This window comes from Euleptes europaea, chromosome 13 (assembly GCF_029931775.1).
Source record: "Euleptes europaea isolate rEulEur1 chromosome 13, rEulEur1.hap1, whole genome shotgun sequence".
Lineage (NCBI taxonomy): Eukaryota > Metazoa > Chordata > Lepidosauria > Squamata > Sphaerodactylidae > Euleptes > Euleptes europaea.
The window spans coordinates 39704701-39846442 of record NC_079324.1 but is presented as its reverse complement, the minus strand read 5'-3'; the positions used below and the strand labels follow the sequence as shown (position 1 = coordinate 39846442).

Here is a 141742-nt window from a genome sequence, read left to right as displayed (position 1 = left end):
GTGATGCTTAGTCCATCATCCAAAACTGCTATTTCCTTCAGAGGAACTCTCTAATCCAGAGATCCACTGGAATTCCACATGAACACATGAAGCTGCCTTATACTGAATCAGACCCTTGGTCCATCAAAGTCAGTATTGTCTACTCAGACTGGCAGTGGCTCTCCAGGGTCTCAGGCTGAGGTCTTTCACATCACCTACTTGCCTAGTCCCTTTAACTGGAGATGCCGGAGACTGAACCTGGGACCTTCTGCATGCCAAGCAGATGCTCTACCACCGAGCCACAGGCCTTCCCCTAAACTGTACAGTTTCTTGACATTCCCTTTTTAATACAGAGTTATTATTATGAATCTGATAACTTTCCACACAGGCTCTTATTCAGGAAGGCTCTGAGTCCCCACTTGAAAGTTGGTAACCTTGGGGCCCATCCATATCCTTACTCAGTCTAATTTACCACAGAGGGTTTTGTGAGGATAAAATGGAGGGCAGAAGTGCCTTAAGCTCCTTGGAGGAATTGCAAGGGTGAAAACAGGTGATGCAACAGATAGTTTCCAGTCCTGTGACCATCCCCAGAGGATGCTCCAGGAGAGACCAAAAGCCAACTGGATGGAAGAGGCAGGCAGAGTAGCTCCATGTTGCCACCAACTGGTCCACTTTCTTGGGAACCCCATAGAAGGAAGGACCATTCGAGGCATTCTGCCAGAGGAGCCACAAAATAGCTTGGACCTTGTTAAAGTCAGGAATGGTTGCCTTAAACGAGTCCCCTGAATGCATCACGGGGGATGAAGGAGCAAGAACCATTTCTGATCCCAGGCTTGTGGGAATGAGGAAAGGCAGTGCCTGCCTTAGGGCCTTCCATACAGTGAGCCCTGGCAGGAATTCTGGGCTGCACTGGCTTTCCTAACAGGGAAGGGAGACAGACCATGGGGAACCTGCCCTTCTGCCCTGTAGAGTAGAGAAGTTACTTCCCCAGTGTCTTCTTTTCAGTTGTTTTTCCCTACCCCTCTTTCCCCCCCACCTTACTGATCATCTGGGCTAGCTCAGTTCTGTCTCTCCCTCCTGTCATTTTTTTCACCTATTTCTTGTGCACCAGCTTTCTTCGGTATTTTTTCTATTATTGCTTTCCCAGACTGGAAAGTTCTCATTATCCTTTGCAAATCAAAGAAAGACCCAAATAAATAAAAATCACATGGGATATTAAGGGGTTGATCTTTTAACACCATTTGTATAGTGTGCTTTTAGCCTGAAAACTATTAATCCATGTGAAGCTGCTAAGTGATTTATGGTTTTATGCTCTGGCTAGGTTTTTAATACTGGGTTTTAATTAAAAGCTGATATTGTTTTATGTGTTTATTATGTTTCATTGTAAGCTGCCTTGGGCAAGTTCCCTGGAGAGATGACATAAAAAGAGTTATAAATGAATTAATAAATAAATAAGGGGGGTAGACTGATTGTGCCATCATGGAGACCATCTGACTAGTGCCTCAGCCACCAGATAGCTCAGCTAAGTAGCTCTGAAACCTTTATCTTGGAAGGAGCTTCTATGAACTAGAGCTCATTTGGGCAGGCTGCCTGGGGCTGTCTTTTGCTTCCACCTAGAATCATAGAGTTGGAAGGGACCACCAGGGTCATCTAGCCCAACCCCCTGCACAATGCAGGAAATTCACAACTACCTCCCCCCCAAACCCCCAGTGACGTCTACTCCATGCCCAGAAGATGGCCAAGATGCCCTCCCTCTCATCATCTGCTTAAGGTCATAGAATCAGCATTGCTGACAGATGGCCATCTAACCTCTTCTTAAAAACCTCCAGGGAAGGAGAGCTTACCACCTCCCGAGGAAGCCTGTTCCACTGAGGAACCACTCTAACTGTAAGAAAATTCTTCCTAATGTAGATGGAAACTTTTGATTTAATTTCAACCTGTTGGTTCTGGTCCAACCTTCTGGGGCAACAAAAACTCAGCACCATCCTCTATATGACAGCCCTTCAAGTACTTGAAGATGGTTATCATATCACCTCTCAGTCTTCTCTTCTTCAGGCTAAACATACCTAGCTCCTTTAACCTTTCCTCATAGGACTTGGTCTCCAGACCCCTCACCATCTTGGTTGCCCTCCTCTGGACACGTTCCATCTTTCTTAAATTGTGGTGCCCAAAACTGAATTGAGCGAGGTCTGCAGCTGTCAGACTGCCTGATGCAAATCATTTGAGGTGTGAGCGAAGAAGAAGAGTTGGTTTTTATATGCCGACTTTCTCTACTACTTAAGGAAGAATTAAACCAGCTTACAATCACCTTCCCTTCCCCACAACAGACACCCTGTGAGGCAGGTGGGGCTGAGAGAGCTCTAAGAGAGCTGTGACTAGTCCAAGGTTCATGTAGAGGAATGGGGAATCAAACTTGGTTCTCCAGATTAGAGTCCACCGCTCCAAACCACTGCTCTTAACCACTACTCCACACTGGCTCTCAAATCTGGTCAGAAGCAAATCTGTAATGCATCCTTGATATTGGCCTCAGTGGTGGCTTGGGTGGTGTGCTCTGGCTGGAAGCTGGAGATAAGATTATATGCTTGTTGGGTTTCTGGTAGAAGTAAGCTGTGATAGGAATCCACTGGTGGATGGAGAAGTAATATAGTGGGTCTGCCAGCCCTTGGTAGAGAAGCTCTGGCCAGCAGCATTTGCACTTGCCTGCCACAATGTTCTGGGCTAATCAGCTCCAGTAGTACTGGGGCTATGTGAGAAAATTCCCTTTGACCCAGCACAGACCACGGTTTGCTCTTCAAGGAAAGTAGCCCAGGCTGTTGTGTTCTCAGTCTCTCCTTCTTGTCAAGAGGAGAGCAACAATTGTTCAGGGTGAGAGATTCAAAACTGATAAAAGGAAGTATTTCTTCACATAATGCATAGTTAAATTGTGGAACTCCCTGCCCCAGGATGTGGTGATAGCTGCCAACTTGGAAGGCTTTAAGAGGGGAGTGGACATATTCATGGAGGAGAGGGCTATTCATGGCTACTAGTCAAAATGGATACTAGTCATGATGCATACTTATTCTCTCCAGGATCAGAGGAGCATGCCTACCGTGTTAGGTGCTTTGGAACACAGGCAGGACAGTGCTGCTGCTGACATCTTGTTTGTAGGCTTCCTAGAGGCACCTGGTTGGCCGCTGTGTGAACAGAATGTGGGACTTGATGGGCCTGGGTCTGATCCAGAAGGCTGTTCTTCTGTTCTTCGTGATGGTACTTGCGGCAAACAAATGAAAGGGCTGCAGCAGTCCCTCTGCATGGGATTCTGTGACTATTGCCCATGAGCTCCATTCCCCACCTGGATATGGTCAGGCTCAGTGAGAGCCAACTCCTGGCACTTTTCCGCCATCCTGACTTCCTTCTTTTTTCCATGGGAGGACATGGAGTGTCTTGAGCAGTGCGGCATTCCACCTTCCCGTTCCAGATGGGTAGCCATGTCCCAGCATAAGCTGTCATGAGCTCTCTTCATCAGTTGCACGAAGTGTGACCGTTATGGGGCTTCTCTGGGGATACGTCAAATTCCAAGACATTGCTTCTGCTCCCTCCTCCCTCTTGCATGAGCCCTCCCTCCACCCTTACTGTTGCAGGCTAATTTTACAATGCCTTAGCTTAATGTAGTGCTCCTTTCAGGTGAATTTCTTCTGCCAGGAAGGAGTGCAGAGGTTGCGCTGCTATAGAGTCAAAACAGAGGCCGCACGCCTTCCCACACCCCATTCAGGTCACGGTGGCTCTCACAGCGAATGGTAAGCCTTTCCACTTGCTATAGCAGCAAGGCGGGCCTAGTTCAACCCACCAGTTCAAACCCCTTGTGCTTAATTCAGTGAGTGTTAGTGGAGGATGCAAGATTTATAGCTCTACAGATCAGCGACCTCTTCGAGGCTTCAGCCAATTTCCCCCACAGATTGGAAGGTTTGCAGAAATTCCAGCACTTTCCCCCGAAAGGTTTATATTGTATTTTTACTGGAATCTGTAAGCTGAAAACACTTGATTAGGGGAATTGTCTGAACAAAACTGCGTCACTCGGAAGAATACATCGTAAAACAAGCAATGGTGATGGAAACAGTGCCAGACCTCTGTTTACGGGGAAGCAGGGACAGAAGCTTGGAGAGGGGTTGGCTGTGATCCCTTGCAAGTTCCGGGGAATTCAGACAGAAGGGCCCCCCAGGGACCCACAATGGATTCCCCAGAGTTTGTTGTGGGAGGTCTCAGAGGCACAACTGTTTTCTCTGGAGAACCCTGCGGGATCAGTGGCTACACTCGGCCGTGCGCCCCCACTTATTGTTTGCTGGCTCTTTCGTAAGTAAAGCAGATATTGCAGAGACTCCGTCCATCTGCCTCTCTCTCTCTCTCTCTCTCTCAAAGGGTGCTCCACCCAGGAGGGAGCGCCCTGGAGCTGTTGCCCCTCGGAAGCGGGGCCGCCTAACACTAGGGCTTCACACGAGCCTTTCCCACCGAAGCAGCAGCGGAAACTAAAGGGGACGGTTAGAGCGGTTCCTCGGTGGAACAGGCTTCCTCGGGAGGTGGTAAGCGCTCCTTCCCTGGAGGTTTTGAAGCAGAGGCTAGACGGCCATCTGTCAGCAATGCTGATGCAATGACCTTAAGCAGATGATGAGAGGGAGGGCATCTTGGCCACCTTCTGGGCATGGAGTAGGGGTCACTAGGGTGTGTGTGTGTGGGGGGGGGGAGGTGGTTGTGAATTTCCTGCATTGTGCAGGGGGGTGGACTAGATGACCCCGGCGGTCCCTTCCGACTCTTCGGTGATTCAGTGATTGTAAGAGGAGCAACCTGCCAGGAGAGAAAAGGACCGCTGCTGCCGCCGCGGCGGCTTCACGCGCTCTCTCCCCCCGCCCCCTCCCACGCTCGCCCACGCGTCCACACGCCCCCCCCCCCCCCGACAGGCTGCCTGTAGGAGAGCCTCGCCTGCTTGGCCCCTCGCTGCAGTGCCGGCCGGGCATGGAGCGGCCGAAGGGCTGGCAGCGGGAGGCGGCCTCCCCGTCGAGCCTTCCCCGTCTCAGCAGCAGCAGCAGCAGCAGCAGCAGCGCCGGCGTGGGACCTGCCCGAAGCTAAAGTCCAGCGGCCGCACGGTAAGCCCCGCCCGGGACCCGCCGCTTTCCGGGATGCTCCGTCGCGGTCCCGGTGCTCCGGGCGGGAGAGCCGCCGGCTCGGGCCGCTCTGCTGCTGGGGGCCCCTGCTGGGCCACATCCACCACCCTTGGCGGGCAGCTCGATGCGCCATCAGACCCACAGCCTGGGGCGGAGGTGTCTTCGCCCCACTAGGTCCTCCGAGGAAAACCCTTGCGCTCAGGGCCTCAGTTGCACCCCCCCCCCCTTGGGCTACAGGTGGCCCCCGGCCCCACCCAATGCTTTTGAGCGCGCCCCTCCGTCCTACCCCAAGCCCCTGTACCTGTCAGGGACCAGCAGGGGGTTTCCATAGCGAGGAGGGTTGCCAACCGCCAGGTCGTAGCTGGGGATCGCCTGCTATTACAACTGATCTCCAGCCGATAGAGATCCGTTCCCCTGGAGAAAAGGGCTGCTTTGGCAATTGGACTCTATGGCATTGAAGTCCCTCCCCTCCTCAAACCCCACCCTCCTCAGACAACGCCCCAAAATCTCCCACCAGTTGCGAAGAGGGACCTGGCCACCTTAATAGTGAGCCAGGCTCAACATCCGGCCTCTCGAAAGTCGAGCAGCTCCTGCTTCCAGGAGCATGGTCTGCAGCCTGGGTTCAAGGCCTCCGGTGGTGCTGGCGCCCTGGCCAGCTAGAGCCCTGCAAAGCCTGTGGTCTAGGTCAGTTGTGGGAATGGTCTTCACACACTGCAAAATTCTTACACAGAAATCTTTTGTGTGCAGGAATTTCCTCGAGCCTGAAGCAGCCCACACCCTATTGCTTTTGTTGCCTGCCTGTAACCCATGTTTGCCTGACGACTTCCCCACCTTAGGGTGGGGAAGGCATTTCAGCAATCAAGGTGGATGTTTGCATGAAAAGGTGCTTGTGGGGGGAGGGGTTGTGTGTTGGAAAGGTGGTGGTCCTTAAAGTGGCAAATCTGGGGCTGCAACCACAGCTCGGCTTTCTTTCTAGGGGGACAGGATGCAAATTCCAGGAGGTTGCTGCCCTGCTTGGCATCTCCTCTCTGAGTTGGGGTGGTGGTGGCAGGGGTGGTGGCAAAGAGGATCCCGAAGCCAGCCAGCTGGCCCTCCTAAAGGCACTGCAGAGGCTGCAGCCCTACTGCCTGAGCTGGAGAGATGTGCCTTCTAGTAAGGGGATCATTCCAGAGGTGGCCGACCTGGAAGCCCTCTCTTGTTCTGGGCTTTGCAGCCCCCTTCTGCTGGGCTGTCCTCTCACATGGATCAGCACCCCCCTCAACTTCCTTGTTCTTTGGATTGTGCTGGGAAAAGAGTGCCTTCCCCCTTCAAGCTCTGCTTTTGTGAAAGAGGTGGTCCTTATCCACATGGGTAATTGTGTACACGGAACATAAGAAACTGGTCGGCCACTGTGTGAACAGCCTGCTGGACTTGATGGGCCTTGGGCTGATCCAGTGTGGTTTTTCTTATGTTATTATGTAACCAGGAGTGAGAACATTTCCAGATGTGTTCATGCTGCGATCCATGAAATGTAGTACAGAGCCAGCCACCACTATGGCTGATAAAAGTTCTTGCAGAAAAGCAGAAGTGTCTCAGACCTCTTGGATTTCTCTTGCCTTTGCGCCAGGGTGGAGTGTTTTCTCTCTCCCCACCCTGCAAGTCTCTGTTCTTCACATTCACCATCTGCTTACCAATGTAATGTAGTAGTGTAGGATAGACCACTACTCTGAGTGCGCTTGTTGATGGAGAATGTGGTCAGTACATTTTTAAAATAATCCTTTCTTCCAGCCAGATCTCCAGCTGTAGGGATGGTATGTCTGCTTGGCTTTACAAGGTTTAGAAAAAGCTCCTCTACATATTTAAATGATGGTTCTTCTCCAGGGAGTTTTGTGTTCTGGACAGGCATGCCAGCAAGGAAGGAGCATCTCAAGGGGGAAGAAGCAAGGTTGAATTGTTTATCTGTCTTGTTAATGTTGTGATGTGGTTTAAATTGTAAGCCACTTCAAGCGAGACCCTGAAGAGGTGACAGAAATAATCCTGAACAAATAAATAATTGTCCTTGAAAAACATCAATGGACTCACTCAAGAGGCCTAGAAGGAAGTCCCTTGGGTTTGCTTTTTCATCCTGTCTCAGAGAAGGAAGTACAGCCAGTCTAAAGTTTCTTATTGGTTAGAATGGTTAGTAGGTATTGGTTTAGCACTTGTGAGACCCAGGTTTGACCAGGTTGTAGCTCAGTGGTAGAGCATCTGCTTGGCATGTAGAATGTCCCAGGTTCAGTCCCCGGCATCTCCAGTTAAAGGGACTAGGCAAGTAGGTGTTGTGAAAGACCCCCGCCTGAGACCCTGGAGAGCCACTGCTGGTCTGAGTAGACAATACTGACTTGGATAGACCAAGGGTCTGATTCAGCATAAGGCAGCTTCATATGACCCCCTCCCCGTCCCCACACACATAACGTACACAATGCCATTAAGGTCTCTGAGTGATCTTGGGTCAGTCACACACTCTCAGCCTAACCTACCACACAGGGCTGTTGTGAGGATCAAATGTAGGAGTGATAGGACCATGTCTGCCGCCTCGAGCTCCTTGGAGGAAAGGCTGGGTAAAAATACACTAAATAATAATAATAAGGTTTGGTTTTTATATGCTGACTTTCTCTACCACTTAAGGGAGAATCAAATTGGCTCACAATCACCTTCCCCTCCCCACAACAGACACCCTGTCAGGTAGGTGGGGCTGAGAGAGTGTGATTAGCCCAAGGTCACCCAACTGGCTTCATGTGGAGGAGCGGGGAAACAAATCCAGTTCACCAGATTAGCATCCGCCACTCATGTGGAGGAGTGGGGAATCAAACCTGGTTCTCCAGATTGGAGTTCATCGCGCCAAACCACCCCTCTTAACCACTACACCACACTGGCCCTCTGTGGTGAAAGGGAACTTGCTGGAAAGTCCTTTTTCTCAGAGTGAATGAATGCTTCTGAGCTCTTTCCTCCAGGGGGTGACTCTACAGAAGCTAGAAGTCTAAGCCTGCCTCAGCACATCTGGTTGGCAAGGGGGAAGAACTTTGACTTAAGCCAGTTTAGCCCCTTCTGCACTCATTTGCCTTAAGATACAGCTCCGAATTCCTCAGGTTAACTGGGCTGCAGGATGGGGCATGTGCCCCATACCATGTCCTTAACTGACTGATCAAAGGAAACTTCAGAGTTTGTGTGAACACCATTGGAAGAGAGAGGGAGGAGTCATTAGGGTAACCATAGATAAGCCATGAAAACAGGAAGAGCAGACAGACCAGCAGATGGTTGGGAGGAGAAGGAATTGTACCAGTCTCTCTCTCCTTTTTTTTTTTTTTTTGCTTTAGCTCTTTTCCTGCAGGGATCTTCAGCAGGCACCCATTGTTTCATTGATTCCATTGAAGAACAAATAAGTGTTATTGTAGACCAAACCTCCTACCGAGAGGATTCTGGTTGGTGAATTGGATTTAGCTGTAGAGAAAGTTGATTAATGGTTAGAGCACAGAAAAGAAAGCTTGGAATATCTGTTATTGGGATTGCTACCAGCTTTCACTATGATCTTGGGTAAGTCACTTAAAACCAATTTGATGGTAGTTTTCTGTTTCTATGTGGCTTTTTATTAGGCCAGTTGTGTGAAGAGCTGTCATCTTGGGGTATTCAGCCATTTTTGCAGCTGTTAAATTTTATCTAGAAATTAGGTGGTCTCAGAAAAAAGAATTAACCATGTCAACAGAAGTGGTGGTTTTAAGAAAAGGCTTGGCAGACATTGTTCACTATGCCTCATAAAAATTGAATTATTCTTATTTGGCATTGGGGGAAAAAATCTGGTTGCTGTAGTGGTGGGGAAAACGTGCCTGTATTTTGTTCTCTTGGTCTCTCTGCAATGGAGGTGAAAGGCTGTTCTCCTGGCATGACCAAAAGATGGGCTCGATGTGCAGCTAAATTCTGTTCCTTAAGTAGCTTAACTTCTTCACGGTTCCATTAGTGAACAAAGGACAGTTGTTACATTTGCTGCTTGTTCTGGGTTTGTTTGCAAGGAGCGACTGTTCTGCCAGTGTCAGGACATGGTTCTGCTCATCTGTGCAAGAGTTATTGTAGGACCTGAGTGAGGTTTGCATATTGGGAGTGCGAGGGTTGTGTGTCTGTGTATGGAACTAAGGATTGGGCAGGGGGTTAAGCAGGGCTGTGACAGAGCCCATGGAACAACAGCTTACAGCACAGGGCTTCCAGACCCTGTCCTGTGAAGCAGAGTTCCATATGGCAAGGGCAGAAAAATGTCTCTTCCAGCTGCACAGGGAGACGCAGCGGCTCAGGGGTAGAGCACTTGCTTCGCATCCTGAAACTCCCAGGTTCAATCCCCAGTCGCTCCTCTTAAAATGAGCAGGCTTTGGAAAGACCTTTCTCTGCTTGTGACCCTGGATAGCAGCTGGCCCTCAGAGTAGGCAATGGCAAGATGGACCAAAGGTCGGAATCAGTGTTGGGCAGCTTCCTATGTTCCTTACGTGTAAGAAACCCCATTTGGGAAACCAGCTTTTACTTGGTAACTGGCTCAAAAGATGAACCTGCAAGCAGCTTGTATTTTAAAATGGCTCACAGATTCCCCTTTTGGAATTCAAGCCATCTGCAGCGTGCCTTTGAAGCACTAGATCAGCTTCCCTGTTGCTTAGAGATCCCGTTTACTGAATTCTAAAGTCACTTAACATATGAGCCCTTTTTGTCAATGCTATTTCTGAGGTTCCTGCCTGAGGACTGCGTTTTATGATCAATATGTGTTTAGTCATTTGCTTAGCAAAGAAACACTGATGAGGAAAAATCAAGGAACACCAAAACTTGGTGGATTCTGAACTCTTCTGTAAGTCAGCTGTCTTGCATGAATGGGGGTGGGGAGGGGAGGGCAAGTCAAGCTAAAAGAATACTCAGAAACCAAAGTCACAAGTAATGGGCCTTGTGTTATGAGTGTGCCTGTACAAAATACTCTGGTGCGTGAGGTTGCCATGTGTCAAACAAGGAACCAAGATCTTGATTTTAAATGTAAATGCAATTAACTTTTGTATTGGAAGGGGCAAGAGCCCCGTGGTGCAGAGTGGTAAAGCTGCAGTACTGCAGTCAAAAGCTCTGCTCACGACCTGAGTTCGATCCCAACAGAAGTTGGTTTCAGGTAGCCGGCTCAAAGTTGACTCAGCCTTCCATCCTTCCGAGGTTGGTCAAGTGAGTACTTAGTTTGCTGGGGGTAAAGGGAAGATGACTGGGGAAGGCACTGGCAAACCACCCCATAAACAAAGTCTGCCTAGTAAACGTCGGGATGTGATGTCACCTCATGGGTCAGGAATGACCCGGTGCTTGCACAGGGGACCTTTACCTACTTATATTGGAAGGGGAAAGGTGTCTTGGCCTTTCTTTTGCCGTCTTGTTGGCCAAAGATTGAATCAACTTCAACCTTCTTTCTTTATTTCTTTTAAGATATTTATTTGCGTTCATCATATTCTGCTTTAGGACAGAGGATAATATTCCTAGTCTTCGACCATTCTCAGAGTTGGCAATTGGTTGACTGTTAGGGTTGTCAGGTCCCTCTTCTCCACCTGTGGGAGGTTTTTTGGGCGGAGCCTGAGGAGGGGCAGGGTTTGTGGAGGGGAGGGACGTCAATGCCATAGAGTTCAATTGCCAAAGCGGCCATTTTCTCCAGGAGAACTGATCTCTATCGGCTGGAGATTAGTTGTAATAGCAGGAGATCTCCTGCTACTACCTGGAGGTTGGCAACCCTATTAACTGTAGTGGATCTGACTGAAAAGGACTTTGGGTTGCCCTTAGGACCATGGCTGTTCTACTCAGTCACCAAGTTATAAATTATTCTTAATGTACATCCTTCCCATCCTCTGGAAGTTTTCAGGTTAGACTGAGAGATCATTGTTTGCCCAGTCCAAATCCAGCTCTCTACTTAAGCAGCTGCATTCATATAGATGGATCTTGCTTTGGCAGCGTTCTAACTATTTTTATTGGATTGCATTTTGTCAACAGCCTGACTAATTTCTTCCCAAGAAGCTGAGCTGGCTAGTCACTCTTCACAGCAGTTGGATAGCTGCAAATTTGGGGAAAACAAATTCTGGAAAGATTTTTGGAACTGCTAGGGGTGGAGCTGTTTATAATTTAGAATAAGAGGTTTTTTAAATTACGTCCTGTTCATCAAAGCCTAATTTCCAGTCCACTGGCATTGGTCAGGTTCACCTCTGTGGGTCTCCTCCTGGAACAAGGTTATATGTTCCCTTGACTTGACTGATTGGGTGTGCAAAAGCCTTCTAAAGCCCGACAGTGCAATTTTGTGTAGTTACACCAGTCTAAGCCCACTGAAATCAATGGGTTTAGACTGGAGTAACTCTGCATAAGATTGCACTGTGGGAAAGCCTCTTTCCTGTGCTGGTAGACGTATACCTGAGGAAGCAGGCAGTCAGCCCCAGGGGCAAAAGGTATGAATGGAGCCCCTCTGTGAGTCTTGGATGAGCTGGGCTCAGAGCCAGGTGAGGATGCTTCTGCGACTGTGAGCTCTGAGGCTTACTGTTTTTGTAATGCTAGTCCTGCATGCCAGGTCTTCTAGGGAACCGGGCCTTGATATCTGCAGCAATAAGTGCATGCCTTTCAATCACTGATATTACAGACATTGTCCACACACACTTTCACACATCTTCCAGTGCCCATTTTATTTATACAGGGTTTCCACAAATTACTACCAAGGAATGCTTTTGTGGATGTTGTTGCCTGTCGAGGACTGAGGTGTTTTTTTTTTTTTTGAGTGGGGAGGTTTGCATCCAAGCTAGTATACGAAGATCTCCATGGAAAAGGCAGCCAGCAGCAACAGTGCTATAGTTTGTGTGTGTGAAGTAAAGGGGAACAAGACCACTTTGGGGGGGGTTATGTGATGGGGGGTTATGTGATGAGTGCGCAGATGGATTTTCCTGGGGCATCCTGTCGCAGAATGCTATCTGATTGGTTTGGTTATTGCAGCTGGTGGGTGATGAATGAAGCCTTCTCCGCTCGGTGATCGTCTGTATCCCTGAGACCTGGTTGGGTGAATTCTCTGGACTGTTACCTGACCATGCAGTTGCAACTGACTAATTGCTACATTGTCAGCCTACAGCCAAGCCATTTGTAGTAACCTCTCCCTTTTGCGCAGCGTGCCAGAAAAGCGTCCAGTCTCCTTTTCCATTATTTCTTCATTCCAAGCACAACACAAAACGGCGCTCCATTGTCAGCAAGATTTGCATGGAACCATGCTCCAATGAGCGAATGGCTTCAGTTTGCCAAAGATAAAACAAGAAAAGACTTTTTGGCAAGGAAGGGGCATCTGCCTTCATGTAGAATTCGCCTTGTAGAATCATCCATGTGGCTTTATGGCTCAGATGGGCCAAAAGAATTTTTGGTTGCAACAAGCATGGTAGTAATTTCTGTCATCCTGGTTGATATGCCATAAAAGAAGAGACTGATGCAGCTGCTATTGCCACCTCAAGTTTGCAAATGGCACTGTGTCTCTTTTAGTAGTAGCAGGGGGAATGCAGATACTATGAATAAAGCAGGCATTGCTTCATCTCCCCCAAAGAGAAGGAAAATGTAGTTCGTTTCCTCCTTCACTGGCATTCAGGATTCCAAAGTGAATTGTCCTTTGGGGCATTTCTAGGCTCCCCTGTAGCTTTGCATCTCAGCACTGGATTTTGTTTTTCTTTTGCAGCCTAGAAAGATGCTTCATTTGCTGAGATTCATGACCCCCCACCCCCCCCAGCAGCAGGGCAAAATTGCTTTTCTCTGAGTCAGAGTTCCTGGGAGAGGCTTTCTTTTCATTGATGTGTTCAGTCAGTAGTTGCAAGCAAAAGTGATTGATAACCCCAAGGGCTCTCTTATGGTCTCTACTCATCCTGTCCCTTCCTGCTCCCAGCATTCCTCCAGAGAGACTCAGTTCTTTGAGATTTCGTACTACCCCACAGATTTACTCTTGGCTCTCCACAAGACCAGCAGAGCCCAAGTATCATTTATCTGGGCCTGGTACAATCTTGTACCCTGCCTGCCCTTTGGGTCCATCCCATATATAAAGTTTCAAGAAAGAAAGGGCATCTTTTTTGTTTCTGGAATGACCTAGACAGAACATACACCAATGGGATTGCAACCGAGATCCCAGTAAAGTGCACCAATTCTTCCCCCTCCCATTCTTGGACTCCAGATTGACCTGTTAAACAACAGCCTTGTACATTCTGCAAATTAATCAGCAGGGAAAGCCTTTTCTGTATTTACAATATTAATAAGAATTAGCACCTCTCCCCATCTCATCAGAAGGCACTGAAAGGGTGGAGAAAGTACTAGTATTTGCTTTTTGCAAAGAATGGTAAAATAAAGTGCTATATGGTAATGGCCCTGCCTGGATCAGGCTTACCCAATCTCATCAAATCTCAGAAGCTAAGCAGGGTCAGCCCTGGTTAGTACTTGGATGGGAGGTCCGGGGTTGCTACGCACCGACAGACAATGGCAAACCATCTCTGAACATCTTTTGCCTTGAAAACCCTGCAGGGTCTTCATAAGTCAGTTAATGGCATTTTCTGGTGCAAATCATAAGTGATCTTCAGCTGTGTATCCTGGAGGTGGAATCTAGATCCAGACTTTATGGGGAAACTGAGGCTAGAAGTGGCTGCTGGTCAAACTGGTACAGATCTCCCAGCTCTGCTGCTCTTCATTTCAGTAAGAAGCTGCTTGCAGGCTGCTCTGTAGGCTCCTGCAGGGCTCTAGAAATAAACAGGGCCACAATCATGTTGCTTGGTGTCATTGGGGTGGAATCTGTGTTGGTATGGGAGGGGTCCTTGGAATCCACACTGTTAGTGCATGTGAATTTTTGAGGGCTTTGTGAACGTTCACAAACTTCCTCTTTTGAGAATTTCCTATACCTCAAAAATTATCTTGATAGGCTGCATCAGGGATCCCCAATGTGGTGCCTATGGGCATCATGGTGCCCACCAACACCTTTTCTAGTGCCCCCAAGTGTTTTAGAAAATGGGTGGGGGCCGGTGTGCCTTTTGTCCAGCAAGGCTTCTGATTGGCCATTGGAGATTTGACTGGTTACGTAGATTAAAAAAAAAAAACCCATTGCTTTGGTAGCAGCTGCCACCGCAGGACAAGGATCTTCACTGTGTGACGGACAGTAAACTGAGGTAGCCATTATGAGGCAGGCTCCACGTCCTGTGGCAGCCATTATGGGGCTGGTTCTGCCTTTTGTGGTCGCCGTTTTGTGGCTGCGCCCACTATGCTGTTTCAGAATTCCAAAGGTGCCCACAGTAGAGTTGCCAACTGCCAGGTAGTAGCAGGAGATCTCCTGCTGATTCAACTGATCTCCAGCTGATAGAGATCAGATCACCTGGATAAAAATGGCCGCTTTAGCAATTGAACTCTATGGCATTGAAGCCCCTCCTCTCCCCAACCCCGCCCTCCTCAGTCTCTGCCCCCAAAATCTCCCGCCGGTGGCGAAGAGGGACCTGGCAACCCCAGCCTGCAGGCTTGTGGACCCCTGGGCTACAGTTTTGGGATGTGTTGGTTGGCACAGAGATCCTGGGACCTGACTGTATAGGTTGATTCTGTCTTTGGTTTCATTTGAGGATATGGGAGCGGGGCCGGGGGTCAGCTGCCTTTTTGGGCTGGTAGTTCTGAGTTTCTTGTACCATTTCTGGAAGAAAGTATCTTCATTTATTTCTCTCACGATGTTTCGGCACATGGAGGTTTCTTCTTTTAGTTGGTCCCTTCTGGAATGCGTTTGCCTCAAGCCAGAGGGTTTCTGATTTTAAAAAAAAAATCTTCAAAGTTGTTGCATATATTTGGAATTGCGTAGTGTGGGCGGAGCTAGAGGTAATTGGAAATAAACTCCAGGAATGGCTTTGAATTTTTTTCCCATCTTGTCCTGGAAATGGAGACAGCTGTAAGATACGAGTTTGAGGTGGGATGTTTTGATTGCTCCCAAAGCTGTTTGGAAAAGAGCTGGCAAAAAGCCCGTCTTGTACAATGGGCCATGTAGCTGTTGTTCATGACGATCTTTCTTAGGCTTAAAAATATTGCTTGAAAACCTAAAGAACATGATGGAAATGGATAGAACAAAAACTCAGGCAAGGGAATAATTATGCTCGGAGACTCTTTTCACAGTAAGAGCTGTTTTATTGACAACACTATAGGAAAAAAATACCTGAGACCTCTCCAATTGTAGAAGCGTTTTACAAGAAGTCATAAATTGAGAGAAATCCACTGTTATTCATAAAGTATTATGTTGATGATTCTAAGCCTCTTCGTGGTTAAAGCTGTGCTGAGATTTGGGTGTAATGCAAATCAAAAACCCCTCCGTTTCAATTTTATGCTTTAATGACTGAATTAAATACCCAAATTTGGTTCAGCATCTCTTCTGGGATCTGCTGGATTTTTCCCACACCGGTTATTCACAGAAATCATAACATTTGCTTGTTATGATTCCTACTCTTTCCTCCTTCAGCCTCCACACTTCAGATTCATTGCCTGCACCAGTGGCCTCAAATATTTCACCAAGGGAGGGCCAGAGAGGGTTTCCAGGGTCTTATTTATCTCCACCGTGGAGTGGGCAGTTCCCATAAGGCAGTCAGAATGTCTCACAATTGCCTGTCTTTTATCACACTTTGCATTGTGGCCATAAGGCGAGCAAGAACGAATAGCAGCCCAACTCGTCCTGTTTGCAAGAGTGGAAGCAATTTCTGTGGGACCCGCCGGCATTTTCGTGGGGTGTTTCGCATGTCTTCAGCACCAGATAAATGGGCTTTAGCTTGGTATTTCCACTGGGACTATAGGAAAGACACATCGTGTTGTAGTTTCAGCATTCGGTTAGTAGAGAGCGAACTGCTAGTGTGCACAAGCATACCTATTACAAGAAATAGCAGCATTAAAATGGGGGAATGGCAACATGCTCAGAAACTGCATTAACAGTCTGGTATTACAAGTGTGATACCAGTATGGAAGTATGCTCTATGCTATCTATATTGGTGTTACAGACATAGAAGATTTTTTGTTTTTTGCCTGGGCCTGCTAAAAAAATTTGCAGTTCACATTTGGAAATAGTGTGTATGTGTGCGTGTGCGCATGGAGTCGCATATTTTGTTCCAGTGATCTCTCTGTTCCCATTTTCATAACAGAACAGTTGCTATCTCAGAGAAAATGGGCTGACCTCTTTATGAGACCTCTGCAATCAGGGCCAGTTCAGTCAGTCAATTTTGGTCACCATTAAAGGGCAGGAAAAATTGTCTGTTAAATGCAGCGTTTGACTGTAACTGGGGGCACCGTTTGGCTTGGCCTGGCTCTGCTTGAAGCATTTATTTTTCTTCGCCTTTGTTTTTGTATCCTTCCTTTGCTATTGTAGCTTTTAATGTGTGCTGCAGCAGCTATTCAGCAAATGCCACCAACAGACTCCTTAGTTCCTTTTATTTCTAGCGTCTGGCTTTCACAACCCTGGCTACTTTTGCCAACTCGCAGGAATGCTGTGAGGTCCCCCTTCACTCTGTTTTGCATATTCTTAGCAAAGCAGAGTCCACAGCTTGCTCTTTGCATTAGGGGTGAAATAAGAGTGGCAGGTCATGGCAGTGTTGTTGGGAAAAAGGAAGCTGGTCTTGCCAAGCAATTTGAACCGGAGCCTCTGGGAACGAGCAGGGGCCTTTCCAGCCTGAACTCCTGTGCCCCCAACCCTGGCTCAACCAAGAGTATGAAAACCTTGATATTGCTGCCATTATGTGACTCCTAGAGGCCAACTTGGTATATGTAACCAAAGCGTGGATGTAGGTAGGTACAGTGTAAAAGGATCCCATATGCATAGTCTTATAGGGCATTAACGCATGGGCAGAATGTTCCTGGTTCACTCCTCTGTTATCTCACAATAATCCCACAATATTTAATCCCACAATATTTAAGTCTGGATAATCAAACGCATGACGCCAGCCTATCCCACATTAAGTCTGAAACAAGTAGCTGCTGGAGGCTCCCCGTGCGTTTGAACCAACCATATAATGTGGGATAGTTCGCAATGCGGGATAGCAGGGGAGTGACATCGCCCAAGGATTGGCTGAGGAGTTATCCAATCAAAGGGCGGTTCTCCCCCTTTTTTTTTCTTGGAACACCAGCGTTCCGGTATACCATCGTCTCAACCTGTCAATTAAAAAAAGGTGGGACGGGAGACCGGAAGCAGCAATTGCTCGCACAGGAAAGGGGGCGGGACGGGGGACGGGAAGCGGCACTTGCTCGCGCAGGGAAGGGGGCGAAACGGAGGAGACCGGTAAGGGGCATTAGTAGCGAGCTAGCCGAGTAATTACACGCACGTCGGCATTCCGGTAATGTAGCGGAATAAAAAAAAAGTAGCGGTTTAGCACTGAAAAGATCGCTAGAAAACAGGGATTGATTAACCCGGGGTTTTTTGCCTTAATTCGCGACTAAGGTGGTTCCGATGCGCAGCCCTTGGACGGTCGTGCGTGTGGACCACGGAGATTCGCTACTATTAAGGCACAAAAGCGAGAAATTGGCCGTGCGTTAAGCCCCATAGTCTCTGGAGAGTAATTAGGCCAGAAGTCATTTAAAACAGCATCCCAACCCTAATATCTTGGCGTTGCCTCCAATCTGTACCTTGTGCCCAATCAGCGGAGGGGAAATACATATAAGAAAGAAAACTGCAAAGAGCAGAGGTATTGGACCAAAGTCCATAACATCCCTGCCCACATCCACCATCCATGCAGCAGCAAAGGTGGAAGCAGCCAACCAGTGCATGCTCTCACACCCACAGACTCTTGCTATACTTGAATTCTCTAGTTTGAACCCCTCGTGGGGCTGGTTACAAGATAGCTCTTGATGGAATCCCAGGCACAGATAAAGTTTTGTACTCTAATGAGCTGGCCATGTTGATTGGCACAGAAGAGTTCATTGCCATCACCAGTTCCTATCATCCCTGTGCCACTTATGCCCCATCCTCCCCCACCTCTTTTCATTCAGGCTGCATGGGTTATGAGGGGAGGGAGTGTGCAACCCAGCCCTACTCCTTGCCAGAGCCTGCTTGTGCAAATGTTGGATGATCCCTTTCCCAGTGTGATGAGTCCTTTGCTGAACAAGCTGGGGAAACCAGTTCCTCTCTATCAAATCAATTCTTATCTATCAAATGAAATTGAAACCCAATAGTGACATAATGCACACATTTATTAAACAGCATCAGGCATAATGCTCTGGAAGAATGGGGATTATCAACACTTTTGTTCTATCAAGGCTCTTGTGCTTTTGTAAGGTAAGAAGAAGAGTTGGTTTTTATATGCCGACTTTCTCTACCACTTAAGGGATACTCAAACCGGTTTACAATTACCTTCCCTTCTCCTCCCCACAACAGACACCCTGTGAGGTAGGCGGGTGAGAGAGCTCTAACAGAGCTGTGACTTGCCCAAGGTCACCTAGCTGGTTTCATGTAGTAGGAGTGGGAAAACAAATCCAGTTCACCAGATTAGCCTCTGCCGCTCATGCGGAGGAGCGGGGAATCAAAGCCGGTTCTCCAGATCAGAGTCCACTGCTCCAAACCACCGCTCTTAACCACTACACCATGGTGGCACCTACACTCCTACAGGTACACTGACAGTCTGTAGATACAGCCGTCCCTGTTGTTGCATGAGGGCAGCTGCATGGTCAAACAGCTGTCTATCAAGCAGTTTGCAGTGGTGCTGGAACTGGGCTGGAACAAGCGAGTGACAACCCTGCAACAGACCAGCTAGATGCACGTTCGCCACTTCAGCTGCTGGTCATGTCATGGCCTCAGCAGGTGCTTGGCGCTGCACTGTGAATCAACCCCATCCTGGCTTTTAGCCCTGTTGGAGGGCTTCCTGCGAAGAGTCAAAAAGAAATTCAAGGACAGTGAAGCGTAATGGTCTACGGTAGCAGCAAACAGCAAGTGGTCCCAACCATTCTGAATATATGGCACTCTTGCCGTTCCCCTTCCTCCTCCCTCTTGGGGTTTCCTATATGGGCTGATGCACGCCCATCCCCTGTTTGGAATTTCATTGCAACTGTGTCTGTGCTCTATGGGGCACTGATCCCTGCAAGACATTGAGCACCATAATGTTTGGCCAACGGTAGCAGTATATAGAATGTAGGGTTGCCATCTTCCTGTGGGGGGCGGCGGAAATGGCTCTCGAATAAAGGCTAAACGGGGTGTTATTCACCAGGTGATGATATTAACCTCTGTGCCATGAAAGTCCTCAGCTGGCCATTTCCACACATGAGGCTTCTGATCGAGGAACAAGACATTTCTTCATCAGGTTGTTGGCAACCCTAGCAAACTTGGAGGTGGCTCTGAGAGGCATAGGTCATGACAGATTTCTCACTAGCGGGATGAAACTGATTCAAATAGCCATGTTGCTAGTTTGCTAGTATTTGCCAGCCATGTCCTTGGTGAGGAGCTCACAAACCACATGCTGCTAGTAGTCAAACAGTTCAAGGATTCGTCATAGTGAATAGTTAGTTTCCAGGCAACCCAGTTGTCTGGCGATCTAAAACAATGGCCTTCTAAATGTGTGTAAAATAAAAGTAAATTAATGAAAAGAGGGGGAAATGGAGCAGCAGCTGGAAAAGAAGCAGGAGGAAATGCTGAAACGGCAGAAACCATTTGCCTCATACTGAGTAGTATTGCTGTGGTCAGAGCAGCATTGACTTTGGGGCAGGTCTTGAGTGAGGCATCAGAGAAAGATTTAACAAAACACCAGAGCTAGTTTGTGGAGAGAAACTACATGCTCTAAAAGCCACTCCCAGATAGCTTTATGAACTGACTAGTCTGTTCCCATTTGCTGGTCATGTGTCTATCTTCAAAAGCTTAATGCGCGACCCCACACGTCTACCCTACGATCAGCCTAGTAGTCCAGTCTCAAAACATTTAGTACATTCTTATTCCATTCTGCATGGTGTATTGGTTGGAACAAGGAGCCCCATGGCACAGAGTGGTAAGCTGCAGTACTGCAGTCCAAGCTCTGCTCACGATCTGAGTTCGATCCCAGCGGAAGTTGGTTTCAGGTAGCCGGCTCAAGGTTGACTCAGCCTTCCATCCTTCTGAGGTCGGTAAAATGAGCACCCAGCTTGCTGGGGGTAAAGGGAAGATGACTGGCAAACCACCCCGTAAACATAGTTTGCCTAGGAAATGTCGGGATGTGACATCACCCCATGGGTCAGGAATGACCTGGTGCTTGCACAGGGGACCTTTACCTTTACCTTATTGGTTGGAATAGGATCTGGGAGACCTGGGGCCATGGAAGCTCATTGGATGATCTCGGGCCAGTTACACACGGTCAATCTAACCCTACCTCACAATATTGTTGGGAGGATAAATTGGAGGAGGAGAGAATGATGCTGTAAGCTGCTTTTGGTCCCCAATGGGGAGAAAGGCAGGGTATAAAGTAAATTCTCCAAGGAACTCAGGGCAGCATACAGTGGCCTCCCTACATTTTACCCTGACAACAACCCTGTGAGGAAGACTGGCTGAGAGAAAGCAACTGGCCCAAAGTCACCCAGCAAGCTTAATGGCAAAGTTGGGATTTAGGATAATGGGATGTTATTTTCCAGGTGATGTTATTTGCCTCCAAGCCATGAAAAGCTCAGTCGTTCATTTCCATACATCCAGCCTCTAATGCAGGGACAAGAGTTTTTTCTTTCACAAGGTTGTTGGCAACCTTAGTGGGTATTTGAAACTGGATCTTCCACTTCCTATGGGGTAAGGAAAGACATAGAATAGCATATAATAATTTAATTGAATTAAAGGAAACAGGAGGTTTAGGGTTACCAGATTTAAGAATGTATTATGAGGCATCCTGTTTCGCTTGGTTAAAGACCTGGATTTTGTTAGAGAATACCAAAATATTAGAATTAGAAGGTTTTAACCTACGTTTTGGATGGCATGCATACTTATGGTATGACAAGGAGAAGGTAAATAAAGATTTCAATATTCACATTATTAGAGTTGGATTATTTCAAATTTGGAAAAAATATAGAAGGATTTTGGAAAATAAGACCCCGGGATGGATCAATCCAGTAGAAGCTTATATGAAGAGAGGGATACATTTAAATTTAGAAATGGATATATATAGAGAAATTATTGAATGTAAGGAGGGAGAATGGGTTTTAAGAAGTAGAGAAGAACTTAAGGACTGGTTTTTGTATTATAAATTAAAAGATATATTTAATAAAGATAATCAGCTTGGATTTAATAAAAATAAATCCAAACTGGAAAAATATTAATAAAGGGAAATAAAGGATTGATAGGAAGGATATATAAATTATTAATTAAAATTAATTTAGAACAAGAAAGAATTAAACCAGTAATGGTGAAATGGATGAAAGAGTTAGGATTTAATATCAATTTGGAAATATGGGAAAATTTATGGAAAAGAGAATTTAAATTTACAATAACTAATGAAATAAGAGAAAACTTATATAAAATGTTTTATAGATGGTATATAACACCTGTGATGATATCTAAAATGAAAAAAGGAGATATGGATTTATGGAAATGCAGAAAGGAAAGAGGCACTTTTATGCATGTATGGTGGATATGTCAAAAATTAAAAGCTTTTGGAAAAAAGTTATTAGGGAAACTAATAATTTGATTAGTGGCAGGGTAAAAAAACAACCCTGCATTTTGTTTATTGGGAATTCCACAAAAAAATATGAGTAATAATGACAGGGTTATTTGTCAATATAGTTTTGCTGCTGCAAGAATTGTAATAGCTAAAGTTTGGAAGCAAGTGAATAAACCTTCAATTCGTGACTGGAGAGAGAAATTATGGATGTATATGAGGATGGCCAAATTAACGGAATTCCTACATGGAAAAAGATATGGAAGAATTTAAAAAAAACTTGGGCAAAGGCCGTCACATATTGGGATAAACTGGCAAAAATGGATTTTACTACTTTAATTAGTGAGTTATAGAAACTAGTTTTAATATTTTTATATTTTATTGTTAATAGATATTTTCAAAACTGTTTAGACACTTCTTCGGAAGTCGGGTGATGGGTCACTTTTTTAAGGTGGGTCGAAGGGGTATCTTCTTGAACCTTATAATTTTGTAACTAAGAATGTACTAATAAGTATATATAGATACTCTTTTGTATTTTATTTTTTATTTTTTTATATTATTATTATTGTATTTGTTTTGTTTTATGTTATAAAAATTTATACACACACACACACACACACACACACACACGATCTTCCAGATCCTGATCCAGTATGTTATCTGTAATACCCAGGTGGTGGACAAAGACACTTTTACCCAGATCTCAAAGACCTCCACGCTCGCCCTGATTTTCTAGGACATAGACTGGCAAAACATGACATCTCTGAAGTTTCATGCAAGTATAAAGAACTGGTCATGTAAAGCCAAACTTCAAAAGTTAAAACATTCTGTTTCTCTTACACGAAACATTAAAAGAGGATGGAGCCACACAATTTGAAGGATAAAATAAAATAAGCCTTGAGACCATTTCCAAGTGCTTTTATTTTAAGGGCGGGCAGAGCAGTCTTGAAGAGGGGGGTATTGCGGAGTACCCAGGGACAGCGCAGCCTCCTGAGCACCTTGCAAAGGCACGGCTACATTTTAAAAAAGCAGATTTTCCCCAAGCTCCATGAAACTGCTCCATAGAGTTTAATGAGGCTGTGCCATCCTTTTTGCAGATGCAAGTTTGCGCTGGAAAAAGGGGGCGTTCCCGGGCCAAAAGGACTCAGGGAACTGACTAGAACAGTGATGGCGAACCTTTTAGAGACCGATTGCCCAAACTGCAACCCAAAACCCACTTATTTATCGCAAAGTGCCAACACGGCAATTTAACCTGAATACTGAGGTTTTAGTTTAGAAAAAACAACACATACATTAACATCTTTTGCCTTAAAAGAAAAACACTATAACAGAGCTTTCAATGATACAAACAACTTTTTATTGAAAGGTAAAAGTTTGCATTTGGCATGCTTTTGAACAATTAATGTTTGTTCAAAGCCCCTAAGCTGGGCGGCGGGCAGTCCAGGGAAGGCAGACACGACGGCTGCGTGCCCACAGAGAGGGCTAGGCGTGCCAAGTCTGGCACTCGTGCCATAGGTTCGCCAACACGGGACTAGAAGAAGAAGAGCTGGTTTTTATATGCAGACTTTCTCTACCACTTAAGGAAGTCTCAAACCAGCTTACAATCACCTTCCATTCCCCTCCCTACAACAGACACCCTGTGAGGGAGGTGGGGCTGAGAGAGCTCTTAATAGAACTGTAACTTGCCCAAGGTCACCCAGCTGTCTTCATGTGGAGGAGTGGGGAAACCAATCCAGTTCACCAGATTAGACTCCGCCGCTCCTGTGGAGGAGTAGGGAATCAAACCCGGTTCTCCAGATTGGAGTCTACTGCTCCAAACCACCGCTCTTAACCATTACACCACGCTGGCTCTAAAGTTAGCCCCACCCTTGGGAATGCTCTCTTTAGCGCCGGCAAGAGCCCCTTCTCCAGAGAAACACTGCTGGTGAGGCTCTGCTGGTGCCCCTATCTTATACTGACAGCATAAGTTGCTCTGTGCCAGCGCTAGTGCCCATTTTCATGCTGCAAGTGGCACTAACGCCCGTGCAGGGGTCTCACCAGCTCCTAAGCCGATTCAGCCCCCCCTTGAGGATTGCGCTGGTAGTCTAAAGATTCACAGCCCTAAATGCACCCTTCAGTTACTGTCATTGAGAGCTGAGAGTCAGCAAGGCAAGCTGCGAAGTCTGTGTTTCACCCCTGCTGCGAGGATGCAGAGGCTACAGTCCAAAACATGCTTTCCACAACATTGTGTCACTGATCACAGTGGGATTTGCTTCTAATTAAATGTGATTGGGATTGAGTGGGAAGTTATTACTATTTGAATTTCTTGTTGCCAAATGGAACTGGGAAGCTTTGGAGGGGAAGTGTGGCCATGTTAAACTTCCAGTGTTAACAGTTGCATCTTAATGTTTGCCAACTGTAGCCTCTTCGTCTTTCCACAATGACGAAAGGTAGAAAGAAGCCTTGTGCGTCCCTCTTTATATGCAGACTTGCTTTGGGCTGAGGCAGAAGTTTGCAGAAGCCAAAACGTGAAGACCGTGCAGCTGCCTGGCTGCTTCAGCAGAGAATGTCGTTCTGCTCAGCAACCTTTCTCAGCCTGTGCTGGTTCTCCCATCAGTGGTTCTGGGCCAGGAGGAGGAGGAGGTGGTGTTGTCTTTGCATACTCCGAGATATCTCCTTCAGATTCTGGCCAACACCTTTTGGAAACAGCTAAGTCCTACCAGATGGATAATGGTGGCAAAACTAAACACCAGCTTCACAAAGTGTTTTCAGGTGTAGGTCTTAAGGTTAATGCATCCATACACTTGTTTCTACAGAGGCTGAAGATGTCTGAGACAGCCTGATTCTGGATCCATCCCAATTTCTGTACTTCTACACAGTTGTTACCCATCCCCCCTCCATCTCATCTTTCCCCACCTGAGCAGTGTTTTCCCAGAGACCCAGTATTTGCTCAGATGCATGCTCGACTCCCTCTGAAAGCTGCCTGATACCATGAACAGGAAACTGAACCTCGAGGCAGGGCCGCTTGAGATGTTTGTAACATCATTGTGCTGAGGTTGATCAATGGAATCGCCTTCTCATTCCAAGTTTTCTACTTTGACAGCAATGCAGTTCAACATATATCAAAGGATCCATTAATTTATCTTTACATCTGCAAGGCTTAAGATCTTCCTGTTTTAACTGAAAGCTTGGCTCTTGAGTACTGAACCCCATTCAACAGGCTTGACTTGCGGAACTACTGGGATCCCAGTTGTAGACATTTGGGCAGCATGGATAGGGACTAAACTTACTCCTTTTAGCACCACAGTCTTTGCATCAGTTCTTCAATATTCAGCTTATTGCAATGATGATGTGCAAATTGCTGCTATTTACTAGCCTTTGTGTCTTTGGTGATGAGCACAGAATATGGGTTTATTTGGCTCACTTTACAGCTTTGGTGCAGGGCTTGTCCAATGCTGCTGGAGAGCCCCGTTTCAAAGAACCAGCTGGCCATGATGAAAGGACATAATAAATGTGTTGTAGAAACCAGCACATGGCACAGTGTCCATCCTACCTTGGGTCATTGCAGAGAAGGATACATGGTGGGGACAGATCTGGCACCTTCCTAGGTTCTTTCTTCCTCCTAGCAGGCTCCTCTTGTGGTGAAAATGCCTTTCAAAGCCCTTGCTTTCAAAGCCACCTGAAGAATATTATGTTTCATAATAATCTATTATTTTTGAAGCATCTAAACTCCCTTGGCATTGAACAACATAAGCATGTAAGCATCTTGCCATAGAGAGAAGGGTGGGGAGTAAAGCCCTGATATTCCTTTGCAGCTTTACAATTCTTCACTCTGAATTGATTTTAAAACCTGTTTGAAAATGTTCTTCATAACTGAATGAGGAATGAATATAAGAAGGGCCCTGCTGGATCAGACTGAGGGTTCATCTCGAGTGGCATTTTGGCATGGCAAGCCAGCACTTTTTGGAAAATCCACAAGCACAGCATGAAAGCAGTAGCCTTCCCTTTCTGTTGACCCTCAGCAAGAGGCCTTCTTCCTCTGAATCTGGAGGTTCTACCTGGTTTTCAGGGCAAATAGAACAGCCCCTCCTCCTCTGGGAATATTGCAGAACTTTTAGTGGCACTCAAGGAAACAACCCTGCAGGGTCTGTAGCCCAAGCTCATATTAAGAGTACAATGGCTTTGGTTTATGTTTGTTAATGCCAAAAGAGCCTTGAAAAGTCAACACATGGCATTGATAATAGTTTATTGCCTTCACTGGCTAGGCAGGGCTTGTGTCTGGTCTTTGGGGCCTGCGCTTCTCGGTTCTCCCAAGGGACAGCCCAGCTACACATACAATCCAAGCAGTTGCTAGGGGCTGCAGGGTTTTCAGGGGTTCAAGGTGCTAAATGGAAGGTGGAATCTGGGACATCCTATTGGTTGTGCAGTGCGGCTGCATAGGGCAGCCCTGGTTTTATTTGACACAGTGGTCTTCACAGTGTATGTTGGACCTGGGTTCAGCATTACATGGCTTCCTTGAAGGCCCCACTATTCCAGGTCTTTTGGCAGCTTTGGTTCAGGCTGATCCTTGGCATCACTCACTTAGCGTATTGGTCCTGGACCCATGAATGGCACCCAGACCCTTAGATTTTACAGCCATGCGTATGTGTGCAAACACCCCATCCTAAGACCCAGTTCCAATGTGTTGCAGGCACAGCACTCGTGCTGCTAGTCAGTATCCTACGATAGCTTAGCAGAGGGGGAATATGTAAAAGAATGACTTCTCACCAAGGTGCAGAGAGCATAGCTATTGTAGCAGATGCTAGCATACACCCACCAGTCACCCCACAGCATACTGGTGATTGCCCCCTATGACAGGCAGAAGCGGCCAACCAGCACATTCCGATGTGCTGACGCCCTCTCTCATGCCCGCCTGTGCTGCCACCCAGAGGCAGAACACAACAGGGGAAGGAACAAAGAGAGCATATTACACTCACACATATCACTACGTAAGGACGAGGGTGGAGTGCTCAGTAGGTGTACCAGGTAGGGCCAGTCTTCGTGTTGCAGTGCTCATGTTTGAGTGGCAACACAAGGGCTTTAAATCATGCCTTCAGTGGGAGTTTTGTGCCTCCCAGACTCCTGCAGGCTCTTTTTTTCTCGTGACCATGGTGCGCAGGCAGGTGGCTGCAGCTTTCCCCTCTGCACTCTTTTCTTCTCCTTTGAACACCCCATTGAGCTCCTGTTGGCTCTGTTGTGAAAGTTTTGTGCACTCCTGTAAGTAATGTGATTTTGCACATAAATTGTACAAATAATGCCTGTTTCCTCGGCGGATAATGTACTATAGACAAAGGAAGAGGAGGAGAGTAATAGGAGTTCCCCATTCTCCCCTAAAGTGTTACCCTGCTTCAGTAGGTTACCTCAGTTTAGGATGGCTCTGTTAATGTTCTGTAGGGTTGCCAGGAGAAAAGTGTCTTGTCCCTTTAATAGAGGCTTCATGTGTTGAAATGGGCAGTCAGGTTTTTTCATGGCATGGCGGTAAATGGCATCCTCTGGTAAACAGCATCCCATTAAGCCTCTGGTAAAGGGACAGGACACTTTCCACCAGGCCTGTTGGCAACTGTAATGTTCTGAGAAGGGAGTTCAATTGCATCTCTAGGCTAGACCTTTGTGGTAAAGGTGAGCCTAGAAAGGGAGTCACAGTCATGCGGGGAAGGACCCCCTGTGATACCCATCCACCCCTTCCCTCCTACTCTGAGGGGGTGGAGGTCCTGGATTTGTTCCATAGCCAAGATTTTTGGTAATTGGTTCTCTCCAAAGGGGCTTGTCCTTTTCCTGATGATTGTGCTAGAAAAGGCCTGGAAAAGGCACTGCTGCCTGGGCAGCTGGACGTGTGCTGTGGTGCTTCCTTCCTTGAGGGTCTCTACACTTGAGCAGGAGTGGAGGGTAGAGAAACAAGCCTTGCATCTTTTAAAAAATCTGTTAGTAAATATATCCTCAAATGTGGTCAGCCCAAGGATTTCAATTTTAATTTTGTTTTAAAAGAAATAATTGCAGTCTCATATTGCAAAGAGTTAGAATCATAGAGTTGGAAGGGACCACCAGGGTCGTCTAGTCCAACCCTCTACACAATACAGGAAATTCACAACTACCCTCCCCCCTCCACATCCCCAACCCACTGGTTCTGGTCCAACCTTCTGGGGCAACAGAAAACAACTCGGCGCCGTCCTCTGGATGACAGCCCTTCAAGTACTTGAAGATGGTTATCATATCCCCTCTTAGTCTTCTCCTCTCCAGGCTAAACAAACCCAGCTCCTTCAACCTTTCCTCATAGGACTTGGTCTCCAGACCCCCTCACCATCTTCACTGCCCTCCTCTGGACATGTTCAAGCTTGTCTACATCCTTCTTAAATTGCGGTGCCCAAAACTAAACACAATACTCTACGTGAGGTCTAACCAGAGCAGAGTAAAGCGATACCATCATGTCGTGTGATCTGGACACTATACTAATGTTAATGAAATAAACAGCAGTTTCTGGAGAAGAGTCCAGTGGGGTTTGCAGTGGCCAGAATTTGGGGTGTCCATGCCCTGCGCAGCTCCCCGTGTCTGCTGCTGCTTGTGGCTTCTTTCCAGAAATCCTTTCTTCATCTCCATTCCCTGTCCTTCAATTCTCTGACTGGCCCTTGCTGGGGGATGTCAGAATTCTCTAGAAACTTAATACTTGGAAATACAGTGACTGTTACGCCCAGTAATGTTATGTAAATATATTTAATTTTCATCAGCAGTGGAACATGAATTTTCCTTAGCAAATGGGCTAAATTGTTTCAAAACTGAGACCGTGCATTTGAAAAACAGAGGCAGCAACTCATTTGTACAAGCTTTTGAGCTCCTGGGACTGATTTGGACTGACTTAGACTGATTTTCCCATTTCCTTAGTTGCTGATGCTGTTATTTGTAAATGGGAGGTTGGAAAGAGATCACAGAGGCAAGTAACCATTTCCTGAGTTGGTGGATGGGTCAACTTGCTTGCACCGTGCCATTCTGCCCTCCACAATGCATGCACAGGATTCCAGCCAGGCATTCCTCAAGCCCCTCCCCCCCAATTGGCTTTACATTCTTTGTTCTGCAGCTTTATTACCCTGCACTTCCATCCTGCAATGGCGGGGGGGGGGGGGGGAGAGAACTCATTGCTGGCTTTGCTTCATCTCCAGTTTATTATTGGTACTAACCCCCTCCCCCCGGGCCTCATTTTGGCATTGCTGCTCGCTGGATTGCAGGCTTCACTTCCCTTGCTGCACTGTTTACACCTCCTGGGCTGTATCACCTCTCACTTTTCTCTGCATTAAAAACTCATCTCATTTATCTCCCCAGTATCCAGCAGCTTGTTCAGCAGGCAATGGTCCTCCTGGGTTCTGGCTCTGCCCCCTTCCCACTCCAGCAGTACATTGGTCACATGAACACATGCAGCTGCCTTATACTGAATCAGACCCTTGGTCCATCAAAGTCAGTATTGTCTACTCAGACCAGCAGCGGCTCTCCAGGGTCTCAGGTAGGGGTCTTTCACATCACCTACTTACCTAATCCCTTTAACTGGAGATGCTCTGGATTGAACCTGGGACCTTTTGCGTGCCAAGCAGATGCTGTGCCACTGAGCCACGATCCTTCTTTCCACTTAATGGGTTATGTCAAAAGGTATGGATTCCCCAACTGTGGTCCTCAGGGGAGTGGATTGCAAACAATAGTTCAGTCTATGACTAAAATCATGTATACATAGTAAAACACTGGAAGGATGGGGTGCAATTGTAAATCAACCTTCCTGCCTAGCTATCGATTCAGAAGCCTAGCACAAGTTCATTTAAAATTGCCTTTCTGCTTTGTTTCACATATCAGAAACCAGATCATGGTGCATTTAGAATTGTCTTTTGGTCTTTCACTCATGTACACCCAACTGCGTGAGAAGGACCAAAAAGTGCTTTATGGGACACTCATGAATATGGGCCATGTCTCATGAATCATCTCCCCTGCATCAGCTGGAGACCTTCACATGCTTTGTATAGATTTTAGATGGCTGATGTGTTTGCCTGAACAAATAGAGACAAATTAAATTATATGGCCTTAGCTGCTGCCCCCCTCCTTTGTTTTCTGGTTGCCGTGGCAGTCATGACTTGGATGTAACCTCCGATCCTTCAGTCACACGGAGCCATGATGGTGACCGCCAAGCAGCTGCGTAGCAAGGTAACGATACCCTGTTCACACAGATGGGCAGAGCATGCTTTTGTTTTAAACCAGGGGTCTACGTTGGCATTGCCTTATTTGAATGGAATGGGATGGGGGGATGGCTCAATCTCTCAAGTCGTTTTTAAGAGTTGTTATTTAAATAACCTTGAGCACATGAAGCTGCATTACACTGAATTAAATTGTTGGTCTATAAAATTCAGCCATTTATTCTCACTGTTGCTGCCTGTCCTGCATCTCAGGCAGAAGTCTACTTCTACATCACCTACTGTGTGTATAAAGTTCCGTCAAGTCGCAGCCGACTTATGGCAACCCCTTTTGGGGGGGTTTTCATGGCAAGAGACTAACAGAGGTGGTTTGCCAGTGCCTTCCTCTGCACAGCAACCCTGGACTTCCTTGGTGGTCTCCCATCCAAATACTAACCAGGACTGACCCTGCTTAGCTTCTGAGATCTGACGAGTTCAGGCTAGCCTGGGCCATCCAGGTCAGAGCACATCACCTACTACCTGATCCTTTTATTGGAGATGCTGGATATTGAAACCTGGGCCCTTCTGGATGCAAAGCAGATGCTTGACCACTGAGCCATGACCCCTCCCTTTAAAAAGGTTCACAAAAAAGCCAGGGAAGAGTGATGTGACAGGACTTATCCGATAGGTATCTCTGAGAACGGCGTGATTATAGGGTTGTTACAAGACTCATTGGCCCAAGGCAGTGTGGGCTAATGGAGATGAGGAACTGAATTTTCCCCTCTGATGTCTTGTTACATTTTGAAGTCCCAGGAAAAATGCAATGTTGTGTGCTATGCAAGTGCAAGCATGGTGTAGTGGTTAAGAGTGGTGGTTTGGAGCAGTGGAGTCTGATCTCGAGAACCAGGTTTTATTCCCCACTCCTCCACGTGAGCGGCGGAGGCTAATCTGGTGAACTGGATTTGTTTCCCCACTCTGACACACGAAGGCCAGCTGGGTGACCTTGAGCTAGTCACAGCTCTCTCAGCCCCACCTACCTCACAGGGTGTCTGTTGTGGGGAGGGGAAGGGAAGGTGATTGTAAGCCGGTTTGAGTCTCCCTTAAGTGGTAGAGAAAGTCTACATATAAAAACCAATTCTGCTGCTATGCTGGATTTCCTGCAGCAACTGGGAAATGGCTGGTTCACTCTTTGCGCCAAAAACAGTTGTATGGCTGAGCTGTCCAGCGACTATTGGGTTTATATATTTGGTTAATATAGCAGAGTTTGACCAGTCATGGAAGCAAGATACTGAGTGCAGTAAAAATCAATCCTCCCAAGAAGTAAATTGCAAAAAAGTAAAACTTACATTTATTCAAGTAGATTCTGTTCACATTCTTGTTGCAGTTGATAAAACAAATAGAAAGCCTAATCTAAAGAATACATTTTCCCTATACAAGTGGCTAGCTAATCCAGCGTCATGTACGTGCAAGTGTGATATATTGTTTCTACAGTAGAGACCTGTAGAAATGTCTGCCTCCGTGCAGGTCCATGTGGAAAGAGATGGGACAATGCAGATGGAAAAGCACAAAATTTAATTATTAGTACACTGGGCCCATAACCACTCAGCAGCTTCAGTTTCTCTGGTTGGTTTGGAAACTCTGGAAGGCTTATTCTGCCTGCCTAGTAACCGCTATGAAGTCTCCCCAGGAATGAATAATCAGCATGTGGCTTCCTTTGCTAGTACTGGGGAGTAAAATCATCATGAGGGTAACAGGGAAATGTTTTTCATAACTCCCCCCCCCCCACATATACATCCAGCTCCTACCTTGCCATGGGGCACTGAACCATAATTTCCTGCTTCCTTCTCCTCCCTGTCTTGAGCAAGCAGCGATCCAGTGATCACAGCTAATTAACTGGGTCTGTCCCCTTTGGAGAGCTGGAAATTAATGAGATCAAAGCAGAAGGGCATAGAAGCAGAAGGAAGAAAGGAGGTTCAATTAGTGTATTTGGGGCTGGCCTACTGGGAGATGGTGGCCCTCCTTGCGAGGGTGGGCTTGATATGTGCAAAAGCATTGAATCCTGAGCACCATCACTGCCTCTGCATCCAGCGCGTCTTTCTGTTTGCTTCTTCCTCTGAGGACTGTAGGTCAGCTTTAACAGACAAGGCTAATGGCCAACATGACAACAAGTGCCTTGGGGTCGCTACAGATATCAGTAACTTTGCTGGGGTATGCATTAAAGGTGTGAGGCTTGAGATTCATTAGGCCAAGTTTAAAGAATTGCCAACGTCTTCCCTAAAATATGCCCACACCCTGGAATGGAAAAAAAGGGGTTTTGCAAGGATTGCTAAAGGGGTAGATAGGCTTACCTGCTTAAAGTGCAGATTTTCATTCTAAGAACTGCAACATACATAGGCTGTCTGGAGCACATGGCAGTACTATAAGTCTATGAAGCTTTTGTCCACTTTTCTGGTATTTCTTATGCAGTGGATGGATGCAACCAGCTTCTCCACTGGGAAGAATGGGATGCCTTTGACTACCCAAAAAAGCTATGTTGGGGATCATGAGACCTGCATGGACAAAAGCCATGTGGGATAGGGATTGTGGTAAGGAAGAGTATTGGGGAACACTGAGCAAAAAGGTTTGCTGGATCCAGCCCAGTGAAAGAGGTGCGCAACATCACACCATCAAAGGGCGAAAACAGCAAAGGCGAAAATCGTGTAATGGACCCTGTTATGTATGTAAATAGTTAGGCCGATAAGCAGGGGGGAAACCTAGGAGCTTGAGTCCCCGACGAAGGCTCCTAAACCCTGCCCACGCCATTGGCCCTAGCCAGCGCACCCCATTGGCCCTAAGCCGGGACGCTCCATTGGCGACCGGGGGGGTTGTTCCCCCCCTATCACAGATCAGGGGGGGAGTGGCCGCAGGCGGCCAGGGAGGCATATAAGCAGGGCCGGTTTACACAGTTCTCCAGTTCTGTTCTGGACTTCAATAAACGCGTTGTGTTGGAACTCCGTCTCGACCTCGTGTGTCCTCCCCACGCGGACTTAACAGATCCAACCTCTCATTTAAGCATTTATTGACAGCTCGTCATTCCTGACACATTTTGTGGCAATACCTCATTCTCTGGGGAAGTCTCTGGACAAAGGGAGCTGTGAAAAGTGATAGATAATAAATTAAGTCCCATCTTACATGTCAAGTTGTAAATATGCACACATGGAAAACGTCAGTACAGTAAACACCATCTAAATGTTTTTCCAATGATTAATCAGTTGTGAGGCTAGCCTGATCTCATCAGATCTCAGAAGCTAACCAGGGATGGCCATAATTAGTACTTGGAAGGGTGACCACCAGGGTTGCTATGCGGAGGCAGGCAATGGCAAACCACCTCTGTTTTTGCCTTGAAAACCCTGCAGCATCACCCGTAAGCCTGTTGCAACTTGACAGCTTTTCCACCACCAATAAATTAAGAAACATCCTATAGTTGCTTTCTGACTTTAAAAAAGTATAAGAAAGTATTTTATAAGTTCAAATGATGTAACACCTGGCACCCCTTTACTATTCAATGTAGTACATAAGAGCAGCCATGCTTGGTCATACCAGTGGTACATCTAATCCAGCATCCTTATTCACGTGGTGACCAGCCAGCTGCCTCTGGAAAGGCACGGAACAGAAATCAAAGTATCCCTTTTTTCTGTACCCAGAATCACTGGTATTTAGAGGGTAGCTGCCTGTGAATGTGGAAGTTACATTTAGTCATTTCCAATGGTGATGGATGGGTTTGTCCTTCAAGAACTTGTCTAATCCCCTTTCAAAGGCCGTTACACTAGTGGCCATCACTGTGTTCCACAGCAGCAAATTCCATGTGCCAATCAATCTTTGAGTGATTTGCTTCTTTTTTGCCCTGAATCTTTTGCATGTGTATTTCATTGGTCGGTGGCAAGTTTGAGTACTATGGAAGAGGGATAAAAAGTCTATTTATCTACATTCTCTACCTCATGCTTAGTATTATAAACCTCTATCATTTCCCACCTGTATCATGTCCCACTATCTTTTCTCTAATCTAAATAGCCTCAAACTCCTTAGCCTTCCCTTGTAGGGAAGATTACTAGCCCCTTGATTATTTCATTACCAGCCCTCTTCCAGCACTATAATATCCTTTTGGCGATGGAGTAACAAAGTATTCCAACTGCAGCTGCTCTGTAGATCTATTCAAGGACATTAACTTTTCATTTATAAGGATCTATATATTCTGTTGTTTTTTCAAACTAAGAGCTGCAATTGGTGGAAAGAATTCAGACAGAACCAAAGAGGTGCTTTATTCCGCATAAGCTGCATTTGAATGGAGAACTGTAGGGCTGTGATTCTGTTTCTTGTATCGCACCCATTTTTATATAGTACCTGCAGAGTGCTACAGAGGTAGGTCAGTGACTTGATGGAGAATCACAATTCTCAGTGAGCATCTCTTTTATTGTCACCGATGAAGCTGAATTGATGGTGGAATTCTGGTTCTTGGTTTGGCTGAGTTTTGAACCCAGATTTCTCCAACCAAAGTCCAGCATTCTGGCAACTTGAAATGCCATATGACTATTCAGCATGGAGAATGCAAATTATGCAGGACAGTTTTTGTGGTTGTGAAGAGGAGGGCAATGCGGGAGGAGCTACCAAATGCTTGTGCTTTTGCTCACTGCTGTGCATGACAGATGTTGCATTCCTTTCTGCTGCTGGAGTCAGGTTGGAAAGCTAACGGAGCAAGCTCAACTTTACACAGTGCTGCATTGCTTGCCTCCTTGCTCTCTGGGCAATTCTTCACATCCCATTAAACAGCTGTTTTCCTTTGGTCCCTTCCAGCTGGTTTGCTTTGTCTGAGAGTTTACAGGACCCCCCAGAGATGTTCTTAGAGAGATGTTAATAAGTGTGCCCCTTAGAATGTTTTGCCCCTGCTGGAGTATGCAGGCTCGCCTGGTTATTTTGGAACCTGGTTGGTTCATCTCTTTCTCTCTCTGTTTTCATTTTCACTCCATTGGTTGCCCATCAGTTACTGGGCTCAATTTAAATTACTATGTGTTAGGGGGCAGATTAATTCAAGACTAGATTAATTCATGCCATCGTATTCCCTATTACTATGTATGGGTGTGAAAGCTGGACAGTGAAGAAAGCTGACAGGAAGAAAATAGATTCCTTTGAAATGTGGTGTTGGAGGAAAGTGTTACGGATTCCGTGGACTGCCAAAAAAACAAATCAGTGGGTTATAGATCAAATCAAGCCTGAACTGACCCTAGAAGCTAAAATGACTAAACTGAGGCTATCGTATTTTGGTCACGTCATGAGACGACAAGAGTCACTGGAAAAGACAGTCATGCTCAGAAAAGTTGAGGGCAGCAGGAAAAGAGGAAGACCCAACAAGAAATGGGTTGACTCAATAAAGGAAGCCAAAGCCCTCAGTTTGCAAGGCTGTCAAAGATAGGACATTTTGGAGGACTTTCATTCATAGGGTCGCCATGAGTCGGAAGCGACTTGACGGCACTTAACACACACACACACACACACACACAGGGGGCAGTGGAGACAACACCCTCCTTCTCAGCCCCTTACAAGGTCAAGCCCAGCATCCACCAGGCCCAGTGGGGTGACTGATGGACCTTATAAAGAGCTGCATACCAGCCAGCTGCTCAATGGCGACTGGCACCCACTGACAGCTGGCCCTTTGACAACCAGCTGTCTGACAACCAGCTGTTGGGAAGCTCCACCTTGAGGGTGGGAAAGGACAGTAAGGAGGCAGAAATGGCTCAGGAGGTGCTGTTGGTTCCTCACAGGCGTGTCACATCCCCATAAGGCTGGGAGAGCCAGTGTGGTGTAGTGGTTAAGAGGGGTGGTTTGGAGCGGTGGAGTCTGATCTGGAGAACAGGGTTTGATTTCCCACTCCTCCACATGAGCGGCGGAGACTAATCTGGTGAACTGGATTTGTTTCCCCGCTCCTACATACGAAGACAGCTGGGTGACCTTGGGCAAGTTACAGCTCTGTTAGAGCTCTCTCAGCCCCACCCACCTCACAGGGTGTCTGTTGTGGGGAGGGGAAGGGAAGGTGATTGTAAGCCGGTTTGAGTCTCCCTTAAGTGGTAGAGAAAGTCGGAATATAAAAACCAACTCTTCTTCTAGGTAGATGGAGGCCACTGGGCATGCCCCTGGCCTGGCTAGGGCTTTGAAAAGGCTTGATGGAAGAGGCCAAGGGAGTAGAGCCAGGAGAGAGGAAGTGGAATGGGGTAGTACCCTACCTGCACCCCTTTCTATCTGAGGCCAAGGGAAGGCACTTCAGCCAAATTCAGCCCTGGTACTTGGTGTCCAGGGCTGGAATTCCTACATTCTCAGGCACAAAGCCTTTCATGGCCTTGGACCCTTTTATCTGCAGGGCCTCCTCTCCCTCTATGTTCTGCCATGACAGCTTTGCTCATCTGAGCAAGGCCTTCAGCAGGTGCCACGCTGCAAATGGGCAAGACCAACAACTTCCGTACATGTGCATCTTCCATTGTGACCCCTGCCCTATGGAATGGCCTGCCTGATGAGGTCAGAAAGGCACCCTCTCTCCTGGCTTTCTGCAAATTATGCAAAACTGAATTATTCAAGGTGGCTTTTTGCACAGGAAATAGGGCTCACTGTAACAATATGCTTCAGAAAGAAGCTTGGGGTGAAGGGTTAGGGACTGTAGTCTATACCACTGTGTATAGTTCATGCAATCAGTTGCTGTTAGGTAGGTTTCTACTATGTAATTTTTGCATTCATTCAACATGGCATGTTAATACTTACACTGTGCTTCACCTCTGGTTGGTTTCCACATTTCTACAAGTCAAATCCTATTGCATTGTCTATTGGATACCCCACCCTGTTGATTGTATTGATTTATTCTGTGTAATCAGCCTTGAGTTGCAGAGAGAAAGGAAGACTATAATGAACATAAATAAACAAAAGGTTGGCCCCAGTTTTGCCAGGTGTCAAGTAAGGGAATCAGTCTTTCTTATTGGCCCTTTTTAGGCTGCTGTACAAGCATGCGAGCATTCTTGTACATGCATTCTTCTCTGTGAAGAATTCCTACACCAATCTGACACAGTCCAAGAAGAGATGTTTCCCCCCTGCGTTCTATCTCTTGTCCTTTTAAACTGACATAGCAACCACTTCTGTTGGATGGGAAATTTGTGATTAATGCAAGCTGCTCTTAATCCAAGTGGCTCAAATTAGGAGGAGTGTGCAAAAATTGCCTGATGTAAGTAAAGGGGTTAGGAGAGGAGATGGTAGCTTGCACCTCTCCAGCAGTTGCCCGTCTGTCTCTCGCACATTGAGGACTGTCCCTTGTGCCCATCGTGGCAGGAGAATGAATGAGCGGCAGCGTTCATGCACGTGTGCTCCAGGCAGCCCAGCGATGGGGCTGAGGCTGTGTCCCTCCCTGCTGCTCTGCCGGCTGGCGTCAGCCGCTTGCTCTCTGCATGCAGTTCTGCTCTGAGAACCGAGAGGCTCCCAGCAAACACAACCATTTAATAGCAGAGAGAAACAAAATGGAAATGTTACAGGCAGAAGCACAGGAGGGGAAGGACTTTGCTGCCTCGAGAAGCAGGAGCTGGAACCAGGCAGGCATTGACAGCTGCTTTGACAAGGGTGGGGGGGGGAGGCTGTGGTAGCCCCCTGAGTGTCAGCCGCTAACAGTCCCAAGCGACAAACTTTAAACTCCTCTCTTCTCGCCTCCCTTTTGGTGCATGGACCACTTTAGACATCAGCAACCAGGCACTACAGCACAGGTGTCTACTACCCAGGTTGTGTGTTGCAGTCCCTTTGCAGAGACAAACACAGAGATGTTGTGTGGGGAAGCTGATTCTATGACATTAGGCAGTTCATGAGAGGGAACGCATCTTGGCCATCTTCTGGGCATGGAGTAGGGGTCACTGGGTGTGTGTGGGGGAGGTAGTTGTGAAATCCCTGCATTATGCAGGGGTTGGACTAGATGACCCTGGGGGTCCCTTCCAACTCTGATTCTATGAATGAACTGTTTTGAAGGCAGAGGTTTAGTTCTTTCCCACTGGGAAAAACAAGTTATCAAGGCCCTGCAGTGCAGACCTTCGAGTCTTTGGAAGGGTTTGGTGAACATGTTTTCCTCCCCGAGGTGATTCTCTTTAGAGAGGATGCTGGCAATTTCATTTCAAAGTCTATGCTCAGGGTGTTTATTGTGCTAGAGCATAATGTATACTGTGCATTCTCTGGCTCACTCTGAAATGCACCAGACATCCTGGGGGTAACGAAATGTCGAAACTGGCTCCCCAGGGTTATCAGTACTGGGCAGCTTTTCATGTCTGTGGAAAAGGAGACAGAGTTTGTCCCTCAGTTGGGAAGAGTGAAGCAAAGGAGGTTAGTAGCTTGTTGCATTCCTTATCGAAGACCTTCACAAGGATGAACCGTTCCCCTGATCAAGTGCCCAGGCAAATGCTGGGAGGGAGTTTCGACAAAAAAGCTCTGATCTAGCTGGTTGGGAGGCATTTCACTGTTCTCTTGCCAGGGCATCTGGTTATCTACCTGTGAAAATGTCAAGGCTTTGTTAATGCAGGTTTTAAGCGGCAAAATAATGAAAGCCAACCTGCTTAATTTGGTTCAAACAAAAGCTAAAAAGGTAAAATGAGATCTGCTTCGTCGATCAAAGGGAGCCTTTCAGACTGACCTTATTGGCAATTTGCTGGTGACCAATTGGGATGTGGGTTGCAGGCCACCCAGAGTGTCCAGGGAAATGGTCGTGCTGCCATTTGAACAGGCTTTGGGGTGGTGAGGAAGCCACCTGCTGCCCTGCTGCCATCCATCCCAGCTCTCTCGTTTACCCTGTGGAGTAGTTTTGTGCTTTGTCCTTCTGGAGACCCGTATGGCAGCCAGCCTCTGGTGAGGAGAGCTTACGATCTGTATCCAAATGCATCTCAGCTAATGAGAGACATGTGGGCCTGCAGAGGGACAGAGGGCGAAGGAAAGTCATCTGCGGGGGAGCTGAAGAACCGCTTTGCCATGCCTGGTGTGTCTGCTGTATTAGGTGGGTGTGACTGGGCTTTTTGCTTCTATTACTGCACAGGTGGCAGGAGCTGGTTCTTAAGAACAAGATGTTTCCTGGAGGTCTCGAGAAGGGTCTTCCTTGCTAAAAGAAATGTAGGAGGAAGTTCCAGGAGTGAGAGCAGAACTGATACACCAAGCTTGGGTTGAGAGGCCATCAGTGGGGCAGAGGATCTAGATGCAGCTGCTATGTGAAACGCAACACTGGATCTAGAAGAAGAGTTGGTTTTTATATGCCGACTTTCTCTACCACTTAAGGGAGACTCAAACCGGCTTACAATCACCTTCCCTTCCCCTCCCCACAACAGACACCCTGTGAGGTAGGTGGGGCTGAGAGAGTGTGACTAGCCCAAGGTCACCCAGCTGGCTTTGTGTGTAGGAGTGGGGAAACAAATCCAGTTCACCAGATCAGCCTCCGCCGCTGCTCATGTGGAGGGGTGGGGAATCAAACTCGGTTCTCCAGATCAGACTCCACTGCTCCAAACCACTGTTCTTAACCACTATACCACGCTGGCTCTAGACGCTGTTATGTCAGCCAATGAGTAACTGATCAATAGTTTGTTGTCCGTGAGTGATTATTTGCTGCCTTGTTATTTTAGGTCTTGCTGCTGGTGTAACTGAACTGTTGATGCTTTCAGTTTTATGGTTGACAAGAGGATTACGTGTGTGGGGCGGGGGGAGCCCATTTTCCACCTCTCCAGTTCCTCTCCCTTATTCCAACTTCTCCCCCTTCCACTGCCTACTAGGCCCATCCTCCCTCCAGGAACCTCCACCCACAGGGCTGAAGCCCAATATTATGGTCTGTGATAAAAGCACAGCATAAGCAAAGAGCTTGGCCTCCAATGGCCACTCGCAGGCGGCTCAGCTATAATTCCATGATAGGGCATGAGCTTTATATGGGTAATGTCTAGTTCAATCCATTTAAAGGAATCTTGGATCACAGGTCTGAGAGGGGAGGGACCATGGCTCAGTGGTAGAGCATGGGCTTGGCATGCAGAAGGGTCCCCAGTTCAATCCCTGGCATCTCCAGTTAAAGGGGCTAGGCAAGTAGGTGATGTGAAAGACCTTGGAGAGCCGCACAGAGGCAGGCAATGGAAAACCATCTCTGAACATCTCTTGCCTTGAAAACCCAATAGGGCTGCCTGCAGCTTGACAGCGAAAACAAGGATCAACTAAAATGACACATAACATTGTGCAAGCTTTTGAGCTCATCAGAACTCTTCATAAAGGTAGATGTTTTTTTTAAAAAAATTAAAAATGGGGAAGAAAAACATGTTTTCCAGGTCAAGATCTTAAGAACCTGTCAGCTTTTGGGGTTACAAAAACCCCACAGACTGGCCCACAGACTCTAGTTTAATTGTAGTAGGTGCTGGATGACAGTTCTTGCGTTTTTGGAAGAAGAAGCAAGCAGTGGAGGTTCATTTTATTTGAAAGTAATAGAATCCTGCAAGGTCCAAATGTCAGTAGCCTGATCTGATTTGCTGTAGGGCAGTCTCATATCTCTCCCCTGCCCTTATTGTCTACCCCTCCCTCCACACTATTCCTTCTGACCTTGCGATAGCTGCTAGGGAAGGAGCTCCCCCCCACACACACACCAGGGGTTCTGTCTTACCAACTTTCTTTCGCCATTAAGAAAGCTCATTTTTCACATTTAACTTCAGTCGTCTAGACAGTCTATCTATCCCCAGCCTGGCCTTCAAAAAGCTGGGAAACTGGCATCTGCAACCAGCTGCCATTCCACAGGCTCGCATCTCTCCCCCCTCCCCACTGAAATGCTGAAGGCAGCGGGGATGAGTGATGGAGGCAGCCTGAGCAGCAAGATCACTGTGTGTGTGAGGACTGCTCTTAATAGGGCCTGCAGATAATAAACACGGGAGAGAAAGAGCCAGCCAGTCAGGGAAGCTTTTGGGAGGGTCAAGAGAGGCTTTGAGAGCAGGGGCCAGTCTCTGCTTCATTGGTACCAACACCTGGGGCCTTTTCTCTAAATGGCAACCTTACGCTTAGCATAAGAGGACCCTCCACACTGCCGGTTGCTCTGAAAAGCAGTAAAGCACAGGCCCTGATCCTCTCTGCAGCTGTTAAATACTCAGTATGTTTGGTAGGGAGGGGCCGTGGCTCAGTGTCAGAGCATCTGCTTGGCATCCAGAGGGTCCCAGGTTCAATCCCTGGCATCTCCACTTAAAGGAACTAGGCAACAAGGTGATGTGGAAGACCTCAGCCTGAGACCCTGGAGAGCTGCTGCCGGTCTAAGTAGACAATACTGACTTTGATGGACTGAGGGTCTGATTCAGGATAAGGCAGCTTCATGTGTTCATGTGGTCCATCAAAGGCAATATTGTCTACTCAGAGCGGGAGTGGCTCTCCAGGGCTTCAGGCTGGGACTGGAGGTGCTGGGGATTGAACCTGAGCCCTTCTGCATGCCAAGCAGGTGCTCTACCACTGAGCCACGGCCACTACATACTATAACAGTAGCCCAGTGGCCATTTGTATACAGAAGAGGCCTCTTCTGGCGACCACTTAACCCTTTCCGCAAGCCACCTCTGAGTTCCAAGTGTTTGTCCCTCAGAGGTTTCAAATGTGTGTGTGTGTGTGTGTTTGGGGGGGATATATATTTTTAAACCCCAGGGGGATTTGCAGTGAGAAAAGAAAGTGCTTTCCCCCTGTCATTTCTTTAGCCCAAATTGCTATCTCCAGAAGCAGCTTTTCCTATATATACAAAATGGCCATTCAGTTACTATTACATACATCTACTGTTACGTATATCTTCACTCTTAGACTGTCAGACAGAGACCTCTATGCACCCTGCATAGCTTGAGCAAGCAAAGCATAGTAAATGCCACACCCTGGTCTAGAGCATTTTAGTGAAAGGGGTGGTATTTCCTCTTCCTCTGGGACCTTGAAGAAGATAGGACATTTGGGATGAGCCTGTGCCATGATCACAATATTTTTTCTCTGGCAGAAGCAAAAATGACACATTATATTTTGGGCTCTTTGATTGGCACTCCAGTGACCTTCAAAAGCGGCTGTGGGTAGGGCATCTGGCTCTGGGCTGCACCACTGGGGAAAAGGGTATGTGTAAAACTGTTCCTCATTCACTGTTTCCCTGATTCCTTCCAGTCAAGGAAATGGAATGGGAAAGTGTTTAAACCCTCCTTTCCCTAGTGTCATAAATCAACACAAACACAGAATTGGCTGCTTTTTAGGGCCAAAAAGCACCAGTCAGACTGGAACTCCAGATCGCCGAACTTCAGAATCATGTAGTTTCACTCTAGTAGATGGAACTTCACAAAGTTAGTACCCTTCTTATTGAAGATGGATTTGCATATACAGTCTTATACATCGTGCTCAGTTTCTCTTTGAACTCTGTGACATCCCGTAACAAAGTGCTGCAAAAATAGGGCAAGGACGATGCTAACTCCTTTCTTCTTGTAGAATTCAACAGAATACAAGTCACGCCATTGGACAAGAGAGATGTTGGCCCAGAATCCACACACTCCCATTCCAAGATCAGCTGCTATATGAGAAGAGAACTCTTTAAAGATTGCCCACAATCCATCAAATCTAATGCTGACTTATGCAGATGTGGGATATTTGCATATGCATATGACACCACCTTGCTTTCTCAGCGCCTTTAATATCTGAGACCCGGAAGATTGATCTGTGTGAAAACTTCCTGGGCAAATACGGTGCATATCAGATTAAATAATGAATGATTCCAGTCGGAGATGATTTGCATGGGCTGATCAAGCTAATTACTTCAGCGTCTGCAAGAACTCGGCAAATGGCACAATTTTTATGCGGCGGGAATGCTAAGCTCTGTTGCTATGAAACTTGACACATACATTACCGGGGAGCTGTGCAGATCTAATCCGTAGAAGGGCACTCTGGTACATATATATTTGGGGGGGGGGGAACTGGAAGGAGGAAGGGTGGTCTTCAGAGCCAAGACAAAGCCAGCTTGGGGACTGATTCCAAATCTGAGCAAACTGGAAGAGGTTTTGGGGCCATCACTATATGGTGGTACTGCCTTGGCATAGATAGCTAACATGCCAGCGAGATCCTGGGCTTTGCTGCTTATCATTTGACAAGAGATGCAAAGCTGCTCCATTAATAATTCATATATTGTTTACAGCCGTTTTCATTTTGTGTTGGTACATTTAAAAAACGGATACATTCTTGAATGATGAATGCAAGTGGAGTAGATTTGCTTTAGATGTAAAAATTAAGGAAATGTTCACGGTGGCTGAGTGAATGTCTAGTCAGTGTTGTTGCGAGATATTCCACTCTAGCACAGGGGAGTTTTCTCAGTGCATGGGAAGAGAATACGATGCTTGGAAGGGGGGAAAGTGCCATCAATAGGGATTTGCATTTGGAAAAGCACTAAATCCCAAGCTGAGTATGGAATGGTAATTAACACAAATGAACTTTCCTTCACCTTTTGGGCTTGAACCGGTTAGGCCACATTGGGCTGGCCATTTTCTTTCAAATCCTATGCCTGTGGCTGTGCTCAGTTTTTAACCTCCGTTTCCTTGTGCTGCCTTTAAGTTTCCATTTCCCAAGGTTGGCAAGAAGGGATAGAGGCTCATCAGATATGTGCCTGACAAGCAGGCTGTCCAACCAAACACTTGGCCTGTTTGCACCACATAGGATAATCTCCAGTTGGTGTTTCATAGGTTGTTTATGCATGGGAGTTTTACCTGAGATTCGTTGCTTGCTGGACCCATACTTTCCTGTTGGGAATATCTGCACCAGTAGTCTCCAGGCTCAAATCAAGCCCTGCCTCTTTAAATGCTGCTCTGTAATTGGCTTACTTGTAGTGCTTACTGTGAAAGAAAATACCACCCCCAAAGCATTTTAATAACAACTTAAAAAATGGAGCAATCTGAAAGGAGGGGGTGAGAAATCCAAGCCTCAGTTTAAAAAATATTTTCTTCTGCTCAGGAAGAGCTCCAAAGAAGCAGGAAATATTTCAGTCCCCACCTCTGGACATGCTGCTTTGTAATTGGCTGTGAGAGAAACCAAGCTTGCGTGCCCCACACTTTGCCTTATGCATGGGGATTTCACCCGGGTTTTGCTCAGGGAAGATGGAAGAGTCGGGTTAACAGAGGAATGGGAAGACCCGGACATTGCTAGGGCTGGCATGAGGTCATCTCTAATGGATGGAAAACTCATGCATAACTCCCAAGGAACAACCGAAACAGACCCGGGGCGAATGCGAGTGAAAGTACCCATGCATAAACGACCATACAGTTTTTCTACCAATCACATTGCTGGCTCAGATGTTTGGGGAGGGCTCTTACTCTCTCTGTATATGTGGAAGGGTGCTGCTTACCTGAGCCAATCCAGCTTCTGGGTTTGAGCCACATAACAAGAGTGGGCAAATACTTTGCTTGAAGCCAGTGGCAGCATGCTCAGAGGTGGGCTGAGGGGGATAGAGACAGACAGAGATTTTGCCTAAGCCTAATACCCACCAAGAAGCCTCCTGCATCTCTGGTGACTTTGGGGGAAAGAACTATATTCTTGTTCGGTGTAAGATGGGACAAACTGCTGTGCCCACTTGGGGGCAGCCAGAGAGCCAAATAAAGTACAAGCAAGTCTTCTGTTACTTTATTTCCAGCCTAAACAGCTTGCCTGTTTTGCAGAGCAGAGGGTATTGAGCTTCTACCCTCTACTTTAAAACAAACAGTAAAATGGGGGTGAAGGAAGCAAGGTGAGCGAAAGATCAGAGCTCCTTTTCTTAATCTATCAGAGGTGGGGATGATTGGTATGGAGTTTGTGCACGAGTCTACCCATTCTCCTGTGAAATTGTGATGGGGTTGGGTATAGTTTTTTAACAAAAGCAGAATGCAGAAAAAGGGAAATGAAGTCAACACCCCTGGCTCCACCTCCTTTCTTCTGCCTCTGCCCTCCAAGGAGCTCCTTTCCCCTCTTGGAACCAGGGTTGTTGGGGGTCATAAACAGCAACTTTTGGGTGGAGGTCCCTTCTGGCAGAGATGCTCAGTGGCTTCCAGGAGTAGCAGAGAGTCCTGCTACAGCCTCTTTATATTGGTGTAAAGTTCTGTTTTACAGCATTTTAAAAGCATTGTAAAGTATTTCTTAGAATTTTCCTTTAAGGGTTGTGCAGAACAGTGCTGTAAAGGCTGACGGGGTATGAAAAACAGGTCTAATAAATTGTCCCAAGTCCCTTTTGTTTCTTTATGAAATATGTCACTCAGCCAATCAGCAACATGGCAATCAGAGAGGGGTGACCTTCGGCGTATTCCCAGATGGCTCTCTCCTTTGGCCATGCCCCTTTCCTCCCATATTCAGCTGCCAAATGAGATAGGTAATGGGCTATTGTTAACTATGTTCGGAAACTGATGTGTAAGGCTGCAGTCCAATGAACCATTTCTGAGAGTTAAGTTCCATGGAATTAAATGGGTAGGGTTGCCAGGACCCTCTTTGCCACCAGCAGGAGGTTTTTGGGGTGGAGCCTGAGGGGTGTGTGGTTTGGGGAGGGGAGGGTCCTCAATGCCATAGAATCCAATTGCGAAAGCAGCCATTTTTTCCAGGTGAACTTATCTCTATCAGTTGTAATAACAGGAGATCTCCAGCTATTACCTGGAGGTTGGCAACCCTATAAATGGGACTTCTGCACAGATCTCCTTAGGATTGCTCCCTAATTTTGCTTTGCTTGGGGCTGTAGCAAAGTGGTCCAGCACAATTCAGATGTCCATTATTAATTATTGCTAATTCTTCTACTTTCCACCTTCTGCTCAAAGGGGTGTTTTTGGAATGCTGCTGAAGCCATACAAGTCCCCTTTACTGCCAAAATAATGCCTTTTCTTTACCTTCAATCATTTGAAAATGTTATCTTTGCCTTAAACCCTATCTGGCCACTGTAGATGACTGGATTGGAATGAAATATCTCATTTTCTTTTTATTGTTCCCATAAGGCCAGGTGGCTTGAAGATCCCATCGCTGCCCTATGCTTCTGTCTTGGTTGGTTATGATTCTTCCTGGGAGGTGTTGAGGCTAAGCTTGATAGATTTAAAGGACACTTTGTCTTTTTGATCCTCTCCTCCTACTCACTGTGAATGATAAAACTAACTTCTAGCATCTCCTGCCCCAGCCCACGAGCTTGGAGGTCTCATTTCCAGAGGACTCATTTCCAGAGGTCTCATTTCCAGAGGACACAAACGTGTTTTCAACTCCCAAAATATTAATAAGAATATTGTCGAAGGCTTTCACGGTCAGAGTTCATTGGTTTTTGTAGGTTATCTGGGCTGTGTGACCGTGGTCTTGGTATTTTCTTTCCTGACGTTTCGCCAGCAGCTGTGGCAGGCATCTTCAGAGGAGTAACACTGAGTAACACTGAAGGACCACGGTCACAAAGCCTGGATAACCTACAAGAACTATTAATAAGAAGTTGTGTGTAATCAGTAGACCCCAGGCTCAGTATGCTAGTTGCAGAAACATGTGGCAAGCCATTTTAATTTGGGGGCCACATTTGTACTACAAACTCCTATCAATTTTGTGCCCATTTCACTGTCATGGTGTCCCCCAAAGGATCCTACGAATTGTAGTTTGGAGAAGGGAGTGATTGTAATGTGCATCAATCCCACGTTTTTGAACTTCAGGTCAGCCCTCTGTTCACGTTCAGAACACTTTTTGAGCCTGTTCGGTAGGACTTCCAGGATGCAAGTGCCGCAAGTATTTTTAATGCAGGCCAGGTCTACAGGGAATGACTGACCCCACAACCTGAACAATATGCAGTTTACCTAGGCTTTCTTTGCTTAGTTAGCAAAAATTATAATGTTTTCAGCTTCAGCTTTGTTTGGGAGTTAAAACTTGCTCTTTGCAAATAAAAAAATCAGTTGTAAGGTTTCCAGGATAGGATCCATTTGCTTATATGTGGTGCTGGGAAATTGAGACTGCAGTTGGTCTGGTGCTATCGGGGTGGGTATATGTGGCTCTTTTGGGGTTCAGGGTCTCCCACTGGCCAGTTCAGAATTATAAATCCTCACTGCCTTAGCTGGTAAAACATAAACTGTCACTGAAAATAAATATTGGAAGGGCTTTGCTGCTCCCAAGGGAGTGAGAGTAGTGCCACCCCAAGCTCTTTGTTTGGCAGTCTCTCAACAGTGGGGTATAAGCAGGCGAGAGCCAGCATGGTGTAGTGGTTAAGAGCGACAGACTCCAATCTGGAGAACCGGGTTCGATTCCTCCACATGAAGTCTGCTGGGTGACCTTGGCCTAATCACAGTTCTCTCCAAACTCTCTCAGCCCCACCTACCTCACAGGGTGTCTGTTGTAGGGAGGGGAAGGGAAGGAGAATGTAAGCTAGATGAGACGCCTTAAAAGGTAGAGAAAATTGGGGTATAAAAACCAACTCTTCTTCCCTTTCCTTTTCATAAGAACTCTGAACTTCATATGCACAATACATTTCCCCTTGCAAATCATCCAGAAAAGGTATCTGTTTCCCAACTGAATCCCTCCAGAAGGTAGGGCAGCTGGAAGAGGAATACTGTGGTGTGGAGTCCCATCAAAACTACAGTGATGTCATCTGGGTGGTGCCATCATGGAGGTCACCTCAAGGATCACCACTGAGTCCTTTGCTGGGCCCAAATCTGCTTCCCAGACTACTCCCAGACTTCCTTGAGCTTTCCCAGGCCATCATCACCCCCCCTCGCTTCCCCTCTAAGTTACAGGGATGGAGGTGAGCCATATGATCCACCAGAAGAAGCTGTTGTGAGTAAGGAGGAACCTGCTGCATCCCCACCATAATAGTTTCCATTGGAGCCCTTTGACCACTTCCAAGAATGGTTCATATGTGATCAACTTGCTTATTTTCACTTGTATAATTTCTTTTCATGGCTATTTTATACAGTAAGCCACTTTGGGAGGCCATGGCTAAGAACTGATTACAATAAAAAAAGAAAGAAACAGTTGTTCATTTCTAAGTTGCCACCAAACTTTAGGTGTACTCAAATATTTAGGGCTTGTTAATTTTGCAAATATATCAAAGAAAACCATAATTATAGATGAGGTTTACTGTTGTGTCCACTGTGGCAAAACTAACTGCACTCACCTGTTTTTGCCGCTGGGATGAGAAATCTTCTTTGCTGTTCAAGGGTTTAAGCTGCTAGATCTCAGTGAGTGCTCACCACTTCAGCTTATTCCACCTGCCCTAACACATTTCGGATTTACCCTCTGCTGCCACCAACAGGCTGATAACAACTAGTGCACTTGCCTGTTGACTGCTACCATATTGCAAAGAGGTAGCCGTCTGTCTGTTGCAGCAAAATAAACCAAAAGTCCAGTGGCACCTTAAAGACTAACAACATTTATTTCAATGTGAGCTTTCATGAACCACCACTCACTTCGTCAGATACGAATGGAAATCAAACTGAGAATAGTTTTATGTGCAAATTATGAGGGGCAGGAGTTAGTGCAGAGAGTTAATTCAGTCATGAGTCTTTGAATTATAGATTCACTGTGCAGGGAAAAGGAGGTAGATAGATCTTATCAGACCCTCTCTTCAAATTCAGCACCCCCCTGCTTTCTTCATTGTCCCCCAAAATCTGACTCTGTTCTCAGAGGAGATAACTTCTTCTTCCCCCAGGGGCCATTTCCGTCTTAGTGGAACATTACTAGGTGTGGGGGTGTAGAAAATTCTGCTAGCTCTCAATGCTTGCATCTGCTTTAGACATACCTGTCCAGAGCCCCTTTTCCATTTGGGTCTGCATTTATCAGCATAATAACTCACATCCTATTGCCTTGTTAGGCTGAAACTTGAAAGGAGGGGGGGAATTGTTCTGCAGTAAAGGCAGCTTTGAGCTTGGCCTCTGAACATTCACAAACTGCAAATTCAATTTTCACATAGCCAAGTGAAAAAGATTCACACAGATACTTTGAGTAAAAGGTTGTTTTTCCACATCCACGTACTGGCATTTGTTTTGCATCCTGTGGACTTGTTCATTGGACCTTGTAACGTTTATAAATAACTTCATGGTACGTGAGCAGCCATCATAGAGGAGGCGGCAGCTGCTCCAGCAAACATTATTTGTGTGGTAGCGATGCCGTAAAGTTAGAAAGTAATGGTCTTGTAGCACGCATTTCCCTTGTTCATAGTGTTTGTTTTTATTTCAGGTTAAGCCCCTTTGCTTTGAAATTATTACTCAGTTCATAATTAAAAGTAGGCTATATTTCAAGTTTATATTCCACTTTTGCACCTACGTGGTTGGAACTCAGAAGATGAGGTTGCTGAGGCTGTTGGTGCATGCTTAGAAGTTGATTACTTTATAGCCCCTTGCTCGGTCCTCATGAAACTGTTCTCGTTCCTGAAACTGGCTTTAAATATTATTGGAAACATGGATGGGATGGGAGCACTGCAAGATTACCTAGTCCAGACTTCCCCCCCACAATCACCACTCGCTACAATTTCCAAGCAGTCTACACTTACACTCCCAAAAAGCAAGCCAATTTCGAACTCTTGACAAAAAAAATAAGTCTCTCTCCCTTTTTGGATAGTGTTTGTAGGTGCCTCTCGTAATTGGCATCCCAGTTCCAATTCAAGGCACAGGGACCTTGCTGATCACTCATTGCCTGCATCAGAATGAACTTGTCATGCTTACAAGAACATGCTTTTCGAAAGTAGTAAGACAAACCTCTCCAACTTTGTCAGAGAACTGTTTATCAGTACCCCTGCTCAGCTTCTCAGGTCTAATGCCCACTGCTGTCTGACCATGCCCGGCTATTAATCCAACTCATTTGCACTTGTGACTCCCTTGTCAGTTCTGGTTCTTGCCGGCTGCCAATATTTCCAAATGGGCTGTAAGAAGAGAATGACGCTTACATGTAAGTTCCTTGAGGAGTAAATGGATGCATCAATGCTACATATTTGAGCTCTGCCTGTCTTCTGAGGTTGGGCAGCAATGAGCAGGGTAGATAAGCTCATTCTGCTTGCAACTGAGCAGCAGTTTGCCATACAGAAATAGTTTCCCAGTGTAGAATTGAGTGCTGCCATGCAGCTAAATTTGCAACCTTCTCAGCCAACATGGTGGCCATTTTCTGGCTGTGCTGTTCTGCCCTTGTGCCTTTCCATGCAGCTGTCTTCACCCTTTGTGCCTGGATTGTACACCAAATGAGTCACCTTTCCATCTAGCCTGTTTGTTTTTGGCATTCCTGGTTTGGTTTGGTTTCCCTGGAAAGAAGCATGATTTGAGGGTTGTGTGCACTTCCTCACCTTTGGCATGGCACAAATATGGAGTTGAGCATTTCTCCTTGAGAAAAAAAGGGGGGAACTATTTTAAAAGGACAATCTTGGAAATGAATAGATGACCAAAAAAAAAAAAAATGCTAAGCAAACTCAAGCTTGACCTTCTTAATTGGTTAGAACATACTGCTCTCCCAGTGGGGTTAGTTTAAAGTTTAGAAGAACAAAGCAATTTAAAATAAAAGCTGCCTAAACCTTCTGAAGCAAACACTTTATTAGATTTGAGTGTGGGCAAGCTTCATGGGAATCATTCCATTTCTCTGTCTTTTCCATGCAAATTTTGCTGCTGAAAGGAAGAACTGAAAGCCTCTGATTCTATTCGAAGCCCTTTGCATCCACTCTGGTAGAACTGAAGTATAATATTATTGTCATTGTCATTGTTGTTAATATTATTAGCATTACTATTAGCATTTGCACCGCACTTTCAGCGTTCCAGTGTTTGAGGTACCTTATCTCGATGGCTGGCTTTCAGCCTGCTGGATCTCCACTTTGAATTACCTCTTCTCTCTTCCTTCCAGTTCAACCTTCCCGGAGGCTCCTTTACCCATGTGCTTTTGGCAGGCCCCTAATCATACCCTGTAACCCTGAAAGGTTGCCAGATTGATGACCACAAGCTGCAGGTTATGCATCAGCAGGCAGAAAGTGGTGATGTTTGCACACACACCCCATGAAAGATCTGGGCCAACGTGCTTCATTTACTTAGCACAGAAAAGCGGACGCAGTCCCGGCAGCCGGGAAGCTTGCGCAGCAGCATTAACTGTGGTGTGCTTTTGCATGCGGTACGTTTTATGGGAAGAAAGGAATTTTACTTGGGGAACATGGTCTGCAGCCAGAACGTCAAGTGCGGACGGGGGCAAGGTGGGTGCAAATCTTAGTTCATTGCCAAAGTAGTAGCTGTATGTTTGCCATGTCGCTGAAGTCTTGATAGGTTCTTTAAGTGCTTGCTGCTTGGAAATGATAGGAATGTACAGTGTTATAAATTTGAGGTATAGGAGAGATGTGAATTTTCTGATTGGCTTTTAGAGAAATTCAAGTGAAAACTGTTTGAAATAACAGGGACGTAGAGCTTGAGGGTCTTGGCTCACTTCTACAGAATTGCTAGCAGCGGAGGGGGTCTCCCAGAAAAAAAAGGGTGGTAGGTTTGGTGTGCATTTAGGAAGTAAGTTGCATAAATTTGTAAGACCAGGACTTTGTCTCCTTAATGATTTATGAGATCTGTTTGCAAGCGCTGTGGTTCGTTTTCGGCCATAAAGGTGGAGTTATGTGTATTCTTGATAAATGTGAATTGTTCTGGTGGCTGTGTTCGTATACAGTTGGTGCCATCTGGTACAGTTTTTAATCATGCACAATCTCATTGGTTTCACAGGGTTGTGCATGCCTAAATCTGTTGAATTCTGGCCTCTGAGTATAGATGTGCTGATTTGTTGAGATGACTAGAATTAGTATGGATTAAATGAAGAATGTGCCTTGCTGATGTTTGAACAGGCGTTATGAGAGAATCCAGATTTTAAGGAGCCAAGCCTGATTGTTGACCAAACAGTATTTTGCCTGTGAGTCCCTTTTAATTGGCAAAGATCCCCCTAAATCATGTTTTGGTAATTTTGTGACTTGATGACCTCAACAGACCCAGTGCTGGCACAGTGGTTAAATTGTTGCGCTAGGATCTGGGTTTAAATGCCTGTATTTCACTGGCTGGCCACTATCTCCGCCTACCTTACAGAGTTCTGGTTATAAAATTGAGGGAAGATGACATAAACTGCCCTTGAGCTCCTTCAAGGACGAGCTGGGTCAATAAATAAGCATTCTTCTCGGCTTTTCATCCTGCACTTCCTAGTGCTTTGGAAAGTCCTTTCTCCTCTGAGCATATGATGCTGTACCAAGTCAGACCATTGGTCCACCTAGCCCAGAAATGTTTTACTCTGGCTGGCAGTGACTCTCCACAGTCTTGGGCTGAGAAAAGCCTTCCTAGCTTTTGCTCCCTGATACCCACCCAGCTGGAAGATGCCACATATTGAATTAGGGACCTCCTGCATGCAAAGCAGGTGATCCACCACTGAGCCATAGGCCCTTTCCTTCCTCTATCATTATCCCTCTCCTCCCCCTCTTTCAGTAAAATCATTCTGAAACCATTGTAAATGGTAAAAATACATTCTCTGAATGAAAGCTTGCCAAACAAGCCCAAGAAGTCCTGTGGGTGTTTCCGAGAACATGATCATTTCAGCACCTTGGATAGTTCTGAGGTGCTGCTTGCAAGTTCAGGACTGCTTGTTAACTGAGGCCTTATTTTGGATGACCCTTCAATGGATTTATCTTGAATGTTTGGGGCCCAGTTAGTCTGGTGGTTTTTACTGGTTGCTCATTATGGAGAATTTTAAATTAACATGTAGAGCTTTTGAAAGTGGGCAGGAGGAAAGACCCTTTTCCGGGCTCTGCATGGGTCTTAAACGAGAGATTGAGACTCATAAAATTTACTTGCTTACTTCATTTTTAAATTACCTTGGCTTTCACCCCAGTGGTAGAGCATCTGCTTGGCATGCAGAAGGTTCAATCCCTGGCATCTCCAGTTAAAAGGGCCAAGCAGTAGGTGATGCGAAAGACCTCTGCCTGAGACCCTGGAGAGCCGCTGCCAGTCTGAGTAGACAATACTGACCATAATAGACCAAGGGTCTGATTCAGTGTAAGGCAGCTCCATGTGTAGCTTACTCTCCTGTCTTCCATTTTATCTTCAAAACAGCATACCTGTGAAGTATGTTAAGCCAAGAGAGTGTAGTTGGCCCACGGTCACCCAGCAAGCTTCCATGGCAGAGTGGGGATTTGAACCTGGGTCTCCAGATCCTAGTCCAATACTCTACCCACTGCAACAAGCTGGCTATTCGTAGATGTAAAACCAAACAGGCAGATGCTCTTTTGATGTACTGACTAGGTTTCCCTCTACTATGTGTTGGCTTCAAGGTTGGAATGAAACATCTGATGCAGCGTATGCATACAGTCATCTCCTTCACAGTATCTTCTAGACTTACACTCCTGCTCTTTGCTGGGCCTTTTCTTCTGCCTCATCTGACTTGCTCTGATTCTAAGTGCATTATTTGGGCTAAGTCCCATTGAGTTCAGTGGAGTTTTCTTTCAGAGTGGCATCGTAAAGACTAGTGTATTTACTATGGCTGCTAGGAAAAGTTGAAGGCAGCAGGAAAAGAGGAAGCCCCAACAAGAGATGGATTGACTCTATAAAGGAAGCCAAAGCCCTCAATTTGCAAGACCTGAGCAAGGCTATTAAAGATAGGATGTTTGGGAGGACATTGATTCATAGGGTCGCCATGAATTGGAAGCGACTTGATGGCACTTAACACACACATGTTTACTGTGGCATAGAGTTTTCTTGGACTTCAGTAGATACACAGAAGGTTCTCAGCTGGCAAACACATATACATGCTTTGAAACAGGAGGGGGGGAAATGCTTTGGGGATTCCAAATGTTTGTGAAAGTGTCATTAAGGTTTGGGGGCAGGTTGCTTGCATGTTCAGTTCACCTTGCAGCATGAGCAATTGATATGTGTGTGGTTGGTCTGGTTGGCCATTGTGTGAACGGACTGCTGGACTTGATGATGAAGAAGAAGAGTTGGTTTTTATATGCTGACTTTCTCTACCACTTAAGGAAGAATCAAACTGGCTTACAAGCACCTTCCCCTCCCCACAACAGACACCCTGTGAGGTAGGTGGGGCTGAGAGAGCTGTGACTAGCCCAAGGTCACCCAGCTGGCTTCATGTGGAAGAGTGGGGAAACAAATCCAGTTCACCAGATTAGCGTCCGCCGCTCATGTGGAGGAGTGGGGAATCAAACCCGGTTCTCCAGATCAGAGCCCGCTGCTCCAAACCACCACTCTTAACCACTACATCACATTGGCTTTCTTGATGGGCCTTGGTCTGATCCAGCATGGCTTTTCTTGTGTTCTTATGTTAGCAGCAGTATTATTTTTGATTACAAAGTTGTAGCCCTGAGGAGAAGTTCTGATAGAAGAAACCCAAGAGTTCCCAGCATACCAGGCATCAGGGGATGGGCCCTGGCTTCACATGTGAAAATAGATTGTTGTGGATCTTGTCCTGGGTGTTAGATATGTTCTGAGCTGCCATTCTGACCATGCCACCATTTATTGGAGAGGTTTTCCCTTTAGAGAGAAAGGGACACTATCTGGGCACCCCAGCAATGCCAACTTCTTTTTTGAAAGCATTCCCAAACTCAGCATATGCAAGGCATGTGTGTAGTTACATAAACATAGAGGTTGATTTATTGGATACCTTTTCCTTTATTATAGTACCAAGACTGAACAACATGGATAACTCACTCCCATATGCAGCACAAACCCTATTACTGCTCCGTCCACATTTTTGGCATATGAAGCCGTGCCTATTCAGTCACTGGTTTTTCTTATGAGGCTTTACACCAGATTGGAGATGGACTTCATATGCCCCCCCTCCTTGGAGACGGCAAAGAGACTGGAACCAGGGTTGGCCAGCCAGTAGATTTGAAAGGGTCTATATAGGCTGTTTGATGTGCACTGACATAAATCAGTATGTGCAAATGAACAGTGAGAACAAAAGGTGCACTAGTGTGCTGACCTTGAATCAGAAAGACCTGGATTCAGGCCCTACCCCTGTGGTGTTGAACATGGCATGTTTCTCTGAGCCTCAGTTTCCACATTTGCAAAATGGGAATTAAAAAAATGAATGATCTGGGTACTTGGCAATCTCTAAAATCTCTAAAATGCCCATGAATTGTATTATAGCAGCAGTGGCAGCAGATTTTTCCCTCTGGGTAAATCAAGTTCTAACCCCTCTTTGAGATCACCAACCCACCAGGGAACAGCTATCCATTTGGGAGCCCCAAGGGAGCTGAAGCACTCCCTAGGTGGAACGAGCTGCTCCCTCTACACAAAAGGGAAGTGCGTGAATTGGAAGGGGGGTCACTTGCCCAGGGGGTCTGGCGGGACGTGGGCAGAACTGCCCTGTGGCTCATGCTCCATCGTAGCCCTGCTGTGGATGTGGTAGGACCGCAGTGAGCTGACCGGTTCCTCTAGCAGGCTGCGAAGGAGAGCATGTGTCCCCCCCCCCCGCCCCGGCTCACTCCCTGTCATGGTTCTGGGGCTGAGCCAGCCGCTTCTTTAAGATTCTGATCACAGCCGGTGCTGAATTTCGAAGGCTTGAGTGCTCAGTCTCTCTCTCTCTCTCTGTTTCTGCACAGACGCCGCCATCGCCCGTGCTGGGCAAAAGGAAAGGAGGGGACAGGGCCGGAGGTCGTCTCTCCTGCCAGCTGTTGGGCGCAGACAGTGAGTATTTGGCTTCTTATAAGTAGCCAAGCCCCATCCCCTCCCTCTCCCCCCACATTTCTGGTGTGCTTAGTTTGGGTGGGGTAATAAAACAGGGCAGCTTTTCCTTCTTGTAAGTGGATTGTGGCAGCTAGCTTGGGTTCCTTCCTGCTCTTGGATCCCACACTGAGGTGGTTGGGTTGTCACTGCATGAGCCATTCAGTCAGAGAGGTGGACCCTCCAAAGCATTACCAATCCCTGGTGATTACAGTCAGATTTATTAGAGAGAAGCAGCATCTGGGGTTTAATGAATTGATTTGTCGACTTGTTAACCTGTCAGCAGAAACACATAACGGAGAACACAAAAAGAGGGGGGGGAGGTGAAATATTTTATAACAAAATGGATCTTTTCCAGAAAGATGCTGGGGGAGGGGGGGAGGAAGAAGCGATTTGCTCACTGTTGTTCCTGGGGCCTGGGATTTGGCAAGTGCCCCCCTGCCCAGACCTCCCCCCGCAAACAAGTCAGCCAGCCATGCTGCTTCTTGCACGAAAGTGATTCCTCTTTACAGCAGTGCTGTGCAGTTCTAAACAGAGTTACACCCTTCCATTAACTTCAGTGGACTTAAAAGGGTGTAACTCTCCTTAGGATTGTACTGTGGGTCACACAGTCTTATGGGTTTTGTGGAATGTTCATAAGCTCTGGGCTTTCCAGCTTTCCTTTTTGGGTATGAAAATAAACCTGGATAGGGAAGTCTGGAAAGCAACTGCATAACTCACAGGCCTCCCCTGATCAGTCAGACAAGTGGAAAAGCCAAAAGCGTGTGGCTTTTAGAACAGCCTTTGTCTCTTGGCATTTTGGTTGAGATTGATGTGCCTCACCTTTTCTGCCTTTCCCACATGGCCCCCTCAAATCTGGTTGCATGTGTTGGTTATGTTGCCCTCTGTGGGAACTGTCTCTTCTGGGCAGCCTGGGTCTTGTGCTCTAGTTTACTGTTGGGGCTGATCTGAATGACCTCTGAGGTGCCCCCATCCTTAATGCTCCATGGACCCGAGGTTGATGGATCTCCACTATACATCTTGGCAGCTCTGTACTTATTCTCTGTCAGAAACCCCAATACCAGTTCCTAGAAGGTATGAAAGAGTTACACTAGGGCAATTCCAGAGGAGGGTTTTCTGAGCATCAGGCTTAGAATCATCATAGAGTTGGAAGGGACCACCAGGGTCATCTAGTCCAACCCCCTGCACAATGCAGGAAATTCACAATTACCCCACACACACACACAGTGACCAGAAGATGGCCAAGATGCCTTCCCTCTCATCATCTGCCTAAGGTCACAGGCTTGCCTGTGTATGTGGATTTGCAAGCCACATGAGGGCTGTGCAAACCTCCATGCTGATCCTACTTAGTCCAAACACCTGACTGAGGAATTAATGGTCCAGCATGGGATGCGGAGTCCAGCAAGAGGATTCCAGAGGGATTTCTGTACACAGCCCCTGTGCAACTTCATCTGTTTCTTGCTCGTTTTGCTTCCTGCACCTCCACTTCCACGCTAAGTCATGCAAGTCAGCAGATGCAATTCAGCCTGAAACAAGGCTTAAGCCTTTTAGGCAGAACTGGATTTCTGAATAATTTCATTCTGATCCTGAGCTTGGCAAGGTGCTTCTGTACACCTCGAAGCAGAGCGAACAAAAGCTTTTAAACAAGCTAAAAATCACAGCCGAATCCAAGAAGGGGGGACTGGTGGCCTCCAGGTAAAAGGGATTTGCGCTTACAGAAAGAGGCTTGGCTGGGAGGGAAATGCAAACATATGCATATAAGCCAGACCTTTTCCCTCCCCTGGAGGAGTGAAACCATGCAGGCTTGTTTGGACATGCATTTGAGTCCCTGCATTCATCAGACCGTTTTCCAAGGAGACTTTGTATACACCTTTGGGAGACTCGAGAATTATGCAAGCGTATATGTAGTCTCACTGTGGACTCTTTCCGTTCATATATGCTTGCTATGATTGGTGGCTTGGCTTGATTTCACACCAGATGGGGGAAGTCGTAGTATGCAGTCTGCCTGTAGGAGCTTAATCCAGTACCCAGCCACCCCCCAGAATCCATATAGCTAGTGCTGTCTTGGTGACATAAACGATCCAGGGTGGAGAGAAGGATTTGCTGCAAAGAGGGGAATTCCTGCTGGGCACACTCACACATTGTGGAAGAATATACTTGCAGCTGGCGATATGGCCATTAGTGCCAGGAGAGCATGCCAAAACAACTGTCTGCCATGCAGACCTAACATCTTGGCGAGGCTGGCAGGCTTGGGATGAGTTCCAGACCATGACCAGTCATGGGTTGTTGCCCAGCACTGCCTCTCCCGAGCATGAGGAGTTCTGAAAGGGGCATTGACAAAAACCATGCTGTTCTGGGGCATCACAGGATGCTTACAGGCAGTCCTGGGGTTCAGAGGCTTGATCTCTGGTCCTGGAATGCCCAGGGGACCCCTCCTTCCCAAGAGGAACCTGACAAAAACAAGGAGGAGCGTGGTGCATGTCAGTCCTTCATTGCCTGCATTCCAGTGCATTCCTGCAGGAAGTGCAGATCTTGCAGGTCAGATGTGCACCAGAGCCCATCTGCAATGGTACTTAAACCTCAGGGATACCCTCCTGAAGATATGATCGCAGTCCAGGGCCTGGAGCCCCTAGCGCTGCCCTGGGCTGCTGGAGGAATCCCCAAGAGCTCTACCCACTGTAGGGCTCATCAGATCATCTGTTGGGTGTTCCCCACCATCAGGAGTGTGGTGAGTGGGTCTATGTGGCCCGGGCTTTGAAATGGTGGGACTGCCTCCCCAGAGAAGTTGGCTTGTTCCTTTGGTAACTGGTCTTCAGGTCACTGGCAAAGGCCGTTTTATTCTCGGGAGCGTTTGGTCCTTAATGTCTGCTTGCTTATTCTAATTGGATCATTTTCACTTTGTTTTGTATTCTTTATTATAGTGGTTGCCTATGTTTAGATTTGTTTTTCCTATTCATCCTTTATTTCCACTGGCTGCAAAGGGAAACACATTTCTGCCCACAGCCTCTTTGGTTTTCCACTCAACTGGAATTGTTACCCTTCACCCTGCCAAATCTCAGGCAGGTGAGATTAAAAAGTCTGCTTTGAAGAAGCGATTAAAATGCCCTCTTGCACACAGGGAGGTGTGAATTGGTGTGGGACTGAGGTTTTGCCTCCTCTTCTGTGATCCTCAAGTGAAGGAGAGGGGACTGTTTTTAAACAAAGCTGGGGAAGGGTGAAACACACCCTCTGACTTGGGCACTCTGCTTCACTGCTCACTTGTGCTGGTAGCATTTTTGTCCCAGTCTGATTATGGTATTAGAACCCGGCCAGGAGAAAACGTGCTTCAAGCACTGTTGTAAGGCACACGGCAAGGACAAGCATTAGTGCCCTTCGCCCTTGCAATTTGCTTTTGATTAAAATCCGACCTTGTACACATCTGCATGCATATGCACACTTGCTTTACATATGAATCAAAGGAATCAAATCGATTACACTTGCTTTACATGTGAATCAAATCAATTGCATGTGAATTACATGTCTTTTTCCCTTACCTGTAGTTGCTGAGGAGATCAATTTATGTCAGGGAAAAGGGGTGGCTATTTTTACAAAACATTTTTTACACATATTGAGAGATCTTGGAACTTGTATCAATGGTTCTCTCTCTCATAGATACATGATTTTTTAATTTTATTTATTTGTAAGATTAATGCCCTGTCCTTCTACAGGGCAACTTCCTATAAGAATAAAAAAAAATCCAATAACATCCACATAAAAATAGTTGGATCATAACAGCAAAAGAAAAGCAATGAAAACAAACAGTAATTAAAAAGATACATTGGGGCTCAACCCAGTTCGATTAAAAACCTTACAAAGCAGCATTGTTATCACCCCCATCCCAAATAGTATCAATACACCAAAAAACCCAAAAAAAGTAAAACCTGGCAAACAGAGTCAATGTTGAGGGATAATTTAGCTCCCCTCCCCGTCCCCTCCGGAAGAGAATCACTTTAACTGATCTCTGGAAGGCCATCAATGTGGGTGCCATCTGGGGAGGGAATTCCAGCACCTGGAGGCCACCACAGAGAAGGCCCTCTCCTTTCTCTTCATGTATCTCTGACCCCTCATCTGTTTTGGTGAGTGCTAGTGTTTACTATGAAGCCTTAGCCTCTGCCTTTATTTCCTTCCGCCTTCCCATTTGCAAAGCAGGGCTGTCCTTACAAGCAGGCATAATGAAAATAGCTTTCACAAGTGGAACACCTGCTGAAGAGCCAGTGTGGTGTAGTGGTTAAGAGTGGTGGAATCTGATCTAGAGTACGGGTTTGATTCCCCACTCCTCCCCATGAGTGGCGGAGGCTAATCTGGTGAACTGGATTTGTTTCTCCACTCCTCCACATGAAGCCAGCTGGGTCACCTTGGGCGAGTCGCACTCTCTCAGCCCCACCTACCTCACAGGGTCTCTGTTGTGGGAAGGGGAAGGGAAGGTGATTGTAAGCCGATTAGAGTCTCCCTTAAGTGGTAGAGAAAGTCGGCATATAAAAACCAACCTCTTTCTTCTGAAGGAGACCAAATCACCAAATGGTGCAACGGTTGGTGGAAAAGGAAAATACTGTGCACAGGCTGATTAATTTAGATGATCTTGCATTGTTAATTCTTCTGGTTGGACGAAGACCCAGTTAAGCACATGGCTCCAGACTTGGTCCCTTCCCCCCCCCCCCATGGAATAGAAGCTGTGTCAGTGAGGTGCTGGAAAACATAATGATTAACATCCTTCCCTCATTATTTCTGAATGCCATTCATTTTACTATTCAGATTTGTCACCGTAAATATATTAACAAACAGTGCCTGTTCATTTCAGACTTTGATTTGCTTCTACCCAAATATCTCTACTTATTTTGCCTGTGGCTTTTGTTGCTTATTATGCAGCTAATTTTGGTTTGTTTGAGTGTTAGGGTTTGGGGGTCATTTTTCATCTTGTCATGCTTTCTGTAAGCCATCTTGAAGATACAACAAAAGTATACCTATTTAATAAATAAACACCAACTTCCCTGCTAGCAGAGAGTGCTGGCTGGTTTGGGGCAACGTGGTTTGCCTTCTACAAGCCCTGGACCATTCTGCCTTTTGCTTGCATGCCTTTTAGGACCTGGGATGACAGGGCATTACTGTGCTGCTGATAGCCATCCCCAGTGGCATTCTGTGCAGAGTTACTCCAGTCTAAATCCATTGATTTTACTGGACTGAGACAGGCATAACTCTGCATAGAGTTGCAGTGTTTGTGACTTTAAGGTGCCCATGAGAATGCCCCCAAGGGTAGTAAAAAATGCCTCGGCCCCATCAGCATATGCAACACACCACTGGGAAGATCCTTATGCTGAACCCTTTTGCACTCATAGGTGGCCATACCTGTAGGGCCCAGTGGGGTGTACTGAATAAAACAACAGTCTGGGACCTTGAAGACCACAGTCCAAATCCCCACTTGGGCATGAAATTCACTAACATTGGGCCCACAAGGTTATTGTGAGGATATTTTGGAGATGGAGAACCGTGTAAACCCTGAGCTCCTTGGAGGAAAGCCGGGACAAAAATGTTTTAGATATGAGATCTTCCTAACAGTTGCCTTGACCTCTTTTTTTTGCGGGCGGGGGGCATTTTGTCATAAGCACCAGTCAAGTTGAGAGAAGCCAGAGTACTGGGCCCCTCTGCTAAAACCCCAAACATGGGGAGGTGCAGCCCTCAATGCTTTGACAATAATTTGCAAGTGGCAACTTTTCTCTTTATAGTGTCAAGGAAAAATTAAATTTCGTTTCCCCTTTTTAAAGTGTGAAGTGGTTGATGGATAGCTAGTGGCTGTTAAATCTAGGGAAAGAATTGGCCTTTGGGTTTGTTTTAACAAAACAGTTGTTCACAGACTGCATTTCATGATGGTTTAACATCTTTTGAATGAAGCCTTCCCAGCATAAAATGAAGGGCTATGCAAGTTCTTGATTTTTAGCAGGCCTCCTTAATTTTGAGGGAAGCCACCAATAGCCTATTCGATCCATTCTTTGTTAATGCTGGGAGTGGGCATTGATAAAATTGGCAGATAGGAGGCAATCTAGGAGGGAGGCATTGAAAGGTCAGGATGAATGGGGTGGCCTCTGAACTGGAGTAACAGATGTTGTGATAGTTTGGCTTGCAGCAGGACTTGGTGACTGCCAAGCGGCTCTTTTGAGGGCACAGAGTTGAAGATAGCAACTCTTATCCAGTATTTAATGAACAGCTACAATAAAGTTATTTCCATAACAATGCGAAGATAGTAAGAAATACATACCAGTCAGAATTTTCATCCTGCAGTTGTACAGCTGTTATGTCAAAAGTTAACCAAAGGGAGGGGAGGGGCTGTGGCTCAGTGGCAGAGCCTCTGCTTGGAATGCAGAAGGTCCCAGGTTCAATCCTTGGCATCTCCAGTTAAAGGAACCAGGCAAGTAGGTTATGTGAAAGACCTCTGACTGAGACCCTGGAGAGCTGCTGCCGGTCTGAGTAGACAATACTGACTTTGATGGACCAAGGGTCTCATTCAGTATCAGGCAGCTTCAGGTGTTCATACAGTTTTGGGGAGGGGGCTGTGGCTCAGTGGTAGAGCATCTGCCTGGCATGCAGAAGGTCCCAGGTTCAATCCCCGGCATCTCCAGTTAAAGGGACTAGGGACTGGGTGACGTGAAAGAGCTTTGCCTGAGACTTTGGAGAGCTGCTGCCGGTCTGAGTAGACAATACTGACTTTGATGGACCAAGGGTCTGATTCAGTATAAGGCAGCTTCATGTGTCCATGTTTTCATGTGAAGCAAAATCCACCAATGTAGAACTTGTTCTGGGAGCTGGTTACCCCTTGATTTAGTCATCCCATCATTTAACTAGCCAGGTATCCAATGAAAGAGTAAGATATAAAGGGGGCTGGGTCTCTAAAGGGAAGTAGCTCCTCCTTCGCTTATTGGCAGGCAAATTACTGTCAAAGCTAATCCAAAGTTTAAGATGGGTTACTGATCCTGAACAGCTAGACAGTTCAGGCCCATGGTCTTGTGCAGCCTGCTCGCAAAACCCTAGATCTGAGCTATCAGATCAAATTTATTACAGTACACTTTAATTAACTTAGAGTTGTACTACAGAGCTTTCTAAAGAACTGTGTTGCGTTCCTAAACACTTTGCCTTGATCTGTTCAGTTCAGTTCTTGGCAAATTTACCTTAACTGGCAACCGCACTGGAGAACAATTTTCAGCTCACCAGAGAGTTGGCAGGTCGGCCATCGTGTTTCATGCTGCAATGCTGCGGGTGGATTCCACAAGTAGATCTTTTACCTGGAGGTTGACTTTACCTGGAGGGAGCCTGGAGGCTGATTTTTTTTAACATGGGAGCCTGGATTGGGTCCTTCAACATATGAAGTTGCTTTATACATAGTCACCCTGTTATCAGTCTCAGTATTGTTCACTCTGGCTGTGGCTATCTGTGATCTGTCATATCACCTGTTATCTGATCCTTTTAACTGGAGTTGGTGGGGATAGAACCTGGGACCATCTGCATACTAAGCAACTGCTCCACCACTGAGCCACAGCCCCTCCCTATCTTCTGCACTCTCCCCAGTATATACCATACAAGCACTACTCAATAATTCCGAGAGAACACAGCACAACATGGGTGGCTTATTTCTGATTGCTGGTGCCATGTGGTTTCAACAATGAGCCTACTTTGAAGAAGGCTTTTGAAGCCCATCAACAGGTGGAAGGTTGTCTGCCCCAGCAATACAGGCAGGCCAGCCGATATATGCAAGTCTATGGCTGCCAGCACTCCATCTGCACATACATACCTTGGCCAGCAGCATCAGGAAAATAATGTGGTGTCCTGGGCTGGGTACTCCTAGGATGGGTGGGCGTATCTGGACAACAGATGGGTAGGAGGAGGTCAGGAAGTAGCCTGAGCTATCTTGTAGTCACGTTCTGTAACAAGGATCTAGATTCTTGCCAGGCACTCAGTCCTGGTATTAGACTGCATTGGTAACTGCTGTATCTAACAGCTCCAAAGAAGGGCCTTTTTGTGTAGGATGCTATCCCCAAATGAACAAATTATGTAGTCAGTGAGGCACATCCTGCTGCCTGAAAAAAGGTTGGCCAAGAGGCACCATCTCTAGCATGGGGAGGCAACACCTGGCACATATGCCCAACACCAGCATGCCAGGCCATTTTGCTCAGCATACATGGCTAGTTCTCCAATCAAGGTGAGCCTACGAAGGTCTGTCAGCACCACAGGGGCTTGGCTTTCTCCTCCAGTCCCCGGCCAGCCCTCATCTTTCCTCCACCAACTTTTTTGTCAGAAGACTGACATCTTCATGGGTAGATTTTGCATTCCCCCCCCCACTGCACTTAGGGCAAACAGTTCTTCTTCCTTTGATCTGGGGTAACTGCCTGATGCTCCTGGGTCAAGGAGGGAAGAGGTCAAGTGCTCAGCAGAAGAGAACACGTGGGCTTTTTGCTGGCATCATTGAGCGAGCTTTATAAATGAATCTGAGGCAGCTTCCCTGTTTTTCAGCCAGACACCTCAGTCCCAAGCACTTTTGCTTGGAAGCCCATCCCAGTGAGAGGGGAGGGATTCTCCTGATATCCATGTGAGCAGCCACAGGTTGTGGGGAATGGTCTGCCTCCGTTCAGCTGCACCACTTTTCTTCCCCATACAGGTCAAAGCAAGCTTGTGGGTCAGATTGCATGCGCAGAGGGGAGTTCATCACCTGGGCTGTGCAGTCAAGGAGGGCCCTGACACTTCCTCCCTACCCCTATTACAGACTTGGATGGTTGTAGGTGGACCTGTCAGGTTTCTCATCTCTGCAAGCCCCGATGATTCTTCCAAAGACCAGTTTGCAGGCCTGTCACCCTGGCATGTTGCCGTCTGGGCTTCTGCCCTTCCTGTGGATGGGAAGGAGGATGACGAGAACATTGAGGGGGGCAGTGAATCCCACTTGGGTTTTGTAGACAAGAACAGCTTAGAGAGGGCAATTTTGTCCTAGCAGCAGCTGCAGAAAGACTTGGGCCTCCTTGGGTGAGGACGCTTCGTATTTGTGTTTTGGTTTGGCTTCTTTCCCCAGCCTGGGTGTTGAGGTGCATTCCTGCAGTGTGCCATTATCCTCCATCCTCACCTTGCCGAGGTGGCTTCTCCTCTGCTGAGCCCTAACGTAGGCATATAAATAAGCAGCCACCAACTTCCATTCATCTGAGGAAACCAGCCTGTGCTTATCAAGGCTCGTGCCACAGCAAACAAATTAGTCTTCCAGGCACCTCGGGACTCTCCTGCCTTTCCTGGGAAGTGAGGTTGCTCTCCGTCTTTCCAGCAAAGACTTTTGTGGAGTCTCTGCAAAGCTCCAGGATCTCCATCCCTGGGAAGAGTATTGTGGTAACTATAGAATACAAGGTTTGGGGCATCCATGCTGGAGATGAGTGTTTTAATAGGCTCTGCTGCAGCTCAGAACTGCTGCCAGTAAAGGAGCAAGGAGGTTGCTTCAAGGAGGGAGGGAGGGAGGAAGGGGGGGTTCAGCCCTCCTTTCTCCTTAGCCCAGCAAGGGCCAGAGAATGGATTTCCTCAGATCTCCACTGTGCAGATCTTAATGGTGTTGTCCAGTCGAGACTCAGTCTTCATTGCTAGCCAAAATAAAAAGCTTCCCAGTCTGTTCTTTCCATTGGGGGGGGGGGGGTTTGAAGGGGATGCATAATGACCTGTAAGTAGAGTGGCATGATAAGGATTGGGGCCTGGGGCTTGTCTCTGTCTTTCTGCTTTGCCCCCACCCTTTGTGTTCCAGTACTCCTTCACTTTGATATTTGCATAGCTTATGTCTGGCCTTTCATCCCACGTAGCAAAAGCTATATCTGACCCTGTGTCTTTGCAGGATGGGAGGAGCTGCCCAGACCAATGTTCTTCCACAAAGCCAAGTGCTAAAGGCAGCAGGGCCAAGTGCTTGGCCACTGTAACCAGGGATGCATCTCCTTCCAGTGAAAACAGGTGTCAGTAGAATAACACATTTCCCCCTCTCCCTGATATGTACTACAGAAAAGCAAGTTGAGTTTTTGAAATTGTAGGTGGAGGATTAAGGAGGAAACATGCCCGGCCACAGAAGGTGGACAGGTGAAACTATCCCTTTGTCATCCCATGCCATGGGTCCATGTAGAACCTGGGAGGACTGGAAGGAGCTGCCCAGATGCCACATCTGTCCCTCTTGTTCAGAGCGCCCTGCTATCCCTGAACGTGGGTGGCTCCATGGGGACTTCTGCAGGCTCCCGCTGGTGCTACAGTGGGCTTGAGGAGGGGCTCAGACAGTGAAGCCCTCTTCCCTCTACCAGCTCCTGGTAGAGTGGCTGGCTTGCGGAATATGGTAGCTCTGGTGCTGTTGCTATGCTATCCTGTGATATCATTCGGAACAAGCAATGAAAGCCTCCGTCATGCATTTTGCTGGTAATATTCTTGTAAATGTTTATGTCACTGATGGCTGGGCAAGCCACCGTTGCTGGGGCAGACATGTTCCAGCCTCATTTAAATACAGTGGGAGCGAAGCCCCCCCCTCCTCCACTGCCTCCTTGTTCCATGTGCCTCTGCTTTGGCTGGCTGCTTTTTAATTCTTCTTATACCGAGGAAGCTGTGCTGGAGTGCACATCTGCCAGGATACAAAAGGGGCAAGTGTTCAGAGCAAGCTTGCTACAGTCGCTCTGGTCCCCATAGCAGAGATAATCCCTCTGTTATGTGGAGTTGGGATACCGCATACTCTGTGCTAGGTTTTGGGCTTGCCAAAGTGTTGGCCCTAAGAAAAAGAGGCAGCTGGGGAGGGGGGGTGCCCCAGTGTCTGAGCTTATGGGGAAACCTTGAACAGTGTCCAAAGAGAGAGATTTGTCACTCCGTTGGTAAAAGTGCAGTAGCATTGTATGTTGGCAACCCTAGTTTGCACATGAAATCTTACTAGGGTTGCCAGTTCCTTCTTCGTCACCAGCAGGAGATTTTTGGGGCAGAGCCTGAGGAGGGCGGGGTTTAGGGAGGGGAGGGACTTCAATGCCATAGAGTTCAATTGCCAAAGCGGCCATTTTTTTCCAGGTGATCTGATCTCTATCGGCTGGAGATCAGTTGAATTAGCAGGAGATGTCCTGCTACTCCCTGGCAGTTGGCAACCCTAAATCTTACTAGAGAATGGATGCAATTTTTACTGAGTAAAGGTGGGGGGGGTGAATCAGTGAATGGCAGAGGATCGTTGATCAAAGCGTGCTTATTTGAACCAGTCGGCCGTTGCAGCAGCATCTCAGGCTCATGGGGAGCTTTTGCCGGCTTGGTGTAAGAGGAGATTCAGCTCTGGAATGTGGCCATTGCTTTGCCCCCACCTTTGCACCCAGTTTACTTGGGCAGCCTGCAGAAGCTGCTACCAGAAGCACGAAGGGGGAGTGAGGTGCCGCAGGGTATCCTCGGCAAACTTGTCAGCTAAGATCTAACAGCAGAATATTAATCCCTGCTGGTGATGCATGAGGCAGTCGGAGTACAGATGGGGTGTGCAGCACTTGCGACGTTAAGCCTAAAAATACAGCATCTCCCTTGCGGCTCGGAAGCTCTGCAAACCTGTGCAGAGCAGGGAGAAGCCTTAAGATCCCCGTTTTGCCACTTGCCTAGGACAGAAAGGCAAAAGGCCCTGGAGGGAATGTCCAGACCAGCAGCCTGATCCTGTACTCATTTTACCCAAAAGTAAGCCACACTGAGCTCAGTGGGACCTCTTCCTTCTATGGGGGAGGTTCTGTCAAAATCAGTGGGAGTTGCACATGGGGGGCAGGATTTCCTCTGGCACCAAGCGATTTGTTCCCTGGCTGCATGAAGTGGACTGGAAACATGATGAGTCTCTACAAATGGCCTGTGGCATCTTAGAGGAGAGCAAGACTAACCCGGGCTGCTCCTTTTGTGATTTCAGTTGTTCACTCCCAGGCTCCAATTTCCTGCTTGCACTTGTTGGAATCCGCAGCCGCCACTGCTCGGGCAATCGAGTCCCAGATCAGCAGCTACGATTGGAAACGGAGAGGCCCCTCCACATCCCCTGCTTCCGCAATGGCTCTGAGCAGGGTTTATCTTGTAATCAAGGGGACACGAACAAGACCGCGTTCTCCCTGTTCCCGCGAGCGCCTCTCCACAGCAACAGGGCCGGCAAAGCCGAATTGCAGGGGCGAGTTGTCCGACACAGACAGTGCTGTTTAAGTCAAATGCCAAAAATGTCAGTGGGGAACTAGAGAGAGGAAGGATTGGATGAAAAACTTGGGTCAACTGCAGCAAGATCTGGCGTAGGGGCAAAAAGAAAGCTTTTGTGGATCTGTGCGATAAGGGACAGCCTGTGGATGGTAGGAAGTGTCCAGGGCCTATCAATGCCAGAGGTGGACTTGCGGCCTGAACCTCGCTGGGCCACTGTGTTTGGGCAAAAAGGGGACAGGAACAGAATGCCATGAAGCTCCATCCAAGGAAGAGCAGCGGTGCCTCTGCTTCCCAGGTGCAAGGAGGAAATGCATTAGGTACCAGGAGATCAGCACCACAAGAACAAGTGCTTTGCTCCAGATGTGAGCCTGCTTGTTTCCTTCTGTTTTGTGTCCTCATTCGCTCGTCCAGACATGTGATGCAGGAGGAGAGCTGGGATGATATGGAATGTGGCCAGTTGCCTTCAGATGCCCTCCGTCAGGTGAAGATCCAGCGAGACCCCATCTACGGCTTTGGCTTTGTGGCTGGCAGCGAGAGGCCCGTGGTTGTTCGTTCGGTGACACCAGGTAGGTCCGGGAGTGCTCGGAGGATCCGGGCAGATGTAAGGGTCAGTAAAAACTGCAGTAAGGAGGGGAGGGTGGGTTATATGGGAATTGTGCTGGGATACTCCCCACTCATCAAGCCTTAACTCCTGCTGATGCCAGGATTGGGACACCCCCCCCAATGCAGATGCAGGAGCAAAGGGGAGGGTACCTAGAGGCAGTCAGTGCAGGTTCTTGCTCAGGAGGCAGGTGAACCGAGCATGTGGGATTGGCGCACTGCTGACCATACGAAGCCAAAGTCGTGTTGGGGAGGGAGGCCAGAATCCTCCAGGGCAGTAGGATCTCTCGGGCAGCGACTTACCGTTGACCCCCCCTCTCTTTGACAGGCGGACCCTCTGAGGATAAGCTCTTGGCAGGTGACCAGATTTTGGCCATAAATGATGAAGATGTGAGTGAAGCCCCAAGAGAGAGATTCATAGAGCTTGTGAGGTAAGGGAGGGGACCCAAGATGAGAGAGAGGTGAGAACATTCCCTCCCCAAGACTGTGAGCAGGGCTGGCTCCAGTTGTTTTGCTGTCACCAGATTCCTTCCAGTCCTGCTCTGATGTTATGCAAAGCTGCACATGACCCCTACCCCCTTGGCAAGAATCCCATGCGGCCCTCCACTTCTCTTGCCAGCAGGTAGCTAGAAGAGGACTCCCACACAGGACACGGCTTTTTGGTCTTCCGCAGCAGACAGTGTGGAGGGCAGAAATCTTCGCTTGGCCAAGAGAGTTTTTGCTGTGTGGTTGCCTGGTTAATAGTGAAGAAGAGCTGAGCCTGTCTCATGTTGTGCAAAGCATATGGAGCAGTGCCTGTAAGTGGCAGTGCAGTTTGACTGGCTCCACCCATATGTGCCTGCTCATAAACTTAGCTCTTCTGCATTGGGTGCTCATGGCGAAAGGAGGCAAGAAGAGAGGACATGCAAGACAGGGCCTTCTCAGTGATTGCACCCAGGCCATGGAATTCCATACACTGGGGTGTCAATTTGACCCCCTCAGTCCTCACCTACAGATGCCTGATTCGTATGTTTCTGTTTTTAAAGGTGATTGAGTGTTGGGGGATGAGTTCTTCACTGGATTTGTCCGGGCACTCTTTTGAATGAACTATTTTACACTGTTGCGTTTTACGATTTTGCTTGATTTTATTTTTGTAAGCCTCCTTGAGCATTGCTGTTTGGTGGAAGGGCATTATATGCATTTTATAAATGTACAAATTGTTCTGTTCTCCCTATCCCCCCCTCTCTCCTGCAGAGGTGCTAAAGAATCTATTCTTCTCACTGTGCTACAGACCCATCAGGTGAGAACCATGATTTGGCAGGCAAGGGGGGCAAGGTGAGATGAGTCTCCATGACTGTTACACTCCATGTGGATTTCCTTGGCCCTGGTTGCGTCTCCTTACTTATCTCCCTTGATTCCCTCTTCTGTGTGTTCCTCCCACTTTGCATTGTTTCCTGCCCAGCCCCCTTTGCTGACACCTGCTGTTCTCCTCTCTGTGCTTCGGATCAGCTTTTCCCTTTCTCTTTGTCAGGTTCTGTAGAATTTAAGCAAAACATTTGTAAACAATTACATTTTTTAAAAAAAACAAGGTAGGAAATGGCTTAGGCACTGGAGTTCATATCATCTCTTGTCCCTGATGATATCACAGATGCTGTCCAGTAGGTGTTAGGCGGCAGTCCTGCACACTGCTGCAGAACTGACTGATCTGGAAAGGGAGAGTGGTTGTGTGTTTCCATGGACGAAATGCAAGTGCTGGGGAAAGGTTATTCCCTTGCTGTTACAGAAGCATTCCCCAGGGGCAGGCGGGGGGCAAAGAATCTTTTGCAAAAAGTGAATCAGAAGTGATCACATATCTTGAGAAACCAGATTGTCTGATTTGTCTCCCAGATTATGTTCCATCAAATAAGGAACAGAGAGGAAGGAGTCATTGTTCCCTTATGGCCCATATGATGGGTGATCGTTTTTCTAGAGTACTGAGATGTAGCTTGTTTTCCACCCTACCAACTAACGAGAGTCAAGGGAGGATATGTGGGGAAAGCTTTGCTTTTTTAAATCTAAGAGCAGCTATGCTGGGTCAGACCAACGTGGCCTCTCTGTTTCAGCAGCTTGTTTCCAACAGAAGACCTAGGAAGGTCTACAAATTGAGCACAGAGACTCTCCCTATTATTTCCCCCCCCCGGCCCAAGGGAAGGACTCTTGCTATTGTTATCACTGCCTCTAAATATGGAGGATCTATTTTGCCATTGTGGCAAATAGCCACTGATAGACATCTCCTCCAGGAATTACTTGAATCACTTTGTAAAGCCCTCCCTTTGCTACATCCTGCACTTGCAAGTTCTACAAGTTGAATACTCTTTGGGTGAAAACGCATGGTCGCTTTAGCCTCCTCTATTCCCTGTTTCAGCCAGGATTCAGCCAGGATCGAACGTATGCGTTTCACCGAACGTGCGTTCGATCCTGGCTGAAAAAAAGGAATAAAGGAGGCTAAAGCGACCATGCGTTTTCGCCCATTGAGTGAATAGTGCATTCTTTTGTTTGTTCTGAATCTCCTCCCCATCAACTTCACTGGGTGCCCATAAGTTCTAGTATTTAGGCAGAGGAAGAATAAGTTTTGTCTTATCTACCCCATGCATGATTTCATAAACCTGTATTATGTTCCCGGTAGTCTTTCCTCTTGCCCTGACCTGGATGGCCCAGGCTAGCTTGATCTCATCAGATCTTAGAAGCTGAGCAGGGTCAGCCCTGCTTAGACATCTCCTCCAGGAATTCCTGGTTAGAATTTGGATGGGAGACCACCAAGGAATACCAGGGTTGCTGTGCAGAGGAAGGCACTGGCAAACCACCTTTGTTAGTCTCTTGCCATGAAAACCCCAAAAGGGGTCCTTTCCTCATAGGGAGGTTTTTCCAACCCTTTAGTCATTTCACTTGCCCTTTCTACAACTTTTCCAGCATGACAATATCCTTCTAGAGACGTAGCAGCCAGAATTGTATACAATATTCCAAAGGCAGCAACATAAATCTATTCAAAGCCATTACATTGCTAGCCATTTTGTTTTCAGTCCCTTCCCTAATAATTCCTAGTATTGAATTTACCCTTTTAAGTACAGCCGCATGTTGAGTCGACTTTTACATTGCGTTATCCATCATGCCCAAGATCTCTTTCCTAGCCAGTTTCCACCTGCTCAGACTCCATCAGCATTTATTTAAAACTGGGGTTTCCCCCCTAGTGTGCATCACTATACCACTACAGTGAACCTCATTTGCCATATTGTTACCCACTCGCCCAATTCTGAGATATCCCTTCGAAGCTCTTTACAATCTGCTTGGTTCTCACCTTACCAAATAATTTGGTGCCAGCAGCATACTTGGAGACCTCGCGTGGTGTAGTGGTTAAGAGCAGTGGTTAGGAGCGGTGGACTCTAATCCAGAGAACCGGGTTTGATTTCCCACTCCTCCAAATGAGTGGCGGATGCTAATCTGGTGAAATGGATTAGTTTTCCCACTCCTACACACGAAGCCAGCTGGGTGACCTTGGGCAAGTCATGCTCTCTCAGCCTCACCTACCTCACACGGTGTCTGTTGTGGGGAGGGGGAGGGAAAGGTGATTGTAAGCTGGTTTGATTCTTCCTTAAGTGGTAGAGAAAGTCGGCATATAAAAACCAACTCTTCTTCTTCTTCCCCCAATTTCTGATCATGTATGAGCAACTAATAGTGCCATCCTAAGCAGTATTAAATCTTTGTAATCTTTCTAAGTCAACTGAAGTTGACTTAGGGGCTAGAAGGGTGTAACTAGGTTTAGGATTGTATTCTTAATAGAGGTTGTTACAATGGCACGTGTTTTAATGGAGCTTGCTATCAGGAGAGAGAACACACTGCCTCTTCCCGACCACCTAGCTCCCTAGAAGAAGAAATAAAGCACCAAGGATGCGTGATTTCCTGGCTGTGTTTTGCAATCGAGTTAAGGAAACATATTTTAATCTCTGGTCCATGGCTGGAAATCTCAGCCTTTGTCCAAGATTTGATTGTGCCCGTTGTGCCCTGGTCTGAATAAACGGGGAGATGGGGGAGAAGACCTGGTCAATGGGGAAAGAGGCGGGGAAACACTCATCATCCCTCCCTGCTGTGCTGAGCACAGGGTGCCCAAGTGAAACTCCCCCCAGAGAAACTGGCCATGCCACTGCTCAGGGCATTTGCATTCAGGGCCAGGCAGCCAGAGACATTGCCCAGCCATGGCAGATGCTGGCTGTGAGCAGGGAAGGGAACCTCGGTGCTTCAGAGCCCATGGCGGTGGAACAGATTGAACTGTCACGCCACCGGCAATGAAGGCGGGCTGTCATTTCTGCTTTGCTGAACCTTTTGATCTTGGTGAAAGGGATCAGCGTGAGAATCCCCTCGGCTCCCTCTGCCTTTCTTCCTCCCATAGAAGGAGGAAGCGTCGCAGCTGCATTCAGCTCCATCAAGGATGGAGCCAGCAGCAAGTGGTCCCCAGAAGCAGGCAGATGGTTTTCCTCCTCCCTCTGGGAAGTGGCAAGGCTGCTCCCACCCTAAACTCCTTAAAAAAGATCTCCCAAGCTGATGGGAGAAGCCAAGCTTTTGTAGGCCATGACAGCTGACCTCCACTGCTCAAGCACCGTGGCAGGGAGGCTGCTCATCGCTTTGAGGTTTCGTGCGCCGAATTCTGCACCGAGGAAATTAATTTTACATCCAGAACTTTTAATGCAAATGTTCCTAATTCTGGTGAAATCCCGGTCAGTCGTACGAACGACCCTACAGTTGTCTCCAGACAATTTCTCCTTTTAATTGTTGCTTCCTTGCATCTTCCTCCAAGGAGCAGGTGGCAGCTTACATGACTGTCCCCTCCTAGCTGAGGCTGCCTGGCCCAAGATCCCCCAGAGGACATGGCTCTGTACATCTAGAGCATTGCCTTTAGGTATAGGAAATGCCAGGTCCAAACCCCTGGTTCAGCCCTGAAGCTCTCTGGAAGCGGGGGGCAGAATATAAACACAGAATCGATTAGATGGATCTGGCAGCCTTGCAGATGTAGGACATATGCTCCACCATTCAGCTGTGACTTCTGCCTATCATTCTATTATTCTGCCGCAACGGGCTGTTTTGCCAAGAAGGTTGCATGGACAGGAATAATTTGGAACAGAATGAGGAAAAGGAGAAGCTGGCACAGTGGGGGATCCTCTGGCTATTTATTTATTTATTTATTTGGTGTGCTGGAAATTCCAGACAAAGGGCCATTGGGGAGAGCAGGGACTTGGGAAGTATGGGGGTCATTGCAGACTGCCTGTGTAGAAGAAGAAGAGTTGATTTTTATATGCCAACTTTCTCTACCACTTAAGAAAGAATCAAACCAGCTAACAATCACCTTCGTTTCCCCCTCCCCACAACAGACACCCTGTGAGGTAGGTGGGGCTGAGAGAGCTCTAAGAGAGCTGTGACTAGCCCAAGGTCACCCAGCTGGCTTCATGTGTAGGAGTGGGGAAACCAACTCGGTTCACCAGATTAGCATCCGCTGCTCATGAGGAGGAGTGGGAAATCAAACCTGGTTCTCCGAATTAGAGTCCACCACTCCAAACCACCGCTCTTAACCACTACACCACGCTGGCCCCGTGGCTTCCTTTTCATGTGGCATACAGTACAATCTAACCTTCTGAAACACCCTCCCCAAAATCATTTATTTTATTTACAGAACCTTTATACCACTTTAAACCAAGGTTTCAAAGTGGCAAATGAGAAATCATAAAATAAAATAATATAAAACGTCCAAGATGTCTTCCTCTCCTCTCCTTGCGCCCGATCATATGTGTTCTTGTTGGATGCCACTTTGTGCCCCATGATCCCTCTTCCAGCTAGCCTTGTGAACCAGCAGTGGTGATGTTCTCTGCCAGGGAGATAATGTGACTCCATGTTCTCTTTCCAGTCTCCAAAATCAGCATTCATCAGTGCAGCCAAGAAGGCAAAGCTGAGGTCCAATCCAGTGAAGGTCCGCTTTTCAGAGCAGGTCACCATTGGTGAGACTGATCCAGTAAGTTCTCTTTCCTGTGCACCTTCATGGGCGCAAAAACCACACTGTTCTCAAAGACCTCTGCTGTTGTCCTGCCCGTCCCTGTAATGGCACTTCTCAAGTTTGTGGCAGAATACCACAAACAGGGGCAGAATACCACAAACAAGGGGCAGAATACCAGCGTGAACTGGAGGTGAGGGGAAAATCCCTTTTTTATTCACTTTTCTGTGATGTGTACTGATCCACAAATCCCTGGAGATTTCAGAAAGAGGGTAGCTGATTCTGACTCAGCAGGAGGAAAGGGCCAGTGAAGATCTTTCACTTACTGTGGGGGAAATGGGGTTTGTTTGGGCTCTGCAAGACATACTTCTTTCTTGGATCTGGATAAGAAGATATCAGCTGATCCTAAATGAAGTAATCAGGATGAATGTCCTGGGAGATCTAGCTAGGGAGATGCCATATCCCTAGGGACCCTTAAGTTTGCCTCCCCCTGAATCTACCAAAGTTCATGAGAAGAATGACAGACTGTCTAGGCACCGGGCTTAGTAGTATCCAACTTCCTCTGCGGTGGCTGCAGAACTGAGGGCTGAAAGGCTGGCGGGGTATGAGAAGGTTTCCTTTGCCCCTGGCTGGGCTTCACTGTAGATGTGCCAATCTGGCAAAGAGATGTTGACTTCTAGGGGTAAGAAACATCAAAGCAATTTCGACAGGTTCAGCCCAAGCACTGCAACGGAATGTACATTCTGCACCAGGAAACCCCAGATTTGAGGTCCCCAAACAAGTCCTGTGGATCCATAAGAGACTGTCATAATTTTGCACGTTGTCTTTGCGCACTGGGGTACTTTGGAGAGAACAGAAGCACATGGGGGAAAGTCAAGGATGGGAAGAGTGAACAGGGCTGTGCACTGACAGGGAGAACAGGCAGCTTTGCTTCTGTATCAACCGTCCACCTTGCAGAAAAGGGAGAAGAGCCACAAGAACAGGCTGTGTCTGGGTCACCTGTGAAAGTTCAGGGGGGCCCTGAGGCCACTGTTTTCCTACAAGGTCAAATCTATTTTGACAGTGTGGTATGACCCCCCCCCCCCGCAGATGGAGCGAGGGGCCCAGCAAGGCATTCCTCTTGGCCAATCAGAAGGCATCTGGCCTGCAAGCATTCCAGCTCTCTCTTTTGACAGCTTCCAGTTGGGAGGGGGAGAGCACAGCTGTGCCTTCCTTGGATTGTTGCTCCATCTGAGACCCCCAGTCTCCAGGCTCCATGCAGGGCTTGCAGCCAGAAAGGTTCCTGCTGGAAAAGAAGGCAGCCCCCGTGCAGCAGCCGTGCATGGCTTGGCCTGTGCCTCTGTAGGCTCCGACAGTGAACAGAGGCAGTTATCCTGCAATGCCATTCTGTCCCAATAACATTATCTCTTAATTGCGCAAAGATTTTATTAAGCAGCGCGGCCCAAAGTGAATCACAAGGCGCTTGTAGCAAATTCTATTTTTAAACCAAATCAGTGAAAGTGATTATCTGATTCAAATATTGCTTGATAAATAAAAAAAGCTTTCTTTGCCAGATATTGCTTATTGGGCACTGGATTTTGGAGCCTGGGTCTTGGGTGGCTGTCAGCAAGTGGGTGACGGGGAAGGGGGTCTCTGTTTAAGTGAGATGAAATGTAAACACATGAAGCTGCCTTATACTGAATCAGACCCTTGCTCCATCAAAGTCAGTATTGTCTACTCAGACCGGCAGCGGCTCTCCAGGGTCTCAGGCTAAGGTCTTTCACATCACCTACTTGCCTAGTCCCTTCAACTGGAGATGCCGGGGATTGAACCTGGGACCTTCTGCATGCCAAGCAAATGCTCTACCACTGAGCCACAGCCCCTCCCCTAACATCTCAGAAGGTTAGGGAAAGACCTGAGCAGTATGAGGAAAGAGACTGGGAGGGATGTGGATGGTCTGGTCTTCTTCCTCATGCTTGGGATAAGAATGTCCGAAGTACAGAGCTCAGGAGGTGGTGGGTAAAGATGCTTTGCAAGAATGGTGCCAGTTGCTGCCAGGTTGCAGGGTAGCATGCTTCATGGTATAGTGTAGTGTCTCTTGGTGAGTTGTGAGGCCCTTGCTCACAACCCAGCAAATCTCACACGTGAAGAGCGAGTCAGGACACCAGTCGATTGAGGTCACAGTCCCTACCTCTTGACCCTTGTAGCTGAAGGTGCCGGGACCAGCACAGAGCAACTGACAGACTCTCCTTTTTTGTCCTCCTTTCTTCACCACACTGTGACCTGTTGCTGCTTCTGGACTGGCGGTGTGTGTGTGGGATACCCATTCATCTCCCAGGAGATGCTGAAGAAGGAAGCACTTCTCCTTATTCCTAATGTGCTGAAGGTTTTCCTTGAGAATGGGCAAATCAAGTCTTTCACGTTTGATGGTCGAACCACTGTCAAGGTAAGGGAGGACACCAAGGAGTAGGGTTGCCAAGTCCCAGGTGGTGGCGGGCAAACCCCTGCCAATCCACCTGGCCGCCCGCTGACCAGCTGAGGGTCGGCAGGCAATCTGTGCAGGCAGAGACAGGTCACTTCCGGTTCACATCCGGAAGTGCTGCATTGCAAAGGGCCGGTTTCCACTCAAATTCCCAGTTTGAGTGGTAAAGGCCTCTTGCGATGCGGCACTTCCGGGTGTAAAACGCATCACAAGGGGCCATTTGAGTGGGAAACGGCCCCTTGTGGTGCATTTTACACCCGGAAGTGCTGCATCACAACAGGCCTTTACCACTCAAACTGGGAGTTTTAGTGGAAACCAGCCCTTTGCAATGCAGCACTTCCGGGAGCTCGCGACCCACCCACCCCCACCTCCACTCCAAAAACCTCCCGCCGAAGAAGAAGAGGGACCTGGTAAGCCTACCAAAGAGGGAAGTCCATTGCCTTGCCCATCTATCTCGCAAGTGCCTTCTCCATCCCTCTAAGGCCCTGGGAAGTTCTGCCCTCAGCAGTCCACTATCTTTTCCCTCACAAATTCTGGGTCTGCATCCCACTAACTCAGAAAGTTGTCTTCTCTTTCCTGGCCAGTAGGCTGCCTTTGAATTAAGTGGGAGCAGGACTGAACCTTCTGCACTGACTGCTTGCTACTAGTTTGCTGTGCATTTCTACAGCTCTGGGAGCGGCTATGTGGTCCTTGAGACTGCGGCTTCCAATTGCAGTTGTTGGGGAATACATTCACAAGCCCCACTGTACCCCAGCTGAGTTTGTTCCCAGCAGGCATGGTTGTCCTCACAGCTCCCAAATAAAGAAGGGGAGGGAAGGCCTACAATCACCCAGGGCTGTCCTGTAGCAAGCTCTGGCTTTCAACCCCAGCACCTAGGCTCCCTTCCCACAGTCTTCTCAACCTGCTCTCTCCTGCCAGGATGTGATGATGACCCTGCAGGACCGGCTGTCCCTGAGGCACATTGAGCATTTCGCCCTTGTCCTGGAGTACGCCAGCCCAGAGCAGAGCCACAAGTTCCTTCTCCTCCAGGACAAGCAGCCCCTTGCCCACGTAAGCAGCAACGGCCTTCCGCTCCTTGCCCCAGGCTTAGGGGCATGTCTGCGTGGCCTCTTTAAAACTGGCTTGGAATGGTTTTGTTGTTAAGGCTTCTGCCATGAGATGATTCAGCAAGAATAGCAGCAGTCAGCAAGGAATCTCTGATGGTGCTAATAAAACTGAAAGAGTGAGGGCAGCAGGAGGGACAAGGGGGTGCCATGAATAGACTGGGGAGCACTGTGGGGAGCCTCTCCATGTGGCCTGGCACTCAATCAGAGACATCCTAGGGTGGACTGGGATGGATTGTTAGCCACCCCCCCCCACATGCACTAAGTTTTACCAGGAAACTCAAGTGGAACTGAATGGCTTCTATGCATGACAGAGTCCACAAGAGCATGCTTGGATAAGCTGCAAAAATCTCCTGTGCCGGATTCCTCTGTCATGCACCAGATCCTTTCTGATGGACTTTGTTCCTCTTAAGTTTGAATGCACCTTTGGAGAGGGGGATTTGAACCTGCCTTCAGAGCTTTGAGGAAGGGGGAGAGAGAACACGAAAGCAAAGCAAACAAGGTAGAAAGGGCCCATGAATGGATGCTGGCACTGCCGGTCAAAGCCTGCATTCTCATGAGTGTTATCTCCTTAATCTGCGACCTGGATGGGAGGCATTATTCCAAGCTCCGAGGAAGAAGAGTGGGACCACCAATGTGAACTTTAAAAAATTTGGGAGATGCTAAAGCACTGGGTGACCGGCTCCCCAATGCCCCCTCCCCGTTCCTCTGATTGTCAGAGTGAAGCCAATGGGGGACGTTACTGGCCTGCGATGGGGCCTGTATGTTCTTGAGCTCTGCATGGAGCTGGAGAAGGAACCACAGGCTCAGTGTACCTGGCTTCACCTGCGGCTGCTTCTCTCCAGGTGGTGCAGAGGACCCACTATCAGGGGATGAGATGCCTGTTCCGTGTGAGCTTCTTTCCCAAAGATCCAGTGGAGCTGCTGCGTCGAGATCCAGCAGCATTTGAGTACTTGTACATCCAGGTAAGAGGGGAGGGCCAAAAGAATGGGCAGTCAGCTAGAAGGAGCCTTCCCAGGCCTCGGCCTTCTAACCTAGCAGAAAACGGGCCACGTTTTCCTTCTCTCGCTCTTCTTCTGAGTCTTTGATTCTCCTGGATTTTTACTGGCCCTGAATGAAATTATATTAATGTTGGCTTTTGCAGGCATTTTGCAATAGCTCTGTTTTTGGATTTCCAGCTTTATGACTTGCTCTTTGATCATGTTTTATTGCAGGTTTATTTTTGGATGCTGTTTGCATTTTTGTATTTCCCCCCACTATTTTTTGGTTATGAATTTGGAAGCTCCTTGGAAGCCTTCTTGTCCCAAGGGTGTGGCGCGTGAACCCACATACACACACATGCTTGCTTGGGCCGCTTCTTCAGTTGGGTCACTTCCAAGTTCTGCCTCCTTCCCCTTCACGCACAGCCTCCCTGCCTGGTGCAGCAGTTGAGTCGCCCCAGCCAGCACAAGCATAGCTCAGCAGCCCCCTCTCCTTGACTGAGGATGGCTGAGGACAGGAGGCTGGTAATGAACATGTCAGAGGAAGCTGTGGTTGGCTGGAGCTTCACGGCAGCAGATGGTAGACGGAGAAGCCAGCCAGTCTGCTTCTGCCCACTCCGCAGTAGGTCTGGGCATGTGGCTTCTGGAGCAATGCAGCATGGAATTGTGGGGGGAGGGGGGTTGCTCAGCCGAAGCGTTCCTGAGCACAGCAAGGCACCAATTTGAATTGTCTCCTCTTTCCTCCCCCCCCCACCCCAGAGCCGCAATGACGTGATCCGGGAGCGCTTCGGGATGGAGCCCAAGCCAGAGATGCTGCTGGGCCTGACCGCCCTTCACATATACATCACTGTCTCCGCCACACGGCCGAGCCAGAAAGTGTCCCTCAAAAACGTTGAGTGAGTCTTCCTGCTGCCTCTGTGCACTCTTCCTCTACACATAGGGGCAGTTCTCAGGGCCTCTGCAGCACTAGCAAATTCTCCTTGCCCCTGCGTTGGGGTTGAGTGCAGCTTGGCCCAAAACAGGCCACTTTGGCTGAGAAATGGCCAGCATGGAGGAAGGGGAAGCATAGAGCATTGATCCAGCATCTGGGCTGGGGGAGGTCACTGCTCTGCCAGATCCCCAGAGCAATGATGCCACCTCTTCTACCTGCAGCTTCCAACCTCACCTGGCCCTTTCCACCCAACTCCCGGCAGATCTTATTAGAGACGCTCACACGGTGCTCTTTGGCACCCTCTTTTGGTTGCATCTGAACTCACACTCAGGCAGTAGCGCCTGGCTGTATGTTGGAATCCAGGGCCACTGGCCTCTTGGTTTTATTTTGCTGCTACAGACTAACACAGCTGGAATGTATGTTGCAATACAGCTGAATGTTTAGCTAAATCATAATAGGAAAATATTGCTTTAATTGGGCATTTTCTATATTCAAAAGGCTTGACTTGACATTATCTTGTTCTGTCCTTAACAACAGTCCAGTGAAGTAGACCACTATTGTTATCTCCCTATTGTAAATGTAGCTGCTGAGACTGAAACATAGTGGCTTGCCTAAGTCTTCTTGGTGAAGACATGGCAGAGATGAGATTTGAACTCTGGACCTGCCAGATTGCAGGTTATTCTCTTAGCTGCTTGGCTACAGCAGCTTCCTGTGACACCAGCCTACTATTTCTCTCTCCTTTTTTCCACTTCAGTTCCTCTTAGGACCTAAAATTTACATTTTATGGGCCAAATAGTGAAATATTGTAACTATGGTATTTTGTTTCATGAGAAGCAGCAAACCCTTTTAATATGACCAAATCATGTTGCTTGAGAGGGTGAGAATCCTCTCCCACCTCTGTGTACTTCATGCTGCTTGCTTCAGGCCCCTCTCTCCACTCTGACACTTTGACGTTCCTCTCTGTGCCTCCCCGGACCACCCTCATATCTTTCTGCCTCTCCAGCTACTCTGTGAAGACCCCTCCCCAGACTCCAGCAGCACCTTCCCCCTTGTTCCTAGGGTTGCCAGGTCCCTCTTCGCCACCAGTGGGAGGTTTTGGGGGCAGAGCCTGAGTAGGGGGGGAGTTGGGGGAGGGGAGGGACTTCAATGCCGTAGAGTCCAATTGCCAAAGCGGCCACTTTCTCCAGGTGAATTGATCTCTATCGGCTGGAGATCAGTTGTAGTAGCAGGAGATCACCAGCTAATACCTGGAGGTTGGCAACCCTACTTGTACCCACTGCCCCACCTGTTTGCCCAGATCTTCTCCCCTCCCTGTTTCACACACATTTACAGATTGAAAAATGAGGGGATTTGGGTCTCCGCCCCTTATTTCATGGTTTCCTCTTTCCTGCTTTCAGAAAAGAATGGGGCCTGGAGCCATTTCTGCCCCCCTCATTGCTGCAGGGCATCAAGGACAAGAGCCTTCGGAAAGCTCTCTCCCAGCAGCTGAAGGCCCACCAGAGCCAGCCGCCGTGTGGCACCAAGGCAAGGAAACAGGGGCAGGGTACTCACTGGAGGCAAGGAGCCAGCTAGGCCTTTGAAGAAATGTTGGTTGTCTTGGTTCTAGTGAGCATGCGTAGCAAAACAGGATGCCATCTTGTTTAAAAATCTCACAAGGAGACACATGAATCTATCACACATGGCCCAAGAGAGGCAGCCAGGCCAGGGATGGCCTGAGTCTGGCCAAAATACAGGTCCAGCTCCAACAGATTGCAAGAAAGATGTTCTCGCCTCTGATATATTGAGGAAGGGAGATGAAGTCCTTCACAAAGCAAGTCTTTCAAAATCACACCCTGGGTCCCTCCTTCCTCCCTTTTTGTGGCAGCTGTCCTGTTGCCATCTAGTGTGCAAAGCTCAGTATCTTGTAATAATTAAGATAACTGAATGAATCAAAAGCTTCAAGGAAGAGCTTTCCATTAAATTGTTGCACTTCAAGTTTCCGTACAGTTCAGGAAATACTGCAGCCAGAATAAACTGACACATGTAAATATTGCAAAATCAAAGTTCGGGAACTACCTTTTTTTTCCTTCACCGAGAGGTTTTGTATACCAGTTGTCTTAATATAATTTTAGAGAGAACACCGTGTGATCATTTTTGTGCGTTTTGTTTAATGGGAAGCTGTATTTTGGCCCAGATCGTGCATTCTATACTTAGGGGCCTTTATTGGCTAGTGCGTGGAAGCATCTATCAGATGTGCCTGCAATACCAGCCTGGCCAGGACTAGTGCAGGAGGCCGTCCTGCCCACAGTGCCAGGCTGTGCTCTCTGTGCCACAGTGCAGAGCCACAGCTAAACAGTGCCTGTGCTTGTAATACCCCTAAGCACTCTGCAGTGAGAAACTTGTGCTCCTTTTAGGCCTTGTACAAAGAGGCTGTTTCTTCCCCCCTCTGTCAAGGGAGCGGTAGCCATTTGCTAAGTTATAGGGAATGCCTTGGGAATCTTTACGCTCTTGCTGATAGGGATGTGATGCATTTATACAGGTCTCCACGACCCAAGCCAAGCTCCAGTACTTGCGTATCCTAAATGAGCTGCCGACCTTCGCAGGCGTCCTCTTCAACACGGTGGGACTGGTACGGTAACTGTAGCGTGGGCTCGTCATAAGCAAACGGGAACCCCAAGCCACATTTCCTAAAGGCATGAATTGGGCTCTCCCCGGGCAAGGCTTTAGGCCAGCTGGCCAGCCTTTCTTCCTCTTCTTGCTTTCAAAGCTCTGGGATTATGTTTGTATCATTCCACTACATTGGCATCAAGAATCCCCATTCTTTAACAGGTGAGCAGATAATTGCCTTGGCGGTGTAGGAGACATTTCCATCTCTGAAGCTAAGCAAGTCTGGGTCTGGTCATTGTCTGAATGGGAAATCTCCATGGAATCCCCCCCCCCCCCCACACACACACACACACTGTTCTGAGTTTTTGGGGAGATGGCTGGAGCAGAAGTGTCACTAATTTTTTAAATGATGGCCCAATTAAATGCCATCACCTGAGTTGAAGGGCAGATTTAGTAAAATTCTATTTTCAAATAGGATCTGTCCTTGTGGATCTGGCAGTATAAGCACAATATGTCATTTGTTTTTTTATTGTCTGTTATTCGAGGTTGATAGAGACTGGTTGAGTCATTTGATAATGGAAAGAAGGCACTCGTCCTTCCTGAATTTTTTTTTTAAATAAATAAATCAGAGATGGTAAAGATTTCAAAATTTATATATAAATATATTGGCTGCCTATTTTAAAGAATAAGGGGATACATATTAGATATTAAATATTTTGGCCGTTGTGCTTAGTATAGTCCTGCTTAAGATCTGTTGGTCATTTGAGCAGAATCATTAAAGAAAAATAATAATTTAAAACACATCTGTTTCTTGGTTGGCAATCTACCGCTGTAGCTAGGCTTTCTGCTGAGGAATTGAAATACTCACCTCCATATCAACACGTACCTGTGTCACGTGAGAGACCTTCTCGGCTACCTATGCCCAGGCCAGTTGATGCATTTGAGGTGCAGAGGGTGACAGGGCTTTGTGAATGCACCCCTCCCCCAATGCCAGATGGTTCGGTCCAGTGCTGAGGCCTACATGGCATTGCTGTGGAGCCCACAAGGGCATGATCATATTGTATGTGGCATGAGCCTAGTCCTGACCCCAGTTGCTGCAACAGCTAGTGAGTTTTATACACCCACACACGCAGCGTGTAGTCCCATATTTCATCCTTTTCATCCACACAAGCCCCGTTGTGTCCACCGCAGGGTGATGCCAAGGTTGATCCAGGGAGGCTTCTACTCTCATGGTCCATCTCCATCCGGGGAAGGTTCTGCTTTCATTTGTCGTAAGTGTCATCCATCGACCATTGTCCATGCCTCCCAAATACGACTGGGGACGCTTAATCCCTTCACTTCACCCACATGTCCATTTGCTTGATTTCCTGGGTTATTTCCCCCCCTTCCCTTTTCCCCTTTATGTGGCTCTTGGGCTGACTTCAGTAATTTGGAATGGTTTTGCAGAATGCATGCAAACCCAGGTTCTTTGGGCTGGAACAAGGAGACAGTGCTGGGGGACCCCTGGGACCCGGTTGGGAAAGTGACCTTTCCCCTGCTCTCATCATCTCCCTTCACCCATCCGTGCATCTTCTTTCACTCAGTGCATGGTTGGTGAACATCCTCAGGCCTTCCTGCATGTTACACACTCCTTGGGTCCTCGTTTGCAAGTTCCCCATGGGGAATTCAGTTCCTAGGAGTGTGGGGCCCTATTTCTCCTCACACACCGCAATCCCCATCCCAAGCCTTTTTTATACCCCAAATGGGAGTGCTGTCTGCCCCGTTGAGGAAACCTGTGTGTACCCCATCAGTACACAACTGTCCTATGGGGAGCGGTTAAGACGCTTAGGGCTGTTTCGCTTGGAAAGGAGGCGGCTGAGGGGAGACATGATAGAGGTCTATAAAATTATGCATGGTTTGGAGAGAGTGGACAGGGAGAAGTTTTTCTCCCTCTCCCATAATACTAAAACACGGAGTCATCTGCTAAAGGAAGTATTTTTTCACACAACGCATAGTTAAATTGTGGAACTCCCTGCCCCAGGATGTGATGATGGCTGCCAGCTTGGAGGGCTTTAAGAGGGGAGTGGACATATTCATGGAGGAGAGGGGTATTCATGGCTGTTAGTTAGAATGGATATTAGTCATGCTGCATACCTATTCTCTCTAGTATCAGAGGAGCATGCCTATTATTTTGGGTGCTGTGGAACACAGGCAGGATGGTGTTGCTGCACTCGTCTTGTTAGTGGCTTCCTAGAGGCCCCTGGTTGGCCACTGTGTGAACAGACTGCTAAACTTGATGGGCCTTGGTCTGATCCAGCAGGGCCTTTCTTATGTACACGTGGAGCCCCCAGTGGAGCAAACAGCAACCCCTTGGGGATGTTTTGGGTCAGGAACCCAGGGCAGGGGGAGTTAGACATAAGTTCTGTCTCCTTCTTGGCTGGCGTCCTGATGGGGTACACACAGGGGGGAAAGCTGAAGCCTCTTCTCCTCGTATATCATGGCCCCAACCCAAATTAGGCCCTGTGGACCTGGAAATGGAGATCCCAGTGGGGAAGCTGCAAGCACATATAAGCTGCATGAAGCCACAGAGGACCCGGGGCGGGGGGTGGACATACGTAGTTAGGCCCTGCCAGACCTAGCAGCAACTTTTGCTTTCAGAAACCTTATGGATACTTCTGTGTTCCACTCCTGTTTTGTGTCTCCCCTCACCCCATCCAGCTTCCACATGCTCTTCTTGTCTGACCTTCTAGGATAGGATCGCATGCTTGTTTTCCAATGCCCACAAGATCCATCCTAAATATCCCCCACATCTGTTGCCAACCAGTCTTGGTACCTCAGGTGAAAGGAGTGTTTGCAAGCACCTCAGCCAGCAGGATCAAAGCTGCTTGTGGTCTTTGTTCTGGGCACGTTCCCTGTGCCACCCGCGAGCTTCCTCTCCTACAAAGGAGCAGTCTCTGGCGCAGTGACCTTCTGCCCAGTTTACACCCAAGATGGAACCCAGCCAGCAGAGCTCAGAACGTTTGGCTCCGGTCCCAGCTCAGTGGAAGGAGGGAGGGAGGGAAAGGAGACTGCAGCAGCCCTTGCAGGCCGGCCGGATTCTGACAGCCTCTCTCCCTCCCCCTCCCTGGCTGACCTTGATCCCTGCTCAGGATGAGAAGCAGCCGGCCACCACCCTTCTGGTGGGACCCCGCCACGGCATCAGCCACGTGATTGACTTGAAGACCAACCTCACCACGGTGCTGTCCGAATTCAGCAAGGTCAGCAAGATCCAGCTGTTTCGGGAAAACCAGGGTGTGGCACGGGTGGAAACGAGCATCCTGGATGCCAAGGTAGGTGCGGCTTCCTCCCCTCTTCCCTGTTTCATGGTGGGGCCAGAAGGAGAAGCCTCTGTAAGTTGGGGGAAGGGCATATCTGCTGATGGATGTTCAAGGAGGCTGCATGGACCAGTAAGTGTGGAAGGGAAGCCCAGTCCTGTGGGAAGGCTAAGGACTGAGGCCCAGGAGACTTGAACTCTGAAAGGGGGCAGGAAATGCAGGAAATGCAGAGCTGGGGTCTGAGAGAAGGGCCTAGTGGCCCTCAGGCTAAAACCACAACAAAGCGGAAAGTGAGGCCTCAAATGAGAACTGGGAGGTCAGGTTGGGCGCACTCTTTCTTCTTCTTTTCTGTGTTTTTTTTTTTTAATCCTGCCCTTCCTTCAAGCGGGTCAGGGCAGTTCTCCCCCTTCCATTTTATCCTCACAACAACCCTGTGAAGCAGGGCTCTGGCAGAGAGACAATGGCCAGCTGGCGCACAGTCCTACAACAAACTTCACAGCGGAGTGGAGATTTCAACCTGGATCTCAACAGCCTGACACTCCAATCACGGCACCGCTGTTGTGGGATCTCAGTGGGAGGTGGGACAAAGCTGAAGACAAACACCACAAGGGAAACCATACATGGGAACCAGCCCCAGAAGAGAGGAGCCCAGGAAGCCCTCTCTCCAGAGCCACTGGCAGGCCAAGGCAGCAGGAGCCATCCCAGTCTGGGCCACTGGAATCTCCTGGGGGCAGAAGGGCCGCTTGCACAACCGGCATACAAGCCCCCCTGGACCTCACGTAGAGCAGTGTGGAGCGTTATATGCAAATGTCTTAGAGGCAAGGGGTGAATTCAGTCTTGGGGTGAATCTTAATGCTGTCTCGGGGTGCATCAACAGAGGCATAACATCCAGATCGCAAGATGTCATAGTTCCACTGTACACTGCATTGGTCAGGCCGCACCTGGAGTAATGTGTGCGGTTCTGGAGGCCTCACTTCAAAAAGGATGTGGACAGAATCGAGCCGGTGCAGAGGAGAGAAGCGAGGGTGATCAGGGGCCTGGAGACCAAGCCCTACAAGGAAAGGCTGAGGGAGTTGGGAATGTTTAGTCTGGAGAAGAGGAGGCTGAGGGGGGGGGGACATGATTGCTCTCTTTAAGTATTTGAAGAGCTGTCACTTAGTGGAGGGCAGGAAGCTGTTCCTGTTGGCAGCAGAGGATAGGACTCGCAATAATGGGCTTAAATTGTGGGTAGAAAGGTACCGGCTGGATATTAGGGGGGAATCTTTTACAGTAGGAGTTGTTTGACAGTGGAATAAGTTACGTTTGGAGGTGGTGAGCTCCCCCTCACTGGCAGTCTTTAAGCAGAGGCTGGACAAGCACTTGACAGGGATGCTCTAGGCTGATCCTGCTTTAAGCAGGGGGTTGGACTAGATGGCCTGTATGGTCCCTCCCAACTCTATGATTCTATGAATTGTAGGGAGCCCAAGGAAAGTACAGAGCTATTCAGATGGAGGGACAGTGGGTGTGGATTGGGGGGGGGGCTGAAGAGCTTTCACTGAAAACCACTGCTTGGCCCCTCCAGTGAGAGCAATTGCTGAAGAAGAATCCCCCCCCTTTCAATTGATTCTTTTCAGCCCCAGAGAGCTCAAGGAGACTGAGAAGGAAAGGAAACAGTCACTGCAGCCCTTTGAAATGTTAACCTGCTTGTCACAATTATTCCATTGTGCTAGCAGCTCCCGTGGTTTCAGTTAAAGCTGTGGGATGCAACTTCAATGCCATTCCTTTGTGAATCAAAGCCATTAGCGGCTCACCTTCCCCGAGCATTCTTTGAGCCCTTCAGAGAATCAGGAGCCCCATCCCAGTTGCTCTTCAAGACTGGCAAGAGCCTGGCAGATTAGTAACAGTGGGGAGGACATATGAGAGAGGCTCGTGAATGTCAAGCCAAAGGATGTTCGCACCCCCAGAGATTCACAGACCCGATGGAACATTGCCCTATTCACCGAGATGTGAAACCTGCCTTCAGAGCTGGGCATTTGGGCCCGGAAATTCTACAGGCATTTTGGCCCATTTTGAAATGCTTCTCCGGTGCCCAAACAGCAGCTCACTAACATACCACTTTGGAAGCTCCAGGTGATGATGCTTACTCTGTCCTTTGCCGTCTCTTGTTCTCTGCTGTGCTGATGTGGGGCTATTCTCTCAAGTTCCCACCTTATCTGTAACTGGGAAGTTGTGGTATCACAAGAGACAGCAACGTTTTTGCAGCATAAAGCAGGGGCATGTCTGACTGTGAGAAGATTGTCAGGCTTGGTCCTGCTCTACCAATCCAGCACACACTGGAGTTGTAGCTGCCCTAGAAATAGGGCATGGGGGTCACCTGCTTGGTGCACGCAGGTGGTTTATCTGAAATCAAAGCGAGTCCCTCCTTCTAAGACGACCTTTCTTTTCCTGCCTTGTTATGTTCTGAGTATATCGATCCATAGTCCCCGGTAGAAGCAACCTCTTAACATTCCAGTTGCCTATAATTACAATTGAATCGAAAAGACATATTTTTACCTGCAGTCTTTGTAATTAGCTCCGGCTTCCATCCCTGCTGCATGCTCTTCTCCTGGCAGGCACACACATTGTTCCTGCACACCACCTGTTACCCAGCCCCAGTGACACTGCCCTATATTGAGTCAGGTCACGTGCAGCCCAGCGCCACTGACGCTGCAAACCCACAGCGGCTCTGTGCAGCTTCTCTCCCAGCCCCTTAACTGGAAGATGCTGGGGACTGAACTTCGGGTTTTCTGCATGCAAAGTAGGCACTCTCTTGCTGAGCCTCAAAGACAAGAACCTCCCTTGAAAGCAGGGAGCCAAGATGAAGCGACAAAGTGCCTGGCAACATGCCAGCTGCAAATTCAGCCCAGCACCCCATCACAGTCATTGAGCTCCTGCCTCCCAGCACTTAGCAGAGGTCAAGAAGACTTGCATTGCTAAGGATCCCTGGTGTTTGTACCTAGAAGCTGATTTCACGACCAGCTTTGGCTTGATTGCAGCCTTACATGCCCTGACAGTAATCAAACAGGCACAGTTGGTCTCCTTGTGAGCCAGCCCTATGCTTCCCTCCCACTCAGCTAATCAGAAGAACAAGAAGACAAGTTGGTTTTTGTATGCCAACTTTCTCTACCCCTTAAGGAAGAATCAAACCGGCTTCCAATCACCTTCCCTTCCCCACAACAGACACCCTGTGAGGTAGGTGAGGCTGAGAGAGCTCTCAGAGAACTGACTAGCCCAAGGTCACCCAGCTCATGTGGAGGAGTGGTGAATCAAACCCGGTTCTCCAGATCAGAGTCCACTGCTCCAATCAGGCATCTGCCAGGGGAATACCTGCAAGCCACCCCCGCCATTGCTTGGGCAAGAATATTTGACCCAAGGCTCTGACATTTGAAGGGACCCCTGGACCACATTTTGGCTCACCCAGGCACCCACGTGCCGCAGCGTAATCCTGTGGTCTGGCCCTGCTTGGGCAAAAAAAGGGAACCCTGCCCTGGCGGCAGAAGGCACTAGCCTGGAGAAGGTAGCCAGCGATGTCTTGTATATATACGCTCATTCTGCCACACATCAGCCAGTCTGGGTGGGCCAACACACAGTGGGGTGCTGGAGAAACACACTGGCCCTCCCTCAAGCCACCCCTTCCTTTTTGTGAGCAGGTTGGGGTTTTCCTTATCACCATTTGTGGCATGCAACTAAGATGGCCAATTAGCCGGGGGGGGGGAATGTTCTGTCTCCGTAATGGTGGCTTAATGTGTAGAATTGTTTCACTGAAGTGTTTTGCGGCATGAAGCTAAATAACATGACCCAATAATTGCTGCGAATCAAACCAGTATTAATGGGACAGCTGGAGGGTCTAGTTTAAAAGTTGGCAGCCCTGTATCAGTGAGGCCCAGCTTTATGCAGCCCCACAAACATGCACGCCCCTGCATGCTTAGGGAGGACTACCCTAAGCAGAAACATGGATATTCTGAGTGAGACATTCTGCAAAGCCCTCATATGGTCACTTTCCCCCAGAAGCAAGCATCTGCAAAGTTCCTAAAAGAATTCTGAGAAATAACTATTCTCTTTCTAGAGCAGCACATTTAGCCTCCTGTATAACAGACAGAAAGGTACAGGTAAGCATCATTTTTTTATTGACAACAAGTACCTGGCCTTTGTACAGCAGACCAGCAGACGGAAGTGGGGAGGTGGTACTCTGGTTGTGATGTCAGAACTTCCCTTTGAAAAGCTGGCCCCTTATTGATGGACATAGTGATGTGTGTGGCAGGCCCAGGTATGCTGAGCAAGCTTTCCTAGTGACAACAGTTAGACCATGTGATTGAATGTTAAGCTGATAGAATCTCATTAGTTTGAATCTCATTAGTTTGAAAAGCTGATAGAATCTCATTAGTTCTGCAAAGTGATATAGACCAGAGGTAGGTTTCTCTCTTTCTCTGGCTTATGCCTTCAGTTCAGATGAGCAGAGGGAACAAGCGTGCCTTCCTCATGTGTTTCAAGCAGAGCATCGATGCACATGATGTGCCATTGGAGTCAGGCGCCTCCTGCCATCTACAGACCTTTGCTGGAATGACTTGCTTTCTACACAAACAACTGACTGGAAAAGATGCGGCAGGGACTGGAGATCTCCTGGGCAGCACACAGGCTGGAGTGGAATAAAAGCAAAAAAAAAAAAAAAATCTTGTTCTCCCAGGCTGTGTTTCTGAGGAGCAGGAAGCAAAGATAATTAGCCAGGCTAGGACAGAAGTTTCTGAATGACCGACAGCAGCTTCCTTCAATAATTAAGAAGCACAAAGCCGATCCCTGGTTTTGACACCACAAACAAAAATGAGAGAAATGCAAGAATGCTTTGAAGAGAAGCGGGAGGTGCTGGATGATACAGCTGTTGACCTGGAGGTACCTTACAGCAGAAATCTGCAGGAGCACAACGGTGTTGTACAGAGCAGACTTCAGCATTTGTGGAATGAAACTTTGATTAAAGTCTCAGATAAAACCATGTTTGTCTGCAGTCCAGCTGTTTTCCCTGTCGCTGAAAATGAGCTGCATTTTGCCAATGAAGAGTTTGATGCAATTATCACCTTTCTCCTGCTTAAGCCAGTCATATGAATTAGCATTAAAGCCTCCAGCTTTCAGAGTCCCATGGGAAAGGGGCTCTTGGCTACTAATTAACTGAGCCCAGATCTACTAGCTGTTTTCCCAATAAAGCATAGCAACAGGGTCTCCGCATCCATTCCCTTCAGTGGACTTAAAAGGGTGTAACTCTGTTTAGGATGGCACTGTTAATCTGCATTTTAGTAGTTCTCAGTTAAAATCTGCCTAAACCAATCATTTTCTCAGCTGCAGATGTGGTTCTCACAGCTGCTTCATTGTCCCACGTTGTCCTCTCTAATGTGCTTGATCTAATTCAGACACTCACCCAGCAAAGTGGCACATGCCTTTGTCTTGGCACACGTATCTGAGTGTCAAAATGCACCTTACAGTGATATATGATCGGACTCCCCTAAAGAATCAGGGCGCCCCCGATTTGGGAAAGGGCTTAACTCTTGCTCCCCCAGCACTCTCTCCTACATCAAACTTTGCTTTTCATTTTTTCTCTACTGGGGCTAATAGCAGCCAGGGAGATGATTTCAGTCAAGAAAAGGAAACAAACAGGTATCCCCCTCTATCACCAGACCTGATCCAAATTGCTACTTTTTAAAGGGCTAGCTAGCATGTTGAATGATCTTTTCATGGATCCTCAGTGTCAGGTGTAGTTTGGCCCTGAGATCAAGAATCACCTGTGGTCATGGGGCCATGGCTCAGTGATAGAGCATCCGCTTGGCATGCAGAAGGCCCCATGTTTAGTCTCCGGTATCTCCAGTTAAAAGGGCCAAGCAATAGGTGTTGTGAAAGACCTTTACCTGAGACCCTGGAGATCTGCTACTAGTCTGAGTAGACAATACTGACCTTGATGGACCAAGGGTCTGGTACAGGATAAGGCAGCTTCATGTGTGCATGTTCATGTGTGTCCCAAGAGAAAGCAGGGCATGAATTGAGGGGAAAATGCAAACAGAAAAGCCCCAGGACACTGGGAGAGGATGCCAAAGGTCAGGAATTGCCATGAGGGAGTACAAGCACAGCCAATTCCTTACCACTATAAAATACTTTTGGCTCCAAAGGATCCAGAATGGGTTGGCTTATCTTCAAGCGCTGTGACATTTTAAACATTCCAAATCACAGGAAATAACAGTTTAGCTTGTGCCTTATGCAACTTTACAAAGCTTCCTTCTATCTGTACCTTGGTCCACCCACTCTTCCATGACACTCAAATGTAGTATTCCCCCCTCCCTTTTGCGGGTCCCCAGCCACCTTTCCGATCCTATGTGGGGTGGTGTCTACTCCAAACCCAAATGTTCTTTTCCCTGGACTCCTCTGCTAGCCACTTCCAGGCATTTCACTGGCATTTTCTGCATCAAAAGGCTTGATGACTCAAACGAACGCCTCTGCACTGGAGTCTGTACAGCAGGGGAAGATGCAGCCTGCAGCACAGGGGAGGGAACCTTGCCGTCCATCATGAATAAACCTCGCAAACAACCTCCAAATAGGGCTCCGTGACACTCGACACCCACACAACAAACTCAGGCTGATTTCCCCCCCTGCGGCAGGAGGCTGATTCCCTTCTCGTGTCCTTGCCCTGCCCGTCTGCCTTCCCTGTTTGCCGAGCTCCCCTTTAATGGCTTTTCCTCCCCTCCCCAGCCTCTGGTGCTGCTGATGGAGTGGCCGGAGGCCACCAACTTTGCCTGCCTCATTGCTGGCTACTGCCGCCTCCTGGTAGACTCCAAGAGGATGATCTTCTCCCGTCCCGCCAGCCAGCCGCCGCCTCCTCAAATGATCAAGGCAGGTATGTTTCATCCTCTGCTGTTTGTGCCCCAACTACTCAGGGCTGCCTGCCTGGATGGGGCCCCCAAGCTGGCATCTTCCCTCTGCTATCAAGGGCTGCGACCCCCTCCCTTCCCCCCCCGCTCTGTTTTTCACCCCTTCCTGCCCACTGGTGTGTGGTGCTTCAGTCCACCCCAGCTAAGGCAAAGAGGGAATCACCTCTTTCCACTTTCCCTGGACCAGCACGATGGCCGGATTGAGGCTGAGTCAAAGGGAGGGAAGGGGTGGGGGTGACTGAGGGTCTGCAGCTGCTCACAGCAGGGGGCTTTTGCCATGCGGGCCCCACAGGAGGAAGCCATAGCAACAGTCCTCTGTCAAGTGGCCCTGAGTAGTTCCATCTTGGTCTAGCCCCTTAGTCAGACCAGGCCAGGGTTTTCAGGATTTTTTTTAATTTCCAAACATTACAGAAGTCCTTCACATTATTAAGATATCATTAAAGGGGCAAGTTGTATCTGGGCACGATGGAGATCACTATGTGTGTTTTGCTTCTCCAAATTCTAAAACTTGCAACCAGGTACAGCAGGGCATGCTACATTTCTGTGGCAGGGAAAGGATTCTCAGAGCAGCACTGAAGAATCTGCACAGCTGTTCTGCCTGCACTTTTCTTCCATCAGCCCCATATGGCTGCCTTCCCCATCACCACTACCAAAGGCCTTTGCGAGCTTTAAAAAAAAAAAGCTGTTGCAAGACCGCTGCAGTGCAATAACATAATGATCTACAGCCACAACCAAGCCACTCCTCTGAATGTCCAGCTTTCATTTTTTTAAAAAATCAAAGAGTAAGTAGCCCCTGTTGTCCCTTTTATTGCTAGATTTTTATCACTGTACTGTGGCAATGGTTGACTTTTTAAAAGAAAAAAATCTCTGGTGGCAACACAGTGACTGCTGGTTGCTGTAGCAAAGAAAACGGTGCCGGTACAGGTGGGACCTTCAAAAAGGTGCGCCTTCCTGTCCACACGCAAGCAAATGTTCTTTGGCCACAGTATTTCCAAAGAAATATTGTATCAAACTAGGTTTAGGAAAGGTTGCAGCAACGTACTGGAAATCTGAGAAAGTGAGCGCCCAGAGGATGATGTAATGTGGATACTCAAAACCAAAAAAAAGCCTGCTGCAATTTGGATGCTGAGCCAGAGCAAAGCATGTGTGACTGTAGGCAACCTGCAAGTCACTTTCTGCCCTGCAACCATCTGGCACCTTTTGTCCCATGAGGGGAGACTTTTTACTTGGGATCTTGCACTGACTGCTACAGTGAGACGTCAACGTTGTTCTCCGCTTGGGATCCAAGACGGTGCATTTCCACACCTGCACACGTATCCGCTTTTGCTGGCTTGCTTTTAGGGTGAGGATTGAGAGGACAAACTCACCCACGGGCAATAGGGTGTCAGAATGAATTTTTCTGTGTGAATTTAATGGAACGAGTCTGATTTCAGAAGTAGTGGGCACACGAGTGTGCCGCCACCCAGAGACCAGTCCTGCAGCACCTCAGCAGCTGATTGGTTTTATTGTAGCCTGAGCCTTCCTAGGCAAGGGCCGCATTCATCAGATGTGTGGAGTGGACAGAGAAGGTGGTAGGTATGTTATATATGCATGGGTAGAGGCACACTGGTTTATGGGGGCTTTGGAGGAGGGGAGGGTGATAAACCTGGAACACAATGCCATCAGACAGGAGGTCCCGCAGGTTGTGCACTAAGACAGTGGCTATCCAGGCAATCTTTAAAAAATCCATTGTCAGCTTGCAGAGTCTCACTGTTGATCACTGTCTGCCATGGATCTGAAATAGCTTATTGGTTTTAAGCGCTGTGGAGCACCTGTTGAGCTTGTCATGTCAGTGGGCATGTTGGAGCGAAAAGGAAAGATGGCTTCTTTCGTGGCTACATTATTTCTGCCAACTTTAAAATTCTTAGGGATAGCACAGATCAGAGGAACCTCTGGTTCCCCCTCCTGCTACTAAGTGGTTTCTCAATATGCAGACCACATGCGGATTAACTCCTCTGCAAGGATGAGCTCTCCCTGTGTCTGGCCATGCCACTGCAGGTGGGTGCATGTGTGACTGGATACTTCTTCACTCCCCTGTCTGGAAAGCTCGCAGGTCAGGGAGCAGGAGAGGCTGGAACTGTGCTTCCTGACATGGTGGAGTTGTTTTGTACATGGGTGTATTTTGTATGCAGAAGCCTTTGATCACAAACGTAACCTGAGGTGTGTGCTCTGATTGCCGTGAACACAAGTCTTACAGGTTAACCCATGTCAGATTGATCAAGCAACGTCACTTATGCCAGTGGCCCCTGCCCAATTCAGGCGACGGTTTTGGCTTTATCCAGATGGCCATTTCCTGTGTCATTCAGCGTTGAATTGAATGCACAAAAAGCACAAACTTGGGGGAGGGAGGAGAGACAATGATCTCTGGACAATCAGGTTTAGTGCCACTGCTTACCCCCCCATCCCCCAATCTGCTGTTTTGGACCAGCTGGAATCAACACCACCTCCGTGTGGTGAGCACCCTGAAAGTGGATGCCTGGCTGGTTTTGGAAAGGCTTTCCAATTTTGGAAGTGTTCTTCACAATGCAAGTCTGCTAACTAAACTGCTTTGGGAGCAAAGTCTTTCACTGGCACAGCTGGACAAGCTTAAGTTGGAACAACGAGTGCTGTAGGGCAGACTTGTAACGGTCCATTTGCTGTTTCCATTTAGATTATGCGCCCACCGCCCATCGGTCTGCTGCAGCGGGGCACGTGGGAAAGAAAGAGAGCGGGTTCCTGGGTGGCGCTGTCCACAGCCCCGGGGCATGCCCCCCTCGAGCTCCCGTGGCCTCGGACTCGGAGCTCGTCAGCTTTTGCTACCTGCACATGCGAGAGCAGAGAAAGGAGCGCAAGAGCAGGACGGACATCAATGAAAACTTGATCTTCTTTGAGGAGTCTCGGCCCCGGACCAAATCCGATCCCACACCCAAAAGCTCTGGACAGGACTGCAATGGGGCCGCTCACAACTATGACCCGGATGGCCTGGACCAGGAGCACTGGGCCAACCGGGCCAGAGCCTACACCATGGACAGCCACGGGCAGAGTAACTCTGTGCACTTTTACTGTGACTCTTGCAAAGCCAAAGTCAAGGGTAGGTTGGCCTCTCGCAAGGGCGGCAATTCTGGCAGCTCCCGTGACAACGTGGTGGACTTGACGTCCCTTCCCCCTCCAGGGAGTGATGAGGAAGAGGACGAGACCACCGCTCTGCTCCCTGCCATTGCCGCTCCGCCTCCTGGCTTCCGGGACAACAGCTCCGACGAAGACGACTCCAAGCGCCGGGCAGCGGCACAGGGCCAGGAGCAGGGCCGCCATATCTGCGGAATCCTCTACGACGAGATCCCGGTGACGCTTATAGATAGTGTGCAAACAAGGACGGTCAGGGACCATGCCCAGGATCTGGATGATGCCCTGGTCTCCACCCTGCAGGCACTGGAGGCTTTGGCTGCCTCGGAGGATGGCCCGCACCCCCAGCCGCAGCAGACAGCAGGTAACCCTACTGTGGTCATCAGTTGCAGGGCAGAGTTCCAACTACTGTGGGAGCCATTTACAGCAGGGGATGCAGGAGGCCGGATGAGGAGGCAGGGTCACAGGGTAAGGATGTTGTCAGCGTGAAGCTGCCTTGATCCGCCCTCGCCCAGTGCTCTGATGGTCAGTATCTCACTGGGATCTCAGGCAGATAGGTCTTTCTCAACACTTGCAGCCTGAAATCCTTTATCTGCAAATGCCAGGGATCAGACCTGGGACCCACAGCTTGCAAAGCATGTGTTCGACCACTGAGCCACAGCCCCTCCCAACACGAAGCTACCTTGTACTGAATCAGACCTTTGGTTCATCAACCTCATATTTGTCTACTCTGACAAGAAGTAGCTCTCCAGGCACAAAAAACGTACTTCTTTCCCAGACAAGCTGGCAGAGATCTTTTGAATTGGACATGCTGGGTGAGATCTGGGGGCTTCTGCATGCAAAGCATATGCTTTGCCACTAAACAGTAGCTGCACTGATTTGAACAGTTCAAAAGCAGTCATGAGATATAACTGAACTTTGTAAGTACGTGAGCCCTGTGATCAGGACTAACTGTAGTACCCTTGTCTTTGGAAACAGCTAAACGGCAAGGTTTTCCCTAATGCAAAATGTGTAAATTCTAAGCCAGATTTGGAAAGTTCTAATGGGAATTTTGTGCAGTTCTGAACTGGTAGTCAAATGAAGGAAGACAATGAAGAGAAAACATATTTCCTTTCAAACTGTCAATTACTTTTTATTTGACCAGCAATCAAATAATGAGGTACAGCTCCGAAATCACGTTATGATGTCAGTATGTCATGTCAGTATACAGCTGGGCCTTACAAGGGTGTGCACAGAGATCATACAGGAGCAGGGGCAAGTGGCACCCTCTTCCACTTTGGGCAGGCTTTCTGCCCCTCCTGTCATGAAAGGAGTGCCCAGTCCAGCCCAGGCTCCCCTACTGCAAGCAAGCCTATTGCCTTGAAGGGAAATTAAAGCTAAATTGCAGTCGATCATGTTCAAGAATGTTTATGCAAACTTATCACACACACACCCCTTTTCTATTTACATGGGACAAGCTGAGGTACCACTGGCGGATGGGGGCTAGCACAAATGAAGGGCTAAGAGGAAAGTATTTTAAAGCAGCTGCAAAGGCCTGAACTGTGTGATCTGTGAATATCTAGCCCAGGGGTGTCAAACTCAATTGTTACAAGGGCCAGATATGACATAAATGTCCCTTGGTCGGGCCGGGCCATGCCTCGCCAGCCCAGGTCAAGCGTGGGGGTGGGGGGTGGCTGCCTCAGATGGCTCGCGGGCCAGATAAGAGCTCTCAAAGGGCCTGATCAGGCCCACGGGCCTTATGTTTGACACCCCTGATCTAGCCTTTGCACCTAGAAAGACTGCTTCTGATCTCTGTAAATCAGTTCACTCCATTCAGAGGATTCACACATGAGCACAGAGAGGAGAAGCCTGCTGTGCCTGGGGCCATTTTGGCCTGCCGTGTTGTGGGCAAGCAACTGCACTGGACAGCCCCTGGACCAGCTGCACACAACGTACTGTATGATGCAGCAGCAGCAGCACTGCTGCAGCCGAATCTCAGCTGCTGATGGAAGCTGCCCAGTTTCTTCAGCTGCAATCCCCTTTGGAACAACTTCTGTTAAACAGGCCTGCGGCATGGTGTGGCTGGTTGCGGGGGAAGTCCAGTCAATAGCATTAAATGCTCTTTGGTTATCAGTGTGAAGAATGGCAACCCCCCAACTGCTTCTCATATACCACTAGCAGAAGTCTGGGCAGGCAGCGGAGGAGGGGGGGACTGCAAATTAGAATACATCACACCCCTTGCCTCCATATTAGGAGGCAATACACCACAACGAGTCGAAAACTCAGAAGCTACCTTATCCCACCCTCTTCTCACCCAATAGCCTACCCTCAGGGCACATCAGTCACTGCTCTGGGCTAGGGTCAGGGAAATAATATTTCTGAGATGGTGCCACCTGCTAAAATGCACTACCTATATGAACCCGCTACCTGCAGGCGGGCTCCCTGGTAAATGGTGGCAGTGTTTTCACTGCAGAGCCATACAACCTATTGCTCCCTTCCTACCATCCCACCTGCTCCCTGGCAGGGCCGTCCTTGAGCAAATCCCCAGCTCTAACGTTTGGTTTTTGTTCCTCCAGGCCTGATTGTCCTGGCTGCCATCACCCCTGAGTCATCGCTGGACTCCGGCCACGAAACCAACTCTTCGGAGATCACCGATGTCTCAGAGATGGTTTCGGCCATGAAGCAGCACCAGAACACTGCCTACTTCCTGGCTCAGCATATCAACAAGGAGAACCTTCTGACTAGGAAGGACCTGCCTTTCCGCATTCAAGGCTGTGCTGCACAAGCTGTCCTTGCTTCGCCTTACCCCCTCCGCCACCAGGAACCGAGCTCTTCCCCAAAGCCGGCAATCTCGAACCAAAACTCCAAGCCTCCTTGCAGTAGGAACAAGCAGGATCCTCCCCAGCTGGGGAGAAGCTATGCCTTGGCTGTTCAGCCTGCGCTCTCCCAGCAGCTCAGTGAGCCAAAGAGCAAAGGTGCACCAACCCCAGGCTTGGAGTGTGAGGGCCCCAGTCCCCCCAAAGCGGCCTTAGAGGTGTCCTTGCACGCCACTGCCCTGAGCAATGAGCAAGTGCAAGAGCTGCAGGATAAAATGCCCAAGGAGGTCCGGCTGAGCCCCAAGTTGATCCTGGATGCCAGAAGCGGAGTTCCTCCTGCCGTCATTTCAGCTGCTCTGCAGCAAGTGGTCGGCCACAAATCCTTGCCTTCCCAAGCAGCAGCCCCCTCACTAGATTCTCCAAATGAACACAAGACTCCCAGTGGGAGCCAGGGCTGCAGATGGCAAGCCATCAGCAAGCATTTACAACACCAAGCGAGTCAGCTCGCTGGTAATGCTTCTTCTTACAAGTGCCCCCAGAAGCAGAAAGAAGAGGCCTCTCCAAGGCCCAGAGGATCCCAAGGCAGTACAGCAAACGTTCTCCATCTCTCTCCAGCCCCTGGGGAGAGGCAGGCTTCCAAAATCAGCCAAGAAACTGCAGACAAACCAGGGAGTGATGAGCCAAAGACTGGGGGACAGTCTGCTAGCCCAGCCTCTCAGAAACAGACTGCTCCTGGAGGCCAAGGAGAGAGGGGACAGCAGGAACCGTGTGCCAAAAGCCTCAAAACAGAAGCAACAAGCCTGAGGTCCCCTGCTGCCACAAGTGGAATTCTCAGGAGCTCCAGCGAGGATCCTACAGGGCAGAACCAGCTGGGAACCAGGGCTGAGGGCCTGACAGTAAGCTCCATGCCTTCCAAAAAGCCTGAAAAGGTCCTAGAGGTAACTTCACAGGACATTGACGTTCCAGCCAAGCCCAGAGTGCCCAAGGCTCCCTTCCGGTTGAGGAAACTCTTTTCTGCTACTTTCCCCACCCGGCTCAAAAAAGAGACAGACGAGCGGCAGGCCCAGCTGCAGAAAGTGAAGCAGTATGAGCTGGAATTCTTGGAAGAGCTACTCAAGCCAAAGACTAAAGGTGATCCCCCACCGCTGGAGTATCTGCTCCCTTCAGCATCTGGGCGCTGTGCTTGCCAGCTGAAGACCAGCCCTGTGCAGAAGGTCCCTGGGATGTCCAGGGAACAGAGGAGGAGCTGTGACTGTAAGCGTATTAGCAGAGGGGCAAGGCCTCAGCCCAACCAGTTAGCTGCGCCAGAACTGGAAAGACGAGGCAGGGAGAAAGCCCAAAAACCCGAGGTGGTGAAAGGCACCAGTGTCAAAAGCCCTTTGAAGGGCAGCCGGCTGCGGTCCACGAGCCTGGAGTCCAGAGACCGCCGATCCGATCCCGAGAACAGCTTGTCGTGCTTGACTACGTGTGCCTCTCGCGGAGAGTGCATGGGAGCCCCACAATACAAGAAGCTCATGCGCCGCTACAGCGTTAGCGAAATTGACAAGACCGATGAAATGTCTCTGACCTCCGACATCTACCAGAGCATTTATCCAGCCCAGCCGAAGTGCTTACAGAAGGAAAGCCAAGCTGCTGTCCAGGCGCCAGCCTTGAAGAGCAAAGCCCAGGAGACTCCTGCAGTGGGGGCAGAGCCCTCCTATGTCCAAGTTGCACAGGAAAAAAAGAGCCAGAAGGACCACACAATCTTCTCTCTCCAGGAGGACTTGTACCCAAGCCACGCTGAGCTGCCCGAGGAAGACATGCACGGAGAGAAGTGCTGCTCCATCCGGTACTGTTTCTACTACAGGAAGTGTGACATGGCAGATGACGGGAGCGAGAAGGATGAGTTGTCCTATTCCATCCCCATGCAGATCCTTCCTGGCATGAAACTTGACAGTCAGGCCGTTCCAGTTGTAAGCAGGACCCTTCAGGTTCTGGACGCTAGCGCTTGCAGCAGTCCTGACGACAACCAGACCCAAGAGATAGACCTGCGGACCTCCACATTTGAGGGCAGCCTGGCTAAGATCCATGCCCTGCGAGGCCGCACTTATGCCTTGCCCGACGGGTTCCTGGCTGTACAGCTGGACACGAGTGAGCTCCTGACCATCCTGAGGCAGTGTGTCGTGAACCCCGAAGTCCGGGAGGGCAAGCCCTACCTCTCGCAGCTGATTGAATACAAGCAGGAGCTGGCCTTGAAGTTCAAGGAGTTCAGGGCCTCTTGCCGCAGAGTGGCCGCAGTCGACAAGAGCCCGACACGCATGCTCTTGGCCATCACGAGCAGCTTCCAGGTACTAGGCAGCTTGATTGAGACCTTTGTGCGGCTGGTGTACGTGGTGCGCTCGGAGGCTCAGAGGCAGGCGCTGCTGGCCAAAGTCGAGGAGGTGGTGCGGAACTACACTTTCCTGCTCAGGGCAGCCGAGGAGTCGACGGCCCGAACCGTGGGTCACAGGGACCAGGCTGCCGATCCGCTGACTCGGCAATCAGTGGCCACGGTCATGAGCACTTTCAGACGCTCCTTGAAGACCCTAATGAATAAGTAAGTCGGCGTGAACTGGAGCTGCACCTCTCCTCTTATGTCAGCATGTCGAGAGCTAGTGTCCAACCTTCCACGGGGGCTGTGGGTGGACGACCGAGTCCAAAGAAGAAAGCAGAAGTCTTACTAACTTGCCAGTGGCCTCCAGCAGTTGCACTGCATGCTTTCCATGCTGGCTGCCCTGTGTGGCGAGAGTCCACTGCCCACACAAGTCCTGTTTTGTTTCTTTGGAGGCAGCAGATACCTTTTGCTTTAAAGAGCTCTGCCGGGCCTCTCTGAATGTACAAAAGTGTGCCACGACCACTTGCCCTGCGCCTCCACAGTCTACTGATGCAGCATTCAACTAGCAGTGGATGTTGCCATCAGCAGACCAATCCCTGCAGGCATAGCTGAGGAGTAGCAGCAGGAGGGTATTGGCCCTTCCAAGGAGCACATTAAGAACCCAGCAAGGCAGTGGGGGGTGTTCCTCTTGCTGTGCTGGTGCAGCTAAGAGCTGAAAAGCCCCACCTGTGCCTGAGTTTCTACCAGGCCGGACCCAGGGCCCTCAGCTAGGAGTCATCTCCCACTCTCCCTTTCCTAGAGGATGCGACTGCCATGCAGCGTCAGACCTCGTCCCCCCCACCCCAATCTCTGTACAATGACATCTGACTGTTCATGGGCGGGGAGGGGGGGGCAGTGGCAGCTCAGTCTCAAGTTGTCAAGTCAGGCCACGATTCCACGGGTCTTTGGAGGGGGGAGTTTCCTTTGAGACCCACCGTTGTGCTGCCACCCTTCATCTCAATGGGGAGGAATCCTGCAAACTCTTTCCTGTCCCTCCCTGGACTGTGTGCAATTCTGGCAAAATGTTCTTTAGTGCTGGGATCTGTTTATTGGAATGTATGGTGAAAATTATGCCCAATGGGTCTGTCATTCCGCTGATGCCCAACCTCCTGATATACCCAATTAAAGCACTTTCATTGGGCTTCTGGGCCATTCCCGTTCCTCCCAAACAGGGCAGATTCCTTATGTTGCGCGTCCAGCCTGTTTTCCGTAAACCAGACTCCACCACAAGAACTGGGGCAAAGCATCAATATTGAAGAGACCTCGAAGTATTTTTTTTCCAGGAGGCCCACATGAAGGCAAAGAGAATGCCACCACTTAGGAAGAAGGGCCATGGCTCACGGAATGGGTGTTGCATTTTGCGGTGCGAAAATCCCCGGTTATGGCTTCAGTTACAAGGAATCACCTTATCTTTTCTTTATTGTTGTTTTAATACAAAGTACATTGGCAATGGTTCATTATTTCCCAAAAATGTAAGGAGGCGCACACTGTGCTTTTAAACACATGCCCTCTATGTAGCGTGGTGTGTTCTCTGGCCCACAGCTATCCCAAGCCTTGCCTGTTGTTCCACGGAAAGAGCCTTTTGCAGGACACCCCATGGGGCCCAGCAGGATCTCTTCCCCATCCATCATCTACCAAGCAACCGGGTGTCCTCCCTTGGTAGTGCCTGCCTCTCATAGAACTCCCCACTGAATACAGAGGAAACTTTTTTAAAATGTCTGTACATAGTATACATAAATAAAGACTATATATGTATAGATATATGGAAATTATATATATATATATAAATATACAAATTTATGTCTTGTTTTACAAATAAGAAAGAGTAAATATACTAATAATATCAAACTTGTTGCTCGTCAAGTTTCTCTAAACCGGGCTATATGAAATTTCTCAAAAATAAGGGCACTGAAGAGGGAAGCTGAAGATCAAAGCTTTTTGGGAAGCTTAAAAAAACCCTTCACAGTTCGGTTACAGAAATAATTCTGATGTCTTGCGGAGGATATCCTAAAATTGGATAACGCTCAGAAAAAGGCACTTTAAAACAGTCAAGGGTTGAAGCGTCTTCAATAAACACAGCAAAACTATAGCATTCAGGGCCCTTTAAGAAATCAAATAAATTAATTAATATGGAACAGGTTTATAAAATTCAAAATGGTATGGCATGGAATAAAATCACCCACTTACATTTTTAAAAATCCAGAAAAAGGAAGCACCTCTACACACAGTGTATAATTTACAAAAATCCTTACTTAGGTGACACGAGTTTTGAAACTCAAAAAGAAGACTGTTTCTGTACCATGGAACAACTCCATTTAGCTGTCACAGGAATAGCTATTGGCAGGCTTGTCTTCCATTAATACCTAATACCCCCCCTTTTTTTAAATAAAAAGAAAAATTAAATAGTAAATGGAGTACTTCCACATACAGAAGTAGTGTACATTTGAGTACCAGGTGCTGGGAACAAACAACTCATGAATATCACTTTAATGTTGCTTGGGAGCTCCCAGAGCATCTGACTGGCTGTTTCCGGAAGCCACATTGGTCAAGGCAGACCTTTGGTCCTTCCTTCCATGTGCACAGAGAGTTTTCTGACCACTGGGATGGGCTGTCTGACACCAGCTAATACTAGGGAAGAAAGACTTGCCTTTAACAATGACTTTCAGGAAAGTTGTGGGAGCCAAGAGCCAGAAAATGCTTGCATGGGGATAGGGTCTACTTTTGTTAGAAAAGGGGAGCAAATTAAGAATTCCTCCCAGTGCCATCTAGAGGCCAGCAAAGATGGTTCTGGATGAGACCTGGCTGGTTTCAATGGAACCTCCATTACTTTGTAAGCAGAGTAACAAAAGAAACACTATATTCAGAATGCACCGTACGTCTGTAGCCTGTTTCCAAGTAGCCCTTCTATGCAATACCCCTCCCTGGAGATAAGGGCTGATGGATCTTCATTCTGATTTGTATCTGACAAAGCAAGCTTTTGGCTCACAATAAGTTTATACCTTGGAAAATTGTAAGGTACTGGATGAGAATTTTGTTCTATATTCAGAATGAACAGTCTTCGACAGAATAAACTATTTTCTGAACATCACCCACATTTTTAAAGCTAGAAGCATGCACACTCTTTAATTTTTTTATTTACATTATTTATAGTCTGCCTTTCTCACTTGGACTCAAGGCAAATTACACAGAGGGAGTCAATACGATCGATGGATGGGACATTCAGTAAACAGTGCAATAGGCTTAGGGTTGCAGAACCAACCAGAAGGCTAAAAAAAGAAGTGAAGCAAAGCATAAGGATTAACATGATACATTAAATGATGAAAAATTCCATAGCAGGAACCTCATTTCAGCAAGCTGTAAAAATAATTGTTTTATAACAGTGATAAAGAACCAAAATACAGTACCTTCTTTTGAAAAAGCTGGGGAGAGGAAGAAAGCAATCTTGTGGCGCTCAATGGAGCTTTAAAAAGGTAAAGGTCCCCTGTGCAAGCACCGGGTCATTCCTGACCCATGGGGTGACGTCACATCCCGACGTTTACTAGGCAGACTTTGTTTACAGGGTGGTTTGCCAGTGCCTTCCCCAGTCATCTTCCCTTTACCCCCAGCCAGCTGGGTACTCATTTTACCCACCTCAGAAGGATGGAAGGCTGTCAACCTTGAGCCGGTTACCTGAAACCGACTTCCGTCGGGATTGAACTCAGGTCGTGAGCAGAGCTTGGACTGCAGTACTGCAGTTTACCACTCTGTGCCACGGGGCTCCTGCAATGGAGCTTACTCCCAAGAAATTGTGCATCAAGTAAAAGTGACGTGTTGTTCTTTAAAGTGTTCCAAGGTTCAGGCTTAATGTGAACTCAGCCCCACCAAGAGACTGAGGTTTTGCTGGACCGAATGTCTTAAAGCAAGGTGGGACAGGGACCGTTTGTGTTCTCAAAGATCTCCACTTTTCAAATAACTGGAAGAGGAAGGAAGGCTCAGAGCTAACACTGAGCATTTGAACTGGCAAGGCTTGATCCTGGAAAAGATGCAGAAAAGGCAATCAAAATGATCAAGGGCTTGGAATCTGAGGCCTTTTAAAGAAAAGATGCTTTTGGGAGGGCAGGGAGGAAGCAGGATTAAGGCATACAATTATGCAAAACGGGAGAAAGTGGATAGATCCTTTTCTCCCTCTCCTATAAAATTCGAACTGGTGGTCATTCACTGAAATTGATATACAATAGATGAAGGGCAGACAAAAGAAGTTCTTCACAGAATATGTAACTTAACCTATGGAACTCACTGTCACAGGATGTAGTGGTGGTTATTCGCTTACATTACTTTAAACTGGGACTTCGTAACTTCATGGAGGAAAGGTGTGTATAGTGACCACGGTTACCAGTCATGATGGAGGATGAATGGGACTTCCATGTTTAGACGCAGTATACTTCTGAATGCCCATTGCTGGAGTGGCTTTGGTCCGCTCTGGACCTTCCCGCTAACAGGATACTGTACTGGCTGTCCCTTCAATTATTTAGTCCGACGCTCTTCCTGGCAAGCTAGCTTTCTGCCTGCGGGGCGTTGCCCCCTCCGCAACGCAGGAAACGTGTCTCCCTTCGGCCCCCGCAGACCGTTGTGTTTCGGGGTGCATCCGCGCTTCAGCTTCTCCAGTTGAACTTCCGCCTATTGACAGCCGGTCGCCCCTTCTGGTGTAAACGCTCGCGATTGGGGCAGCGAGGCAGAATCGCGGGGGCCCATTGGCTGCCCCGTCCCGCTTTCGCCCGCCTGGACCAACCGCGTTCTCGGCGGTCCCGCCCCTCCGCCAGAAGCCGTTGCAAGCCGTTGTCGGCCGGCCAGGAGTGGCCCCGCCCCCACGCATTACGCTGACGCACGCGCCGCCACGTGACGACGCTTTGGGGGCGTCGCCGCGGCGGCCCGGCGAGGTAATAAAAGGGGGTGCAGCTGGCGGGAAGCGCCAAGATGGCGGCATAGGCGCAGCGTTTCTTGTTGCCCCGCTGCCCCCTTCTCCCCCCGTCCGGAGCCGCCGGTAGGGCGGAGGCGTGTCCTCCGCTGGAGCCCCAGAAGCAGGCCAGCCCCGAGGAGCGGCGCAGGGAGGCAGCGGAGGCGGCGCCGACGGCGTGCCCTGACCTCGCCGCCAGGATGCCCAACATCAAGATCTTCAGCGGCAGCTCCCACCAGGACCTCTCGCAGAAGATCGCCGACCGCCTCGGCCTCGAACTCGGGAAGGTCGTCACCAAGAAGTTCAGCAACCAGGAGACGTGGTGAGCGGGGGGGCGGGGAGGCCGCGGGAGGGAGGAACTACGACTCCCGGCCGGCTCCGCGCCGCGCGGGCGCTGACGGGAATTGTAGTCCACGTAGGGGGAGGGGCTGCGCGGGGCCGGGGGCGCTCAGCCTAACCCCGCCTTCCCCTCCCCACCCACCCCGTGCCCGGCAGCGTGGAGATCGGCGAGAGCGTGCGGGGCGAGGACGTGTACATCGTGCAGAGCGGCTGCGGCGAGATCAACGACAACCTGATGGAGCTGCTCATCATGATCAACGCTTGCAAGATCGCCTCGGCCAGCCGCGTCACCGCCGTCATCCCCTGCTTCCCTTACGCGCGCCAAGACAAGAAGGACAAGGTGGGCGGCTCGGGCTCCCGGAGGTTAGGAGGGCTGCCGCCCCGCCTGTCAGCATCGTCGCTTCTGACTGGCAGCAGCTTTCGGTCTGAGCCGTGGCTCAGTGGTAGAGCATCTGCCTGGCATGCAAAAGGTCCCAGGTTCAATCCCCGGCATCTCCAGTTAAAGGGACTAGGCAAGGAGGTGTTGTGAAAGACCCCTGCTTAAGACCCTGGAGAGCCGCTGCCGGTCTGAGTAGACAATACTGATTTTGATGGACCAAGGGTCTGATTCAGTAGAAGGCAGCTTCGTGTGTTCAAGGGCTTGCCATCAGCTGCCTGAGATCTTCAGGGTTAGGCATTAAATTAGAGTCTTTCTGCATGCAAGTCAGGGGCTCTGCCACTGAGCCCAAGGGCCAGCGGCAATCCATATGATATCGTACCGTTGCACTTGTGCAGATTGTGTGAATCTCTCTTCAGCCAGCATAAAATGATCCTAAGCAAGGTGAAGGGTGGAAGGTGGGAAACAGACGAAAGGCCTGGTGGTTGGGATATATCTAGGCTAATCAAAGGAGGAAGGAACCCAGCAAGATCTGTTAGGGATGTATTGGGACCAAGCGGCTGAAGATTGGCGGTGGAATGACAGCAGGGAATGCTGCCATTGTGTTGGACTTGCCAGGCCCCCAGAAATTTGGAATACAAACTGCTTCACCTTAACAAGGGAAAGCAGTCAGGCACGAGAGGAAGAAGGGATTTGGTCTTTACGAAATAAATATTAGACCTTGGAAGTGTAGCTACAAAGGAAGAAGAAGAGTTGGTTTTTATATGCCAGCTTTCTCTACCACTTAAGGAAGAATCCAACCAGCTTACAGTCACCTTCCCCTCCCCACAACAGACACCCTGTGAGGGAGGTGGGGCTGAGAGAGCTCTAATATAGCTGTGACTAGCCCAAGGTCACCCAGCTGGCTTCATGTGTGGGAGTGAGGAAACCAACCTGGTTCTCCAGATTAGAGTCCCCTGCTCCAAACCACCACTCTTAACCACTACACCATGCTGGCTCTGATTAGGAGGGCGCAGTCTGGTGAAGTGGAGCTATCTAAATAAAAGTTCCTTCATTCTCACTTTAAAAAAAAAGCAAATTTAAAGAAAATCTTTTATTGTGCTCTGTTGGTTTTCTGTTTTGATGAGGGGGGTTGTACAAAGAAACATTCTAAACTGGAATCTGCTACCTGTCTTCTGTTCATCTGCTTACTTCCCTGGTTGCCAGTCCAGCTGTTGCAGGGACTGAAACTTCTGGAGAGTTCTGTTTGCATGGTCCCATTTTCTCATCTCCTTGTGAAGCATTGCCCCTTTCTTCAGTCAGTGGAGTTGTGCATGGTAGTCAGAAAGAAGCCTGCTTCAGATTCACATGGCTGCTTTCTCCTTTAGAGCCGGGCCCCAATCTCTGCCAAGCTGGTGGCAAATATGCTCTCGGTTGCTGGGGCAGATCACATCATCACTATGGACCTGCATGCTTCTCAGATCCAGGTGAGCCAAGGATATCTTCTGCTTTCCTGTCTGCTTCTGATCCTCTCCTTCCCTCTTCTGTGTGGCCAATGCTGTTTTTTGAGGATGCTTCAACAGCCTGCAATTCCAGCAGAAGCATCAGCTGTTCAGGACAGCTTCTGAGGAAGTATATGTGCCTCGTGCACAATGTAGCTGAACAACCTAATACTCTGCCAGTGTCAAGATCCATCTCTGACTTAGTTTGGTTTAGGCCTGGTTCAAACATGCAGAAGAATGAGGTGGTAGAACAGACTGCCCCATTTCAAACCACAGGTAGAGAGTTTCAGTGTTCTGAAAAAATTGAGTGCAAATAGAAAACTAGAACTGCAGAGATGGCAAGAACCTCTACCCCTTCACCTTTCCCACTGTGCTGAATTCCTCTTTGCAGGGAGTCTCTTAACATAGAGGAACATTCCAAAATGCTATCCTTGACCATCACTTTGCAGTGGTTCGGTCCATTTTGCCACCTCATGTCTCTGCCCCTTTATTCTCCTGCATGTGTGGACCAAGAAGGCCAGGTGTGGTGGATGCCCTAAAACTGTGTACCCTTTGCAAAAAAAAGAAAAGGTTTGGCTTCTCCCTTTTTGGCTGATGCTTCCCAAGGCACAGAAATTAAGGCTGAGTTGATGGCTTGTGATCTGAGTGCCGTTTAACCCTGCAAGCATGGGCTAAGAAGGCTGAAGTAGCAGCTTGCAAGGTGGGTCTTTGCTCTGTCAGTTCCAAATGAAAGTTCCGACCTTGACAGTCTGGAGCAGTCCGCTTTGAAACCCATGGCTACTGCTAGCACCTTACTTTCTGTTTCCTTCTCTTAAAATAACGAAGTTGGAGCAAGGAAGCCTCTGGCTCTGCCAGATCTGTCTCGAGAACACAGCTGTCTCCTTTTCTCCTAAGGGCTTCTTTGATATCCCTGTGGACAACCTGTATGCAGAGCCTGCCGTCCTGAAGTGGATCAAAGAGAACATTGCAGAGTGGAAGACCTGCACGATCGTCTCACCTGATGCTGGTGGAGCCAAAAGGTGATTGATCAGAGGTGTTGGGAGTGAGCACCTGGAAAAGCAGTGGACTAGCAAACAGTGGGTGTGCATGCTGGTCTAGTTACTGCCCTGATGTTCTGATCCTGCCACCATCTCAGCTACATTTTCTCACTTAGAAATGTCCCCATCTTATCATGTTTGGCTTTCAAACAGAAGTATTCATATGTTCTCTGATATTGTTCTCTTCTGGGGGGTGGGCAGATTAAGCCTGTTCTGGATGGGGTTAAACTCTTAAAGGAACAGGCTCCTAGCTTGGGGGTGCTCGTGGTTAAGCGCATAGCGGCTGTGGCCAGCAATGTCTTTTACCAGCTTCAACTGGTTAGCCAGCTGTGGCCTTCCCTGGGCAGAAAAGATCTGGCCACTGTGGTTCACGTCCTGGCAACATCTAGTTTAGACTAGTGCAAAGTGCTTTATGAGGGGCCATCCTTGAAAATTGTTCAGAAACCTCAATTGGTATAGAACATGTAGCCAAGCTGTTGAATGAAGTGGGTTGTAGGGGCCATATCACTCCAGTCTTGGCCCATCTACACTGGCTCCCAGTGTAGGCCCGTTTTGAGGTGCTGGTGTTGACCCTTAAAGCCCTATATGGCTTGGAACCAGCATACCTGAAAGACTGACTACTCCCATGTGAACCTGCCTCACCACTACGATCATTTTCCCAGGCCCTAGGAAGCACATTAGTTTATGTGCTTCAGATGTACTTTGGTTTTGGCTTTAATTTATTTTAGGTGTTTTCAAGATATGTTTTTATTATGCCATCTTTTAACTGAGCTGCCTTGGTGTGGCCCTGATTAGGCAGAAAGGCAGCATACAGATCTTGTAAATAATTGTTGCTGCAGATATGCCCAGAGTTATTTGCGCACACTTGGGAAATGCAGTGGCTATCGACGTACTTTGCAAATCACTGTTTAAGCACAAGGTAAAATGCTAGGGCTGGATGCAGCCAAGTGTGAGCCATCTAAGATGGTCATCAGGGTTTTACAGTTCATCTAATCCACCCTCCATTCAGTGCAGGAAATGCAAAACTAAGAGCATCCCTGACAAATAGCTGTCCAGTATTTGCTTGAAAATTTCCAATGAGGGACGACACTGACTCCATTGTTCTCCTAATCTTCAGGATGCTGGCAGGCAATTACAGCAAAGTCTTCCATGGGAACAGGAAAAGCCTTGACCTTTTTACCTCAGCAAGGGGGGGGGTTGCCCAACATCTTGCCACATCGCACTCCCAGGACTTTAGGATTAACTGCTGTGTTTATCAGTAGCAAGGGTTCGTATCACAGCATGACCCTTTGCTGGGATCAAAAAACCTCCAAGCAGTGGGAAATCTCCCCTGAAAACGTGTTGCAATTTGCACAGATTACCTCCAGACTGCAGCCAGCGGGGGGCAGCATTAGGTTTCCTTTCATTGCTTCATATGTGAACATACAAAGCAGGCTCATCCTGACTCAGGCCATTGGTTCATTTAGGCTGGTATTGTCTACTCTGGCTGCAGTGGCTCTCAGTCTTAGGCAAGATACCCTTTAACAAGATGCTGGACATTGAACTTGGGATCATTGCATGCACAGCATGTGTTCTTGAGCCACAGCCCCTCCCCAAGCACATGCAGCATCTTTGGGCATGCCTGGAAGGCACATGATGCAGCACCATTGTTGAAGCTAAGCAGGTCTGCTGGGGCCTGAATGAGAGACCTTCTTGGACCCACCTTCACCTTGGACACTGCTGAGTTCCGTGGTGATAGAAAGGTGAGAGAGAGAGAGATGCAGTGATGACAAGTAATATAAGCTGTGCATCATTGAGGCCTGTGGAAGTTGGGCATGACAGCCATTACAGATCTTCAGGGCCACCGTGTTCAGTTTTCCTGTCTCCACAGAGTGACTTCCATTGCTGATCGGCTGAACGTGGACTTTGCCCTCATTCACAAGGAGAGGAAGAAGGCAAATGAGGTGGACCGCATGGTGTTGGTTGGAGACGTGAAAGACAGAGTGGCTATCCTTGTGGATGACATGGCAGACACCTGTGGTACGATCTGCCACGCCGCAGACAAGTGAGTGCCTTTCTCCGTCCAGGCCTAAGCTGTGGCTTAGTCTGCTTTTAGAAGCTCCATGCTGGGTTCAGAGTCCTAAGTAAGAGTGGCTTTGGGGGTTGCCTTCCATCCCCCCCCCCCCTGGCATCCTATTTATCTGTTGCCTTTCTATCTTAAAAAAGATACCCCAAGATGAATTTGAAACTCACTCACTCCCCCCTGTTATGTTTGAGACTGGAGTTGCTTAGGGTGGCTAAGCTCATTTTGATTTCTGAACATCGAAGCAATCGTCACATACCTGATGGTCCCTTTTGTGAGAGGGGTGACTGAGGTATGTTCTCTCCTTGCATTGCTGGGCTGTTCATGGCACAGTTTGCTTTGGAAAAAGGAACCCCACCACCACCCCCGGCTCCCCCTTGCAAGCAATGCAAACCTTGCCTTCTGCCTTCCTTCTGCCCTAGGCTGCTTTCAGCCGGAGCCACCAAAGTATATGCCATTCTGACTCATGGGATCTTTTCTGGGCCAGCCATTTCCCGGATCAACAATGCCTGCTTCGAGGCGGTCGTAGTCACAAACACGATCCCCCAGGAGGACAAGATGAAGCACTGCCCTAAAATTCAGGTAGTTGAGGAATTGTTTTTTTTAAGTGCTGGTGATGTCAAACAGAAAAGACCTAGCAAAGGTGAATCTTCAAGTTGGAGCTGATGGCCTTTCTCTCTTGTTTCCTTTTCCCTCTGTAGGTAATCGACATCTCCATGATCCTAGCCGAGGCCATCAGGAGGACTCACAATGGCGAATCAGTTTCTTACCTCTTCAGCCATGTTCCTTTATAACAGTCAATGCTGCTGCTTGTGTAGTTTTTTTTTTTTTTTTTTTTTTTTTTGAAAAACCAAAATGTGTTGAATTTGTTTTAAGGTTCAGTAGAAGATACTTTGCTTGTCTGACTGCAGCTCTGCTCGGTTCCTCCTCTGCGTTTCCCAGAACCTGGCCGGGGAGAGGGGGGCGGCTCACATCTAAGCTCCCGGACTGTCATCCCTGGGCTCTTGAGTAACGAGTGATATTAAGACATTTCGCTCCGAGGGAAAGTAGAGCTGGCTTTGCAGACTGCCCTATTGGGGCTGGGGTAGGGGAGTCTTTTTTGCATGCGAAGCTCCCTGGTTTGGGTTGTATAGCTAGGTCAGGGAGCTGCTCCTCAACAGAAATAAGCTCCATGGTGGGGGGGGGGCGAACAGCAGGGTGGCAGGAGACATGGGGGCTTCCATATGCTGGTGCCACCTGTAGCTGGGGCGTGGTTTTGCTTGGATCCTGGCCCTCCTAGTCTTCTGTTTCCCCCCCCCCCTTTGTGTCCAGTTCATTTCAGAGCAATCTATCTGGTTGGTCAGATCCAGGTGTTCATTTTTCCCAATTAAACTAATAGATATGTTTTGTATTTTGGGCTTTGATTAGTAGTGTTCCTGTCCCAAAACTGTCATGCTTGGGAACACTGCTGTATTTTTTTCCTATGCCAGAGGGCGATGGTGCAGTTTCTGGTGCCCTGGGGGAAGACCCCACCACACACTCATCTCTCTCAGACGCCTAGGCCCTGCTTTTATTTATTGGTTCTTCTTCGATGTTCCTTGTTAACTCTCATTCGACGCTCCCGCAGAAGGACAGACTCTGACACCCGAGGCGAAAGCATCAAACTTGAACACAGAGCTGCTGCACCAGACAATCTACAGATGGCCCACTAACCTGTCCTGTGAGAGAGAGCAGCAGACTGGTTTGGTGAAGTCTGGCTCAATTTGAAACGAAGATGGCTTTAGCAAAGTCATTGGCATCTCTCAGCCATGGCTTCTGTGAAGCCCTTCGTTTGTGGGATAACAAAAGCTACCTTGAAAAGTCTCAGCTTGGGGGGGGGTCCTCTTTAGATGTTGGGTATTGTGCCTTCTTAATACACTTCCTCTCTCCCCTGGTAATTACATGCCCATTTCTTCCTGAGCACGTGGCAGGGAGGATGTCTTGTGTCCCATCTGTGTGGCAGGTCCTTGTGTGTGTGTGGTTGCTTCTTTGCCCTGCATCCTTCACGTCACCTCTCTCCAGCTGCCGCCTCTACTCCATCCTGGGCAGTAGCCCAGAGCGATGCTTCGGAAAGCAGCAGAGGGGGTCGGCAGCATATGTGTTCCTCCAGACCTCAATGAAGGAATTAAACTTTTATTAAAAAAAAAACAAACTCCTTGGCTTCTACTTCTCATATTGAAGGGTAGGGATGCAGGTGTCTGTTCCTCTTTTGGAACCAGCTCCTGAAGGAACTTATAATCTGGCATAGCTGAAAGGACTGGATGCAAGCAGCAAAACCAAAACAGAAAGGGGAAGAAGAACTTCAACCCAGAAAGACGAGGTAATCACGAATGTTGACAAAAAACCTGATACCAGAATGAATAACTTTAGGGTTACATGTGATAAATTAACCATTTTCTACCATTTGTAATGTGTTAGTTCTGTAAATTTATCACATGTAACCCTTAGGTATTCTGGTTTTAGGCTTTTTGTCAACCTTGGTTATCTGAAGGGACTGGATGTCAGCATAGGTTTGGGTCACTTAATTCCCCTGCATCGGAGTGGAGGTGGCTTGTTTTTTGGTGGCCGAGAAGAGGAGCATGATGGGTGATGTGGACAGGTGACAATGATGCAACATTGCCCAGTGTGGGAGGGAGACGTGGCAATTCAAGATCTTGCCTTCAAGGCGAGCATGGTAAAGGGAGAAGATTTGATCGTGTTGCACATTGTGGGAAAAGGGAATAGATGAGCCGAGAAGTAAGAATCCTGGTACTTCTTTCCTGATGCTATAACAGGATGAAGATCACCTGATCTCAGAACGGCGGGGAAGGCCTGCCCTGCGTCCCACAGTTTTGGGTGTCCAGTCTTGCAAATACTGTGGAGGTCCAAGTGCCCGTTATAAAGAAGTGTTGATGCTGTGAAGATGGAGCAAAAGCAAGCTGTTGAGCTTGGAAAGAAAGCGGTTAAGGGGAGATATGGTAGAGATTTTTGAAATTATGCATGATATGGAGAAAGTAGACAGAAGTTTTTCTCCCTCATAATACTAGAATATGGGGTCATCCGCTGAAGCTGGAAAGTGTCAGATTCAAAACTGATAAAAGGAAGTATTTTTTTCACACAACGCATAGTTAAATTGCGGAACACCCCACCCCAGGATGTGATTATGGCTGCCAACTTCGAAGGCTTTAAAAGGGGAGTGGACATGTCCGTGGAGGAGAGGGCTATTCATGGCTAGTCAAAATAGATACTAGTCATGATGCATACCTATTCTCTCCAGGATCAGAGGAGCATGCCTATTATATTACCGGTAGGTGCTTTGGAACACAGGCAGGATAATGCAGCAATAGTTTGTTTGGGAGCTTCTTAGAGGCACCTGGTTGGCCACTGGGAACAGACTGCTGGACTTGATGGACCTTGGGCTGATCCAGCATGGCCTAATAATGAATCCGCTTCCATCCCTTTGCATAAGAGATTCTGAGCCTGAGAAAGAGCTGCTGGGATAGATATCTCTTGCCCCTTCCAATGTACAGTGCACGTGACAGTCTGAACTGTCAATGGATTGTAACGGGGAGAGCCTGTTGGGAGCTCACCTTGGCAGTAGTACCTGTGGTGGCCATCTCTGTATGGGCAAGGAGGAAACTCAGAACTGTGAAAGGCAACACTGGATTTGCTAGATCAATGCAACATCCTTCACTTACCCAATCAGGTCTGTTTCTCCCCCCCCCCCCCCTTATGAAAGGATCATTCTGGGGCTTGGCTTGACAACCTCCCTACAGCTCCCCACTGCTTAAAACCCCTAATTTCCATGCGGCTGAAATCCTAGTGCAGGAGCAACCCTAAGGGCAACAGATCTGCAGCAACTTTCCTCATTGGCTGTTACCGCACTAGGTATTCCCAGCGATGTATTAAGAGTTTGAAACTTATAAAAAATACTGTTTGCACTTTCTTTGGCCCCTTTAGCTGTGAAGACGTCTTCCAACCATTTTTTAGCCGTGGCATCCAAAAACCCTTTTAAAGCTATGTTTTTTATAACATTTCCAAACTCTTGATACATCGCTGGGAATACCTAGTGCGGTAACAGCCATTGTTAGACTAGCATAAAGATCACAGTTCCTGGAAGGACAATGAAGCTTTGAGTTGAACCCTGTATGGTAGTTTCACGGCATGTGTTTTCTTTGTTCAGCAAAGGGCATGCATTTTCCCAAGTTTCTTCCCCAGTGTACTCCCAGGAGTATTACTATAAACACCCTGAGTGTGTTCCGGGGCTAAGTGAACATTTCTCTCCATCGTAACTCCAGAAAGGCATTTGCATAATGCCGAGGAATTAAGGGAAGGGGAGCAGGAGGAGGATTTCTTTGTGCTGGGGGCGGCTACAGCTTGATTTCCCTTGAGTTGCTGATGCAGCCGGTTAAGGCATCCTCTGCTTCTGATTGTAAGAAAGAGCCTTGTGGAAATTGGTCCTCCTGAGCAGCCACCGGAAGCTTCTTGGGGTGGAGACACCGGCACGGAAGACATCCGGCAGCTCTCAAGAACACTCTGCAAAGAATATGAGATGAGGAGGAGATACTGAATAAGGGGGAGGGGAGAGACCAGAACTGGCAGTAGAAGAGTCAAGAGAAGGTAACCTATGCTTTTGCCTCCAGCTCTTGTTTCTTTTTCATTCCATAGTGGGTGGGGGACCCCCCACCCAAACACACATCCAGCCAATGACTTATTTCCTAAGCCTTGTTTCATAGAACGAGAGGCTAGCTAATGTGTCTAAAGATGGGTTGTCAGGTTTTATAGAAGGGGAGGGAGTGGCTGCCTTGCACAAGGTTGTAGAGTGCATCATCTTGCTCTTACCCCTAGCCAAAAAGGAGGTTGCCATGTTCATCCGTAACAAAAACCATGCAATACCTTTTATTAAGACCAAACAAAACAACAGAGTGCAAGCTTATAAGTTCTCCAGAGCTCTTCAGCAGACTCAATGTTATCAAAAACAAAAAGGGGAAAAGGATTTTTCAGGCTATGATGCTTTGTTTTCATCCTGTGTTCAGAGGCGTTGCTGGTTTCAATGAGTACAGCTTGCAGCTTCAGGCTCTGCCTTTGGAATGCTGGAAACAGAAACAAAAAATGGGAATCCTCCAGTTGAAAATATAACAACCCAGAGTCAATTATCTCTCTTGCCTCTGCCAAGCTGGATAATAAGAGAGGTGACATCCCGACCTAATGTGCTGGAGGACTGTCTTGGAGGGGGCTGTGGGCAGCCATTCCAGGGCCTCGCTTTGCAAGCAGGAGTATTTCTCACACTGCTCACTTATGTGGTCCACCAGATTCAGGTGGTAGTTAGGGAGGCCGTGGCTCAGTGGTAGAGCATCTGCTTGACACGCAGAAGGTCCCAGGTGTTCAATCCTCGGCATCTCCACTTAAAGGGACTAGGCAAGTAGGTGATGTGAAAGACCTCAGCCTGAGACCCTGGGGAGCCGCTGCCCGTCTGAGTAGACCGTACTGGCTTTGATGGACCAAGGGTCTGATTCAGTATAAGGCAGCTTCATGTTTTCATTCATGTTGTTTATAGTTAATCCACCAGTTCTCCAGTCACAGGATAAGGTCATGGGTAACTAGTGGTCTAAGCCCTCTTACAGTCTTTCTTTATTTTGACTAGTGGCCACAAGGGAAAGGACTTGTGATGCAGAAGGAAGTGGAGACTTCTGGGAGCACTGGAAAGGTGGAGCAGGAAAGGGACAAACCAAGTTGGGGCTCCCGCAGTTACAATGTGGGGGCCGCCTCTGGTTTCCTCGCCACGCTCGCCACCTTCCCAATCTACAAGACCATCTTCCGCCAACAGCTCCATGCCTTTTCTATCCAGGAGGCCGTTCGCCAGCTGAGCCAGGAGGGCCTACGCAGATTCTACCGGGGAGTCTTCCCCCCGCTTCTTTCCAAGACGGTGCAGGGCACCCTGATGTTTGGCACATACGAAAGTTGCCTCCACGTTCTCTCCAGTGGGTCTTCTAGGACTCCCTCCCTGGGAGACCGGTACACAGCAGGACTCGTGTCTGGCATTTTGGAAGCCTTGGTGCTGTGTCCCTTTGAGAGGATCCAAAATGTTCTTCAGGACGGACGGAAGAACAAGAGGTTCCCAACAACCCGCAGCATTCTGCAGGAGTTCCACTCCTATGCACCGAGGGAGATGCTGGTGCTGGGCTACTACCGTGGCCTAGGTCTCATCCTGGTTCGTAATGGCCTAGGGAGCTCCCTGTATTTCTCCTTGAAGGATCCCGTCCGGGACAGCCTCTCTGAAAGGGGCTTGCCCCGCTGGCTCCCTGCCCTGGTGTCTGGCAGTGTAAATGGCACGGTGATTTGCCTTTTTCTGTATCCTCTCAGTGTTCTTATTGCCAATGTGCAATCTCAGGTGGGGAAACAGGAGATGTTCCCTTTCCAGGCCTCAGTGACAGCTGTCTGGGAAAACCATGGGAGGAGAGTGGCCTTGCTTTACAGGGGTGGGTCCCTGCTTATTCTCAGGTCATGCCTAACATGGGGTCTCACCACAGCCATTTATGACTTCCTCCAGCAGAACACAGTCTAGGTTCAAGACCCACACGGTCAGTAGGGCAGGATCTGGAGAGCGGACTTGCCATGACTCTCCAGGAAGGGCAGGGGGAAACTACAGATGGAGTACTCTAATTCCCCACTTTCCCTGCAGCCCATTTGACTATTGCTTGCCCCTGAAACATTAGCACTTCCCCCACATGCGCACACACCCACAGGGTAGCTGCCAGCACCAGTCACACACAGATCTGTGGCAGCACCTGAGAGGCCCAATTTGACCTCTCTCTGTCTCTTTCTCACACACAGCCAAACACGCCGTCTGGCTCACCCAAGTGCTGGCATACATAAAACCTAGTCCTTTTGTACCTAAGCAACGTGGGAATGACACAGGCTCTCTTAAACAATATGTTCTGATTTTATTTGGGGAAAATAGAGTAAGAAGGGAAGATGGATGTAATTACTTGCAAGAGAGAAATAAAGACAATAAGGAAGAATTGTGTGCGTATGGGAGAATGCAGAACAGATTAAAGCAATACAGAAAGCTAACACAGACTGGCTCAGCCAATGCTCTGGCTAAACGGCTTGCAGTTCACAAATCCTGGGCCATGTCTGCTGGACACGGGCCTATCCTGCAAGGCACTCCTCCACCCTTGCTTGCTTCAAGTGTAACTCTCCCTTCAGGGTTTTATCTAATTTTCTATAATCACACCCCTTTGCCTGGCTAGATGTTCTTTTCCTGCTGCGGCTGGAGCTAAGCCTATCAGCTGTTTCCATTAGGAAGAGAAAAATTATTGCTCCCCTTGGGGTTTTGTGGATTGCTATCCTGTTCCCACTCTGACTAAGGAGGCTGCCCAAAAGGCTAACTTAAAACAGGGAATCGGGGACTCGTTACAGGAAGTAAAGCCCATTCTGGGATCACGTTGAGGGTGAAAAGGTGGAACCTCGGTCAGCAGTGCAACATCCATATAGAAACCAAGATGGAGGCAGGCACACCCAGCAAGAAAGAAGATCATCCACCCAAGGCCACAATTTCCGCCCAACTGTTCATACCTTTTATTTTTTAATCAAGCAAATGCCAACCAGCCTATTAGGAGTATTAGCACAAGTGCTTCCAAGTAACCTAAGTCAGCAGCCTCTGTGACTGAGAAGGGCTGTTTGAAGAAGGGATGAAAGCAGGCACAGTTGCTGCGTTTTTGGTGCAAATGAGACCTGCGACCACCTGTCGAACCGTCTACCAAGCTTTGCTATCTTGCACAAAAGACAATTCACATACTCAGAGGAAAAAACATGGAAGAAAAGAATGGGTAGAGGGGCAAGAAGAAGAGACTTCATATAGCTTAGAGGAGGTTACTTTGGCTAAGGTCTGACAGCTTTCTACTAAGAGTCCATTCCTGAAGGGGGGTGATTAGATAGCACCCAGAGGTGGCGCAGCTGTGCCACCTCCAGAGCAGCTTGCTGCCAACGCAACAAGCTGGAAAAAAGGGAGCCCAATTTAGAAAAACGCTTCTGGAACTTCCCATAAAGTTTCACAGGGCTGCACCACGATTTGGCAGGCGTAACTAAATGCCTGCGAAATGGTGTGTTCCCGGCCCAGGAGGGCTTAAGAAGCTGCCTAAAGGCAGCTCTGCCCTCAGCAACACCCCCATGGATGCCGGTGTGAGGAGATACACTGGGAAAATGCTGGCAAGAGGCAGTGCTGGTGCCTGAGTGCCACGCTACCACCAGCATTCGGGGGGGGGCAAAAGTCACCCTACACCATCATCCATGCCAGTTTGCAGGGCACAAGTGGCACAGACATGGGTGGAGGGGTCACACTGGCTCCTCTGTGGCTCTGGCCCTTCAGGGATGGGCTGTCCAAGTGTGGTCTCACTGTAAAGCTCCATTATCAAACAGATTGGAGAGGCTGTTGTCAGGAGAGAAGCCATCTTAAAGGAATTTTCCACCTTAGTTCACTGTTCCCTGACTCTGCAGGTGTCAGCCGCCACCCACACATATACATGTCAAGGACATCTTCTCAGGCCTGACACGATTCAGCTGTGAATCTAGTATGGGAGGGGAAACTCATTCTCACCCTGGAAAGTACCATGGATACTGCCCCATGATTGCTTGAGGCCCGGAGGTTGCAGACTGCCATTTTCTATAAGTGTGGCTAGAGTGAAGAATCCTTATCCCGTTACCTTTTCTTTCCTACCCTTCCCTGCGGCCAGAAGATATTTAGATTATGCTCTGGCAACTTTTCACCTTAAGAACCAACTTGGCTGTGTTAGGAGTCCAGTAATTTCTGTGCAGCTCAAGTCAACATGGTTATGTTACTTCACCAAGGCAGGGTCAGACTTGACAGCTGTGCGGGAGCATCTGCTTGGCATGCAGAAGGGCCCCGTTCGATCTCTCGCATATAAGTCAAAATATCAGGTGATATTAAAGACCTCAGCCTGAAATCCTGGAGAGCCACTGCTAGTCTGAGTAGACAATACTGATCTTGATGGGCCGGAGGGTCTGATTCAGTATAAAGCCGCTTCATATGTTCAGTCCTGTCCCACCCCCACCCCCCAGAGAGTGACACGTAATGCTTCTGGAAGGGAGGGGAACACCCCACTTGGATGTAGGCAGGAAGAAATGGAGGAACCACCGCCCTCTCTCTCTCACACACACACACAGCAATCTCTTTGCTCCCGACTTCATGAGCTCTGGGTTGCAGTCTCACCCTACCCAAGAACATTTCACACACACACACTGACCAACTCTACCTTATAGCTGTAGCATATATCTCAGGTTGCTATTTAAAGTACGTCAGCTCAGAAGCCGTTCTTGTGGAACTGGGAATCTACCTTGGAGATTTCAGGCAGAGAACTAGGGCAGGGGGGGAGTCTGAGGAGGAGCCACAGGCTGTACAGAACACTTCCGGGCCCTCCCCAGGTTCTCCCAAAGTGACCTGTAAAGGAGGTTAAACCACCCAAGACAGTCCTGTGGGTGCCCTTCTTGAGATCCACAGGGTGCATAATCAAGGGGTAGGTGAACGAATGGCTGGAGGGTAGCGCAGCTCAGAGTACTAACTGGACAAAAATTGGTGTGGCCTATGACATAGAATTTACCTGCTGTACTGCATGAGATGCCCTGACCTGGATGGCCTAGGCTAGCCTGATCTCGTTAGATCTCAGAAGCTAAGCAGGGTCAGCCCTGGTTAGTATTTGGATGGGAGCCACCAAGAAAGTCCAGGGTCTCTATGCAGAGGAAGGCACTGGCAAACCACCTGTTAGCCTCTTGCCATGAAAACCCCAAAAGGGGTCGCCTGAAGTCGGCTGCGACTTGATGGCGCTTTACACACACACACTGCATGAGATATAGACTGACTTAATGAACTCAGGAAGCAAATGACCTAGTGAAGAACTGCTACATGTACAGTTTCTCTTGTAATGGATGGCATGGAGGAACAGATTATGCATCAAATAAAAAGTTATGTTGCTGAGTTAATCATAGCTTCTTATGGTTGATATTGAGAGCCAGCATGGTGTGGTGATTAAAGTGTGGGACTAGGACCAGGTAAACCCCGGTTCAAATCCCCACTTATGCCATGGAAGCTTGTTGGGTGACCTTGGGCCAGTCACACACACTCAGCCCCGACCCTGGCTAGTATTTGGATGGGAGATCGCCAAGGAATACCAGGGGCACGACGCAGAGGCAGGCAATGGCAAACAACCTCTGAATGTCTTTTGCCTTGAAACCCCTATGTGGGGTCGCCATAAGTCTGTTGTGACTTGACAGAAGAAGAAAAAGGTGACATTATGTGTATTCCAAGAACGTTATTCGAGTGCATGACATTTTTCTGAGCAGAAGGCAGTTCGCTGCCTGGAGGAGTTTACATTACAAATTTTGAGACAAGAAAGCAAGACAGGAGGGAAGACTGAAACAGGATAAATAGTGCACCTGCCACAACACCAGAAGATGTTCTGGGAAGCAGTTTCAAGAACAAGGTGGGGGGGCAGTGGAATAATTCGACTGCGCAGGGTGATACAACTGGAGAAGCCATGGTTAAGGATGGAGGTTTACAGGCATATGATGCTGAAGGCAGAAAGGGAGGAAGCCATGAAGGGCTTTATAAACCAAGTTTAAGTTTCAGTTTACCTAATTCGGTTATTTGATTATTAGTTTAACTTTAGTTTGCTTGGACACACACCCCATCTGAGTAAAAATGCGGGATCTCAAAAGAAGAAAGGGATTATTCAACGTTATATTTCTGTTGCCACCATAGATAGGGTTGCCAGGTCCCTCTGCCATCAGTGGGAGGTTTTTGGGACAGAGTCTGAGAAGGGTGGGGTTTGGGGAGGGGAGGGATTTCAATGCTATAGAGTCCAATTGCCAAAGTGGCCATTTTCTCCAGATGAACTGAGCTCTATCGGCTGGAGATCACTTGTAATAGCAGGTTTGGAAATCAGCGCAGAAACGAATATAACAAGGTGCAAAAATCTATTGAATGTACAACAATATATAAACACTCTGACAAGATGTCAACTGCTACTTGTTGTAGGTAACCCTATGGGGAACAAGTCAACTATCCTGATGTAGGAAATGGCAAGAATGAAATCATGCTGGGGATTAGAAAAACTGAGATAAGAATCATTTGTTAAGAATTGATTGATTTAGTGGGACTGAAGAAGAATTCGAAATGGCCGTATCCCTTTCTATTTCCAGCACTGAGACTCTTCCCGATGGTACCAGTCTTTGGACCATGGTGAAGCTTGAAGACCTATACTTAAAATAGGAGGGCATTAAGCTACTTTGGAGCTGTATACTAGAATTCACTGTATTGTATATATTAGTACTAGAAGAGTTTTGTTATTTAGGTAGTTGACATCTTATTGTCAGAGTGTTTGTTTGTATATTGTTGTAGCATTCAATAGATTTTTGCACCTTGTTATATTCATTCGTTTCTGTGCTGATTTCCAAACCTCCTAGGTATAGGAACAGAGGTGTCTTTTTCTCAATTACCTGAAGGTTGGCAACCCTAACCATAGAAGAGGTGTGTGTGTGTGAAATGCCGTCAAGTCACTTCCGACTCATGGCGACCCTATGAATGAAAGTCCTATCTTTGACATCCTTGCTCAGGTCTTGCAAACTGAGGGCTGTGGGGTAGGGAAGCGATTTGACTTCTCTCCTTACTTGGAATGTGCTCCTTTAATGTCCTCGGAGCCTCGTGGCTTTGGTGTCGCTTTGGGAATTGGTTCTTCTGGGTTATCCGAGCTGTGTAACTGTGGTCTTGGTATTTTCTTTCCTGACGTTTCGCCAGCAGCTGTGGCAGGCATCTTCGGAGGAGTAACACTGAAGGACAGTGACTCAGTGTCAAGTATGTAGAAAGAGTAATATATAGTCAGAAAGGGGTTGGGTTGAGCTGAATCATTGTCCTGCAAAAAGTATCAAAGGTAATGTGCTAATCATTGTCCTGTAAGTATCAAGATAATGTGCTAATGAGGGTGTGGTATGTTAATATGGAACCATCTGTTAATGTGTGAAATCCAAAGATCACTTCAGGATACAATGGTTCCATATTAACATACTACACCCTCATTAGCACATTATCTTGATACTTACAGGACAATGATTAGCACATTACCTTTGATACTTTTTGCAGGACAATGACTCAGCTCAAACCCAACCCCTTTCTGACTATACATTACTCTTCCTACACACTTGACACTGAGAGACACTGTCCTTCAGAGTGACTCCTCCAAAGATGCCTGCCACAGCTGCTGACGAAACGTCAGGAAAGAAAATACCAAGACCACGGTTACACAGCCCGGATAACCCACAATAACCAATGAACTCTGACCGTGAAAGCCTTCGACAATATTTTGCTTTGGGGAATGTTTGCCTGTTTTATTACGCTGCAAACCGGCCTGCCGGGTCTTTGGGATCCGGCCGGTTGAAAAGGACTAAAGACATTCCAGGCAAAACCTCCAGGAGTGGGGGGGGGGAATGCCTACGTATCGCCGCCAGATGGCGCACAAAGCAATGAGGGCGGCACAGAGCGGGGAGGTGGGGCTTTATGGGCAACGGGTGCTAAGGCGCAGAGGAATCCCTCTCCCCTATAAAGAGGTGGGGCTTGTTACTGCAAAGCAGAGAACAAACGAGGGAGCAATTAAGGGGGCTGCCTGCGCCTTGCAATCGTCGTATTCCCCCCTCATTCTGTTAGAATCCAGTAGTAGAAAAGAGTCCAGTAGCACCTTAAAGACGAACAAGAATATTTTCTGGTCGGGTAGGAGCTTTCTACTACTGCAGACAGACTAACCCGGCTACCCACTGTGTTAGAATTCAGGAACAGGCAGCCCGAACTTCCGGCACAAAAGCGAACCCCGCCCTGGACCGTGAACTGTCTGGGCGAAGATTGCAGTGGAATAAGGCTCCGTCGTGCGACGACCCAAGGAGCCCGCGAGGCCGCCAGCGCCACGCCCTGCTCCGCGCCGGCCATGCAGAAGGGGAGCTTCTTCCCAAGGAGCTGGGTCCGCCCCCCCTCCTCCCCCCCCTTTAGCCTCTCCGCTCCTACAACTCGGGGAGGGGTAAAACGCGTTGTAGTCTTGTGCTGGGAAAGACCCGCCCCTTCCCCCCGTTGCTGGCCTCTTTTCAGGGTCTGCTCCGGTTCCCAGGTGACGTTCGGGTCCAAAAACCCTTGAATCTGGCGTCACAGCCCGCGGCCGCGCGCGTTCACCCCAAGCTGGCGAGAGCGTTTGGCGCCTTTCAGAAGGGCGAACCAATGGCCGCCGCATATTTGGGATATATGAATTTTACAAGGACAGTTCACGATTTATAGATTAAAGTTTTTTTTTATGTAATAGAAATAATAATAGTAATTTTAAATGCTGACACAACACTTCTCCGGAAGTCCAGTGGTGGTGGGATACACTGTTAAGGTGGGTGGTGGGTATTAGGGCACTGTATATTCTACAAACTATACAATACAATGTAACTTTGATGGTTGTATAAGTGCTCTCTTTGTATTTTTTAGGTTTTCTTTTTTGTCTTTGGATTTATGTTTATTATAATTTGTTTCGTTATTCTTTTTTTATTATAAAAAATAATAAAAATTAATATTGAGAAAAAAAGAAGTACGAACTTCCCATATCGGCCTGCTTTGCCAAGCCGGTGCCAGTTAGGGGAACCGAGATATCCTAAAGAAGCAGTCGACCCGCCCGACTTACTGATGGAGAAGTAAGTGCGCGCAGGGCTGCACAGACACGCACGCCTCCCCCGCCATTCGCACGGCCAGGGAGCGCGCTTCTCTGTGTGGACCGCAAGGCTCGCACTGGGCCTTCTGGTGATGGTCCTTAAGACTACCGTCCGAAGGATTCCCTTTTCCAGGGCCGCTGTAGGGGCATGCTGTCCCTTAACTCCGTGGCAGCGAAGAGCGAATTCTCCTAAGCCCGGGACTAGGCCGCCTGTGACTGCGGTGCCGCTTTGTGATGGGTAAAAAAATAATAATTGTCGATCTACGCGTTATCAAGACTTCAGGTTATCCCCGCAGCTGCTGCGCGTGAAATAGCAGACTGAACACCGCGCGTTGCCTTACTTGGGGCTCATGCACGCGCACTTCCCTACAGGCGGGCTGCAGACGAGATGCAGCCGTGCACGCACTTCTGCAGCCCGTGGGGAGGGTGCCGGCCTTGGAAGAGCGGCAACTCGCGCCTCTCGCATTTGCAACCGACGGGAGCAGCCACTGTGCGAAGACCACGTCCGGGGCTGTGGGTCCCTGCCAGATCGCGACAGGCGGGTTGGGCCATTCAAGCGGGCGACCCTTCCACTTCTAGCCTGTCAGCGAGCTCCTGGCCTCCGCCGCGCCCACGCAGCCCAGCAGAGCCGCGCCCTCGAGCCCTGCCTGCCCTCCCCCGCGGCCTCCTGGGGCGCGTAGTTTCCTCCGGCGAGGGGGCTGCGGGCTGACTGGGCGGGCGGACTACATTTCCCGGCGCGCATAGCGCTCCGCCGCGGCATATAAAGGTCTACTCCAGACACGCTGGCGTTAGAGAGCGCGAGCAGTCCTGTCTTGCCAGACGTACTTGCAGGTAACAGAGTGCTAGGTGGGCGGTGCCCCTATGGGGGGGGGGTAGATGAGTGGGGCAGGGGCGTTTTCTGCATCTGTCTGCAGCGGTCTGCTTGCACCGCTTCCCTTATGGGTGCGTCTCCTGCGGGCAGGGGCTGTTGTGGGGCGCGCGCTTCTCCGTCCCGCCTTTGTCTTGGCGGGCGTGGCGGGGAAGGGAGGCTAGATGGCCGCCGGGTGGGTCGCGTTGTCGGATCACTTGGGGGGGGAGGGAGTGCGGGAGTGGCGGCGCCTCCCTGGGTTTGCAGGCGATAAGTGCTTGAATTAACACCAGGGGGGCTGATTGCTTATTTCCCACTCGTTTAAGATCTTAAAGCGTGTTATTTGCACCCTGCCCTTTTTTAAAAAAAAAAAAAACCGGATGAAGCTGCACGCTTGGAGGGGCTTGCGCTGCTCTCATCCCCAAAACCCTTTTCTCGAAGAGGGACTCTTTTCCATCTTCTGTCCTTGCTGCAGGCTCTCCCTTTCTTGCAGCCTGGGGGTCCGCTGTGGATGCATAGGGGGAGGGGGGGTTGCTCCTTGGGCGCTCTTCCGGGCTGCTGTCCCCGCTGACGCTGGCCTCTTTTGCAGTCCTCGAGGTGTCAGCTTTGTCTTCCTGCGGCCAAAATGTGTGACAAGCCCGACCTGTCTGAAGTGGAGAAGTTTGACAAAAAGAAGCTGAAGAAAACCAACACGGAAGAGAAGAACACCCTTCCTTCCAAGGAGAGTGAGTGTCTTTGTAGGCCTAGAGCTTTCTTCCCCCCACCCAGTTTCCTTGGCCGTGGGGCGGGAAGAGGAGTCTGCTGCATAGGTGTATCCCTCCACCACCCAAGTAGCAAGGTGAAGTGGGTGTGTGCTGTTGCACAGGGAAAATGGCAAGCAGCCATGCCTGTGGGGTGGTAGCTTGTAAAAGCTGGAGTCCCAGGCTGCCTGGACTCTGCCCACCCCCTTCCTTTATTCTGGCTCCCTTTTGGGTCCCCCAAAGCAGATGGGGCTTGGTTAGGCAACCAGGTAGTGATGATGAAGGGTGTGGGAGCCTAATGGGAAGGGGCCCCAGATCGTCGGCTGAGCAAGTGACCCACTTGGCAAGATTGGCTCTCACCCAAGGCATATGGCTTGGTTTGAAGGCCAGCCCCGCTCTCCCTCGTGGAGAGGTTTCTTTCTGCCATTCCCAGTCCTGGTTGAGTGGGGCTGCTGAGTGACATCGGAGCCTCCTGCTTCCATTTACTTCATCTTAAAGGAATCTGGCAGCCAGGAAGAGTTTGAACGTGTCTGGGCTTCTTGGAGCCCTGCTGCAGGGCTGCCTGGAGCTGTTTGCTCTTGAGCATGCCTCAAGAGCTGCCATTGATCTTCGGCAGTCCCTGGATGAGCTTCTAAGTGCAGCAAGGAGCTTGGTCTCCCTCACCGGCCACTTGAAGGGCCTTGCCGAGAGTGTGATGATGCTTCAGCCAGTGGCCTTCTGGGGTAGTATAAGGACATAAGAAAAGCCCTGCTGGATCAGACCCAGGCCCATCAAGTCCAACAGTCTGTGCACACGGTGGCCAACCAGGGGCCTCTAGGAAGCCCACAAACAAGATGACTGCAGCAGCACCGTCCTGCCTGCGTTCCAAAGCACCTAAGATAATAGGCATGCTCATCTGATCCTGGAGAGAAAATGAATGTCTGTGTGGTGGGGATCAGAGTTGTCTTTCAGGGGGAAATGGACTGTTAAGCGGACGGTGGGAGCCCTTGGCCAGGCCCTCCTAGCTGATGCGCAGAGTGTGGTGCCCAGAAGCACCGAGCTCGGCTGATGGCTTCAGGCTGCAGGATGTTGCTTGTGATTGCCTTGACAAACCCTCAGCCCCTTGTACATTTCATTGCTAATGAAATGCTTTGAAAAGGGATGTTGCATTTCAGCACAACTGTGAAGGAGGCATTTCAGGCCATGACACAAGTCTACTAGGGCAGCTGACAGTTCCCCTTTTTTCTTCTCTTCCAGCTATTGAACAGGAGAAGGAATGTGGGAAGTCATCATAGAGATGGCCGGTGATGTGAAGCGCCTGTTCTCTCTTCCTTAATCTTGTTTGCGTTAACTTTTTTTTTACTACAATGTATATTGTATTAAATGCTGCAGCTCCCATTGCAACCATCCTGTCTCCACTGCTTTGGATCCCTCTGAAGCCTTGACTACACCTGGCCACTCCTCCCCCGTGCAGCCGCGTCCTCCTTTGGGTGATGCTGCTGCTTGCCTGTTTCAACGAGGGGAGAACGAACGATACAGAAAAGGGGTTCTGGGGCTTATGTGGCTCAGACCTTCCTGCCTTGTCTTGCTAGATGGGGCAGTTTCAGGGGCTGAAACCTGTCCACTGTATTTGCTCACTAACTGTTTCTGCAGCTCTGTTTGATTTGTCTTCCTAGAAAATTAAAACTTGATGAGAAAAATTTAAAAAAGGCTATTTCCTGGTTGTCTTTCTGGAAAACGGTGAAGCGTTGCAGAACTTCTGCTGTTTATGTTTTGGGACAACTTGAGCTCCCGGCACAGGGAGGTTCAGTTTTGCTGAGGAAAGATTAACAGTGCGATCCAAAGCTGTGTGCCACCCTTAAAGGAATGTAACTCTGATAGGGTTCCACTGTTCATCTCTCAGCTGGGGCAGCCTATGGGCAAGTGAGTGAGGGTTGTGGGATCCATGAGCTGACTTCAGGAGAGGTTCTTTTACCACTTACAATGAGGAGAACCTAGGGAAGTTGCAACTTGGTTATCTCTTGCTTGCTTTCCCACACTTGAGCTTCTCTGTTGATTAGGTTTTTCCAGACGATTCCTGGTGTAATGGTTCTTGCTCAAAGCTGGTCTCAGGTGATCCACCAAGTACATCTAGGTAGATAAGCTGCTGAGTTCAGGATCCTGTTTACAAAGCCCCGTTGATGAAAGCTCTATGGGTTACTTGGTGTGACTTCTGTGTGCTTGAAATTACTTGAAAGCGGATTTTTAGCTGGCATACTCTTCCGCTCCCAAAGTATTCAATGTAGACCTCTTTGTTAATATGCTTATTCATTGGATCTCTGGATTCTGTGCTGGGGTGACTTGCCATAATAATTGTCAGTTCTCCTATCTGTCTATCTTGCATATAGTTAGTGTAGAGAACATAACTGACATCTAACAAAAACCTGCTCAGGTCATCCAACCAAGCCAGCTGCCTACAGCAGAGTTGTGTTTAATTCACTAACTGTGATGGGCCTGTCCGTGCCTCTGTTTTGCCCAGCTCAAAGCTTTACTCAGCCTTTTGGGGTGACTGAGCTGCAGTGGGGTGGAAGGAAACCTCCACTGGAATGATACAATGGAGTAAGGTGGAGCCAATGATCTTCCTCACATAAAATCTACAGGTGACCTCAGTGTTCATCACGCTGTGACAAAAACAACAAGTGCGGACTTGTGTATGCTCAACAGCTATCCCAGACAACCAGCCTGCTCAACAGCTGTCCCACACTGAACCAGCCTGTTTAAGTACGGGCTGTTTGCATGTTCAGTGAGTGACAAGTGACGGACATGCGTGTGTGAATCAGTCCTAAAACTGAAGCTTGGGGTGGCTGAAGCTCTTGCTTTATAGCATTCTTTGGATGCCTATCAGAACAGGCTTGTGGTAAGTACTGCTTTAGTTATTGACTAGCGGTGCACTAGGTGGAGTTCCTGCCTCTTTTAAGTGCCCACTGGACCATCTCCCAGATTGCACAGTCCAGCTGCAAGAAATTGCATCCCAGCAATGTAATTTACGAGTGGGGGGTGGGGTGGGGAAATAAAAGACAGCAACTAAAGAACACTATACCTCCATGCTTAGAAGGTGGGCAGGTGCAAAGTGGCAAAGAATAGAGTTGGCAAAGGCTGCAGTTCATCTACAGCGGCAGTGAGGCACTGGCCCAATTATAGCAGGGTTTGGGCTTACTGTGATCCTAAACGAGTAGGAAGTGAGAATTTAAAAAAGCCACAGCTGCTGCTCGCATGACGTGTTTTCATGTAGCAGTCGAACAAATGCCGAAGTGATAGTATCTGTGGCTTTCCTTGCTGCGAACAGATTATCTACATAGGAAACGTGCGTCAGAAGTGGCCCTGTGATCTTGTGGGAATGGAGTTTGGAGAGGTTAGATTGTGGACTGCACAAGGCCAAGATGGAGAAGTCATCTCTCCCGTGCTCAGCATTATGTGTTTCTGCCGCTTGCAGAGGGGGTGAGGGAGGTAATGGGCATCAGTGTGTAAACGTGCTAGGATCTTCCCTGTACCTCCTTTCTACAGTGGTAAGTAGGAGCTCAGACAAGTTGTGTTTCTCTGCAAACCAGCATTGCTAAGGGAGGCTCTCCAGAGACACCAAAAGGGTTAAGAAAGAGGAAGCACCTGAAGGAAGTGGGAGAGCAAAAACCATGACTTGTAATAAAACTTCCTCCCGGCCTTCATTGTGTAAGTAAATTAGAATCTCTAGCAGCAGCCCTGTATGGGTTTGTCTCCTTTTGTGGGGAGAAATACCCTAGCGTTGTTCTATCACTTTTCATAAGCTCTTAGAATCTACAAGCACTTCTAAATGCATGTAAAATAATAGGCAAAGGCGGCCCTACTTCTCCAGCTCAACAGAATCGGTGGAGGGAAGACTTTTTACAAAATTAGGGGTATTTAGCAAGGGGGCATTGATGATCTGTACCCACGGTAAGTGCATGTAAGGGGAGGGGCCTTCTGCTTGGCATGCAGTGGTAGAGCTTCTGCTTGGCATGCAGAAGGTCCCAGGTTCAATCCCCAGCATCTCCAGTTAAAGGGACTAGGCAAGTAGGTGATTTGAAAGACCTCTGCCTGAGACCCTGGAGAGCCGCTGCCGGTCTGAGTTGGCAATACTGACTTTGATGTCCAAGGATCTGATTCAGTGTAAGGTAGCTGCATGTCTTCAAGGAATGAGAAACGAGCCGCTGCATTCTTTAGTCTCTGCAGGCACACCAATGAGGAAGCAAGAGGGATTGTAAAAAGATCAGACTTCCGTGTTGGTCCTGGACTTTCCCAAAACTATCCTGGGTTTTACAGACAACATGATGATTCCTCAGGCGGGCATGAGGAGAGGCAAGCAGAATCATGCCCAAGCCTGTTATGCTGTGTTAGCCTTCTGGGTGAGTCTCATAGAAAAGTCTGAGCAAGGCCCCATAATATAATGAACCTTCCAGCTTGGCTCTGCGGGTCCCACCTGGGTTGAGGGCAGGCAGCTGGAGAGCATTGATTCCCATCTGCCTTCATGAGATAGCAGTTCCTTGAGCTCGCCTTGGAGCCTGGGGCAGAGGATATGAGTAGCAGGGGCTTGACCCAGCATGCTTTTTCCTCCACTCACCAGAGTGCTTGCCAAGGCTTCAGGGCATGCAAGACTGCACAACTCAAAGGCTCTACCTAGGATGCATCATCTGCAAAGCCATTGCACAAAACTCTCTGGAGCTCCAGTTGCAGCAAACACAGCTGCAACCATCTCTGGATGCCACAGTGCAAAGGTGGAGAGGAGTGGCAGCACAATGAATGGTCTGCTTCCATTAAGCCAGTAAGCAAACATAGGCAGGGCCGGTTGCACTCATGCCTCATTCTATTTCTGCACATAGTAGAGATGAGCGATGCTAAGGACTTCTGTCCTGCAGTTATCCTTGAAGGGACAGCTATCTCCATCCTACTTTCTCCGGTCAGACCACTTCCTGGTCATTAGGGAACTGTTTGGGTTTGAAGGTAAGCTTGTTGAGGACTTAAGATTGAGCAAGAGAGACCTTGAGTCCATAAGTTGCCTGGTTTATAACCATCCATCAGGCTGAGTTAAAATGCCTGGCAGTAGAAACTTGAAAGCCCGCACCTGGATAGCCCCAGGCTAGCCTGATGATCTCAGAAGCTAAGCAGGGTCGGCTCTGGCTAGTATTTGGATGGGAGACCTCCAAGGAATACCAGGGTCATGATGCCGAGGCAGGCGGTAGCAAGCATCCGTGGAACATCTCTTGCCTTGAAAACCCTATGTGGGTTGCCTTGCCATAGGTCAGCTGTGACTTGATAAAAAAAGAAACTTGAAAGGATCTGCAAGAAGCCCTGTTTTGATGGGCCAACTTCTACCCTGGAGAAACTCAGGGTGCCTGATAGTGCCTGGATCCTAAAGCTCAAACACTTCTTCCTCCAGACCACGACATGAGGGATGTTAGGAAAGCTGACTGTGAGAAGAGAGCACCTCTGGTCAGTGGGCTGCACTGTCAGAAGAAAACCAAAACTGGAAGCAGGTTACTGAGGATCTTCTTCAAAGCATTCTTCCCACGGCCCTGGCGGAGGCCTTGCTTGCTGAGATATGCAGTAGCTGCCCTCATAGCCTCTAGAGAGCAAGGCCATAACTGGTGAGAGGCTCACCCTGGAAGCTGATAATGGCCTCCTTCCCAACTGATGGCAGGGAGAAAATTAGAATTGAAGGAGGGAGCAGAAGAATCTCTCTGGAGAGTCAGCATGGTGTAGTGGTTAAGAGGGGTGGCTTGGAGCAGTGGACTCTAATCTGGAGAAACGGGTTTGATTCCCCGCTCCTCCACATGAGCAGTGGATGCTAATCTGGTGAACCAAGTTGGTTTCCCCACTCCTACACATAAGGCCAGTTGGGTGACCTTGAGCTAGTCACAGCTCTCTTAGAGCTCTCTCAGCCTCACCTACCTCACAGGGTGTCTGTTGTGGAGAGGGGAAGGTGATTGTAAGCCAAATTGATTCTCCATCAAGTGGTAGAGAAAGTTGTCATATAAAAACCAACTCTTCTTCTCCTCCTCCTCCTCTCCTAGCCTCAGATATCAGTAAAATAGTGTCATCTTCTCAGAGGGGCAAGTATAGGCCAAATTATTGTTTTGGTTGTGCAAACTATCCATAAGCGAAAGTGGAGCACAGTAAACACACCTAAACTGTTGGTGTCCTTTGCTGGGTTGGTCTCTCGTTGGTGGGTGTCCTGGGCCCAGAGTAGAACAGTGTGCCAGAGGCAAAAGCAGCAGAGGAAGGCAATGTTGTAACAGCAAATTAAGTCTTTATTTCCAGAAGAGGATTTGTTGTCCAACAAGGGCTTTATGTCGATTTCAGTACTTCCCCCTTCCCCTTTTGGAAGTGGATGGGCAAGCCTCTTTGCCCACCAGAGTGGGTAAAATGCCTTCATGGCAGGCACTTTGTGGGGTCGGCATCAGAGAAAGCAACTCAGGCTGTTTGGTTTCCTGTACAAAAGCTTCACACTTCCTTTAGCTGCTGCCCACCATTCAGCCTGATGTCATTTAGAGCACAATCCTAGGCACAACCTTTGAAGGATTTAAGATGGCAACTGAGCCCTATGCCAGTATAACTGGACATATGCTGGTGCTACAGTGACGCCAAAATGGTGTAGCTCCACAGAAGTGGGCAGTGTTGGGAGCATGTTCTAGGCAGTGCGGTGCTTCATTGGCATCGCAAACTTCCCCTGCCTTAATCAGGCTTTTGATGTGATGTAACAGCAGCAAGAACATGTGGTTTAGGAGTATTTCTTTATTTCCCCTTCTGTGAAAGAGGCTTAACGTACTAACTAGGAGCACTATCACTCTACCGGTGACATAATGTACTAACTAGGAGCACTATCACTCTACCGGTGACATGCTTGTGTCAGAGTCTTTCAATGGGGCTGTCCTGTCTAGGGCTGTCAAAAAAAAAAATTCGGTACAGTTCGGATTCGGCCGAATTTGGCCCTTGTGGGTTCGGTACGTGCCGAAGTCCGAACTCCCCCACTTCGGATCCGTTCAATTCGGCGGGAATTCAAAGTTCGGAAACAAATTCGGCCGAATAAAGCCATTAAAAGCACAACCGCGCCTTTCCGCGGCTCTGGGGGGGCATTTTTGGGCTTAGAGGTCCCAAACTTTTGGCAGAGCTTCAAAGGACGTTTATTGAAAGACTCCCCAAGTTTTGTAAAGATTGGGTCAGGGGGGGCTGAGATATGGGCCCTGAAAGGGGTCCCCCCCACCCTTAATGTTGTGCATCTCTCAGCAGAGCTTGCCGCCCACGCACAAAGCTCCCAGCCCGACAACAGCGGAGAAATTAGCAAAACAACTGCAAACACAACCTTGTTAAACAACACCTTTGCAACACACAACTGAAACCTCTCCCCTCAAACCAGGGAGCGAGAGACTCGAGGGGGAACACACACCCCAGGCAGAACCGACGAAAGCCCCCTTTGGCTTCCCCCCCACCCACAGAAACTGCTCCCTCCCCACACACACACCGACTCTGCTTTCCCCCACACACACACACATACACAGGAGAAAAATGATAGATTAAAGCCCCCAAAGGGGTCTTACTGTGGCTGTCTTCTGTTCCATCAGGACGGGCTGTAATCCAAGATGATTCCAATTAGGCACGGAACGTTTTGCTCTGGAGAGGAGATGCACACAGGATCGGATCGGCTGCCCCATTCATCCCAATAGGGGAAAGGGGAAAGCCCATATCTCGGGACCCCCTGACCCAATGTTCACAAAACTTGGGGGGTTCCTTAAGAAGCTTAATCTAAAGTTCCAGTGAAAGTTTTGTGTCTGCACCCCCAAAAATGCGCCCCCTGCAGCCATGGAAAGAGAAAAGGGGGGGAGGCGATATTTCTGCCCCCACTGAACCCATCTTTACAAAACTTGGGTAGTATCTTAAGAATAATTCACTGAAGCTATGCTAAAAGTTTGGGGGCTATATCCCCAAAAAAGCGCCCCCTGCAGCCACATAAATGGAAAAGGGGGGAGGGAAAAGGGGGAGAGCCCATATCTCGAGACCCCCTGACCCAATGTTTACAAAACTTGGGGGGTATCTTAAGAACACTGGTCTGAAACTCTGCTCAAAGTTTGGGATTTGTACCCCCAAAAATGCGCCCCCTGCAGCCATGGAAAGAAAAAGGGGGAAGCCCATATCTCGGGACCCCCTGACCCAATGTTTACAAAACTTGGGGGGTACCTTAAGAAGCTTCATCTGAAGTTCCAGTGAAAGTTTTGTGTGTGCACCCCAAAAAATGCGCCCCCTGCAGCCACAGAAAGGAGCGAATGTGCACAAGCACCCCACACACACACACACGAGGATTTCGCTCTCTCTCTCTCTCTCCCTGGCCGGGCCGCACATCAGCTGATTCCTCCAGTACTCAATCCTGACTGATTGGCCAGAAGAAGACCCAGCTTGCCCACCGATTGGCCGGGGGAGGAGAATGCTGCTTACTGACGGTTATGCTGCTTACTGACGGCCGAATTGGCCGAATTTATTCGCAAACTCCCGAATTTGCTGAATTCGGCCCCCCCGGTTGCCCGCCAGTTTTGAGTTCGGATCCGTCCGAACAGAAAAGCACCGAATCAGGGGAAATTCGGTTGATTTTCAGTTCGGACCGAACCGAATTGACAGCCCTAGTCCTGTCCATCACCTATATGAAGACTTGGAAGGCCACCCCGGTTTCTTCCATTTGGTCCCCTAGGTATTGGAAAACCCCACAGCCATCCCAAGTCTCCACTCAGCACCACCACCCCTTTCACCCCTGTGCTTGGAATCGGATGGCTTCTCCCCTGTTCCCCTCCTTCCTGCCAGCTCTGAGTTTGCAGCTCGGTTTCAACACACAGAGTGCAGTCACATTGATTGAGCCAGCGGGGTATAGTGGTTAAGAGCAGCGGTTTGGAGCAGTGGAGTCTGATCTGGAGAATTGGGTTTGATTCCCCACTCCTCCACATGAGCGGCAGAGGCTAATCTGGTGAACTGGATTTGTTTCCCCATTCCTGCACATGAAGCCAGATGAGTGACCTTGGGCAAGTCACATTCTGTCAGCCTCACCTACCTGACAGGGTGTCTGTTGTGGGGAGGGGAAGGGAAGGTGATTGTAAGCCGGTTTTATTCTTCCTTAAGCAGTAGAAAAAGTCGGCATATAAAAACCAATTCTTCTTCTTAGAGGGAGGGCATTTCTCCACAACCTAGCTGGTCAGAGTTGAAATGCATGAAATTAATTGAATGAGGTTGAAACAAATGATGCAAAAGCTAAGCCAGGTGTCCAATGAAATTGAATTGGATGTTTCATTAGGGCTCATCGCTGGAAAACCCTCCTCCTTGGGGGAAACAGCTTCATCGTGTCCCAGCTCTGCAAGCCCCTCTTATTTCACAGAGGGTGCCTGAACACCTTCAGGCAATGCCCTATGCAAAGATCTGAGTCCCAGCCTCCTTCCCAAAAGCAACAGGCCTGGAAATCCCCATCTGAAAGGCCCGCACAGCAGAGGGGGAGAATGATTTAGGGTACAGAAGACAAGCTGACCCTTAATAAATTGATGATTGAGAACAGAACTTGGCCTTCCTGTGGACGGCCTCTGTCCATTTGTGCAAGTTGCCACCTGCTCAGTTCCATTTGCATGGGCATGGAAAAGGGGCTGCTGCCTTCAAGAGGAGAGGAGAAAACAATACCAGAGTGTGAACTCCTTCAGGAGGGGAGTTGCCAGATTCTTCTAGGCTTGTTAGAACTGGAGATATTATGAAATGTGGCAGAGTGCACAGGCTGCAAGAATGCAAACCCTCTGCACTCAGAGAGGTGCTAAGTGCTTTTCATACATGGGGGGGGGCTGCAATAGTTGGCCTTAGTCTGATTTGCCCTTTGTCCATTGGGCCAGTCCTCCTGCTGCTTGTCTTGCTCTGTCTTCCTTCTGTCCAGGGACTTTCATTGGGTGCTCCTGAGGCCTGGTCTCTATGGGACCTGTTTGCTCTGCCCAGACAGAGCTCAACAGATTTGCTTCCAGTATGGGAAGCTCACTCTTCTTCCATAGTGGAGAATGGAAGTTGAACAGCAATTAGTATTTGCCTAGCTTCATCCACAGAAGTTAAGAGTCTTCCTCAGGTAGCATTTTGGTCATCCCTACAACAATCCAGCAAGGCTGACCAGTGCTGTGTTAACCAAATACTACAGATAGGGATACAGAAGCTGCAAGACCAATGACTTGCCTAAGCTGCTCAATGAGGTCATAGCAGATGTGGGATTTGAACTGCCCATGCCACAAGATCTGTCTTGGCCATTTTCTAGAGTGAGACCAAGAAAGTGCAACTTCCCCTTCCCACTCATTCCCATTAAGCCCACCTATTCCCCACCTGAGGAACAGCTCTCTGGATGCAAGGCAAGAAAGAGAAATGCTTGCATAGTCCCACCAGATGTGTACAAACATGAAGGGTGTTGTTATGAATCTTTCACCCATTTTTCTCCCAGCTGCTCAAAGTATTTCCAACTCCTGTGACAATAAAACAGAGAAAATTGCAGGATGTGTTTGAGCAAAGAGGAAGGGGTGGAGAAGGTGCCCAGTTCATCAGAAGTTATGCCCAAAGCTGCCTTTTGATGCTCATCCATCAACAGCTGGCCTGCATCACAGTCCCACTGATCGTTTGACAGCCCAGAAAATGTAATAATCTCATGACAAAAGCAAAATTTGGGAAGCAACTGTGCAGAAGGGCTTTGAGCGTGGCTGTGGTTCTCCCAGGTTTCTCACACAAGCCTCTCCCCAGACCTTTTAACTCAATATCAGGGACCAAATCTTTTTCTTTTTTTTAAATAAAGGTTTTACCCCCACCCTCAGGCTTTCCTAGGCAGGTCTCTCTCTACAGCAGACAGATGGGAAGACTATCCTGAGTGTGCAAGCCTGTCTGAGCATCCTCCCCCTCTGAAAACTCCTCACCTGTTCTCTTATGCTGGGGAAAGTGGATGGATCCCTTTGTTTTAGGACCAATTGCACCAGCTCAGCAGTGCACAGGGCTCTCCGAAGCAGCAATAATTGCCATTTTGCACATTCTACAGATTCCAGAAGTCCTCCATGACAAATATAAACCTGCCACAAAATAGCAGAGCGCATTCTTCATCCTGAGTTCCCCAAGGGAGTGCCTATTTGCTATTTTCTTACTAGGAGTGTATATTTGTGGAGCAGCTGGGGTTTGCAAGGGGGTTCTCTTGACCTTGGAGCAGCTGGTGGCTGGAATAGGATGGAGGGGTACCATGACCTTCTAGTCTTCCTTTCTAGCACGTGAACTGCTGTTTCAAGAACAGCAGGGCCAGAGGTGCACAGCCCATGCATGGAAATGGTCTGCAGATTGGCAAAACTCCAGACAAAGCTTGGCAGAGTTCCAGACAATTACCAGCCCCACAAAACCCTCTTAACTGGGTGCTCGTAGTAGCCCATTTCACCAAGAACTGCAGGCATCTGGTGTACGAGAGATGCTGAGCAGAGACCAAAAGCAATATAAATTACAAGAAGAAAAAGGAGCGTTGAACAGTGAGGAATCCCTTCTGGGAAGGGGTGGGGAGGAATGGTTGGTTGCAATCAACAATTTTGCTTTGCTGCAAGGACTAGCTGAGCAGCGCACAGACTTTTAAGATCTGAGGGGGGAAAAACAGGTTTTTAAAATCAAAGGTTCAAAAGGTATGTGAAACGGTGCCAGACTTGGAGATCAGAGAAAGGTATGTCACTGGTCACTAGGCATGCCATGGACACTGGCCAACCTCTGCCATTAACACTTGATTAACCACTGTCTGCACAGTGGTTGCAAATGTTTTTGCTGAGAGGAGGGAAGAATTATATGTTCCCAGTGCCTAATCTGGAGAGTTTGAGAAGTGCTGGGAATCTCCCATCTGGGAGTCTCTGCACCACTGCCTCGGCATTGGTTGTGGCACCAAAACGATGTTTGCTTTTCAGGTGTGTATTTCAGCCAAGAAACCTGTTGTATTCTTAATGCACTGAGTGCCTTCCCCTCCCTTGCACAAGGTCAGGAGAACAGAGGCCGCTCCCTGAGGCAGGAACAAACAGAGCCTGCAGGTCAGGGCTGGGCTGGAGTTAGAAGAATAGGGAGGCCTGGGAGCCAGGAACCACGAGCCAGGCAGGGCCTTCTTTGGTTACCTGGCATTTCCTTTCAGATGTCCACACATTGCAATGAGTTGGTAGAAATGAGCATTGGCAGATGGGGGGGGGGGGTTTCCCACACATAGGAACATATGAAAGGCCATGCTGGATCACACCAAAGTCCATCATGTCCAGTAGTCTGATCACATAATGGCCAACCACGTGCTTCTAGGAATCCCACAGACAAGATGACTGCAGCAGCACTGTCCCGCCTGTGTTTCAAAGCACCTAATAGGCATGCTTCTCTGCTCTTGGAGAGAATAGGTATGTATCATGACTAGCATCCATTTTGACTTATAGCCATAGATAGCCCTCCATGAACATGTCCACTCCCCTCTTAAAGCCATCCAAGTTGGCAGCCATCACCACATCCTGGGGCAGGGAGTTCCACAATTTAACTATGCGTTGTGTGAAGAAATATTTCCTTTTATCTGTTTTGAATCTCCCACCCTCCAGCTTCACCAGATGACTCCACATTCTAGTATTATGAGAGAGGGAGAAATGCTCCTCCACTCTCTCCATACCATGCATAATTTTATAGACCTCTATCATGTCTCCCCTTAACCGCCGTCTTTCCAGAGGTATCAGACCCCGGCGGGCTTTATCTGTAGTGCTATCTTCCCCCTTTTGCAATCATGTCCTAGAAATTCACTTAGCACCCCTCTCCCAAGCTGAGATTCCTGAGCAGGGCCCTAGGGGGAAACAGCACGGCTTAGAAGGGAAACCAATCAGCAAGCCCTCACCGCGCTCTGATTTGTCATTCCAGAAGTAAAACAGGCATTTTTTCTTTCATGACTCATGAGGTTGTATGTATGAGAGATGATCACATTACAAGTTTGTGCGAGGCCCAGGAAAAATGATGCCTGGGCTCTGCTCATGGGGCTCTGACAGATGCCTGGCTAGGAGCCCCCAATCATGCCTGCTTTCTCACTCTCCTCTGGGCACCATCCTCAGCTGCATGGGCTGGTGGTATTTACTACCTATCTATTGCGTGGCAGCAGCGTGATGTTTGCACAGTCCAAATTTCCTGGCAAAGGCAAGGGCGCTTTTGGCAGGACCTTCCTATGATATCTTTGCTCTCACTCCCCCAGGTTGCCCTGCAGGAGTCAACAGCACTCTCTCTGCAATTAGGTTCCTGTCTTGGCCCTCTCTCCTTGGGTCAAAAGTGCCCCAGGTGCTGCTTTACACCCTTCTTCTGGGATCCCCTTGTTCTCCTACAAAGACCCCAAGAATCTGGCCAGCAAGCCACTGTCAGCAGAAAAGCTCTGCCATGTTCCATGCCGAAGTTTTGGCTGCCACTCATATCAAGGAATAGCAACCTGTTCTGCCTGCACTGTGCTTATTTGAATAGCCAGAAGCCCAATTTGTGCCTCATGTTCATGGCCCCAGGTAGCAGGTGAGTTCTTGTCCTTTGCTCGCTCTCAAATGTGTTCTTCTGGCCTGCTCAGACCAAAAACGTTCTTTGCCACACCTTTGCACACCTCTCTTCAGGCACCCAGAATTGACTGCAAGCCACTGGGCTACAGCCAGTTTGTCCCACAAAAGAGACCTCCAAAGGCAGGAAGAGACCAAGAACACGTTTGGGGAGGGGAAGCTGGCTAAGCAAGAAATAAGCACTGCAGCCAGTGTGGAGAAGTGTGACAAGGCCCAGCCTCGCTTCTTGTTGCTTCACCTCCAGTTCCCAGGGCTCGGCCAGAGGTCTCGTTAAGTGATCGGTGAAAGTTAAAGGTAGTCCCCTGTCCAAGCACCGGGTCATTCTTGACCCATGGGGTGACATCACATCCCAACGTTTACTAAGCAGACCATGTTTATGGGGCGGTTTTGCCACTGCCCTATACTTTACCCCCAGCAAGCTGGGTACTCATTTTACTGACCTCGGAAGGATGGAAGGCTGAAACCAATTTCCTGAAACCAACTTCTGTCGGGATCGAACTCAGGCCATGAGCAGAGCTTTCGACTGCAGCACTGCAGCTTGCCACTCTGCGCCACGGGGCCCTTTTTATTAAGAGATCCGAGTGATGTTTATTTTATTTATATCCCCTCCTTTCCCAAGGGCGTTAGGCTCAGGGCGGTGAACAACAATACATCCAACATACATATAAATAATCTTAAAAGCAACAAATCACCTTCCCTTCCCCTCCCCACAACAGACACCCTCTGAGGTAGGTGGGGCTGAGAGAGCTGTGACTTGCCCAAGGTCACCCAGCTGGCTTCATGTGGAGGAGTGGGGAAACAAATCCAGTTCACCAGATTAGCCTCCGCTGCTCGCATGGAGGAGTGGGGAATCAAACCCGGTCCTCCAGATCAGAGAGAACCTGCGATTACGTAACTTTTATTAGGACTTAGGCGATACTAGAGATGCAGTGATAAGGAATCTGGCCGAGTTAACCCAAATAGATGAACAGAAATTGGATCACGCAGCAAACAGAATTTATAGGATTCCCCTACCGGCAAGGCTGAAGAAAACTAAACCAAGAGATGGGATGATTACCTTCTAAGATATCAGGATGAAAGACGCAATCATGAAACTTCACCATGACCAGCCGATGAAGGTAGGAGAAACCACCCTGATACTCCTTAAAGAGATTTAATGTCTGGTTCCCAACCTTTTTTTGACCAGGGACCACTAGGACTTTTTTGTTCGGTGCAGGGACCCCAAGGTTCAAAACAAAAATTCCGAGAATTTGAAAATAAACTTTAATCATAACTGTTAGTTAAACATTAAACTTAGAATAATGTTTGAATAGATATTTTATAATAGAGAACTTTTAATTGAAAATATTAATTTATTATGGGTTTATAGCTTTGTTTTGCGGACCTTAATTTAGTTCTCGTGGACCCCTGGGGGGTCCCCGGACCCCCTGTTGGGAACCAATGACACATCTGTAAAGATTTTACTGCAACATGGTGGACATGAAAACTCCGAACCACCGCTCTTAACCACTACACCACGCTGCGCGGAGGAGGAGCCGCCCGGGAGGAACCGCCACGAGTCACAAAGCGACGGCGCACCTGCCCCGCGGTCCCCGTTCCCGGGAGGGGACGAGGGGGCGTGGCCTGGGGGGATCCCTCCCCCTCCAGCGGAGTGACCGGAGCCGACAGG

The 141742-nt window shown here is 48.4% G+C and overlaps 4 protein-coding genes across 4 annotated transcripts; all 4 read left to right on the top strand.

Annotated features, from left to right (window-relative positions):
• Positions 1-50961: 50961 nt before the first annotated feature.
• On the top strand, positions 50962-101126 carry FRMPD3 (FERM and PDZ domain containing 3). The gene is made up of 16 exons (XM_056859662.1): positions 50962-51043; positions 55421-55505; positions 68154-68308; positions 68671-68773; positions 69576-69621; positions 74251-74355; positions 76652-76759; positions 77714-77845; positions 78744-78863; positions 79638-79774; positions 81207-81333; positions 82328-82417; positions 85524-85703; positions 92433-92577; positions 95301-96116; positions 98308-101126. Exons 1-16 carry the CDS (start codon positions 50974-50976, stop codon positions 101124-101126), a joined length of 5238 nt encoding a protein of 1745 aa, XP_056715640.1. The 5' UTR covers positions 50962-50973.
• A 4827-nt stretch (positions 101127-105953) lies between these two features.
• Positions 105954-111999, top strand: PRPS1 (phosphoribosyl pyrophosphate synthetase 1). Its single transcript, XM_056859280.1, has 7 exons — positions 105954-106194; positions 106368-106551; positions 107955-108053; positions 108963-109087; positions 110976-111149; positions 111590-111749; positions 111869-111999. The coding sequence occupies exons 1-7, from the start codon at positions 106073-106075 to the stop codon at positions 111959-111961; spliced, it is 957 nt and encodes a 318-aa protein (XP_056715258.1). The 5' UTR covers positions 105954-106072; the 3' UTR covers positions 111962-111999.
• Positions 112000-116832: 4833 nt separating this feature from the next.
• Positions 116833-117729, top strand: SLC25A53 (solute carrier family 25 member 53). The gene has a single exon (XM_056859790.1). The coding sequence runs from the start codon at positions 116833-116835 to the stop codon at positions 117727-117729; it is 897 nt and encodes a 298-aa protein (XP_056715768.1).
• Positions 117730-126367: 8638 nt separating this feature from the next.
• LOC130486402 (thymosin beta-15A homolog) lies at positions 126368-127936 on the top strand. The gene is made up of 2 exons (XM_056859667.1): positions 126368-126481; positions 127733-127936. The coding sequence occupies exons 1-2, from the start codon at positions 126382-126384 to the stop codon at positions 127768-127770; spliced, it is 138 nt and encodes a 45-aa protein (XP_056715645.1). The 5' UTR covers positions 126368-126381; the 3' UTR covers positions 127771-127936.
• Positions 127937-141742: the final 13806 nt, after the last annotated feature.

Excerpts from the sequence above, each read along its gene's own strand:
- FRMPD3 (XM_056859662.1), top strand. The coding sequence starts at position 50,974 with ATGGGAAGAAAGGAATTTTACTTGGGGAACATGGTCTGCAGCCAGAAC. Across the intron at positions 81,334-82,327 it reads AGCCGCCGTGTGGCACCAAG|GTCTCCACGACCCAAGCCAA; the intron begins GCAAGGAAACAG and ends GCATTTATACAG. Across the intron at positions 92,578-95,300 it reads TCCTCAAATGATCAAGGCAG|ATTATGCGCCCACCGCCCAT; the intron begins GTATGTTTCATC and ends GTTTCCATTTAG.
- PRPS1 (XM_056859280.1), top strand. The coding sequence starts at position 106,073 with ATGCCCAACATCAAGATCTTCAGCGGCAGCTCCCACCAGGACCTCTCG. Across the intron at positions 108,054-108,962 it reads TGCATGCTTCTCAGATCCAG|GGCTTCTTTGATATCCCTGT; the intron begins GTGAGCCAAGGA and ends TTTTCTCCTAAG. Across the intron at positions 111,750-111,868 it reads AGCACTGCCCTAAAATTCAG|GTAATCGACATCTCCATGAT; the intron begins GTAGTTGAGGAA and ends TTCCCTCTGTAG.
- SLC25A53 (XM_056859790.1), top strand. The coding sequence starts at position 116,833 with ATGCAGAAGGAAGTGGAGACTTCTGGGAGCACTGGAAAGGTGGAGCAG.
- LOC130486402 (XM_056859667.1), top strand. The coding sequence starts at position 126,382 with ATGTGTGACAAGCCCGACCTGTCTGAAGTGGAGAAGTTTGACAAAAAG. Across the intron at positions 126,482-127,732 it reads CACCCTTCCTTCCAAGGAGA|CTATTGAACAGGAGAAGGAA; the intron begins GTGAGTGTCTTT and ends CTTCTCTTCCAG.